General features: G+C 37.7%; 1 protein-coding gene and 1 pseudogene across 2 annotated transcripts; one reads left to right on the plus strand and one right to left on the minus strand.

Moving 5' to 3' along the window:
• Nucleotides 1-1,055: 1,055 nt before the first annotated feature.
• On the plus strand, nucleotides 1,056-92,980 carry HSD17B4 (hydroxysteroid 17-beta dehydrogenase 4). The gene is made up of 24 exons (XM_082652573.1): nucleotides 1,056-1,254; nucleotides 5,529-5,582; nucleotides 16,185-16,292; nucleotides 18,201-18,260; nucleotides 19,776-19,797; nucleotides 19,902-19,948; nucleotides 21,418-21,502; nucleotides 22,587-22,774; nucleotides 29,627-29,718; nucleotides 32,299-32,323; nucleotides 33,898-34,026; nucleotides 37,229-37,332; nucleotides 38,755-38,991; nucleotides 41,435-41,486; nucleotides 46,426-46,497; nucleotides 49,373-49,476; nucleotides 53,833-53,898; nucleotides 65,863-65,932; nucleotides 66,633-66,739; nucleotides 68,241-68,327; nucleotides 73,547-73,633; nucleotides 74,642-74,780; nucleotides 83,723-83,850; nucleotides 92,493-92,980. Exons 1-24 carry the CDS (start codon nucleotides 1,197-1,199, stop codon nucleotides 92,580-92,582), a joined length of 2,211 nt encoding a protein of 736 aa, XP_082508699.1. The 5' UTR covers nucleotides 1,056-1,196; the 3' UTR covers nucleotides 92,583-92,980.
• LOC309820991 (large ribosomal subunit protein eL21-like) lies at nucleotides 68,568-69,036 on the minus strand (annotated as a pseudogene). The gene has a single exon. The product of its transcript is annotated as a large ribosomal subunit protein eL21-like (transcript).
• Nucleotides 92,981-135,130: the final 42,150 nt, after the last annotated feature.

The following is a 135,130-nucleotide window of genomic DNA, read 5'->3' on the forward strand; positions in this document are numbered from 1 at the left end:
AGATTTGACTTCCAGTAGACCTTGATCCTCATTATATGCTTATCGTAATACCGTTAGCATGCTAAAGGGCCCATCCACCAGCACCATGACAGGTGACGATCGTCTTGACAACATCTGGAAAAGCCCATACAAGGACTGAAAAAGAGTGTTGCATCAGTTCTGTGTCCAAACCACAACGCTGTTCTCAGATAAGACGTGAGTATGCCTCCCACTCTTTCCAAATCCCTCCCTTTTACCTCGGCCCTCCTAAACATATGGTGTCTCTGTCCCAATTAGGTTGTGAAGTTGATTTGCGAACTAAATTTGTGCTTCTCCATTCTTTGGCCATTAATTAACGCTTCTGCTGTTCCAGTCTCAGCATAGGTTTCATGATTGGCTGTGCGAATCTGAGCGGAAAAAGAACCTCCCTGGGTGTCGGCGCCTGGCTAGGAATTTAGTGAGGGTCCATTGGTAACAGTTCCATTTGGGAGGTCAGCCTGGGGGCCCAGGACTGTGCGTCTTTCCAGATGGTTTCCAAGAGGTCCAAGGATTACATTCTAAGAAATTCTTTTTACCCCTTGCTATATATATATATATTTTTCCCGCGGTATGCGGGCCTCTCACTGTTGCGGCCTCTCGCGTTGTGGAGCACAGGCTCCGGACGCGCAGGCTCAGCGGCCATGGTTCACGGGCCCAGCCTTTCCGCAGCATGTGGGATCTTTCCGGACCGGGGCACGAACCCGTGTCCCCTGAATCGGCAGGCGGACGCTCAACCACCGCGCCACCAGGGAAGCTCATCCCTTGCTATTTCTGAAAGCTACTTAAGAATAGGGGCTGCATCCTCGCCTAAATCCAGAAAAACTCTTGTTGAGTGAACGACAAAACGATGGATGAAAGTATGAATGAAGTTAGGGGAGTCAATCATTTTACTACACAGGTCCCAGCAGCTCCCATTACTTCCGGCCGCAGAACTGGCCCTTTCAAGCCAAGCCTCTTGGGCAGGCTCTCGCCGCGACTGGAGGCATGCTGGACTACATTTCCCAGAGTGCCAAGGGATCGCTGCGCAGGCGCACTTGGAAAACTACGGCGTTTCTCTCCTCCGCAGAAACTGGCAGGTCATTGCCGTCCTGACCCAGCCTTTCCTCCTGTCCTCCTTGTCCCGCAGTCTGAACTCCAGTAGTTCTGCTAGTGTATGTGTGTCGCTGCAGGCTGGACTTATGGCCGTGCCGTTGAGGTTCGACGGGCGGGTGGTACTGGTCACCGGCGCGGGGGGAGGTGAGTACGCGAAGGCTAGAGGGCCGGCGTCCTCCAGCTCGCTCTCGTGCTGGGAGTCCCCCTTTTTTGGTCTGGAATCCGCACGCAGCCGTAGTTGCGATCTTAGCATCTGGGCTGCGGGCAGCGGTGGCGGGGCGGCTTGGGGAGCGAGCGACTGGACTCGGTGGGGTTGAGGGTGGGAGGACGGACAACGATTGTTCTCCGGGCGCCTAATCGGCTGAGGATGGAGAAGAGGGGCTGGCCAGCCTTGAGTGGGGAGCCAGAAACTCCTGGTGCAGCCCACTTCTCCACCCCCCCCCCAACCCTGTGGGAGCTTCTCAAGGCTTCAGGTCTTGAGTGGAGAGAGGCCGGGCTCGGTTGCGGGTTGCAAAACTAGGTAAAATTCATCCCGACGCCCGTCTGTGCGTATCGATTGCGACTCTTCCTGTTAATAGACTCCCTAGGCCTCTGTCAGGTGTTTTAAACGTGGCTGAAAAGCCGTCTGGGGGCTGGAATCACCCCCGCAGGAGTAGAAATGTCAGCCCCTTGCCTTTGAAAAGTCAGTCATCTTTCCCTCTGTCGGATGATTTTAAGTTCTTGAGAGGGCCTTCTTTAAAAAAAGGCATCTGATAAGAGTCCTCCGTTTTGGACTTTGTGTGTTTATCAAGCGGATTGCAAACTCCAATGCCTGCAGGACTCAGGCAGGCGATGGAGGAATAAAATAAGAGTGGGGTGGGGGCAGTAGGAACTGGAGAGCAGAGGCCTTTCTGAAGTGGACCAGATCTTCCTGTATTTCAGAAGCCAAGTGGAGATTGGTTATGTGAAATAACCCTATTTTTATTTCTATTTATTTATTTGTTTATGGCTGCATCAGGTCTTTGTTGCGGTGCGCGGACCTCTCTTTGCGGTGGCTTCTCTTGTCGCAGAGCCGGGCTCTAGGCGCTTAGGCTTAGTTGCTCCACGGCATGTGGGATCTTCCCGGACCAGGGCTTGAACCCGTGTCCCCTGCATTGGCAGGTGGATTCTTAACCACTGCACCACCAGGGAAGTCCCAAAGTAACCCTATTTTTAAAAGACAAAATTTAAGACAAACCACTCATACCCACACGGATGCTTTGCAGTGAGGTTTTACACTATTTCCCACCTGTCCATGATCTCTGTAATCTCCAAGTGCAAGGACCTTGACTTTATGGGCCTTTGATTACCCACTGGTAGTGCCTTATACCTAGAATGGACTTAATGCAGAATTAATTTGAATTATATATTAAAAGTCACAAACAGTGGAATTCTGACAGTTAATTCATACGTATTTTCATGTCTCCATTTATAAAATGGATTCGCATGCTTCCTTTCAGAAAATATCTTTAGTATTAATTGGTGACCAAATGTTTTATATCCATAGCTATATTTATTCTAGAATGATTATGTTTTGGGGAAAACATTTTGTTTACACTTTGCTTTTGATGGAAATAATTAAGTAATGCACTCATGTTTTAAACCTCTTTTGACAGTGAGTGATTCACAGTATGAAATACATTTTATACCAAGACCTGGTATACACACACACACTATATTTGAAACAAGCTCATGACATGGTACATAGTAAATGCAGTGCACTTTGAACTTTTCTATTCTTTTTCATTAAGTAAATGCAGATTACAACCCACTAAGTTGATTTTGTGAAGTATTAATGGGTTGTGACTAGACAGTTCTGAATTTAGCACCTCCTGTTCATGAACTGATTCATATTTTAAAGAGCCTGGATTATGATACGATTACTAGCCATTAGATTTGAATACTGATCTGGGGCAGATATAATTTTGTGGTAAAGTTGAGACTGTCATTAGGTCTACAGTGGGCATCATTATGGAAGAGAGATTGAGATCTAATTCCAGTCCTATCGTGAAGACTGTTGTCCTTGAGGTCTTGGGGTTCTCATTTAAGGATACATATCTGTAGAATTGAGGCACTGCTAAACATCCCAGGAGGGTGTCCGTGAATGCCTGCCAGGCCTGTGTCTGGGAATTAGTCTGACTCCAACCCATGCATGTTCTAGAGATGAATAGAAATATCTTTGCACTATTCAGGTGCTGTTGTTTAGCTTGGAATATTGAATAGTTTAATGGGAGACCTGGAAGGAGAGGTTTAGAATTGTCTAGGATTAAGGTAAACAATTTTGCCATGATGGGTGGGATAATGGGAATTCGTATTTATTAGCTGATTGTAGTAGTTGCTGGGGATGTAGTTGTGAGAGTGGTGGAGGTGGGCCGTGGAAGAAGGGAGTCTGGCCACTGTGAATTTGACATGGTTATAAAATAGCAAGCTGTAGATCTGGAGATAGTGAAGTGAGAAGTGTGTGAGTAGTTGGAGATTCTGGAGTCAGGAGAGGTTTCGAAGTCATTTGACTTCCTTTGATTGGTAAAGCTAGAAGGTGAAATAGTCCAGGAAGCTAATCTCAGAGGCTCTGTCAACTTGAAGCAGAGAAAAGTCTAACCCACTGAAGAGAGCACTGAACAAGCACTGTGAGAAAAGAATCAACTGATATTTGACAATGCTAAAGAAGTTAAGGTCTGAAGAGAAATGGGGAAGAGAGGACAGTTGACAATGAACTTAGGTGTGGGAGAAAGTTAAGACAGGGTTTAAAAGAGGATTAAGAGAAAATAGAGGCTCTTGGCTTTAACTTTCTGTGTATTTTGACTGTAAAGATGTGCTGGGCATTGTGGGAAATGTAAAAGAACGACATAATCTCAACCTACAAGGACCTTCTAGTTTAGTTGGGGAGACAGACTAAGACACATAAAGTATTTAAATAATGTTTATGTAAGCACAGATATAAAAACATGGGAGGACACTTAGCGAACCTGTTAATGGACGAGTGGTGTTACAGGGAAACGGGGAGGAGAATGTCACTTTTAACTTTATATACAGATTTGTGTACAGTTTGCATGGGCCTTTATGGTAAAAGTAGATTACTTACATATCTTTTCAGAGTATTGTATAGCTTGGTTTTGAGATAATTCTCTGATTAACTTAGATCAATCTGTACTAGAGACATACCCCATTTCTTTCATCTGATGATTTTCCACTTTGTTACCTTTTTTTTTTTTTTTTTTTTGCGTTCTGGTTATGAGTATTTGATTTCTCTGAAAACCTCATGTTTAGAGCAAGTGCTTCAGCCTAGATCTGATAAAATATGAGGAGACTGGAGTTATTATATTGAGTGGGTTCTCTCTCATCCATTCAGAGTGGATTAAATTTTAAAATAAATTATTTGGTCATCTTTTAGTTTTGGAAAACTTTATAGTTTGGGTTCTTTTTAGAAGAGCCTGATAATTTAGCCATCTCAATATTTGTTTACTTGTTTATCAATTCAAATTAAATTTATCAATTACATTTTAAAAAACGTGTGCATGTTAAAATGATTTAAACAATACAGAAGTAAGCTTTCCACCCCTTGTTGCTAGTTACACAATTCTGTTCCCCAGAGGTAACCACTAATTGCCAGTCTCTTATATAGTCTTCCTGAGATATTCTCTGCCTATAAAATTTATATAGGCACGTATCCATTTTTGGATGTATAAATTTACACCTCATACCTTTGAGTCTGAATTAAATATTTCCTGTGTTTGGTGATTATGTAGTCAAGGTTCAGAGCAGGATATAGAAACCACTAGATATTTGAAACAGGAAAGGACTTAATTTAGGCAGTTGGGTTTTAGGCAGTTCCTCTTGGAATTCCTTGTGGAACAGTATAAAACTGGTCCATTAGTGGAGCCATTACCTCTGAGGCTACCATTGGAACTGCCACAGCCCAAATAGCCACTGGCCCCAGGGATCTAGAGAATGGAAGCTGCCATCCAGAAATTAGCGAGCTAGATCTAGAAGCTGCCACTATATCTGCTTAATACCTAGGAAGCCTCAAGAAATCAGCTTCTTAACCAACAGTAACATCCAAAAGTCACAGTAAGGTGGCTTCTGCCTCATTTCCTCCTTCCACATTTCATGCAAATGCGTTTAATGGTGGAACCCAATTCACATCTAGCATCCATCCTAGAAGCTAGGTAGAATGATAGGAAATGGTAGGTAGAATCGGTGGAAAATACAGTGTTAAGCTTTCCAACCCCTGAAAGTAGAAGTAGGTGAAGTAGAGGCTGAGAGTACCAATGAAGGCTCTACCCTTGTAATGTAATTAATTGTTCACCGGTTACTTTGCAATAGGGATTGAGTTGAGTGGACCAGAAAAATTATGCTAACATTTGCTCAACCTTCTGATTTTTTTCTTTTTTTTTCAATAGGATTGGGCCGAGCCTATGCCCTGGCTTTTGCAGAAAGAGGTGCATCAGTTGTTGGTAAGTTGATATATTTTTCTTTTCATTCAGTAGCTAGGAACTAAAATACACAGGTCACAGGTTCGAGCCCATGTCTTCACAAGCCAGAGGCCTTTGTATTCACATCAAATAATTTGTCAAGGTCAAATTTCATCACTAATATTTTCTTCTGCCAACAAAATTTTTTTCCCTGTTGCGGCTAACTTTGTAACTTACTTTTTAAAGTAAACTAGTTTCATAGAATTTGCAACTTAATAGAACTGAGAGAGATGAGCCAACATTCATTATATAAAAGGAAATTCTTGAATTTGGTATATTGTGGGCTGTAATTTTTCGATGTAGAAGACTGGTGCAAGATGAATCCTTGTAAGTGTAAATATATTGATAAGGTAAGAAATAAGTGCATTTTCATAACTAAATGTTTGGAATCGGGGAATCCAAAGTATTTTTTTTTAAATCTCTTTCCTAAAAATTTTTTAAATGGAAGCTTTTATAACAGTTAAAAATTTTTTTAATTAAAGGGGCACTTGCATGAGTTTTATTGTGGGGGGATCAGTTGGAAGATGGTGTATTGAGGAATACACCAAAAGTGGGAGGTTTTAGTAATCTCAGTGGTTTGCCTGATGTACTTGGCAGTTGGTATGGACATAGGAGTGGATTTGTGTACAGCCAAGTCTTTGTGGGGAATATGTAAATGAGTGCCGGGTAGGTACGTAGGGCAGATGTATGGCCCAATATTTATTAATATCTTTCCTGGGCTAAAATTGTTGGCCCACATTGACCTCCTAATCCCAGTTTTCCTACATCTTATCAGGGAATACAGAGAGACAAATTTCTCCCAATTTGTTTACAGAGATGTGTAATAAAATACTGAACAAGCAGCCAGGTTTTCTAAACAAAGAAGACCTAAGCAGGATATTGGATATACTTTTCTTCCTCAGCATATATCTTTTTTTTTTTCATTCATGAGATATTTATTAAAATAACACATTTAGGGAAAAAAATCAATACAATTGTGTACATCATTACTGAAAACTGTATACCATCATACAAAAAAGGATTTTATTTTGGGAAATCAATTCCTAATTTATGGCAGATTTTACTTTCAGAAATAAAACCACAAAACAACACAATCTAATTCAGTCTTAAAGGCTGGCATGCTGAGCAAGGAATGTTCTTATTCTTTGTAGGAGCTCTTTCTTTACACCGTCAGGTACCAGGGCCCTGCCTTTTGGTGTGATTTCAGCCACCAAGTCATCAACAGCAACGTGTTCTAGTCCTTTTTCTTTAATTACCGTTACAGTGTGCCTTCAACTGATCCTTCCAGCCACGTTCAATTAATTTAGTGTGAATTACAGTGCCCCTGAGCTCCTTTCTTCAACTCGCTTTCTTTTGAGCTGGCCGCAACACCGCAGGATGGCTTCAGGCCCTAATCTTGTTCCAGCACGGCACGCTGAGCCTTTGGTTAATTCCTCTTCCTGGTGGGAAATGAGAGTTAAATTTGCCCGTCCAGACACCTCTAGCTAGTCTCTCATTGGTTCTCGCTATTCCTGTTCATCTTCCGCAGAAATTGCAAACTGGGCTAAACAGGAGGTTAAAGGGACTGACTCTCCAAGTCGGGAGAGTGTTAGTAAAGCGTCTGGAATGTTGCACCCGAGTACCAGGGTACGAAAACTGAGACATATTTGAACACGTCTCCCGATCACATGGTTGATCATACTTACAACTTTTTATTTATTTACATCTTTTCCACTCAATTCCGTAAGTGCAAGTATCTCATTTTATCTTTTGTATCTCCTAAGGGACCTAGAATATTGTCTTTTGTAAAGAAGGGACTTTGTTCATTCGTTCCTTTATTGTTTGATGTAGCCCTTTTTGGGGGGTGGGGTGGGCTGGGGAGTGGTTGGTGTGTCTTTGAGATTGGTTGAATAAATTCCTGCTGTTTTTGTTGTGACTAACTTATAATCTTAGTTTATAAACTTGTTTTGTAAAACCTTTTGCAGCAATATGTGTTTATGTGGATCAGTTTTCCTGTATTTATTTATTACCTTTGAATTTGTTGAACTCAGATTGGAGTTTTTCGGTTCTAAGAAAAAGGTAAACAGGGACAGTGTATCTGTTTATTTTGTCATTGCCTCAGGGATGGTATTGCAGCAAGTGCTTGTGAAAGTCCCAAAAGGTAGAAAATTAGTGTTTTGGGAAAAATATTTGCCAAACTTGGCTGGAGAGCCAGATTTAGTTTAGTTTAGTTTATGTGAAAATGTAGAACTTTTCACTGATATTTTCTACCACTTTTTAGCTTGTGACCTAGCTGTGAACTTTCTAGGCTACCAATGGGTTTTGTTCTTCCCTAACCACCACTACCCTCTGCTTTAACTTTTTTAAAACACAGATGCCCCGAGTCCAGGTTTTATCATGTGCACTAACATTTCTCCTGCGTTAATTTTGTTCTGCTCAGCATATTTTTACCTGAGTAAGCAAAAAATAGTAAAGAGGAGTAAGCAAACCTAGGATTTATAACATCGGAGTATCTTGTTTGTGGAAAAATTACTAATCACTTAATCCTATGACTAGCTCAGAGGCCAGTAAGAAGCAAGACCTTAAGAAATGGAGTACCTTGTTTCTCATATAAGTCAACTTTTGCTAGGTTATGCTGAGTTAACAGACAAATCTCAATGGTTTATAATAATAAAGGATAATTTCAGGACTTCCCTGGTGGTGCAGAGGTTAAGAATCCACCTGCCAATGCAGGGGGTCACAGGTTCGAGCCCTGGTCCGGGAAGATCCCACATGCCGCGGAGCAACTGAGCCTGTGTGCCACAACTACTGAGCCTACGCTCTAGAGCCCATGAGCCACAACTACTGAGCCCGTGTGCCGCAACTACTGAAGCCCACATGCCTAGAGCCCGTGCTCCGCAACAAGAGAAGCCACTGCAATGAGAAGCCCACGCACCACAACGAAGAGTAGCCCCCACTCACCACAACTAGAGAAAGCCCACGCACAGGAGGGAAGACCCAACACAGCCAAAAATAAAAATAAATAAATAAAATAAATTTATTAAAAATAAAAAGGGTAATTTCATACCTACCTGACCTTTCAGCTTCTGGTCAGCTGTGTCTCTGCTTTATGTGTCTTACTAATTTCAGGATCCCAGCTGAAGGAGCAACTTTCATCATGGCTGTTCTTCCGGCAGAGGGAAAATAAAAATGGATCCCCTTGGTGTCTCATAAAGCTTCTGTTTAGTAGTGGCATGTCACTTCTACTCACCTTTCATTGGCCAAAGGAAATCACCTGGCCAAGCGCAAAGTTAAGGGTATCACTTAAGATACTCTCTTCATGTAAATATGTTTGCTGTGTTTTATATTCCATAATATAAAGCATTATGGGAGATTTAAATCTGGATATAAGAACTGCTAAGCCTTTGGCTGATAATTACAACAAGGGACATTTGGTTTCGTACACATTACATCTTTCAAGAAATGTTCGCACATATCTGAAGGAAATGTTGGGAATGGAATAGGTTTGAGGTTTCCTCAGTAGGTAAGCTGTATCGAGTTCTCTGAATATTAAGTTTTGTCTTGAGGGCGTGAACACAAAGAATATCGAAGTGTTCCAGCAAGGAGAACCTCTTTTTTGGACAGTAAGAAAGGCAGAATGCTTTCTATTCTTGAACTGGAGGAGTAGCACTTTTGGGTAATTGAAACTGCAATCTTTTGAAGTAAGATTGACATGATTTCTTTTCTGTACTGCAGTTGCATAATAACTGGTAAAGATGAGTTACAAGTTCCTGTGGTCTGATGCCAGAGCCTGTGTTTTTAACGGCTGTGTGATCCTGACAGCCAGAAGGTGAACTGTGGTGGGGAAAGTGAATTGTCTTTGAAGTTAGGTCAGACTATAAATCCTGTCTCTGCTGTCTAATTACATGACCTCTCTGAATATTAGTAGCCACCTTACCTAATAACTTCCAGGATTATGATGGGGATTAAATGACATCAAGAATTAAAACCTTTTGTAAAGGGGGTAAAAAGCCAATAATAGTGACTGTGTGCTGGGCACTGTGCTCAAGATTATGTCAAAGTGAGCTTAGGGGGCATCCCAGGCTGGAGTGAAGTTATCTAGGGGAACAGAGTGAGAGATGAGAGATCACAGGAGGTCAGGTCATGTAGGACCATTTAGTTCAGAGTAAGGACTGGCTTTTACCCTGATTGAGATGGGAAGCCATTGGAGAGTGTGGAGGAGCAACGTGACCTCATTTAAGGTTTAAATGGCTCATTCTGAGTGCTGTGTGAGGAATAGGTTCTAGGGGAGCAAGAGTGGAAGTGGAGAAGTATGTTGGGCATATTGGAGTTTGTTATCCTATTAACTCTTCTTGTCCACACTTGTGATTTTTCATTAAAAAAAGAAGTGGAAGCAGAGAAATCTGTCAAGTTATCGCAATAATCTGCATCAGAGATGGGGGTGATTCAGACAGGTGGTAGGGATGGAGGTGGTGCAAAGAAGTTAAATTCTGGAAATATTTTGAGGGTCGGTATGGCAGGATTTGCTTATTTGCTGATGTGGGTTGAAAGGGAGAGAGAAGGATAAAGTGGTGGTTTACCGAGATAGGAAAGACTGGAGGAGGGCCGGATTCGCAGAGAGGGGACATTCCCAGTAGACTTTCAGATGGGGATAGTAGGTAGGCAGTGGGACATAGGACTCTGTAGTTGGGGGGACAGGTTGAAGCTATATAGATCTATTTTCAGTTTCTAGGTGGTATTCAAAGCCAGGAGACTGGATTAGATTACCCGGGTGGTGAGTGCAGATAAACAGGAGATGGGATCCCAGGACTGAACTCTGGAGGGGACTCAGTCTTTCATTTTCAGCTTCTTCTCCCTTTAAGGAGACCTTTGATGCCTTCTTGTTGTTGAGACAGATTAAGTCCCTTAAATTAAAGGGACCTAATTTAAGACGTTGCTTTCTAAACTATCATAACATTTTGGAGGCCTTCAAATATTTAGATACATTTATGGCCATCCTGGAAAAGACTCTGATGAACTAGGGTGATTGTGTCTTTCTACCAAACAGTGAAAATAGTATGGCAGCTCTGTGTTTTCCACCTTTTCTTTGGCTGTCAAGAAGCTTAAGGGTAAACCTGGCACTGTCCCCAAATAGAGTAACTACCATTAGCATATGCTTTGAGTAGGCTTCTCTTTCTCTGATGTAACGTTTTCTTAATTTTTCCATTTTTTAATAGTCCTTGCACATTTTTAAGGCACCTTAAATACTTTTTGGTAGCAGTCAGGACATGAACAGAATACAGGAAGAAATCCCCATTGGGCCCACAGCTCTAAAATCAATGAAATGATTCTTAGTGCTATTGTTTGCTGTCGGAAACTTTATCAGAATAGGAGGAAAGGCATCAAGCATAGAAAACAGAAATGTCTGGAAGAACATCCAAGAGATGGTTAATAGCAGTTACCTCTGGGATAAGACAAGGATTAAAAAGACTTTTTGAATCTGCGGGGTTTGAATTTCTTGAAAGCATTAAAAAAAAAAAAGTAAATAACCTCTCCAAAAAATAAGTACACTTGTAGTACAATATTGCCCGTGTCATATATATATATATATATTTTTTGCGGTATGCAGGCCTCTCACTGTTGTGGCCTCTCCCGTTGCGGAGCACAGGCTCCGGATGCACAGGCTCAGTGGCCATGGCTCATGGGCCCAGCCGCTCCGCGGCATGTGGGATCTTCCCGGACTGGGGCACGAACCTGTGTCCCCTGCATGGGCAGGTGGACTCTCAACCACTGCGCCACCAGGGAAGTCCCCATGTCATCTTTTTATATGCTTCTCAGATTACTCATTGTAAAGGATGTCACAGAATCAATACATATGAAAGTTATTTTGATTTTGTAGCTTTGGAAGCACCATTTTACTTTGGAAATAAAAGTCTTTTATAGATATGTCATTGGTAGTGGATATGACTCAGCTGGTGTCAAACCCTTGGATTGAATAAATATATGAACGTGAATATGTGTAAGCACAGTTATAAAGCACTCTTCAAATACAAAGCATTATAACATTATTACTCTTGATAATTAAGTGGCAAGTTAGAAACTGCTATATAAGCAATTTCCCTCACTAAGCTACAGCAAAAAGGACGAACTACTTATAGTAAAGTGAAGCAGTAAAGTGAGGGCAGACTTTAAGGGATCTTGAAAGTTAGGCAGTGAATAATAGGGTTCCACTGCAGATTTTGAGCAAGGGGATGACTTAGTATAAAGGCTGCCTTTGGACTATCACCCAGCAACAGTCTGCTGATTGCCTGGGAAGATTAAGATTGGAGGCAGAAGACCACTGGGAAGGCAACTGTAGTAATCTGGGCATGAAATTATAGAATAGGAAAGAAATGGCAGTAAACGATTCTTCGAAAGAACTGGAAACTCCTCAGTGCACAAACTACCTTGAGAGCTCAAAGCACCTAGCACAGTGCTGGATACAGAGTGGGAACAGAGTGAACATTTGAAGAATCATAATGAAATTGATGTCAAGCCTTGATGGCTAGTGACATGTGCTGTTCAGAAACGGGAGAAAGGAAAGAGTACCTGGGAAATATCTCACCCAGCAAAGTGATGTTGAGAAGGTGGGACAGTTTGAGGAAGATGATAATCAGTTTGATTTGCATTTTTTTTTTCTGTCAAACTAAAAGTGACATATATTCCCTCAGCTGGTTTAGCAGCCCTGATATCAGGAGACCCAAAGCATGTTTCTTGCTCTAGTCTTTGGAGCCAATAGTCAGGGCTGAAGGATAGCAAGAATGAACAAGAAAACCAACTTCTGAGAGCAAAGTCCTGTACACAAATAGGATTACTACAGACAAATCCAGATTTCTCAATCTGGTTTATGTAACAAAACACTGAAAAACAATGTACGTAATGCTCATCAAATAATATTAATGCTCCAGTGTTACCTCTGTTTCTCTTTCAACATTTCAATAAAGGAACTTATGATTTGCAACACATATGATATAGAATTAAAATCTTTTATAAGTAAGGGACACGTACACATCTGTAAGAAAGAAAAGCACCCCAAATGAAATGTGATTTAAGCAGGCAAAACAATAAGTATAAATGACCAATAAGCCCATGAAAATAATGTTACCTTACTAGTTCTCAAAGAAATGTAAATTAAAATAATGAGCTACAACTTGTAATCATTTAATTGTTATACTGAAAAGAATGATGTCCAGTGTTGGGAGGATATGGGGAAACAGGCATTGTCACAAACATGGTTCTGTTTTCAGGCTTCGATAGCTGATAACTTGGTACTTTGTATTTAGGTATCCATTTACCTATTAGTAGAGTACTTTTACAGGCTCCAAGTGTGTTTTAGAATTCTCTGGATTCTTATATCCCTGCTCTAGTGGTTAGCATATTGCAAGTATTTAGTAAAATCTTGGGGTGGATTTTTAGTAAAAAACCTTATGTAGTCTTTAATAGACTATCCAAGTCATTGATTTATTTAAAATGACAGAAATAGGAAAAAGATTTTACATCTTAAAAAAACCCAAAACTCTTCAGAGCTATAAACTGGATTTTATATGGAGGATTTACAAATATATCACTTTTGGGGATATTTTGATGGTTTTAGCTGAGAAGACTCTGTCCTTAACTATCATAATCTTAACCATTTTTACTCCCTATTTTAAAGCTATTTGTTTGACTGGGGTGCCTGATTTACTGTTCCTTCTGTATTCTCCCCAAGAACATGTGATTTATTTTATTTTATTTTTTTAGTGGAAATAATTGGGATAAAAGAAACTTGTTTACAGCATTAGAGGAGCAGAATGGTATTGTGGTAGGTCAAGGTTCTAGTCTGAATTTTGCCATTTCATACAGCCTTGGAGCCTGGACAAGCTTTGGAGCCTGGAACAAGTTACATAACCTTTCCTCAACTTTCCTCTTCTGTGAAAATAGGAACAACTGTTTCTGCCAAACTCCTAAAAAGATGTATGGAGATCAAATGAAGCAATGTATATAGATGGGTCTTTGAAAATGCAAAGTATATACGTACCAGTATAAGGCGGTAATGGTATTTTAAAATATTATTGTGATTAGAATTTTAGTGATATATTTAAGCGGAACAGTGTCACATAGTGTGGATACATTTCTCTTTGTATACAATCTGTTAACACTGTTGCTGTCCAAGCCCTTCAGTGTGTAACCAGTGCTTTTCTACTTAAGCCTGTAATCCCTGTGATTTAGCTCTGGTGATAGCAGGATAACTGAGTGGGGTCAGTGTGAAGTTTGTACTCTCTAAGGTAGAGACTTGTCTTGAATAAATCTATTCTGAAACTGTTTCACTACACATCATTGATCTCAATAATTATTTATCCAGTCTTCAGTTCTTAACCTTTGACTGCACTTGGTTGCACTTTGAACAGTTTCCACTTGGGGGTAGTGTTTCATTTCACAATTGAACAATTCTTTCTTAAGTATGGCCTTTGCCAGTTTGCTCTTGAACTTTTTTCCCTTGCTTAGTTAAAAAGGGTCTTAAAAGACTGTTAGCAGCATGTTTTAAGATCTTGATTTTTTAAAATTGTTTCCTGTCATTTGAGTAATTGTACAGAAATGAATAATTAAGAGGAATTTAGTCTTGAGAATCTTAACACTTTTTTTTTTAATGTCTGAGGGATAACATAAGCCTTTTCCCCATTATTTTGTGTCTTTGTGGCATTTTTTATTTACAGTAAGGCTGTTAAGACTATATTGTTAGAAAAAATATATCCCAGTCCACATTTGGAAAAACTCATTTCCTTTAAGCGTAAAAGCACATTAGGCGAGCTTTGCTCGGTATCATCCCTGTATCTCCCTTTACCACCCAACCCCACTTGCAGCCCTCACCCCAGCCCCCCCAAAAGAGAACCATTCTTGAAAAGAAAAATAAAATCTTGTGGGCTTTCTTTTTTCCCCAGTTATGGTAATTATCAATTTGGTAATATTAAGAGACTATAAATTTTAGTATATACCTCTATGCCATTTATTAATTAGTAATTTTTAAATTCCGCACAGTATGTGCAATAACCCTACAAAAATGATCACTTTGCAATGCAAATTAATTCTTTGTCCCAGGTATTTGTTTTAAATTCTGTTTTTTCCAAGTTATTTGGCTTTGATCTATATATCTTTTCATTTGTTTTTGCATGTTATTTTGTAAATAATTAAATTATTGTATAAATTACCTTTGTTATATTATTTAGTTATGTTGGCTTTTATAAACTTTATGATGCAATTAGTGCATTAGTGTAGTTACCACATACTTAACTTTCAGTAGATTATAAACTCTGAGGATAGGCACCATTCTTATACATCTGTAGATTTCTGTAGATTTCCTTGCAAATAGTAAATGTGCAATTAATGTTTGTATCTATATAATTGGATATAGGGAGATGTTATGTGATAAGTGTGGTCAGTTGTTAAACATATAAATTACATATATGGTATAAATTAGTGACTGAACACATATTAGTTGTATATGTAATTTTTGACCTCTTTTTTTGGTAGACCATGACACACTATGTTTTATAAAAATTCACGTGTGCTTCTCCAAGAGTTTAATACTGTGCTTGTTCTTTATCACCATTCCTGTAAACAAACTCTTTCACATTGTGTATTTGACCTTTCTTTGTTTCTTTTTTTTTTTTTAATTATGGTAAGAACATTTAATATGAACATTTAACAAATTTTTAAGTGTACAATACAGTATTATGAACTACAGGCACTATGTTGTATGACAGATAAGATCTGTAGAACTTATTCATCTTGCATTATTGAAACTTTATGCCCACCGATTAGCAACTCCCCATTTTCTCCTCCCCCTCACCTCTGCAACCACCATTCTACTCTCTGATTCTATGAGTTTGACTATTTTACGTACTTTGATGTAAGTGGAATCATGCAGCATTTGGCCTTCTGTGACTGGGTTACCATATTATCTGCAAGGCTCATCCATGTCGTTACATATTGCAAAATTTCCTTCTTTTTTTAAAGGCTGAATAATAGTGCATTGTATTTATGTACCACATTTTCATTATCCATTTTTATCTGTCAGTTGATATTTAGATTATTTCTACATCTTGGCTGTTGTGAATAGTGCTGCATTGAACATTTGGAGTGCTGTTATCTCTTTGGTTCCTGATTTCAATTCTTTTGAATAAATACCTGGAAGTGGGATTGCTGGATCGTGTGGCAGTTCTATTTTTAATTTTTTGAAGAATGTCCATACTGTTTTCCTGTGTATTTAATCTTAAAAGTGATCTTTAGGTTTTTTTCTTTTCTTTCTTTTTGCTAAAAGTGGGTTGAATCATGGTCTTTTTCTTTCCAAAAAAGGAGAAGCATTGCACAGTTAAAAATTTCATGACATGAACCTGTGTTTAAATATTTTTGCTGCTTCATATCTGTATTTAAAAACAAAGAGGCATGTTTTGAAAGTACGTATCTCACGGTGTGTTCAGTAAGATGGGAATATGGTAATAGGGAATTAGGAAGATGACTGAAGAAATATACTAATAATATAATTTCAGTTCCAACTCATATTTTTAAGGTCTAGAACTGAATTCTTATTTGTTTATTTTTGCATTGCAGTGAATGATCTAGGAGGGGACTTCAAGGGAGTTGGTAAAGGCTCCTTAGCTGCTGATAAGGTTGTTGAAGAAATAAGAAGGAAAGGTGGAAAAGCAGTGGCCAACTATGGTACAGTATTTGAGAGAACTATACTGCTTCTTTTATATTTCCTCAACTAATGCTGTTTCTCATGTTAATAATTATTGAGCAAATATCTTGGCATTCTAGTATAATTATGAGATTAGATTTTATCTAAGTCTGCCAAAGATGTTTAGTGACGTATTTTTTAAACTTTTGATGTAGATTATTTTATGAGTCTAACTTTTATTCAGTTGTTTATTTAATATTTTTAATAATGAGCACATGATATAATCAGTACATTACTGTAGATGTGAATATGAATATGCTCTCTTCTTAAAAGACCTGTCTTAGCTAAAAGGTCTTATGTATTTCTTCAGAGTTCTTCTTTTTAAAATTGCTTTTAAAAAAAATTTCTTTAAGTAATATAGTGTAAGAAGTGAAGTGGCCCCCTTCTGTACCCAGCCTTCATATTCCATTCTGCACAGGTAATCTTTGCTGTATGTAACTTTCTTATCTTTATGAAAATGTAAGAGTCAAAGTTAGGCATTAAAAATAAAGAAAAAATAACAACAGCAAATACAACCTTTATGTTTGATGTATTGATTTTAATAGTATTTGTAAGGAATCTTCTTGAGTAGATTTATTTTAAAAAGATAGTGCTTACGGACTTTTCTGAAAATTAGATTGTTTTTATGGGCCAGGGAGAAAATTAGATTGCCAATGACTTTATTCTGAAATTTTAGAGGAAAGGAAATAGGATATGATTTGTTTTGAGAGTTCAAGGGAATAATGAGACAGACATTTAAGTTTTCAACTTAAAAAAAATTTCTGGGGTTTTAAAACCTATTTTGTAAAGATAAAGATTTCGGATTCTCTTCCCTGCCCCTCACTTTTGATATTCAACCTGTATCAATCAGGATTCAGTCAAGAAAACAGAAGCCCCTCTCGGTTTTCCAAGTGTGAAGGGTTTTATACAACGAATTAGAGACTTACCATTGGAAGGTCTGGGCAGGTGCATGTCAGGGAAACTGTCGATGACCGTCTCAGCCTGTGGCAGGTGGCTTTCAAGAGCTCACCTAGATGTGCTGTCAGTCTCACATCTGCAGCCTGCTCACAAGATTGCCTGAATTTACAGTCTCCTCCTACTTTTTCTCCCTTTAAGCGAGTATCTCTTTTTGGCAGATCTAACTCAGGACCTTATGGGTTCCAGGGAAGGGACTTGGCTCCCCCTGTGATTGCAGAGGAAGTAGAAAGAGGCAGTGGTGATGTTGAGTTGACAGCTGACCATTTGACACACAGCTCTGGGGATACGAGCCCTTCTCCTGGGCTGATTAGCAGAAAATAACAAATCCATAATATTTCATTGAGCTTTACTTTTTGTAGTTAGTATTACAAAAACAGTAGGTTTGTTTTCCAAATGTAGTGATGCAGAATTGAACATGCTTTTTCAAATTAAACACGCTCCTCCTTCCCTCTCTCTCAAAGTCCCATTTGCATCCTTAAGGGGAAGTGCTTATGTGGCTATTTAAAATTCAATAGAAATGAAATAAAATAGAATATTCCATTTGTCATACTAGCCACATTCCAGGCCACATTTCAGTAGCCACATGTGGTTCGTGGTTACCGTTATTAGTGCAGAAATAGGGCATTTCCATCTTCACAGAAAGTTCTGTTGGACCGTGGTATCTTGTATATTATTTGTCAAATACTTCTCATTTACCCCCTCTCCTTTTTTTTTTCTTTGTAGGTTAAAGGATTGTCTTAGGGACTAAATTTCTTTTGTAACATGTATCATTTATATTTTAGTTTGTCACGTGCCTGCAATATGTATGTATTTTCCTTGGAAACAGGTTCTGTTGAATGAATAGTATCTGTCATGTGCTGTGAGCCACAGAATTTAGAAGTCATTTGTAAGGGATATTACTGAAGTTTTGTCCTAATTTCCCTTTCCCTCAGATTCAGTGGAAGCAGGAGAGAAGGTTGTGAAGACAGCACTGGATGCTTTTGGAAGAATAGGTAATGTTTCTTTGCATTTATGGTACTAACAGATCAGCTTCTACCTTTCTAATGAAATATTTTTTATTTCCCTTTTGTTTATTAAAAACTCGTTTTTGGTAATCAAATTTTTAGATTTGTTTTAAATTTTAATTTTTTTTTTTTTTTTTTTTTTTTTGCGGTACGTGGGCCTCTCACTGTTGTGGCCTCTCCCATTGTGGAGCACAGGCTCCGGACGCGCAGGCTCAGCGGCCATGGCTCACGGGCCCAGCCGCTCTGCGGCATGTGGGATCTTCCCGGACCAGGGCATGAACCTGTGTCCCCTGCATCGGCAGGCGGACTCTCAACCACTGTGCCACCAGGGAAGCCCCCAATTTTTTTTTTTTACATACCCTAATCTTATTCCACAAAGGGCTTGAGGTGACAGTTTTTATGCATGTATGTGTTGAGTTTGTTTTATATTTTTTTTGTACTTTAAGAACCTTTAAAAAAACTTGTAAAAAAAAAAAACTTGTAAGTATTTTCTAAGTTTCCTTTTTATAATAATTTAATCATACCGCAAATATATTTAGAAAATAAAAAATAAATCAGTATTTTGGCAATAGAGGACCCAGTGGAATATTTTAGATAATTATAATGATTCAGATTAAAATGATTCAGTATCTTGCAAATTAATTAAGATGAATTATATAAAATAAAAATCTTAATTTTTAAGAAGCATTTCAAATATATTGTTTAATTTTCCTGACTTAGTCCCATACATTGTTAGTAAAAGGTTATTGAATTACTAGAGGGAAACTATTGCAGATAAGCCCAACATGTTTATAATCTGAAAAATGTTAATTTTTGTAATTTGAATGTGTCCCCCCCCCCTTTTTTTTGGTCTAGCGTATATATGTTTCTAGCTATATTTGGTTGAGCTTATGAGAGACGTGTTCACATAGTGTCTGACACAGGGATAGCGACCACAAAGTTTTGAAGTCATAAGGTGAAAATAGCCGCAAGATGGTGGTTGAACCTTAAGAAGTAATCCCTTTTTTTTTATAGTGAGAATGCAATTATGTATTAAGATAGGCCATCAGTTTCTAACTCTAATGGTTTCCTTTCTGGGCTTTTGACTTTTGAGTGGCAAGGAAAAATCTTTTAAACTTTTAATTTTCCCAGTGAATTTTGAAGTTAATTGAGGGATGCCTTACGATTACCACTGAGTTCTAAGAACCTAAGAGTTGTATGACTGCTAATTCTGTAAATAAGCTCACAGAATTTTGGCAGAAGGTAGAGGTGGAAACATTTAGGTATGTAGACTTGAGAGGAAAGCACTGATATAATGGGGTATTTATTGTGCTTTTGTGAACCAGATTTTGTTTTGCTATAGGTATAAAATTTTGTTCTGCTAGCACTTGTTACCTATTATATCTACTTTTCCATGAGCGGGGGGGAGGCAGGGAACACTTTTGAAAGAAATGTGAGTTGTAAGCAAAGGCAAATTAATATGCTTGCTTTTATGTTTGTGACTTGAATATTTTTATATTGTAGATGTTGTGATCAACAATGCTGGGTGAGTATTTCTTTTTAAATTTCCAATAAAGTTATGTACATGCAAACTTTTTTTTTTTAAGTGTTGACTTTCTCTTCTCAACATATGTAATATCAATTTTTTAGAATTTTGAGGGACCGTTCCTTTGGTAGAATAAGTGATGAAGACTGGGGTAAGTTATTTTAAATATATGTTCTCTGGAACATACTTATCCATTTAGCCTTCTAATATTTGATACATTTATACACTTAAGGAAAAACTTGCTTCTACCTATTTTTGCTTCTGCTAATATAAGTGATGAATAAGCTTTAAAACTGAAAATGAACAGTTGGCAGAAAAGGCTTTTGTGACTTTCGTCCGTTTCCCTTTTTCTCTTTGAGAGATTGTCAGCATTTTCTTGCAGTATTAGCTGTTTCTAACAGCCTTTTGCATGCTTGTCCGGCTGTATGATTCTTATTTCAAGAGCAAGAGCAGGCTATGAAAGAGAGTCTGAGGCACTAAAAATGATGGAGATCGGAGAAGTGGGTGGGAAAAACCTAGACATAATTTTGAAACTTCTAATAAGTAGGAAAAATTTCCATTAGGAATGTCATATTGGAAAAATTGAGTTTAGATGATGAACAATCACAGTTATAAAATTTTTTTTATCCTGTTTGCTCTTTTTTGCCCTTACTTTCACTGGCTATCAGAACTAAAACAAGCATTGGTGGCTGAGATGGTGGCAGGCATGGTAACTGAGATGAATGACATCATTGTTTATAGAGTGTGTTTCTGGGAAATATTGCCAGAAGTTCTTTTGGAGGAAGCAAGATATCTTTCTGACTTAGAAGTAAGCAAAGACAGGCTTTTAGTTTCCAATTCCCTTATAAGAACTGAAGAAAAAAAGGAGCTGAGAAAGATAGAATTTGTTGGCAGAGGAGACTTAAGCTGGTGCTTTGCTTTGAGCTCTCATGGGGCTGGAGTGTGTCCTCTTCTGGTTTCATCAGAGTAAGATTAAATCTAGAGTTGTTTGTTTATCTGAATCATCCTCCAAGTTGTCTGTTCATTAGATTGACATTTCAGAAAGCAGGCTTCTCTGTCTCTCTTTTTCCCTCTTCCCCTCCCTCTCTTTCCTACACCTCCATGCCCCGACCCCCAGCTCTCTCTAACTCATTTGCAAATCCTGTTAAAAATAGGGATTTAGGGATATACTGAACATTTTATAAACATTTCTTGATGAAGAACTGAGTGGTTTTGATTATGCTTTAACTAATGTTTGTGTTGAGTCCCAATTATATATGTAAAATTCTTGGTTATTTGTATTAATGAATTTTTATATAAAATAGGCAAAAATTAAAGATGGCATTGTACTTAGATGTCCATAGGCATCGTATTTAGGTGGCATTGTATTTATGATAAAGTTAGCTATATTAGATAATAATCTAATCATAAATTATAGGCAAAATGGGTATGAATTATTGATTGGTTATGTAACTGGAACTAAAGCTAAAATGATTACTCTGAGTGCAATGTGACAATAGTTGATTTTGAATGCTAGGTATAAAATGAACATCTTTGTATAAGTAAGTCATTGCTTATGTTGATTCTGAGATAGCTCTGTCTAGATTTGACAATATTCATGATAAAAATTTCTTGTTTTAGATATCATCCAGAGAGTTCATTTGCGGGGCTCATTCCTGGTGACCCGGGCAGCGTGGGATCACATGAAGAAACAGAAATTTGGAAGGTAGAGTTGTATGTGGCTGTCAAGGGGGGATTGGAGATGGCGTGTGTGGGTTCTTATGTACAGAGGAAAAGAATTGCTTTGATGTTGAAAAATACACCTTCAGATATGCACAGGCTTTTTAAATGTAGTTTTGGCAGATGCCTCCCCGTTACACTGGTGTCAGTCATAGATTAACGAGCTGGACAACTTAGTATTTCTTTTCACCTCCTACTTTTCATTATTAATGATTCTCCTGCTATTCTCTGATATTTTAGCAGTACAAACATTGAGGATTCAGCAGTACTTTATTCTCTAACCAAAATATCATTTTTTGTGTCCAGTGACCAACTGGGGAGAGATGAGTGGATGTTTTCTACTAGCTGGCACTGGTCAGACATGAGTTAGTCTTTGTAAACTAGGAACGGTAAGACTCTTATAGTTGCATCTGTGTGACTCAGACGTGGCAGACCTAGTAAGTGGACCCATGCGCTCTAATGTAAAAGTTATTCCTGTTAACTTAGTGTTCACACACATCTACTAGAAGTAAATTGCATGTGATATCTGTTCTTATTGGAGAGTTCTAGTATATCGTGATACTAGCAGTTTCTGAAAGTAAATGATAGGATTTACTTGTTCTACTAAGTAGGGTAAGTGAGATTAGGTCAGATTATGAGATGGTATTGTTTTAATATGAGGCATTTAATATTATCCAGAAAGGGAAAGGAGCAAAGTGATGAGGACTAAAGAATTAGAACTTCATGATCTAATATTTCTTACTAAAATTTTAACTTGTAAATTGGCAGTTTATTTTATGTTTATAAATACTTATTGTTTTCAGTAGATAATGAATATACATTCTTACACTTGAATTCATTTGATACTGACCAGGGATTCTTTCTAAAACAATAAAATCTCGCAGTTGAATTTTGAGAGATTACTTTTATATAATTTAAATATATGAATCATGACTTTAAGGACCTAATGGCAGTATACAGAGTTGCTTTTGACAGATATAATAGTAATGAAAAAGAAAAAAAAATGCTTAGAGTTGCAACATTATCAAAATATAGAAAAGATGATGTTGAGAGATTGATTTTCCTTTTAGGATCATCATGACTTCATCGGCTTCAGGAATATATGGCAACTTTGGCCAGGCAAATTATTGTGCTGCAAAGCTGGGTCTTCTGGGCCTTTCAAATTGTCTTGCAGTTGAAGGCGAGAAAAGCAACATTCATTGTAACACTATCGCCCCTACTGCTGGATCACGGTTGACCCAGAACATTTTGCCTGATGGTAAGTAGTTTAGATTTTTTTAATGCTGTTCCTCACATACCTGTGTGGTGTGAGCTTTGTAAAAGTATTTAATTTTTTGAGTAGCTAAAAAAATTTCCTTACAATTTAAAAAAGCATTATATGTAGTTTATGTTCATTATAGAAAATTTAGGACAGCACAAACAAACAAAATCTGACCCATAATTCTACCACACTGAGATAAACTTTCTCTTTGTGTAGGTAGACATACATACATTTTTTCTTTACAGAATGAGGTAATAGCATTCTTACTGTTTTATAATAATAATTATTTTAAACAATTAATAGATTATGTTTTTTAGGGCAGTTTTAGGTTTATAGAAGAATTGAGCAGGTAGTAAAGAGAGTGCCCATATACTCCTCCTCCCACACAGTTTTACATCAGTGTGCTACATTTATTACAATTGATGAACCAGTATTGACCAATTTTTATTTATTTATTTATTTATTTGGCTGCATCGGGTCGTTGAGGCATGTGGCATCTTTCGTTGTGGTGTGCGGGCTTTTCTCAAGTTGTGGCATGTGGATTTTCTCTCTCTAGTTGTGGCACATGGGCTCTAGGGTGTGTGGGCTCTATATTTTGTGGCACACTGTCTCTCTTGTTGAGGCATGTGAGCTCGGTAGTTGTGGCACCCGGGCTTAGTTGACCCTCAGCATGTGGGATTGTAGTTCCCTGACCAGGGATCGAACCCGCATCCCTGCATTGGAAGGCAGATTCTTTACCACTGGACCACCAGAGAAGTCCCTGATTGATTATTATTAACTATAGTTAATAGTTTACTTTAGGGCTCGCTCTTTAGGTTGTATGATTATATGTGTTTTCACAAATGCATGATGTTATGTACGCACGATTATAGATCATACAGAATGGTTTCATTCTAAAAATCCTCTGTGTTCCATCTCTTCATCCTCTCTTCTTTTTCACAAATGTCTGGGAGGATTGAAACTCATTTCTTTTTATCACTACATAATATTACATGGTATGTAGGTGCCACAATTTTTTTTCATTCACCTATTGTGGAACATTTTGATTGTTTCCAGTTTTTGACAATTGTGAGTGAAGCTGCTATAAAAATTCATGTGCAGGTTTTTGTGTGGACGTAAATTTTCAACTCATATTGGTAAATATTAAAGAGGATAATTGCTGGATTGTGTGGTAAGGCTATCTTTAGCTTTGTAAAAATTTCCAAACTGTCTTCCAAAATGGCTGTATCGTTTTTCATTCCCACTAGCAGTAAGTGAGAGTTCTTGTTGCTCCACATCTTTGCCAGCATTTATTATTGTTAGTCTTTCGCATTTTAGTTCTTTTAATAGGTGTATAGGGTATTTCATTGTTTTAATTTGCAGTTCCCTAATGACTTATGATGTTGTGCATTTTTTTCCTGTGCTTATTTGCCATTTATTTGTCTTCCTTGATGTTTCTGTTCTTATTTTTTGCTCATTTTTAAATTGGGTTCTTTGTTTTCTTCTTCTTTTTTGGGGGAGGGGTTCTTTGTTTTCTTGTTGTTGAGTTTTAAGAGTTCCATGAATATTTTGGAAACAAGTTCTTTATCAGATATGTGTTTTGCAAATATTTTTTCCCAGTCTTTAGCTTGTTTTTTTATTCTCTTTAGTCTCTTTCACTTTTTTTCACCCCCCCACCCAGGTTTATTGAGATATAATTTAGTCTCTTTCACTTTTGAAGGATAATTTCACTGGGTACAGAATTCTGGGTTGGTAATTTTTTTCTTTCAGCACCTGAAATCTTTCACTCCACTCTTCTTTTGCTTACATGGTTTCTGAAGGAGAGTCTGACATAATTCTTCCCTTGTTTCTTTATGCATAAGGTATTTTTCCCTCTGTGTTCCTCCAAGATTTTCTCCTTGTTTTTTCTGCAGTTTGAATATAGTATGCATAACAATAGGTGTAGATTTTTGGCAATATTCTACTTGATGTCTTCTGAGCTTCCTGGATCTGTGATTAACTTTGGAAAATTCTCAGCCATCACTACTTAAAATATTTCTTCTGTTGTTTTCTTTTTTTCTTCTACTTCTGGTGTTACCATTATGTGCCTGTTCTTTTTATTTTAATTAATTAATCGATTAATTTATTTGGTTGGGCCGGGTCTTAGTTGCAGCAGGTGGGCTCCTTTAGTTGTAGCTCGTGGGCTCCTTAGTGGTGGCTTGCAGGCTCCTTAGTTGCAGCACGTGGACTCCTTAGTTGTGGCATGCAAACTCTTAGTTGTGGCATGCAGACTCTTAGTTGCGAGATCTAGTTCCCTGGCCAGGGATTGAACCTGGGCCCCCTGCGTTGGGAGCGTGGAGTCTTCACCGCTGTGCCACCAGGGAAGTCCCAATATATCTTTTGTAATTATACCACAGTTCTTAGATATTCTATTCCCTTTTATTTTTTTGTCCTTTTTTCTCTTTGCATTTCATTTCAGTTTGGGAAGTTTCTATTGACATATATTCAAATCAAGCTTACTGATTTTTCTTTTTTCATTTCAAAGTTATATATATATATATATATATATATATATTTTTTTTTTTTTTTTTTTTTTCCTGTGGTACGCGGGCCTCTCCCGCTGCGGAGCACAGGCTCTGGACACGCAGGCCCAGCGGCCATGGCTCATGGGCCCAGCCACTCCACGGCACGTGGGATCTTCCTGGACCGGGGCATGAACCTGTGTCCCCTGCATCGGCAGGCGGACTCCCCACCACTGCTCCACCAGGGAAGCCCTGTTTTTGTTTTTGAGCATTTCCTTTTGATTTTTTTAGTATTTACTTCTGTCTGCTTACAGTAGTCATCTGTTCTTGTAAGTTGTCCACTTTTCTCCATTAGAGCCCTTAGCATGTTAATCACAGTTACTTTAAATTCCTAGTTTGATAATTCCAAAATCTCTGCTATATTTCAAGCTGGTTCTGAGGCTTGCTTTGTCTCTTCAGTCTGTACTTTTCTTGCCTTTTAGCATGCCTTGAAATTTTTGTTGAAAACAGAACATGATGTATTGGGGTAGTAGAAAGTGTGGTATTCAGAGCTTTATTGTGAGGTTTCATGTTTATCTAGCTAGGAGTTAGGTTGCATTTATTGGTTGCTGTAGCTGTTGGTGTCAGAGGCTACATTTTCCTCTTTGTCATTGTTTTTGTGTCCCCTGTTGTCTTTGGGTTTCCCTAGGTACTCTGTGTTTGCAGCTCTCTCAGTTGTAATCCACTGTTGTTATACTGGAGCCCTGTTGAAGTGGCTGTAAATTATGGCGAGGGGAAGTGTTCTATAATCTTATGATTAAATCCCCATGTTTTTTAGCAGGTCAAAGTCTCTGGACTCTCACCTTCAGTAGAGTTTTTTAGCCTTTTTTCTTTTTCTCCCCTTATTTGAGACAGGAAGGCTAGAGGGGTTCCACTAGTCTAATTGTTCTTCCCTTAAGTCAGATAAGGCTCTGGTAGCTTCCCTTGAGGATAGGCCTTTGTTAAGGAGAACAGAATGCTCTGGGCATATTTCAAAATGGTTTTGTTTTATTGATTTATTTATTTTGTTACCCTCTCCCTTTTTCTCTGTAACATTTCAAAGCAAATCTTAGATGTTGCATCTCACCTAATAAATACTTGGAAATGTGTCTCTAACAGATATGGACATTGTAACCACAATGCCAATATTACACCAAATAAAATAATTCATTAACATTGTCTAATACCAGATTTATATGAAAACTTCCTCATTATCTAAAAAATATCTTTTTAGAGTTAGTTTATTCCACAGTGATCTAAACAAGGTTCACAGTCGTTTTGTTACTGTATCTCTTAAGTTTTATTTAACATATAATAGCTCATTCTCCTTTTTAAAAAAGTGCCAATTATTTGTGGAAGAAACTGCGAGTTCATTTGTCCTGAAGACTATTCCTCATTCTTGATTTGGATTGCCTTTGCACTTTTGTGGAAAATCAGTTGACCATGTATGTATGTGTGGGTCTATTTCTGGATTGTCTGTTCTGTTGTATTGATCTATGGGCCTGTCCTTTTACCAATACCATGATGTTTTAATTACTATAGTTTTACAGTAAGTCTTGAAATCAGGTAATGTGAGTCTTCCAACTTTGTTCTTTGAAAACATGAAATACAAAGTTTTAACTTCAAATATTTAAATGCATGATTGAGAGCCAGTGCTTATTTATTTAGTTATATAATAAATAGAATACTTGACTGGTGAAAAACTGTGTATGGTTTTTGATACTCCTGGTTTTAACATATTTCTAAAAAGAAAATATCTATAATACTTTAAAAGTAGTTTCTGTGAAACAGTACAAAACAGTTGATGAGTGAAATTACTTTAGAATTAGCTGCTTCATGGCATACAAATGCTTTTTCACAGTACCATTTTACTTTCCACGTTTGAGCTAACGTTCATTTTAGAACTTGGAATTTGTAATACCAAACAAGTATGTACTTGCTAGCTTTTCCTAAGAGCTGTGCCTAACCAGTTTGCTTTAGTGTAGAAGAGCTATTTGTACCTGAGATCTAATTTTTTTTCCTTTTCTTTTGTCAACAGGGCCATTTAAAAAAGTCCCTTATTTTAAAAACTCTTTATACTCTCATATCTTATTGAAGGAATTCTTGTTAAAGAACTGGATTAAGTATAATACTACATATATATGCACAACAGTGTAGGTTACTGGCAAGAAGTAAAGCATCAAAATGTAATGCATAGGGGCTTCCCTGGCGGCGCAGTGGTTGAGAGTCCGCCTGCCGATGCAGGGGACGCGGGTTCGTGCCCCGGTCCGGGAGGATCCCACATGTCGCGGAGCGGCTGGGCCCGTGAGCCATGGCTGCTGAGCCTGTGCGTCCAGAGCCTGTGCTCCGCAACGGGAGAGGCCACAGTAGTGAGAGGCCCGTGTACTGCAAAAAAAAAAAAAAAAAAAAAAAATGTAATGCATAGTCATGAACTCACTGCGCAACCCAAGAATTGGAACATTACTTGCATCTAACTTTATACCTTCTATTCTATTCCTCTGCTTCATGCCAAGAGACAACCACTATTTAGAATTTTATGCTTATCATTTCTGTGCTAGACTCCTACCTAAGTCACTTTTTGCCATGGGCTGTAGACTTTCTTGGGGAAGCAGCAAGTTTTCAAGAAAATGTTGAAAACTTTAGCTTTTAGGGCTTCCCTGGTGGCGCAGTGGTTGAGAGTCCGCCTGCTGATGCAGGGGACGCGGGTTCGTGCCCCGGTCCGGGAGGATCCCATATGCCGCGGAGCGGCTGGGCCCGTGAGCCATGGCCGCTGAGCCTGTGCGTCCGGAGCCTGTGCTCCGCAACGGGAGAGGCCACAACAGTGAGAGGCCCGCGTATTGCAAAACAAACAAACAAACAAAAAAAACTTTAGCTTTTAAATTTGCTTTCCTTTGAGAATGTAGCTTCCATTAATTTTGACCTCTAGAGATGTTAAGTCACTGTTTAATGTAGTATCTTTTATGCCCACCAAACCTTAGTGAAAGATGTTTGGAGAATAAGATGTACTTTAGACAAATAATTTAATCGTTCTGGACCTGCTTTCTTTTCTGTAAAAGAAGAGAGTTGTTACAGATCATTTTTAAAAGCCCTTCAGATTCTGAATTTCTGTTATTTTAAATTTTGGTATTTATTACTTTTTTATAGTTTAGAAAAAGCTGAAAATTTATTTTGCCTCAGCGTTTTTCCTCTTTTCCTCTGAAATATTAACTTACAGGCTGTCAAAGGAATTATTTGTTAAAGAACCAGGTGTTAAGAGTAATGTGTGGAGACATTTGCAATTTCTTTTCCCCCTTTGAAATATATTTGAAAAATGGAAAGTCATATATGTGACTTACATGTTTCTTACATGAAATGAAACATGATCTTAGGATGAATACTCATGAACTAACTTCCCAAGCTGTATTAGTTATTTACTGCTGTGTAATAAATTACTTCAAATTTTGTGGATTAAAACAACAAGTATATATTATCTCACAGTTTCTGGGGTCAGGAATACTGTAAAGTGAAGGGTTTTTAGAGCTGCTCTTTAATTTACAGGGACTGTAAATGTCATCTTTGTCACTTTAAAATATAAAACTATATTTTGTCCCTTCACAGTTAAAATTTACATTTATTTGATTCTTTAAAGATTATAAGATGTATTTACAAATCGTGTCTCATTTGAGCCTTGCAGCAACTTAGTAGAATAGGCAGGTAACGCATGTTAATTACCATCTTACAGATACAGACACACGTCCAAGAGAGTTGAGTGCTGTGCTCAGTGCCCTAAATTGCCTACATGGCAGGGCCAGCAGTAAAATCTAGGTGTTCATGCTCCTTGTGTAGTACCTTTCTGCTCTGTTAAGTTGCTCACAGAAGGTATATAACAGGAAAATATTTCTTACACTTTGTGACTCATCAGTAATGGTTGCAAGGTCCATTTTACATCATCTTACTGTCGTTACAGTTGTCAAGGCTGTTTTATAGTGTTCTAGCTTCTGGGAGAGCAAAATAGTTTTGGGAATGAATGGTACCTAAGTTCATTATGCTATGTATGCCTTTGCTCACCAGTCTTTGCCAAGGCAGCTTTAACTTGTCTTCTAAACAGTACGTTACCCATCTTGGAAAGGTATATCTGATGCCTTCTATGTTAGAAGCCTGAATGTCTCCATTGGGATGAAAAGATTCTTCTAAAAGCCTTGGATGTTAATACTAATTAATTATGTATATCTAATTTTTTTCTTGTTTATTTAAAAAGTCTCTGAACCTATAATTTTATAAGTGAGGAATTTTCAGAAAGTAAAATGATTGATTGAATATGTATATATTCTTGTTGATAGTTTTTTTTTTTTTTTTTGGCTATTTATTTCAGATCTTCTGGAAGCTCTGAAGCCAGATTACGTGGCACCCCTGGTCCTTTGGCTTTGCCATGAGAGTTGTGAGGAAAATGGTGGCTTGTTTGAGGTATTCTGCACCTTTGCACTTTCTCCCAAAGCAATATTTGTGTAATTAAATATAAAAAAATGATTCAAAAATTAGTATTTTCCAATTGTTCACATTTGTAAAAATCTGCAGCAGTTGGTATCACTTGTATATTTTTTAATATTATGTATATGTTATAATTAAGGAACAAGTATGACTAATGTCCTTTTTTGAGAAAGTAACAGCAACTTTGTAAATTGTTCTTCCCTAGTTCTTCATTTCTGATATTCTTGTTAAATGAAAATGTGACTGACTGGTTTGATGTGTTTAGTCAGATACAGAAAGTCTCATTTGGTTAGAGATGCTGAGTAGTAAGTTAAGTGAAAGGACAGAGGTGATGGTTTAAAGTCAGCCAGGCCAGGTTTTGATTTCTTGCTCTGGTAATTGCTGGCTCGCTGGAATATTGTACAAATTAACCTCCCTGAGTTTTCGTTTTCTTGGGGTTTTGTTGTGAGAACTGGAGATCATATTTTTAAACTCTTAGCGTACAGAGCAGTCACCCCTCAATTTTAACTATTATATCAGTATAGCAGGAATTCAGTCTGGGTATGATAGATCAGTAAACACAACTTATTATTTGTATTAACTTTAAAAATAAACTTTGCTATGTTTCCCTGTTGCAAAGCTTTACATGTTTGCTATAAAAATAAAAACCACACATAATCCTACCATCCAATGAGGTTCAGTTTTCACTCTATAATCAAAGTCCCTTTAGATCTCCTTATGCTGATTTATATATTTTTTAGTTCTCATTTGAGTTTGATCTCTTTTTTCTTTTCTAGCATGAACTGTTGTATTTTAGACCACCCCCCTTTATTTGATTCTCTGTGGTAGTATAATAATAAACCTGTTGCATGTGGAATACATGACATCCAAAGATATTTCTTGGTAGCAAAATTACCTGGCTCAGTTTGAAGTGAATGATATATATTAGCCTGATTTATTTGAATAAAAAGCTGTTTAGTAAATGAAAAACAGTCTACACATGTCTATGCAGAGATAGGTGCCTCTGCTTTCTTAATCACAGTCGTTGATTGTGAATTGTGGAAAATTGGAGGTGGAAAGAACTTTACAACTCTAGATTTACAGAAGAGAAATTTAATAATATCAAGCCATGTGGAGCTCAAAATTTGGTCTGCCTGTCTTTTTATCTCATTAAGGAATTTTTTAAAAATTCTTTGTCTTTTACATTTATGTTTATTAATTCTGTGAACAAAAATAATATATGCTTTTGTAGAAAACTTCAAATATATAGGGCAGTATATAGAGGAAAATAAAAATCACCCACATTACCACTATCGAGAGATAACTCCTATTAATATTTTTGTGGATATTCTTTTCCAGTCTTTTATTAGATGTGCATTTTACACGAATAGGCTTTTTTTTTTAGGTATACAGTTTACACACACACCCAAACATACACAGATAACTAGGATAATGCTGCAGATGAAGTTTTGTATGTTGTTCTTTTATTTTACTATATTGTGAACATTTTTAGTAAGGGACATTTGCTGTGTCAGATTGAGTACAAAATACAATAAGAGAGGTGTGTAATATCCTGACTTAAACCTTGAATGTAAATTGACACTTTGTTTGCCAAGTTTTGATAGATATCTAGAGTGGCAGATAGAGATTTTTTGGATCGACTGGAGCTGTTGTTTCTAGCACCTGTGAGCTTGTTGCTTCACTCCCCAAGTATGGTAAAAGATGATATTTTTCTTGCCTGTTATCAGTACCACTGCCACTTTAACTACTCTGACAGCATCAAGGCCGATTGTCCTGTTAATATACGTAAAGGAATGAGTGATTAGAGCCACTGAGAAGTGTGCTGTCTGCTGGTACAGTTTCTTCCGTTATATGCATGTGGAACACTGTAGTTGTGGTGTTTGAAGATATGACAAACAGATTTTCTTACATCAGATATTTTCTTCTGAGAATTTCCTTGAATGGCTTCTAGAAAAAATACCATCTTTCTGTACGGTGATTAATGTATTTGGTCATTTGCCTTATTTCTGTATAAAGGTATTTCATTAAAATGAGTATATGTAGTTCATTAAGTCAAATCCTGGCTTTATTTTTCTTTGCTTTTTATTTTTTTTATTCATTAAGTCTTTCCAGAAGGACATGTATTTCAAGTGATGTGCTGGGCAAATTTGGTATTTATATTGTTTAACCTTCATGGTTGCTTCATGAAGAGTGTATTATTATCCTGATTTTACATAAGGGGAATCTTGAGTTTAGGGAAGTCAAATTATTTAACCAGGATCAGACAGCTAGTCTGTAGAAGAACTGGTATCACACCTTGGTTTCTGTGCAAAGTCATGCTTTTCTGCTACATGCATTTCTGCTATATTGTGTTGCTTTATTTTTCTACTCTGATAACATGAATAGTGCAAAGTCATGCGGGCCAACAGACTTTTGTAGAGCTGCATTATTTTCATCCATTGTCATCTAGCATTCTGATACTTGTAAAAAGATAGCTGCCTGTTTTGTTAATTTCATAAAAATTTTATTAGTAATTTCACATTAGATGGTATAACTTCTTCCTCCTCTTTTTGGTAGGTCGGAGCAGGATGGATTGGAAAATGTAAGTCTCTTTTGGTTTTTGGTTTGCCATACATTATTTCCATATCTTTAAAACTGCATATCCAGGTAGAGCTGGGTAAAGACCTTGTGAAATGCCGAACCATTGGATTTAGTGCACGCATAATCAAACTCAAACATTGTTATAGCAACAGGTCTTCTAAAACATGGAAATTGCCCTGCAGGCCTGTGGTATTTTCAAGGATCTTTTCAATTTTTTTCCTATTAGCGGTGCTTATTCAATATTTGTTCTGTCCTTTTCAGAACTGGCTGTTTCTTCAGACAGCACAGTCTCTCTTTATATTGATGTTTGTATTCCCATGTCTCCGACACCCCACATGCCTGTTTAGCAGAGTAGTGAGTGGGAGGGAGGGCGTTTTTTCAAGATGGGAAGAGCTCTGTCCTAGGCAAGTTCTCCAGTTCTCTCAGTGATTCTTTTCTTCCTTGGAGCATGAGACATCAGAAGGAGACAGTGGGGAATCACACTGGACAGCTTTCTAGAAGAGAAATTGCAGCTGATCTATAGAAATTATTCTCCTTCAGCCCAATAGTAAATTCATCTGGCTTAAATCCTCTCTTCCCCCAGTTCTTAAACCTTGTGAGCTCCAAATTGGATAATTACTGTATGGTGTTTAAAAAAAATTGTGAACATTCCAATATCCCAATTCAACTTTTCAGTTGGATGCTGGTATCAAAATTAATTGAATTATTTAAAAGGCTGACATTACTGGATGACATTGTTACAACATATTGTAGTATATTATTAATGACTGTTCTCTAAGTTATGAAGTAACTTATTCAAACATTTTTAAGTGTCTTATGACATCTTTTAAGAAAGGAAGATCAATTGTTGCAATAAAAGCTGTATATGGGACTTTATCAATAGGAAATCTCTAGAAGCTTCTGTCATTTCCCAGGACAAACCTTCAATTTAGTAATCATCAAAGTCTGACCATTCTGTTTAAATAAGGTTCTATTTATTCCTCAGGCTTTTAAAATGTTAAAAATTATCTTTATGGAACTTATGCAGCAATGATGATTTTTGTGAATCTGGGTGGGCAATCTAGTTGACTTCCCATGGAAAAGGAGGAAGAGCAAAGGGAGGAAAAGGGAGAATTATGTGGGGTTGTGTGATATATTAATTTGATTATCTGGAGTCTTTGACCTGTTATCACCACTAGTTTTCAGTTTGCTATTCAACAGAGCTCTATTCTGTTCTGTTACCTTGAAGTGTATTATCTAAGTGATCTTTGGTGATGAAGACAGTCTTTTGGTGTGATTATATATAATTTAACTTTCTGATTCAGCATTTCATCCTACCTTTAGTAGTATCTGGCATAGTCAGAGGAGGGAGAGGTTTTCCCTTCAGCTTCAAATATTAGAAAAAGAAATTTGACATCCTAATGGGTTTGTTATTTTTTTTAAATTTGTAGTAAAAATCTTTAGAAGTTAGAATCTTTTTTTCCAAATTCCATTTTTCTTGATGTTAAAAAAAAAATTCAGGGGACTCATGAATTCTACTTTCTGTCTCCCTCTTAAACTATGTGTTCAGTATCTTGGTTTTATTTCTATAACCAGTACGATGGGAGCGGACCCTTGGAGCCATTGTAAGACAGAGGACTCAGCCAATGACTCCTGAGGCGGTGAAAGCTAACTGGACGAAGATCTGTGACTTTGATAATGCCACCAAGCCTCAGAGAATTCAAGGTAAAGAGTCCCAAGTCAGTTTAGTCCTGGTTGGGTAATCAGAGGCAACAAAGCATTCTCTTCTCTTATGGAATTGTCTTCTTAATTGTGATAACTTAGATGCTCAGATCATCAAGAGCACATTTTCTGCTCCAGTAGGTATTAGAACTCTCCAATTTAAACTATGTATGTTACTCCCACTGTCAGTTTTTCAGTTTTCTTATGATCCTGATTTTTTGGTATATGTGTGATTGAGGGGACGTAAGGAGGTGTTTACCCATTTGTGCTCAATGCATCTATTCCCCATCTGGTGGTTGGTTTCAAAGTCTTGCCTTATCTAATCACATGTTCCTTAATCTGACCTGATTTTTCTTTATTTCCCCAAAAGTTTATTTAAGTCTTATATTATTTAGGCTTAGGTCTTTTCTCTCTAGTGAATAGATTTTGCTTTGTTTTAGCACTTTGTCTTTGCTACTGTTTCTCTGCCCTTCTAAGATGCCTCTCATTCCTTTTATCACCTCTGCTAATCTCGGTGCTTCTTTAGAAAAACTCAAGCCCCAGATGTTCAACAAAACCTCCCCAGATATTCTGGACTTCAGCTCTTTCTTAGCTGAACTCTTACCACTTGAGCGTCTAATCATGACTGCTTTCCACTGCTTTTGTTTCATAAGTGTGTGGTTTCTTAACTGCATAATAAGTTCCTTTGGAGGCAGAGAATGTATCTTTTATGTCCTTTTGTATTTGGTGCTAGCATAGTGCTGAACTCATAGAAAGGATTTAGTAAATGCTTGTTACCTTGAATTATTGAATCATCTATGATATGCCACAGGAAGAGACGGCCAATAAAAGTCACATTATTTTTTCTAGTATAACTCACATATGTATATAGTATATGAAATTTAAAGGACCTTTCTGGGAAGGATCATGAATCAGGATTATTTTACAGAAAAATCTTTTTTTTTCCCTTCCTAGTATTATATTTAATGTTTGATAGAAGAATATATCTGAAAAATGACTGTTCTTTTTTTTGTTTTTTAATCCCAATGTTACTTTCTTGTCTGCTGGTACACTCACTGAAATTTTCATTATACTTTTCTCAATCAGAGGATAACATGATTGTTATGTCATTAGCGGTAGCATTTTCTGTATTCTTTTTTTTTGATATATGAGGTAAATTTAGTCTACGAACAGCAGTCACCTATCAATGAAAATTAGGAAAAGGAAAAAGGATCTTAAAAACTCTTCTCTGAGGTCAGAATTCCATTTTATTGCCTTAAAAGTATTAGACTAATATAAAGAAAAAGCTAATGATGAATTATATAGTTACAAATGAAAAGATAACCCTAGTATTTGAAGTACAGTTAGAAAAAAAATCTTACACTTTCTGTAGAATCACGACTTTCCGAGCACCCATTTCATCAGTTTCATTTTACAGATGATGGAACTAAATCCCAGAAAAGCTGAGTAAGTGGCCCAAGCTTTCTCAGTGTTTGAGCCAAGAGTTAACTCAGGTGGTCTGTCTTTGAGTGCAGTACCGCCAGCCTGTACCGAGGTTACTTCAGTTAAATAGCCTCCCATCTAGGCAGCAGCCTAAATGGGGTGGTAAGAGGAGGGTTGGTAGGCAAGAAACCTACCTAGTGTCACCAGGAATGGAAGAGAGCCCTGGTCATCTCACATTCTGTAGTTTAGTTATAGTTTTTGTCTGAGTTTAGAAGGAGGCCCATATATCTAAGGTTTGTTAGAAAGGTCCCAGAGCTTTTGGAACCTTATGGCATATGTGGATACTCTGTGAATCTCCTTTATTAACCTTTTGGACCCCAGAATAGCAGCTTCTGAATTCTGTCCGTAGTCACTGGTCATAACGGTGGTTTTCTCTGGAAGAATTTTTAGTAATGTTTTCTGAGCAGTTACCTGTACAGAGACCTGGGGGGTAATCTTGACATTGTTGCATCCTGGAGGAGGGGTGATGGTGGGGAGAGAAGGAAAATTAATTGTCCCTCCACCAGATGGAAATTGCACATCTGTGGACAAGGATCCGACTTTACAGAGTTGTAAAATCACTCAAAGACTTTGCAAGCTTAGAGCCTCTTTGGAATCATAACGTGGGGAGAGTATGTTGGAAACACCCAGTTATCTTTGGTCTATTCAGAGTCTTTCACGATTTTTTCCTGCAATAGCCTGACATCACGCAGTCAGTTCATGAATGCCAGTGAAGGTTCTGCAGCAGGCTTGCTGGATGATATAGGAATGATTGTCTAAAGCATTGTAACTTTTCTTAGTCATGTCTGTAACAAAAGCTTTTTTTTTTTTTTTTTTTTTTGAAAATAGCTTACATTTATTTGGATTTCACCAGGGGAATATTAGCTCTTTAGGATATTTGAAAGATGATGCTTTTATGATCTTTATGTAATAGGTTTACCAAAGCACTCTGTCTTATTTAAATTCCAGTGATCCTAAAGAGAAAATTCAATTCGTTCATCCTTATTATCCTGAAGTTGATTGACTTGAATCATTAATGATTTAAATTTTTTTTCAGTACAAATGAAATATAGTTCAACTATATAGGAAAAATCTGGAAGTTTGTCCTGTAGGTCACTATTTAAATAGCACTGTAAAATAACTGGCTAGATATTTCACATATGCAAATTGCTCTTCCCACTCCATAGTGGGACTGATTTTTTTTAAATTAATTTTTATTGGAGTATAGTTGATTTACAATGTTGTGTTAGTTCCTGCTGTATAGCAAAGTGAATCAGTTATACGTATACATATATCCACTGATTTTTAGATTCTTTTCCCATATAGGTCATTATAGAGTATTGAGTAGAGTTCCCTGTGCTATATAGTAGGTTCTTATTAGTTATCTATTTTATATATAGTAGTATGTATATGTCAATCCCAGTCTCCCAATTTATCCCTCCCTGTCTCCCTCCCCACTTGGTAACCATAAGTTTGTTTTCTACATCTATAACTCTCTTTCTGTTATGTAAATAAGTTCATTTATACCATTTTTTTAGATTCCACATATAAGTGATATCATAGATATTTGTCTTTCTCCTTCTGACTTAACTTCACTCAGTATGACAATCTCTAGGTCCACCCATGTCACTGCAAATGGCATTATTTCATTCTTTTTTTATGGCTGAGTAATATTCACCACATCTTTATCCATTCATCTGTTGATGGAAAAAGCATTATTATTGTTATTTATTCCTTTTTTTAGAATCAATTGGCAGTGTAATTGAAGCTCTAAATAAAATAGATTCAGATGGAGGAGTTTCGGCAAATCATACCAGTAGTGTGACATCAACAGCTACATCAGGATTTGTAAGTGGAAGAGAAAGGCTAACGCTTTGCCTTCTCTGGAGACTTTTTTCTTTTCTTTCCTTTTCTTTTATGCAAAAAATACTTTTCCAAGCTATTAATTTATTGTTAAATAGGAAAGGTGAGTGACCATAAAACTTTATAGAACATGTACTGAATGTTTATAAAATTTGAATGAACATAAGGCTAAAATATTAAATGTAACTTTTACTTTCTCTTCTTCAGTGTAATAAACAAGTGTCTTTTTTGTTTTTTGGAGCATTTTTGAAAATCGTCCTTCAGTCACTTTCTAACTCTTTAGAAAAGGATGTTTAACTTAGTGCCTCTTTTGAGTCATTTCTTTTAAGGAAAAGCATTGATAGATTGTATTTTGGAAATATTTCAACATGGCTGCAAAGTAAAAAGTCTCCCATTGTGTCAGAAATTCTAGTAGAGCTGTGGTTATAGCTCTTGTGAAGTTTGCTGATTACCTATCTCCAGTACTTCTTTTTTAAAAAAAAATTATAGTGCATAAATAATAAGAAATAAGTCATTTGACACATTCAGTTATGGTGTTTTGTGACTCAGGGGAGACATAGTGATGAAATAAACAATCTAATTGTAACTCTGAGAATATGATCAGTTTATAAATGTGATTTTACTTTAGAGTAGGGGTTGGCAAACTTTTTTGGTAAAGGGCCAGATGGTAAATATTTTAGGCTTTATGGACCACGTACTGTTTCTGACACATAATCTTCTTTTTCTTTTTTTAGACCACTCTTAAAAAAATGTAAAAACCATTTCTAATTCTCAGCTGTTGTTTGCTGACTCTTGCTTTAGAATGAAAGTGATCAAAAATTGGACATGATTCTTTTATAACCTAACATATGCTTCACAAATTAGCTAGGCATGTCATCACTAAATAGAAAAATACAATATCCAGTTAGATAAAGGACAGTCCTAGGTAGGAGCTTACAGTAAAATCTAATTATAACCAAAACCATTATGAGGGAGTCTGATTTACAAGCATTAAGCAATGTTTTGCTCATCTGTTTATACTTTTATAAAATAGATCTTATAGAGCCATTCATTATCCCTGTTTATAATAATTTTTTTATTTTTTGTAATTTTGAGTAGCTAACAGTCACTGTATTAATAGGCTTTTCCATCATCAGAGACAGGAAAGTTGAAAATGAGATATACTATCTGTTAACAAGAAGTGGGCGAGAAAAAAGTACTTATTTGTAAATGAAGTCTTTTTCCATACAATTGATTTTATTAAAAAAATATAGTGAAACAGTTATGATGATACCCTATCAGATTCACTAAAATGACATTCTATTCACAAAGCTAAGTATGTAGCATTTAATAGTTTTGAAAAGTCAGAAATTTAAAGATTTGACAAGAATATCTGTGAAAAAATAATTTTCTACAATTGTTCCATAGGCTGGAGCTATTGGCCATAAATTTCCTCCATTTTCTTCTTCTTATACGGAACTGGACACTATTATGTACGCCCTTGGAGTGGGAGCATCAATCAAGGAGCCGAAAGATTTGAAGTTTATTTATGAAGGGAGTTCTGATTTCTCCTGTTTGCCTACCTTTGGAGTTATTCTAGCTCAGAAATCTATAATGGATGGAGGATTAGCAGAGATTCCTGGGCTTTCAGTCAACTTGGCAAAGGTATGCATAATAAGAAACCTTTATTTTGCTCTTCTTCTCTTCCTTTAAATATGATTGGTAAATGTCACATACTCTGTGTGTGTGTGTGTGTGTGGTGTCTTAATACAATAGTTTATAGTGGTTGATTCAAGAATAAAGATTTAGCATGTCTTTTAATTTTTCTTAAAAAGAAAAAAAGCGTAGAGAGTTCGTTGAAAAGGCAAGCAAAAAGAAGGCAACAGTAATTATGTACAGTCCGTAACCCTGGCATAATGTTATTAATTCTCTCTCTGCCATTACATGCTATTTGACCAAGGGTTAATAACTTCTCTAAGCTTCAGTTTCCTTATCTATAAAATGGGTATGATAATCCTTACCTGACGATAGTGATGAAGGAGCAAGAGCGAAGAATATTTGAAGCAGAGAGAACAGGTGTAAAGGGCCCCGAGGCAGGTGCATACTTACCTTGCTTTTGGTTGATACAGCTATAGAATGAGCAAGGGGGCAGCGGTAGGAGAAGAGGGCCTTGTAGTCATCATAAGAATTTCAACTCATACTCTGATTAACATGGGAGGCCATTTGTAGTGCTTTGAACTGAAGAGTGGTATGATCTGGCTGTGTTCACTCACAGGCTCAGTTTTGCTCCTCTGTGGAGAATAGATTTATGGGAGCCAAGCATGGAAACAGGGAAACCAGTTTGGAGTTTATTATGGTAATTCCAGCACTAGTCTGGATATGCATGGAAAGAAAGAGGAGTCAAGGATGAAGGTTTTTGGTCAGGTTAACTGGGATGATATATATGCATATATACCCGTATATTCATAATTAATTATGTACAATGTATTTAATATGTATAGTAGTTACATATGACATATTACTATGTATAATAAAATAGATATATACAATCACTTTAAGGTGGGGATGATCAGGAGTTGGTTTTGGACAGATCTGAGATGCCTATTATACATTCAAGTGGAGATATAAAGTGGGCAGTTAAATGTGTGAGTTTAGAGTTTGTGGGGGAGGCCCTACTGGGATTTGTAGCATTTAAGTGAGATTGAAAGACATGAGACTGGGTGAAATCACCAATGTGTGAATGTAAGTAGAGAAAAAAAGCCTGAGTTTGGTGAGAGTTTGAAGAGATGAGAAGGAGTTAGCAAGAGAGACTGGGAAGGAGTGGCCGGTGAGGTATGAGGCGTATCAGGAGAATGTGGTATTTGAGAAGCAAAGTGAATAAATTGTTCCAAGAAGAAGGAGCAAACAATTGTGAGAAGCCTTTGGGGTTATTTTATTTCTTGAAGTAAGGGTCAGGCCATGAGTCCAGTTGATAACTGTTGAATCGTAGACTTTTGAACTGATTTCTGTGATTTTGACTGATTGGAGAACCCATTTACTGGAGGATCGATTAGCTCATTGCTGCTCTGAATCTATGAGAATCTACGGTTATTTTATTAAAGTATTCGATGAAGTAGGGAAGGACGCAAGAAATAGATGCCAGGCAGTTTGTTGTTTTAGTCACTCTCCCATGGTATTTGTTGCATACAGTTCTTCTGTTTGGGTAATGTCAGTACAAACAATTAAAGTAAATGTTTCAGAATTCTTCCTCAGAGTGGAAGGAGTTGGAAATTATGAATAGTGTTCAAAATCTGTCCCTGGGAATGATAGCCGTCTTGGGATTTGAATCCCAGTCTTCCTAACCTTGAGCTTCCAGGTCGTATGATAGTGAGGCAGTCCTTCATTTGTCCTCCCATCACTACCCTCACCCCTTTTCTTTTTCCCTTCTGGGTTCTGAGGAAGACTGGGAATTAAACTGTCCCATAGCAGTTGAGTGTGGTCATTCGGATATATGGGTCAGGTTTTGTTTTTACTGTCCTATAGTATTCCTACATATATTTTTATATTCTTGCTTTGATACATTGAGGTTAAGTGGCTATGAAGTTGCACAGAGTCTTTAGTATTTACTCTTACACTAAGAAAATGTTGACATTGCTTTTACTTGAATGTGGTTGTAAGATTTATATTAATGTTTTGGTTGTGTCATTTGTATGTGGCAGGTGTGACCTGAAATTACTTTTCTAGTACTGACCTATTTGTTCATTTTTATTCAGTAGATATTTACTGGATACCTGCTATGTTCCAGGCACAGTGATGAACACTGGAAATACGCCTAGTTTAGTGTCTCCATTGGCAAATAATCCACAGTTATCAGTCAACAAAAATTTATGAATGTCAAGAAAGAACACAAATGTATCTCTTCTAGAGAGCTGACAGTCTTTAGATTGGGGTACTGATTATTTCTGAATCATATAATTAAGAAGTGGGAGCCAAATTGAGACAGATAATTTGGGGGAAGTAGTCACGTGAACGTGTGGACAGTGAAATGCCACTTGTGATTAGCGGTATCCACAGAAGAAGCTGTGGAAGAAGAAAGTCTACTAATAAAATTTTGCTTACCCTAACGCAGGTTCTTCATGGGGAGCAGTACCTGGAGTTATATAAACCACTTCCCAGAGCAGGTGAGTTCTTGATCGTTTTATTTTCTGACTAACCTTCCAAACTGTGTCAATGTGTTAAACTGGCATAGAGCAACCTAAATAAACTAAGTTATTTATGTGCATGTCAGGCGTTAGAGTAGATTGATGTTAACTAGTACCTATTTTGGTTCCCTTAAACTTTGTCCTATTTGAACAGTCTTATTTAAGAAATTACTTCAAAATACTAAACATCTGGTCAGCAATTGAAAGGAGCATTTTCTGTGTGTGTCCTAAACTTAGTGATTGTGTATAATCAGTTATGATTCCCATGAATACGATTCTTCATTCTTTTCTCAGGTATGTGTGTTGGTACTGATTTTCATAAAGCAAACAATGTTAAAAGATACAATGTCTTGTAATTAACTTTTTTCTATTTTCTTTTAGAGTAAGTAAAACCAAGGCTGTCTTAATAATCAGTTTATTTTTCTCAATAATATCTTACTTGTTCAGTAAATCTTCTCATTATTTTTTCACTTTACTTCGATATATTTATGTTGCTACTCTGATGTCAGAATATTAATTAAATACTGACCATGTAAGGTGGTAAAATAAAAAAAAGTCTTTTTCATTTCACATTACATAATGGTAGAGGTCAGCAAATAGCTAGAATTGTACTTTAATTTTTTTTGAGATTTTAATTAAAAAAAATTCGTATTGCTTAATGCTGAATAGTTCTGTTTCAGTGTTAGTGTTACTTGTTTCTGGTTGTTTTTGTAGTTCTTCCCTGTTTTTTTCTTCTTCTTTTAGTTTTTTCCTTTGTGTTTTCATGCTTTTCTTTTGCTTATGTTCCTTTCTCTTTTGTTTTTGGGTATCTGTTGTAGATTTTTGATTTGTGGTTACCATGGGGCTCATAGATGTTGATCTATGACTCTATTTATTTGTTTTAAACCAGGTAGTCCCTTAAGTTCAAACACATTTTAAAAGCTCTATATTTTTTTACTCGCTTCCCCCATCTGTGTTTTTGATGTCATATTCACATCTTCGTGTTTATCCCTTTACTGATTATTGTAGTTATACTTGATTTTACAATTTTTTGTTTTTTAATCTTTGTACTAGCTTATTTAAGTGGTTGAGCCTCAGCCTTCCCTATATATTTGCCTTTACTAATGGGATTTTTCCTTTTCTATAGATACTTAATTCTTGTTATAGCTTTTTCTTTTCCAGTTAGAGAAGACCCTTTAACATTTGTTTTAGGGTTGGTTTAGTATTGATGCTTATCCAAGAAGTTCTTTATCTCCCCTTCAGTTCTGAAGGATAATCTTGCTGGATAGAGTATCCTAAGTTGCAGGGTTTTCCCTTTCAGCCCTTTAAATATACCATGCCACTCTCTTCTGGCCTGCAAAGTTTCTGCAGAACAATCAGCTGATAGCCTTATGGGCATTCCCTTGTATATGCTCTTTGTTTTTCTTTTGCTGCCTCTAGAATTCTCTCTTTCAGTTTTGCCATTTTTATTATGCTATGTCTTGGTGCGGGTCTGTTTCGATTCATCTTGTTTGGGACCCTCTGTGTTTCCTGTACCTGGATATCTGTTTTCTTCTTCAGACTTGGGAAATTTTCAGCCATAATTTCATTAAATATATTTTTACCCCCTTTTCCCTTTCTTCTCCTTCTGGGACCCCTATAATGGAATGTTGGTATGCATGATGTTACCCCAAAGATCCCTTAAAATGTTCTCATCTTTTTTCTTTTTGCTGTTCTGATTGGGTGATTTCCATTTTCTATATTCCAGATCACTTATGTGTTCTTCTGTATCACCTAGTGTGCTGTTAATTCCTTTTAGTGTGTTTTTCTTTTCAATTGTTGTATTCTTCAGTTCTGATTGGTTCTTTTTAGAATTTTCTAGTTCCTTGTTAAAACTCTCACTGTATTCAGCTATTATTTTCCCTAATTCAGTTAGCATTCTTATTACTAATGCTTTGAATTCTTTATCTGGTAAATTGTTTATTTCTATTTCATTAGTTGTTTTTTTCAGGAGTTTTCTCTTGCTCTTTCAGTGGAAACAGATTCCTCTGTCTTTTCATTTTGCTTATCTATTGAAATTTGGTGAAATAGTTACCTATGGTGGTCTTGAAGGGGCGTTCTTTTGTGGGCGTGTCCCTATACAGTCTGCGTGTTGCCAGTGGCATTGATGGGAGAGCTGGATTTGATGTGAGCACAATTTATGTCTTTTCTCAAGGTGTGCTGGCAGCTGTCATCCTGATAGGGGGTGGGGCTGGAGATGGAGGAGTAGGGCCAAGCTAGATGTTAGGTAGAGCTTCCCCTCTGCTTAGTGGCTGTTACCCCACTATTTGGTGCGGGGGCAGGTCCCAAGTTGCTGGAGCAGAAGCCCTGAGGGTCGGGTCTGAGCTGGCTAAGTTTCCTTTAAGTGTGTGCTTTCCCCCCCTCCCAGCACTGGCACCCTTACCCTAGAGGGGAGCAGTGGTGGAGCGAGAGGGGCTGGGGTGGGTAGTCAGTGAGGGTCGGAGCATGGATTTTGTTTGGCATGGCCACCATCAGAGATCTGGAGCCCCAGTGCAGTCACCAGTAATGGCTGCCCCCTCGCCACTCAGTTGCCACTTAGGGTTTGAAGCTCCTCAGTGTCTCATGGCTGAGCCTTTTCCTCAATCACGGCAGCCCAGAGAGTGAAGCTGCAACACGAGGCAAATGGTGCTGGCGTGTTCTCTCAGCTCAGGCTGGGGACCAGGGCAGTTGTAGGCAACCAGTCAGCTACCCAAGTGGTTTCAGTCTGCCCTCTCTGCCCTGCCTCGGGAGCACGTAAGTGTTCACATGCTCCCGGAGTCCAGGCTTCCCACAGCCCTCCTGTTAATCCCACTGGCCCTCCAGCCAGCCAAGGGGACTCGTGTTCCCTCTGTTGGACACCAGGGCTGGGGTGCCCAATATGTGGCTTGAAGTGCTCACTCCCCAGGGAAGGTCTCTTCCTGTGTAATCTATTTCCTCTGAGTCCCCTCTCAGGGGCACAGGTCCTGACCCGCTCGCTTTTCTTCCCTTTCTACCCAGTTACCTGTGGGTCTTTCTTACAGTCTTGGTTGTACAGGTCTTTCTGGTAGTCTCCACTTAATTTTCAGGGAGAATTGTTCCACGTGTAGATGTATTTTTGATGTGTTTGTCGGGGGGGAGGTGAGTTCCGTGTTCTGCTCCACCATCTCAGTTTGAGTCTTCCGTTCAGTGTTACAGCCTAAGTTTTCACGCAGCCCTTTTTTCTCTGAGGCAGTGTGCAGTGTGTGGTCAGGTGAAGAAGTTTGGCTTTTATTTTAAAGACAATAGATAACAACTGAAGGACTGAAAGGAGAGAATTATATGATCAAACGTGGATTTTAGAAAGCATCAACTCTGGCTCATGTTTGTAATGCTTGGATTCTAAGGGAATGAGATAGAGAGAAGGAGATTTTGTAAGAGACTGTTGTAATAATCTAGGTTAGAGACCGTGGTTGATTGAATAGGATTGTGGGCATGAGGATGGATATAAGTGGAGAAATTATAGCGATATGTAGGGAGTGGGCTTGGTGTTTCATTGGATGTGGAGTTGATCACCTGAAGAGATCATCAGCAATTTGACAATTATTTATTGATTACTTCCTAACTTCTAGGCTTTCTGCTAGGGTTGTGAATAAATGGAGAATGGAAGCAAATCTGGACTCTGCCCTCATGGAGCATATAACCTAGTTGGTGGGGAGGGCAGTCAATAATCAAAAAGCCACACAAATAAATGTACACTTGCAACTATATGTGCTAAACATTACAGATGAAACATACATGATACCATTAGAACTTAAAATAGAAGGATTTGGCATAATCAGGTTGGTAATCAGGTTGACTTTGGGAAAAAATAACTTCAGACATAATAGGAGAGCAGGTTTTAAAGTTGGTCAGAGTGGACATGCAGGTACCTCGTTAGAAGTCTGTTGTGGTAGTTCAAATGAAATGATGGTAGCTTAGGCTAAGGTGGTGGTGGAGAGATGGAGAGAAGTGGGAGAAGCAGAGAGAGATTTAGGAGGTGAAAGTGACAGCAACCTAGTTATCCTTAGCATTTCTTTTACCATCTTTCACACCCAGGCAGGTACCAAATTCTTTGATTCTCTCCCTTCAATACATTTAGAATCCTATTTCTGTCCACCTCACTTCGACCACCGTCATCTCTCACTTTCTAAGTGTTCTCTCTGCCTCCATTCTTGCTCCCTTCAGGTCTGCTCTTCTCACTGTAGCCAGAATATTATTTCCAAAATGCAAGTGTATTTGTCACTTCTCTATTAAAAACCCCAGATGGCTGTTCATAGACTTCAGGATGAAATCAGAAACTTTTCATATAATCTAGCTTCTCCCAGTCTCTGCATACTCAAGTCTTGCCACATACTTAGACACTATTTTATGAGGCAGGGGTCATGCTGAAGTTTCTGGCTTGGCAGTTGGGTGGATAGTACCATTCATTCGTATAGGGAACAAAAGAGAAAAACAGCTTGGAGAAAAAGATTATGAGTTCACTCCCAAACAATTGTTAATCCATCAAGATTTAACATTACCAGTTAAATAATGGAACAGTCCCTTAAAGAACAGAGTAGTTAGAAAGAAACACTGTCTAATTGAAGCCCGTAGAGTAGAGATTTGAGAAGGAATGGGGTAGATGGTGTTGGCTGTATGCTTAACAAGTGTTCATTGAATGACTGAAAATTGTTACTTTTTACAACCTAATTTATCAGAATTATTGATGTTTCAGATTTGGTGATTCAGGTATTCTGATTGCTTTTAATGTTTATGATTCAACATTATATTGAAAATTATTCTAAATCATGATTTTTTAGTTTTGCTGAACTTACAGTGGAAGTTATGTTAATTTCTCTCATGTCCTCATATAACTTACGGTCTTTAAAACAGTCTCCTTATTTATTTATTTACTATTTATTTATTATTTTACTTCCCATTTTAGGAAAAGTAAAATGTGAAGCAGTTGTTGCTGATGTCCTGGATAAAGGATCCGGTTTAATAATTCTTATGGATGGTAACTCATTTCTAGTTCTTATAATAATATTGTTAGATTCATAGACTTTGTATGTAATACAATACTTTATCACAGAAGTTGATGAATAAGTTTCTATTTATCTTCCAATTGTGAGAAAGCAAGATTAGTGTTCTAAAAATTCACAGGCGTTTTTAGAAAATAAGGGAGGAGGGGGTGGTCCAGAGAGTGGGACATTTCAGGGGATTTGTAACAACATAACCAAAGCACAGAGGTGAGAAATGTGGCTGGTATAGCAAGCATAGAGGAGAATTATGCTTCCTAGATTATGTTTTTGGCAGGAATGAATACATAGACTGCCCTCAGTTGATAATTAAGCTATGTTGTAGATACTCTTTTCTATGTTAGCTCTTTGGAACTTGGAACATATTTGACCCCTGAATCATTCTTATAAATTGTAGTTAGGTTCTTAACCTTGCACATTCAAACCTGTTGAACTTATAATGTGGTTTAAACACCATAGCCACATTTTATTTGCAGTGGAAAAAAAGATTATAGTAGTTTAGTGAATGTTGAAATACTAGTATTTAAACATAAGCTAAAGATACATTGCTTAGAATTTATTTGTTTTAAAGTTTAAGAACAATAGAAATAGATAAGCATTATAAAAAATTTTGGAAATAGCAGTGGAAAGTTTAATATTGTCTGGTATTTGGAATATAGGCTTTATCATTTTTGTTCTAAATATACAGGAGGTTATACTGAATATGTTGTTTTGGAACTTGCCTTGTTTTTACTTAATAATATATTGAGAACATTTTTAATGCTCTTAAATATTTTTCTACTACATTGTTTTTGTTAACTCATAGTTTACAAAGTAAACTATGTATTTCATCATAGACACGTAGAACATGTGTCTGTTCTCTCTCTTTCCCTCTTCCTCCTTATCCCTCTTCTTTCTTTTTTAAGATTTTTGTATTTTCTAACCATTTCAAATATTGGCTAACATTTGGCTGCAACTCACCCAGTTTTCTTTTAGTCTTCTCACCATTCTACCAAATGTCTACCACAAAAAAGTTCTGCAGTAACCTTAGCTTTAATTTTTACTCTTCTTTCTTGATCTACTCCATTTATTTAGCTATAGCTTAGTAATGGATAATAATGTATTAGAATTTGTAGATAAAATATAGATGGAATTAGATATCCAATTTTCTGTGTAATAAGGGTAAAAGTCTTATTTTAAATACAAATCACCATGACTTCCATTATTTTTTGTTATAATTATAGTTTTCCTTATTATACAATTCAAAATCATATTCCTAGTTTTATAGTGCTGGTGATTTAGGTGATGCTCAAACTGTCACCAGGAAAGTAGTCAGTAGAAAGAGGGACAGCTGTCTTTCATTCATTACTTGCTTACTTATTCACTAACTTGCTCAATCACATCGTTTGTTCATTGATTTACTAATTAATTTAATACCTATTTATTAGGTGCCTTTTCTGTCCCAGTTACTGTTCTAATTGCTGGGAATATGATGGTGAGCAAAAAAGCCATGATCCTGCCCTCCTGAAGCTTATACCTTCATTCTCACTTATTTATTCTTTTACATTCCAGGCTCTATTGAGGACTTCAGCAGAATGTTTGAAAATTTGGGAGTGTGGTTATCTGTATTTTATTTTAATTTTTAAATTTTATTGAATTTTAGTGGATTTACAATGTTGTGTTAAATTCTGCTGTACAGCAAAGTGATTTAGTTATACATATATACATTCTTTTTCATATTCTTTTCCATTATGGCTTATCACAGGATATTGAATATAGTTCCATGTGCAATACAGTAGGACCTTGTTGTTTATCCATCCTATATATAATAGTTTCCATCTGCTAATCCGAAACTCCCAATCCATCCCTCCACCACCTTCCTTTCCCCTAGGCAACCACAAGTCTGTTCTCTATATCTCTGAGTCTATTCCTGTTTTGTAGATATGTTCATTTGTGTCATATTTTAGATTCCACATATAAGTGATATATGGTATTTTTCTCTTTCTGACTTCTCTTGGTATGATAATCTCTAGGTGCATCCGTGTTGCTGCAAATGGCATTATTTCAGTCTTTTTTATGGCTGAGTAATATTCCAGTGTGTGTGTGTGTGTGTGTGTGTGTGTGTGTGTGTGTGTGTGTGTGTGTATATCACATCTTCTTTATCCATCTGTTGATGGACTTTTAGGTTGTTTCCATGTCTTGGCTATTGTAAATAGTGTTGCTATGAACATAGGGGTGCATGCATCTTTTTGAATTATAGTTTTGTCTGGATATATGCCTAGGAGCGGGATTGCTGGATCCTATGGCAATTCTATTTTTAGTTTTTTGAGGAACCTCCATAGTGGCTGTACCGATTTACATTCCTACCAACAGTGTAGGAGAGTTCCCTTTTCTCCACACCCTCTCCAGCATTTGTTATTTGTAGACTTTTTAATGTTGGTCATTCTGACCAGTATGAGGTGGTACCTCATTGTAGTTTTGATTTGCATTCCTCTAATAATTAGCGATGATGAGCATCTTTTCATGTGCGTTAGTCTGCATTTTATAGTGGAATTGTTTGAAAGGTTTGAGAAGGAGAGAATTGAAATACGAAAGGCAGTTGGGGAACTTTAAGAAGAGGTGAGATGAACTGCTGTTTCATAGTCAAGAAAGGATTTGTCAAGATCCTCTTCTCTCTGCCTTCCAGAGACTGGTAGTGAGTGATTAAAATGAGTGCTCTGTATCCCAAACCTGGGTGTCTTTAAATTGCAAAGCCTTTTAGTAATTGGATTTTGTTTCTGAAACTTTTCAAAGGATTGTTGATCATATATTGGGTAACTAGTTATGTCTTTTGGTAATAACCTCTTTTCTTTTTTTCTTTCATTTACTTTTCAGTCTACTCTTATTCTGGGGAGGAACTTATATGTTATAATCAGTTCTCCATCTTTGTTGTTGGCTCTGGAGGCTTTGGTGGAAAACGGATGTCAGACAAAGCTAAGGTAGGCTATGACTTCATAAGCAAGATACATGTGTCGTTAAGGATCCTTATCTGTATTTTGAACTTACCATATTGTAATTTCATAGAGTAGGGCTTCAGTAGTCCACACTTCTTTGAATCAGAATGTGTTCCTTGGATTTGAAATGCTGTTTATATTTGTATATTTTAATATATAACATATGTTATATATAGAAAAGTCTGGCTGACGTAAGTGTAATGTAGCTGAGGTAACTATGGGAATATCTTTGCTTTCTTATGCAAACTTTGCCTGCATCCAAAACTCTTTAGAAAAACCTAACACATACAAGTGATCCTTGTATAAATGCAAATCATCATTCATTAAATGACTTGAGCATTTCTCTTGTATAAAACAATTCTAGTTACTCTTTAGTTCTCAAATTCTATCCAAAAACATATTTTTTTTCCTAAAAATATTTTGTAAATTGGATTTTACATCAATTTAACCTAGCTTTTACCTCTGCCCTCAGTTCCCAGAATAGGGCCGCACTGTCTTCCTAGGAGGACCAGCCCACTCATTTTTCCTATTACCTCCACACCAGCTCCCCAGCCCCAGCTTGTGTTGCAGAAGCTCAATTCCAGGTAAAAGTGGCTGAGAGTTACGGGGCTGTCTTCCTTCACCCCGCCCCTACTTGTAGGGTGGAGACTGTGTTCCACCGTGGCAGGCTGAGAACACGAGGGCCCTGATAACTCTTGCCCAGCCTGCTCATAGGGTTGTGGTCCCCTGCTACTAGAGGCAAGCTGAGAAGACCAGAAGCTCCTCCCTTGCCTAGGACTCTTCTTGTAAAGTGAGGATGTCACTTGGAGAGAAGTGGGCCACGATGCTTGCCCTCATGTCCGTTGCAGTGGTGCAGAGGTTTGGCCTGGGGGGCAAGGCAGGCTGTAATAATATAGAGAGCTCTGAAGCTCTTCCCACGGAAACTGACTCATTTTGGTACCAAGTATTTGGAAGCTCAAAAGTAAGGATGGTTTCAAAAACAGTGTTACTTTAGTGATAATCAAGAGGAGGCTGGTAGCTCCATGAAAGCAGTAAACTAAACTAGTCCAACTAGAAATTTGCTAGAGAGAACCATGGGAAGACAGCTAAGAAGAGTCATCATGGGATCATAACAAACCTCAAAGACTGGCCTCAAAGACTACACCTCCAAAAAGGCCTGACTTTAATTGGATCAGATTGTGGAACAATTTATGCCCCAGGGCACTGTTGAAAATAATAGAACAGTCATCTGTCAATTTGTGAAGCTGAACAGCTGGACAGACAGTTTAACAGAGAGATCAGGGAGAGATCTGCTAAAACCACTGTCATCCATCCCAGGCTGACTGTGCTTGCCCAAGGCTGTACCCTCTGAGGAGCAACATCAGAGTCTGCACACTGTGGGGGAAATGTACTTAAATAGTCTAGCCAAGTCACTAAACAAATAAACAAGTTAACAATAACAACAAGCCCTGGAAGGGGAAAGGGGTCTCAGTATCCAGAGTTGCTGCAATATGTTATCTAAAGTATCCAGTTACCAACAAAAATTACAAGATCTGAAAGAAATAAAAGAGTATGACCCATATATACGAAAAAACAAAACAAAACAGGCAACAGAGATTGCTTTTGAGAAGACTTAATAGGAAAAGATTTCAAAGCATTTATTGTAAATATAGTCAAAGAACTAAAGGAAACCATGCTTAAAGAAGTAAAGTGTGTAAAGAAGTAAAGTATGATGACAGTGTCTCATCAAATAGAGAAAAATTGGGGAATTCCCCAGTGGTCCAGTGGTTAGCACTCCGCACTTCCACTGCAGGGGGCACGGGTTCAGTCCCTGGTTGGGGAACTAAGATCCTGCAAGATGCGTGTTGTGGCTCAGAAAAAAAAAAAGAGAGAAAGAAATCAATAAATAGAAATTATATAAAAAAAGAACCAAATAGAAGTAGTTCTCGAACTGAAAGTACAATAACTGAAATGAAGAATTTACTAGAGGGTCTCAACAGTAGATTTGAAGTGGCAGAATTAAAATCAAAAAGCTTGAAGATCGATCAATCTATTTCTGTCTGAAGAACAGAAAGAAAAAAGGTGAAGAAAAAGAATGAAGAGGCTCAGAGAAATGTGAAATACCATTAAGTACACCAGCTTTTATGTAATGGGCATACCAGAAAGAGAGGAGAGAGAAAGAAGCAGAAAATATAATTGAAGGAACAATGGCATTGATGAAAAACGTTGATCTACACATCCAAGAAGCTCAACTGCTCCAATTAGGATATAAATGCAAAAAGGAAAATCTAAATAGACATTTCTCCAAAGAAGACATATAGATGGCCAAAAAGCACATGAAAACATGCTCAACATCACTAATTATTAGAGAAATGCAAATCAAAACTATGAGTATCACCTCACACTGGTTAGAATGGCCATCATCAAAAAATCTACAAACAATGAATGCTGGAGAGGGTGTGGAGAAAAGGGAACCCTTTTGCACTGTTGGTGGGAATGTAAATTGATACAGCCACTACGAAGAACAGTATGGAGGTTCCTTAAGAAACTAAAAATAGAGTTAGCATATGATCCAGCAATCCCACTACTGGGCATACATCTGGAGAAAACCATGCACCCCAATGTTCATAGCAGCACTGTTTACAATAGCCAGGACATGGAGGCAACCTAAATGTCCATCAGCAGAGGAATGGGGGCTTCCCTGGTGGTGCAGTGGTTAAGAATCCGCCTGCCAATTCAGGGGACACAGGTTCAAGTCCTGGTCTGGGAAGATCCCACGTGCCGTGAAGCAACTAAGCCCATGCAGCACAACTACTGAGTCTGTGCTCTAGCACCCACGAGCCACAACTACTGAGCCTGCGGGCCACAACTACTGAAGCCTGCATGCCTAGAGCCTGTGCTCCGCAACAAGAAAAGACACCGCAATGAGAAGCCTGCACACTGCAATGAAGAGTAGCCCCCGCTCACTGCAACTAGAGAAAGCCTGCACACAGCAACAAAGATCCAACACAGCCAAAAAATAAATAAATAAATAAATAAATTTATTAAAAAAAAAGATTTATGCACTTAAAAAAGAAAAGAGGAATGGATAAAGAAGATGTGGTACATATATACAATGGAATATTACTCAGCCATAAAGAAGAATGAAATAATGCCATTTGCAGGAACATGGATGGACCTAGAGCCTGCCATACTGAGTGAAGTAAGTCAGATAAAGACAAATATCATATGATATCACTTACATGCAGAATCTGAAAAAAAACCCGATACAAATGAACTTCTTTACAAAACAGAAATAGAGCCACAGATGTAGAAAACAAACTTATAGTTACCAGGGGGGAAATGGTGGGGGAGTGATAATTTGGGAGATTGGAATTGACATATACATACTACTATATATAAAACAGATAACTAATAAGGACTTAACTATATAGCACAGGGAACTCTACTCAATACTCTGTAAGGACCTATATGGGAAAAGAATCTAAAAAAGGGTGGAGATATATGTGTGTATATGTGTATATGTATATGTGTATATGTGTGTATATATATATATATATATATATGTATATATATAAAAAACTGATTCACTTTGCTGTACACCTGAAATTAACACAACATTGTAAATCAACTATACTGCAATAAAAATTAAAAAGAAAATAAATGCAAAGAGATCCACAATCTTGGTAAAGTGCATTTAAAGATTAAATCAATATAGATGTGAATTGTTTGTCTAATTCTTACAGTTACTGTCATCTTTTGCATTGGGAAAAGAGTCTTTACCTTTTTCTCCTTTGTGGCCTAGAGAATGGATCTGCTTATATAATTCCTTTCATTAAACAAGGTCATTTCAGGGATCTTAATGTAGATGAAGCTAGCAGTTATGAAATTTTAAATGTCATTATGTGCTGAAAATAAAATATTAAAATAAACTTTTTATCCAGTTTGCAGATTTTGTTACAGTCAGCCCTCCAAATCCGTGGGTTCTGTATCCACAGGTTTGGCATCTGCAGATTGAATCAACTGTGGATCAAAAATATTCAGAAAAAAAAATTCCAGAAAGTTCCCAAACTATTTACACAGCATTTACATTGTATTAGGTATTATAAGTAATCTATGCACATCCTCCCAAGTATATGGGAGGATGTGCATAGATTATATGCAAATACTACACCGCTTTTATATAAGGGATTTGAGCATCTGCACATCTTGGTATCCATGAAGGGGTCCTGGAACCAATCACCCTTGGAAACTGAGGGATGACTGTATATTGAAACATGGTTGTTTATCAAATATCTGTTTGGGTAAAGAGAATAACAATTATTTTGTTATTATTTAACGTGTAATGTTTTTTGATCTCAGGTAGCTGTAGCCATACCTAATAGACCTCCTGATGCTGTACTTACAGATACCACCTCACTTAATCAGGTAAGAATTTTTTTTTTAACATCTTTATTGGAGTATAATTGCTTTACAATGGTGTGTTAGTTTCTGCTTTACAACAAAATGAATCAGTTATATATATACGTATGTTCCCATATCTCTTCCCTCTTGCGTCTCCCTCCCTCCCACCCTCCCTATCCCACCCCTCCAGGCGGTCACAAAGCACCGAGCCGATCTCCCTGTGCTATGCGGCTGCTTCCCACTAGCTATCTACCTTACGTTTGGTAGTGTATATATGTCCATGCCTCTCTCTCACTTTGTCACAGCTTACCCTTCCCCCTCCCCATATCCTCAAGTCCATTCTCTAGTAGGTCTGTGTCTTTATTACTGTCTTACCCCTACGTTCTTCATGACATTTTTTTCCCTTAAATTCCATATATATGTGTTAGCATACGGTATTTGTCTCTCTCTTTCTCACTTACTTCACTCTATATGACAGACTCTAGGTCCATCCACCTCATTACAAATAGCTCAATTTCGTTTCTTTTTATGGCTAATATTCCATTGTATATATGTGCCACATCTTCTTTATCCATTCATCCGATGATGGGCACTTAGGTTGTTTCCATCTCCGGGCTATTGTAAATAGAGCTGCAATGAACATTTTGGTACATGACTCTTTTTGAATTATGGTTTTCTCAGGGTATATGCCTAGTAGTGGGATTGCTGGGTCATATGGTAGTTCTATTTGTAGTTTTTTAAGGAACCTCCATACTGTTCTCCACAGTGGCTGTATCAATTTACATTCCCACCAACAGTGCAAGAGGGTTCCCTTTTCTCCACACCCTGTCCAGCATTTATTGTTTCTAGATTTTTTGATGATGGCCATTCTGACTGGTGTGAGATGATATCTCATTGTAGTTTTGATTTGCATTTCTCTTTGGATTTGCATTTCTCCTTGGATTTATCCTGTATGGGACTCTCTGTGCTTCCTGGACTTGATTTACTATTTCCTTTCCCATATTAGGGAAGTTTTCAACTATAATCTCTTCAAATATTTTCTCAGTCCCTTTCTTTTTCTCTTCTTCTTCTGGAACCCCTATAATTCGAATGTTGGTGTGTTTAATGTTGTCCCAGAGGTCTCTGAGACTGTCCTCAGTTCTTTTCATTTTTTTTTCTTTATTCTGCTCTGCAGTAGTTATTTCCACTATTTTATCTTCCAGGTCACTTATCCATTCTTCTGCCTCAGTTATTCTGCTATTGATCCCATCTAGAGTATTTTTCATTTAATTTATTGTGTTGTACGTCGTTGTTTGTTTCATCTTTAGTTCTTCTAGGTCCTTGTTAAATGTTTCTTGCATTTTGTCTATTCTATTTCCAAGATTTTGGATCATCTTTACTATCATTATTCTGAATTCTTTTTCAGGTAGACTGCCTATTTCTTCTTCATTTGTTAGGTCTGGTGGGTTTTTATCTTGCTCCTTCATCTGCTGTGTGATTTTCTGTCTTCTCATTTTGCTTATCTTACTGTGTTTGGGGTCTCCTTTTTGCAGGCTGCATGTTCGTAGTTCCCGTTGTTTTTGGTGTCTGTCCCCAGTGGCTAAGGTTGGTTCAGTGGGTTGTGTAGGCTTCCTGGTGGAGGGGACTAGTGCCTGTGTTCTGGTGGATGAGGCTGGATCTTGTCTTTCTGGTGGGCAGGTCCACGTCTGGTGGTGTGTTTTGGGGTGTCTGTGGACTTATTATGATTTTAGGCAGCCTCTCTGCTAATGGGTGGGGTTGTGTTCCTGTCTTGCTAGTTGTTTGGCATAGGATGCCCAGCACTGTAGCTTGCTGGTCGTTGAGTGAAGCTGGGTGCTGGCATTGAGGTGGAGATCTCTGGGAGATTTTCGCCATTTGATATTACGTGGAGCTGGGAGGTCTCTTGTGGACCAGTGTCCTGAAGCTGGCTGTCCCACCTCATTGGCACAACTCTGACGCCTGGCTGGAGCACCAAGAGACTGTCCTCCACACAGCTCAGAATAAAAGGGAGAAAAAGTAGAAAGAAAGAATTAGTAGAGGTAGAAAGAAAGAAAGAAAGAAGGGAGGGAGGGAGGGAGGAAGGAAGGAAGGAGGGAAGGAAGGAAAAAAGAAAGAAAGAAGATAAAGTAAATAAAATAAAGTAAGATAAAATATAATAAAGTTATTAAAATAAAAATATAATTATTAAGAGAAAAAACAAAAAAAAATGGACGGATAGAACCCTAGGACAAATGGTGGAAGCAAAGCTATACAGACAAAATCTCACACAGAAGCATACACAGACACGCTCACAAAAAGAGGAAAAGGGGAAAAAAATCATAAATCTTGCTCTCAAAGTCCACCTTCTCAATTTGGATGATTCGTTGTCTAAAGGAGATAAGGAAGGAAAGTAAGAACGAAGATAAAGTAAAATAAAAGAAAGTTATTAAAATAAAAACTAATTATTAAGAAAAACAAACAAAAAACGGACAGATAGAACCCTTGGACAAATGGTGGAAGCAAAGCTATAAAGACAAAATCTCACACAGAAGCATACACATACACACTCACAAAAAGAGGAAAAGGGGAAAAAAATCATAAATCTTGCTCTCAAAGTCCACCTCCTCAATTTGGGATGATTGGTTGTCTATTCATGTATTCCACAGATGCAGGGTACATCAAGTTGATTGTGGAGCTTTAATCTGCTGCTTCTGAGGCTGCTGGGAGAGATTTCTCTTTCTCTTCTTTGTTCTCACAGCTCACTGGGGCTCAGCTTTGGATTTGGCCCCGCCTCTGCATGTAGGTCGCCGGAGGGCGTCTGTTCTTCGCTCAGACAGGACAGGGTTAAAGGAGCCGCTGATTCGGGGGCTCTGGCTCACTCAGGCTGGGGGGAGGGAGGGGCACGGATGCGTGGCGAGCCTGCGGCGGCACAGGCCGGCATGACGTTGTACCAGCCTGAGGCGCGCCGTGCGTTCTCCCGCGGAAGTTGTCTCTGGATCACGGGACCCTGGCACTGGCGGGCTGCACAGGCTCCCCGGAAGTGGGGTGTGGATGGCACACAGGCTTCTTGGTGGCGGTAGCAGCAGCTTTAGCGTCTCATGCCCGTCTCTGGGGTCCGCGCTTTTAGCCGCGGCTCGCGCCCATCTCTGGAGCTCCTTTAAGCAGCGTTCTTAATCCCCTCTCCTCGAGCACCAGGAAACAAAGAGGGAAGAAAAAGTCTCTTGCCTCTTCGGCAGGTCCAGACTTTTCCCGGACTCCCTCCCGGCCAGCCGTGGTGCACTAATCCCCTGCAGTCTGTGTTCACGCCGCCAACCCCAGTCCTTTCCCGGCGCTCCGACCGAAGCCCGAGCCTCAGCTCCCAGCCCCGCTCGCCCCAGCGAGTGAGCAGACAAGCCTCTCGGGCTGGTGAGTGCCAGTCGGCCCTGATCCTCTGTGTGGGAATCTCTTCGCTTTGCCCCCCGCACCCCTGTTGCTGTGCTCTCCTCCGCGGCTCCGAAGCTTCCCTCTCCGCCATCCACAGTCTGCCCGCGAAGGAGCTTCCTAGTGTGTGGAAACATTTCCTCCTTCACAGCTCCCTCCCACTGGTGAGGTCCCGTCCCTATTCTTTTGCCTCTGCTTATTCTTTTTTCTTTTGCCCTACCCAGGTACGTGGGGGGGTTTCTTGCCTTTTGGGAGGTCTGAGGTCTTCTGTCAGCGTTCAGTAGGTGTTCTGTAGGAGTTGTTCCACGTGTAGATGTATTTCTGGTGTATCTGTGGGGAGGAGGGTGATTTCCGCGTCTTACTCTTCCGCCATCTTCCTGGAAGCCTCCAGAATGTATTTTTGAAAAGTGATAAAGCCACCTGACTCCTGACACTTTTTGATTTATAACTCTGATACCCTGTAATTTTGTGATTCCAAAAGTAGTGGCTGTGTTCTGAGTATCCACTAGGTATCAAAAAAAATGTAAAATGGCTTTTCATTAGTCAATTGAAAAAGCGTTATGCTTTGTTGGCAGTGGATTGCTTGCCTTAAGGAGACTGCCTAGCTTAGTAGTGAAGAATTTCATTAAAGCCTTAGAGAGCAGGATAAAATAAAAGGCAAATTTCAGTTATCCTTTCTTCTATTGGAAAAGAAAACTGAGCTACATTGCTTCGAGAGAGATTATTTTATGCTAACTTTAGTGGACAGGTACAGTAAAGCATCGGAGAAGGAGTAGATGATTTAATCTCTTTTGTTTGGCGTAAATAATATGTTTTCTGATGGAGGAGTTAAAATGCCCTGTCAGTTAACAAATTCTGTAAGCATGCAAAGATTTATCTAAGAAACAAAAGGTGACCATAAAGATGAGAAAAGCAACTTTGTTTTTGAGAGACCTGAAGATTCTTCCCTATGATGGCCAGAATACTAACCATGCAGACATAGAACAGAATTTGTAAAGCTCTGAAGTTATGCTGTGAATAAGCAGGTAATGACAGCACATTATTTGTAAAATTCACTTATTTTTTGATACTAATTTTGATATACTTGATATGAGAACTGCAGGATTTATGTGTGCTGGCAAATAGGAATATAATTTCATGAGCCAGAAAGAATTAAGTTTGGAATACATTAATTGTATTTTTTTATACACTATATAATTGGGTGATAGAACAATACTTTCTACCTCAGATTAGTTTTTGCCTTTAAATGTTCTTCCTATCCCTATTTCTTATCAGTTTCTTAAGAGAGCACTCATATTTATGTTTAATTAAAGCTTCATAGTGAAATTAATTTTATTAGCACACTAAAGAACAGAAGACTTCATGGTTTCATGGTTCAGAAAACCCAGAAATGCTCCATTATTATTCTTGTGTTACTGAAATAATAAAATGTATCTGCTGTAGATAAGAAAAGCTGAATAGTTTCCATGGCTTGAATTGCTTTATACAGTAAGCAGAAAGATTTTTTTTTCTTTTTTCAGATGAATAGAACTTTTTGTTAGCTTTTAGCAGACTTGAGTATTTTGCTGTGTGACAAAGGACAGTTTATAAGTTAACAAATATTTTTTGTATAAATAATGGACACCCATCATTTGACAGAGGTTCCTGACCATTTGTATCATATGGTCACTTGAGAATATGATAAAAACTACCGACTGTTTCTTCAGAAACATTTTGCATAAAACTTAGCTTAAATTTCAGGGGATTTGTGGGCTGTTTTAAATTGGATCTGTGCTATAGGAGATACAAATCAAGTAGAAGAAGTGTGATCTATTGACAAGGAACTGAAAGGATACTTAGATATAAGGTGTAGATGTCTTAATTTCTGGGGCACCTATTCTAAGCAACGAATGATTAAATACAAGGCTTTGAATTGTAGAGTAAGTGCTGTAGACATTCTGAGATGGGCTACTTATTAGAGAATGACATACAGAAGAGTTTGGTAGGAAAGATGGGACTTCTGAACTAAAATGGTGTATAGATATTCTCTCTTACCAGGGATATAAGGCTTGCAGTATGGCCTGGAAGGGGATAAGAACTTAGTAATGATAGCAGAAAAGAGCATGATGTATGTACAAGGAGTAAGAATTAGAGCATTCACACCGGAGAGTGGTGGGAGATGATTGTGGATGAACAGACCTTTAAGGAGAAGTGGAAATGGAACAGATTAAGTTGTTATAGCATAAACTTTGTGCCAGCTATTTAAATTAAATAAGTAACTTCTCAATCAGTAGGGAAACTAGCAACCATCGCTCTACCAATATCACTTCTGGAATATTTTGTTTTTCATGTCTTTAGGAGAATTTCTTCATCTTCAAACTGGTATGATATTACATGTATACTTCATGGTTTTTCATAATTAATAAAGAGAAAATTCATCCCCAATAATCTAGAAAGACCAAAGAATAAATAGGTAACAGGTGTTAGGCTTTGTATTTGAGGAGAATGAAAACAAGTATCTTTATTTTCCCCAGATACATATCTCATACTACTTATTCTAACAATTAGGATTTTAGCTACCATCATTGTTAAATAAAGTTAATCTTTGGAATATTGGTTATACTCCATTAAAATATAATTCTTTATTATATTACCATGTGTATTATAAGTACTTTTAAAATTTTGTTTTGAAACAATGATTTATTATTTTGCATGACTCTGGGTTGCCTGGGCGGTCCTTGTGCTACAAATGGTGTTGGCTGTCACTCATGTAGCTGTTCTGAGATGGCGTCTGGGTGGGGCAGGAAAGTCCAGGATGGCTCTTTCACAAGTGCAGGGTCTTAGTGCTCCCTGTTGGCTGGCGTGCCTCTAATCTCCACCTGGCTTCTTCTTCACGTGGTGTCTCATCTTCCAGGGCCTTTCTCTGTGGCCCTCAAGGGGACTTCTATTTAAATTTCTGGAACTGTTTCCTGTGTAGCTTCCTCCTTTTCAGTACATCTACATTCTAACTGCCCATTCTCCCAGAACTCTGATCTTTATCTCTTTAACTCTTTGAGACTGTTTTGCTATGTTTCTGTTTCCCTTTTTGCACTGCAGTCTAGAAAGTGCTGTCAGGCAGAGCACTGTGGCCATTGTAGAGTCCATCTTTTTTGTTTCTTTTCTATCAAGAATCATAATCCTGTTCTGCCTCCTGTCCAGTATCTAAGAACAGTATCCCCCTCGCCCACTTAAAAAAATTTTTTTTCCTAATTGTTTACTGTGGAAGAGTAAGTTCATTCCACTTATTCCATCTAGGCCGGAAGTGGAGATTCTATACCTTTTTATATGCCCATAGTGCCCAATTTTCTCATTTATTACTATTTGTTTTTTCAGTTTTTATTGCTGTGCTTTGTTTCCTACTTGTTTCTAACAATTAAAGAGCCTATTTTATTTTCTTGTTTCTCTTTCCCTTATAGTTCACATTTTGGGGAATGCATTAATTTTACTTTTTCAGAACAGTTTAACATTTATATATTATTCTTGCCTCTTCCCCACCTTTGTTTTAGTCTTAGATTTGCAATTGAATATATATCAATCCTTTTGCCAAAGTTTCTCCCATATCTCCTGGTTGGATAAAGCTCCTCCTGTGGTAGGTTCCCCAAGAAGGCCTCGTGTATAGTATTCCTTTGGTTCCTATGTATTTATTTATCTTATTATTATTTTTAAAATAAATTTATTTATTTATTTTTGGCTGCATTGGGTCTTCTTCATCGCTATGTGCGGGCTTTCTCTAGTTGCAGCGAGCGGGGGCTCCTCTTCGTTGTGGTGCGCGGGCTTCTCATTGTGGTGGTTTCTCTTTGTTTCGGAGCACGGGCTCTAGGCGTGTGGGCTTCAGTAGTTGTGGCACATGGGCTAAGTAGTTGTAGCTCACGGGCTCTAGAGCACAAGCTCAGTAGTTATGGCGCCTGGGCTTAGTTGCTCCGTGGCATGTGGGATCTTCCTGGACCAGGGCTTGAACCCATGTCCCCTGCATTGGCAGGCGGATTCTTAACCACTGCGCCACCAGGGAAGTCTGGTTCCTATGTATTTAAAACTATTTTTCTATACCCTGGATACTTGAAGGACAGCTTGGCTGGATATGAAATCTTGAGTTTCTTAAAATGGTGTTCCATTGTTGCCTGGCTTTCTATATTGCTGTTTAGAAGTCTGATGCCAGTCATTATCTTCCTCTAAGTTACTTGATCTTTATCCTTGAGGGCTTTAGGATTTTTTTTTCCTTTATCTTTAAAAATCTAATAGTTTTACTAGGATAAATCTCAGTGTTGCTCATTCCAGGTCAGTTTTCCCATGTACCTGGTGGGCCTTTTTAATATGTGTGTTCAGATCTTTTATTTTCAAAAAGTTTTCTAGGGTGATAATTTTAAATATTAGTTCTTATTCATTGTTTTATTTTTATTTCTTCAGGTACTCTTTATGTACATTGGATCTTTTTCTATCTTTCTTCCAACCATTTTCTCTCTGTCCTTTTTTAGTTCTTTATTTCATTTCCATCCTCTTGGTTTTTTTCTTTTTTTTCTTCTATGCGCCTTATTAAAATTTTGTTTGAATATGTTCTCCTTTGAGAACATTATAATTTAGTCTTCAATTTCTAATATGATTTTGATTTTTCTTTTATTTCTTTCCCAAGTTTAATCATCTCTTACTTCATTTCTTCATGTTTTTTGTCCATTTATATTCTTGGTTTTTGAATTTCAGATTCAAGATGTTTATTTCCTATCCCCAAATGCTTGAGTATTGTGTTATCGTTTTCTTCTGTTTGCTAGTTGTTCTTTCTGGGAAAATTTTATTTATAATAATGTTTTGGTTCTTATTTTCTTTTTTAGTCTTATTGTAGCTTTGCACAGATGGAGATTACTTACCTGTATGCATTTTGTAGGTAAAGTTAGTAGTTTGGGATGGTTTACAAGATTCTTTCTTAAAGAAATTCAAGATTGTCATCTTCTGTCAGTATAGCAAAGTGCCTTTTCTTTAATGGATGGCTTTTTGGAGTAGGGCATAGTGGGGAAGTGTTTTATTAAATTTTTTTTAGTTCTCTTTATCCTGCAGGATCATAAATTTCCCCTCTTGATTCTTTTTCTTCACCGTTCAGTCTTCAAAGGAGACATCTTTGTTTTATCCTCTTCTCCCTCAGAAGTATTGCCTTTCTAGGACTGCCATTTGGAGGTGCATGCACTTTTAATTCTTTGCTCAGTAGTCAGTATTCTAATCTTCCAGGATTCTTCTCAGTATTTTTGTCCTCGAGGTAGACTGTCTGTGTCTCGAAGTGATTTTTCTTTGTTTCCTTTTTTTCTCTTCCATGAGCTTCTGCTATACTCCCCCGCCCCACCCCTACCGCTCTCTCTAGTAGTTTTGAGAGTGTGCTCAGAAGACAATGCTGCTGGATATAGGTGTTTATTTTTCTACTTAGAGGAATTTGAAGTTTGTGGTTTTTCTCTTCTAGTTACACTGTAGGCCTGAGATCTGTGTAGTTTTACTTGTTCTTGTTGATCTGTTTGCTTTTTTAGGGGATGTGAGGATTTGGGAAGAACTAATTCCTGACCCTTTTAATTTAGCATTTAGTTTAACTTAATGGTACACTTAAAAAAATTACTTATTTATTTGGCTGCATTGGGTCTTAGTTGTGGCACGCAGGGTCTTCGTTGCGGCATGCGGAATCTTTCACTGTGGCATGTGGGCTCTCTAGTTGTGGCGCGTGGGCTCAGTAGTTGTGGCACGCAGGCTCTCTAGTGGTGCGCAGGCTCCAGAGTGTGTGGGTTCAGTAGTTGTGGCGTGTGGGCTTTCTAGTTGTGGTGCGCGGGCTCTAGAGGGCGTGCGCTCAGTAGTTGTGGCACAAGGGCCTAGTTGCCCCTTGGCATGTGGAGTGTTAGTTCCCTGACCAGGGATCAAACCCATGTCCCCTGCACTGGAAGGTGGATTCTTAACCACTGGACCACTAGGGAAGTCCCTACTGGTACACTTTAAATAAATAAAACTAAGAACTAATTTACTCATATATGGAAGATCCTCCCACTTACATTTAATACTCAAGTAAGACAATATAGAGCTATTTTTCTTAGTTTGTATGTGTGAATTTTAGTGATTTTTACATCTAGGCAGAAATGAAACAGAACAAAACACGAAGCTTTTTGCTTTTCTTCTGAAATATGAAAGTCCTTCAAGATATTCAGAAAATAAACCTTGATAGTGTTCTTTATTGTTTGGAGAACGGTTATTTTGCATTATGATTGAATTTAGTTAAACATCCAATCAGTTGACTTTAGTCATTTCTCATGATAGATCTTTTATATCTTTGCTAATTCTGCCTTCTGTTGGAAGCAATGCTGTCATTGAAATAATATGAAAATTTTCATATTCCTTTAATATGATTTCTTTAGAAGAGTTGTTTCTTTTCATTTATAGGAGTAATATCTGTGGGGTAAGAACACTGGCACTAATCTTAAAAACTTGATTGTCTTATACTGTTGCTGAAATCTTTTAAAATAATCATAATAGTTCACATTTATTGAGGTATTAATATTTATCAAGGATAATGCTCTGTAAGAGTTTGATTAGCCTCTCAGTTTTTTAAATGAGAAGATTGAGGCTTAGGGTGATAAAGAAAATTGCCCACTAATGGCAGAGCTGGATTTGAACCTAGGTCTGTCTGGTGCCAAAGCCCATGATCTATTATGTGTTTGACACCTTCCCCTTTGGACCCTGAAATTCGTCATTTTTTTTTTCCATTTGTATGCAACGTGATGATGTATATTTGCCTAGTGTTTTATTTTTTTTAAAGTGCTTTCTAAAATTTATCATTTAATCCTCTACCATCTTATACAGAATCTTAAGTCACATCTATTTGATAATTGTTGATTTGATTTAATTATTTTTAGAAGTCATATAAAGGGAAAAAATACTGAGTCATTAAAAAAGTGAATAATTTAGAAAACTATCATATAGAGTGATGGGAAAGAGAAAGAGCTTATTAAAATTGTACAAAACATTAAAAAGTAAACAACACTTTCCTATGAATTAGAGGAGATGTTATTTTCTGTAAATAAAATTTGTTAAAAAAGAATAATCAATAATTAAAAACAACAAAAACTCATTAAGAAAGTCAGGTATGCTGACATGGCTAGTCTCTACACAACATTTTAATAGTCTTGGAAAGCTTGACCTAGCAGTTGATAAGAAAGAGAAGTCTGGAGGCAGCCCCATAGTTAATACACAGGTACATTAAATACTTACTGTTAGCTCTTTTATGAATTTCTTCCCTTCAGTACTGAAAAGTACTCTCTCATTTGACCAATGCACAATTTAAATGCTGGGAAGTGTGGTGACTTTTTTCCTATTGTTATCTATATCTTTCTGCTAATTCTGCTTTGTCTAAGTACAGAAGTGATGTGAGGATCTGGAGTAAGCAGGAATATAATCTTAATGGCAAGTTATTAGTCTGTTGTTTTGCAGGATGAGCTGATCTCAGGATTTAGTGTACCCAGTAGAATGAAAGTTTGTGAGGAGTGTGTGATGTTTATATGTCTAGTATTGGGTTACAGCCTTCAATTTAAAACACCCCATTAAGAAAGTTGGCATAAATTTTGCTTGGTTAGAAGAGGCCATAAACATTTACACCTTATCTTCACTGTGTTTTTTTTTAATGTTTCTTTCTTTTCTTTTTTAGCCTTTTCTTTTTTTTTTTTTTTTTGTGGTATGTGGGCCTCTCACTGCCGTGGCCTCTCCCGTGGCGGAGCACAGGCTCCGGACACACAGGCTCAGCGGCCATGGCTCATGGGCCTAGCCGCTGCGCGGCATGTGGGATCCTCCCGGATCGGGGCACGAACCCGCGTCCCCTGCATCGTCAGGCGGACTCTCAACCACTGCGCCACCAAGGAAGCCCTCTTTTCTTTTTTAAAAAATTAATTAATTAATTTTTGGCTGCATTGGGTCTTCGTTGCTGTGCGCGGGCTTTCTCTAGTTGCGGCGAGTGGGGGCTACTCTTCGTTGTGGTGCACGGGCTTCTCATTATGGTGGCTTCTCTTTGTTGCGGAGCGCGGGCTCTAGGGCATGTGGGCTTCAGTAGTTGGGGTGCTTGGGCTTCAGTAGTTGTGGCTCGCAGGCTCTAGAGCGCAGGCTCAGTAGTTGTGGCACACGGGCTTAGTTGCTCTGTGGCATGTGGGATCTTCCCAGATAAGGGATCAAATCTGTGTCCCCTGCATTGGCAGGTGGATTCTTAACCAGTGCACCACTAGGGAAGCCCTTCATTGTGTTTTAATGAGAGTAGATTGATGGATTCCTTTTTGTGAATTTCTCCTTAGGCAGTGGTAACCAGTGTTGTTCCCAGATGTAGTTCTTGGTTCCCCTTCCTATTATTTGACAGTCCTCACCCCTTCTGATTTCAGTGGCAGGTGTTACAAAAAGCATTTGATTTACACTTAATCTTTTTTTGTTAGAAATAGTTATTTTTTAATCAGAGCTACTATTAGGTACATTATAATGCATTTCTTATGCAATAACCAGCCATATTTCCTGTTTTTAGTTTAATGTATTCTAAGAAGGCACTGGGTGCTAGTTTATTTTATAATTCTTTCTCCACAGGCTGCTTTGTACCGCCTCAGTGGAGACTGGAATCCCTTACACATTGATCCTGACTTTGCTAACTTAGCAGGTGAGTTGCTAGTAATGTAAGCCAATGAAAATATTAGCTCAGTTATCTAAATAATACTTAAAGATGTCGCTACTTATGACTGGAAGTTTGAGTAACATTTAAAAAATAGCCCTCTCCTAATATGTTTATGCAAAGGACATGGAAAGGTGGGAAGTAGTGTTCAGAAATTGGTGTACGTGAAATTCAGATTATGGTGGAAGGTAGCTCCTGCTAGTGCAAGGTCTAGGATAGGACCATGGGGATGGGTGTCTGAGTTATCGTGAAGGTCGAGGCCGTTGGAGGGGAGAGCAAAGAACTGAAAGGTTGAAGAAGGATCATCTACATACATGGATATTGAAATCACTGTGGATGATTTCATGGTTACAACCAAAGCTAAACAAAATAATTATTTGTGTCCCCAGATTTCTGACATTCCTTTCTTTTTTTTTCTTTTTTTGTTTATTTCATAATTTTTTGCCCAGGAAGTATTATTTATAAAATATTTTCCATGTTTCTTAACACATTATTGACCGGAGACGTATTAACGCCATAGGCGTTAGTTTCTGCAAAAATCCCCCCAGTCAATAATGTGTTAAAATAGATGGTATGATTCAGGCTAATGCAGTTTAAAAATGTATTTTTCAAGTCCTGAATGAACTGTTCTTGGTTTTTAAACATGAAATGTGCCTTTATCTAACTAAATTCTCTCTCTCATTTTTAGGTTTTGACAAGCCCATATTACATGGATTATGTACATTTGGATTTTCTGCCAGGCATGTTTTACAGCAGTTTGCAGATAATGACGTGTCAAGATTCAAAGCAATTAAGGTGTGTGTAAATTAGTAATAATTTAACTACTTGTTCCTTTTTAGTTTTAGAGGAGTCTTAGTGACTTCACTTAAAAATAGGTACTATACTGAAGTTATTATTTTTATTATTTCATTGACTTGGCAATCAGCAAGTTTTCTTTTTGTAGCTATAAATGCCTCTATTACACATGCATCATGAAGGATATTATATACAGTTATACTTTTAACAGATTAATTTGATTGTTTTATAAATAGTTAGGGACATACATATAGCAGCTTATATGCCTTAACAAAAACTCGAGATTTACCTTTAAAAATTTATTTATTCATTTTTTACTGTTTTATAATTTGCTTTAATTTAATTGAAAATGTTAAGTGGCTGCATTTGAACTGTAATAAACATGCACCTATATCAGTATGTTGGCTGCATATTGATTTTAGTTTTGCACTTTTTTTTTTGTGGTCACTTTAAGTTTATTTATTTTTGACTGCATTGGGTCTTCCTTGCTGTGTGCGGGCTTTCTCTAGTTGCGGTGAGCAGGGGCTACTCTTCGTTGCAGTGCATGGGCTTCTCATTGCGGTGGCTTCTCTTGCTGCGGAGCACAGGCTCTAGGTGTGCGGGCTTCAGTAGTTATAGCACGTGGGCTCAATAGTTGTGGCTCACGGGCTCTAGAGCACAGGCTCAGTAGTTGTGGCGCACGGGCTTAGTTGCTCTGCGGCATGTGGGATCTTCCTGGACCAGGGCTTGAACCTGTGTCCCCTGCATTGGCAGGCGGATTCTTAACCACTGTACCACCAGGGAAGCCCTAGTTTTGCACTTTTAAGTTGGATTCAAGTTTTCATCCATTATAAATTACAAAGAAAACTGACTCTGCACAATTTTGCATAAATCGAAAGACATATACTTAAAAAAAAAAGAAACAAAATTTCAAGGCAGTGTCAAATAGCTCCAAAAGCTTTTATCAGTTTGTGATCCATGCAGCATTGGAAATTTATTTTCTGATGTCTTGCCTTTGATAACACTGATTATTCTCATTATTATAACTATTTTATAGTTATTATTATAATTATTTAAAAAATCAGCCAATAATATGTATACAGAGCAAATAAAATAGTATAGAAAATTAGGAAATAAAAAGTGTAATTATTCTGTCCTATACAACAACCCCAGGTCTTATTCCTCAGACTTAATTAGTGCCACTTTTAACTGCTTCTGTTAAGTTGTTCTGGTGGTTACCTATATAACTCTACTTAATATGATTATTCTTCTGTGTTTTGATTTGTCAAGATTAAACTATTTATTGATTCTATACTTTGAAAGACAAAGAATTAACTTTTACTAACTATATCCTTTCTCTACTAATTGTATCATATTACTATTTTTATGAATTTAAGTATAGTCCAGTCTCTGTTTCTTCCTTTTATGCTCTCCAACCTTCCCCTCAAATTCCACCCCCCCTGCAAAGTGGAAAAGTTTCATATTAAAACATTTTTAACCCTAAAACACATTTTTTTTAAAGGTTCGTTTTGCAAAACCAGTATATCCAGGACAAACTCTACAAACTGAGATGTGGAAGGAAGGAAGTAGAATCCATTTCCAAACCAAGGTATGAATAATGTAGTTAGAGGTACATTGTTTTGTTACCCTCTTCACTGTATCCTATAATTATGTTCCATCCTAGCATACTTTTGGTTATTACTATGGATATGATATAAAACTTAGAAAGTTTTTAAAAAAAAATCAGTGGTAACTTTTAATTGAAAATAAGATGCTTCTGTACCTTGTTTTTTATTTTCTGTTTTTTTTTTTTTTTTACAGTCCAGGTTTTTTATTTTCTTTACCCCCATCATGCCATGAATTCATAGGGAATGGGCTCCAGCAGTTCAGGCTCTTTTCCATTGGTTCTCATGAAGTGTGCTTCCCTGGGTGGAGCAGGCTGGCACTTCAGCTGAACCCAAGTACCTTTCTCTTTGGCTTCCTTCTTTTTCTGATCATTTTCCTTCACTAGTTTCAGGAAGCTATCTTGGCTCTTAGAGTGCTTAACATGCTCGATATGCACATTAATTCTCTTGGCAAGAATCTTGCCCTTAACTTGTTTGTTTACAATGATGCCAACAGCATGCTGGGTAACATTGTAGACTCTCCCAGTTTTGCCATGGTAACATTTGTGGGGCATTCCGTTTTGAACAGTGCCCGTTCCCTTGATATCTGCAATATCACCTTTCTTGTAGATTCGCATGTATGCAGCCAAAGGAGCAGCTCCATGTTTTCTAAATGTAGCGGGTGCCCCTCCTCTTTCCCTTTGTGTTGGTCATTTTGGTGAATTACTGGAAGATGGCTGTTCTGGCCGAAAAGAAGCTATTTTCTGTTTTTTTTTTTTTTTTTTTTTTTGCGGTACGCGGGCCTCCCACTGTTGCGGCCTCTCCCGCTGCGGAGCACAGGCTCCGGACGCGCAGGCCCAGCGGCCATGGCTCACGGGCCCAGCCACTCCACGGCACGTGGGATCTTCCCGGACTGGGGCACGAACCCGTGTCCCCTGCATCGGCAGGCGGACTCTCAACCACTGCGCCACCAGGGAAGCCCTATTTTCTGTTTTTTATTCTCAGCTAAATTGGTGCCTGTCTACATAGCATTTCTGAAAACCCAACCAACCATATCTTTTTGGCTCAACCCATCATTCAAGTTGTTGTCAGAATATAATCTTCAGAAAATTAAAGGCATGACTCTCAGACAGATATAAAATGAAAATGTGATGAAAATTTATTTAATTCCTTAACGAGGGAGCTAGCAAGATGATAAAACTGGTTCAAAGGAGAACTAGAACAACAGGGTTTATGTGGTCCAACAGGGAAAGCATTCTAAAATAATTTTGCTGAGTTAGAGACAAAACTAGTCAATTGTCCTATAAAACAGTAAAACCATATCTGTTACGGTTATATTTCCTACTGGACAGAAATAGTGTGCATTTTGATCACACAAAAACCCACAAATTAACGTCTTAGGTCACAGAGTCTGGGCTTAATTAATAGTAAGTAACAAGACAGTATATCTCCCTATAGAGTTAAGTAATTTTGGGGTGAGGCTGTTAGCAGTGCTCCAGTAAAATACTAAAAGGACGTGCAATCAGCCTTTTATAAGTTTTTTACAGATTATTTTTGTTAATACAATTGACCAGGGTGATACTTTTTGGCCTGATCATTTGTACTACATTGATGGTTTGTGTCGAGCAGTTTAAATACCACCACCAACAGTAATAACAGTTTATATTTCATTGTATATATGTGGCACATCTTCTTTATCCATTTATCTGTCGGTGGACACTTAGGTTGCTTCCATGTCCTGGCTATTCTAAATAGTGCTGCAGTGAACATTGTGGTACATGACTCTTTTCGAATTATGGTTTTCTCAGGGTATATGCTCAGTAGTGGGATCGCTGGGTTGTATGGTAGTTCTGTTTTTAGTTTGTTAAGGAACCTCCATACTGTTCTCCATAGTGGCTGTACCAATTCACATTCCCACCAGCAGTGCAAGAGGGTTCCCTTTTCTCCACACCCTCTCCAGCATTTATTGTTTTTAAATTTTTTGATGATAACCATTCTGACCAGTGTGAGGGGATACCTCATTGTAGTTTTGATTTGCATCTCTCTAATAATTAGTGATGTTGAGCATCCTTTCATGTGTTTGTTGGAAATTTGTATATCTTCTTTGGAGAAATGTCTATTTAGGTCTTCTGCCCATTCTTGGATTGGGTTGTTTGTTTTTTTGGTATTGAGCTGCATGAGCTGCCTGTGTATTTTGGAGATTAATCCTTTGTCAGTTGCTTCATTTGCAAATATTTTCTCCCATTCTGAGGGTTGTCTTTTCATCTTGTTTATGGTTTCCTTTGCTGTGCAAAAGCTTTTAAGTTTCATTAGGTCCCATTTATTTTTGTTTTTATTTCCATAACTCTAGGAGGTGGGTCAAAAAGGACCTTGCTGTGATTTATGTCGTAGAGTGTTCTGCCTATGTTTTCCTCTTAAGAGTTTTATAGTGTCTGGCCTTACCTTTAGGTCTTTAATCCATTTTGAGTTTATTTTTGTGTATGGTGTTAGGGAGTGTTCTAATTTCATTCTTTTACATGTAACTGTCCAGTTTTCCCAGCACCACTTACTGAAGAGGCTATCTTTTCTCCATTGTATACTCTTGCCTCCTTTATCAAAGATAAGGTGACCATATGTGTGTGGGCTTGTCTCTGGGCTTTCTATCCTGTTCCATTGATCTATATTTCTGTTTTTGTGTCAGTACCATACTGTCTTGATTACTGTAGCTTTGTAGTATAGTCTGAAGTCAGGGAGCCTGATTCCTCCAGCTCCGTTTTTCTTTCTCAAGATTGCTTTGGCTATTCGGGGTCTTTTGTGTTTCCATATAAATTGTGAAATTTTTTGTTCTAGTTATGTGAAAAATGCCATTGGCAGTTTGATAGTGATTGCATTGAATCTGTAGATTGTTTTGGGTAGTATAGTCATTTTCACTATATTGATTCTTCCAATCCAAAAACATGTTATATCTCTCCATCTGTTTATATTATCTTTAATTTCTTTCATCAGTCTCCTGTAGTTTTCTGCATACAGGTCTTTTGTCTCCTTAGGTAGGTTTATTCCTAGGTATTCTATTCTTTTTGATGCAGTGGTAAATGGGAGTGTTTCCTTAATTTCTCTTTCAGATTTTTCATCATTCGTGTATAGGAATGCAAGAGTTTTCTGTGCATTAATTTTGTATCCTGCTATTTTACGAAATCCATTGATTAGCTCTAGTAGTTTTCTGGTAGCATATTTTCTGTGTATAGTATCATGTCATCTGCAAACAGTGACAGTTTTACTTCTTTTTTTCCGATTTGTATTCTTTTTATTTCTTTTTCTTCTCTGATTGCTGTGGCTAAAACTTCCAAAACTATGTTGAATAAGAGTGGTGAGAGTGGGCAGCCTTGTCTTATTCCTGATCTTAGTGGAAATGGTTTCAGTTTTTCACCATTGAGGATGATGTTGGCTGTGGGTTTGTCATATATGGCCTTTATTATGTTGAGGTAAGTTCCCTCTATGCCTTGTTTCTGGAGAGCTTTTTTCATAAATCGGTGTTGAATTTTGTCGAAAGCTTTTTCTGCATCTATTTAGATGATCATATGGTTTTTCTCCTTCAATTTGTTAATATGGTTTATCACATTGATTGATTTGTGTATATTGAAAAATCCTTGCGTTACTGGGATAAACCCCACTTGATCATGGTGTATTATCCTTTTAATGTGCTGTTGGGTTCTGTTTGCTAGTATTTTGTTGAGGATTTTTGCATCTGTGTTCATCAGTGATATTGGCCTGTAGTTTTCTTTCTTTGTGACATCTTTGTCTGGTTTTGGTATCAGGGTGATGGTGGCCTCATAGAATGAGTTTGGGAATGTCCCTACCTCTGCTATAGTTTGGAAGAGTTTGTGAAGGATAGGTATTAGCTCTTCTCTAAATGTTTGATAGAATTCGCCTGTGAATCCATCTGGTCCTGGACTTTTGTTTGTTGGAAGATTTTTAGTCACAGTTTCAATTTCAGTGCTTGTGAATGGTCTGTTTATATTTTCTATTCCTTCCTGGTTCAGTCTCAGGAGGTTGTGCTTTTCTAAGAATTTGTCCATTTCTTCCAGGTTGTCCATTTCATTGGCATATAGTTGCTTGTAGTAATCTCTCATGATCCTTTGTATTTCTGCAGTGTCAGTTGTTACTTCTCCTTTTTTATTTCTAATTCTATTGATTTGAGTCTTCTCCCTTTTTTTCTTGATGAGTCTTGGCTCGTGGTTTATCAATTTTGTTTCTCTTGTCAAAGAACTGGCTTTTAGTTTTATTGATCTTTGCTATTGTTTCCTTCATTTCTTTTTCATTTATTTATGATCTGATCTTTATGATTTCTTTCCTTCTGCTAACTTGGGGTTTTTTTTGTTCTTCTTCTTCTAAGTGCTTCAGGTGTAATGTTAGCCTATTTATATGAGATCTTTCTTGTTTCTTGAGGTACGATTGTTTGGAAGATCTTTTTTTCTGAAGTATAATGGGGAGTAGTCAAGGGAGAATGATCTTCCTGATTGTTAGAAGTCAGTTTTAATAAATGCTGCCTTAAGTTTTAGACATTGTCCTATACATTTGTAGCAATACCATACTTTTATGAAAGAATACCACTGGAATAATTTTAGCTGATATATTAGGAATTATAATTCCTTTAATATTTTATAAAAAGGCTATTTAAGTATTACTTTATACTGTGTACACTTCCTTTTTGAAATAAGAGCTAGAATTATTTCTTTACAAAGACTGTGGTCTGTTCCTACCCAATTTCATTCTATGTTAACCGAACAAATACACTTTACGTACCCCTACCTCATGTGGATTTTGTGCCATGCCTTTTACTATTTGTAAGAATTAAGCAGTTCTCACCCTGGCTCCCCATTAGACATACTTATATTGGGAAAAAAAAAAATCCCCCAAATACCAATGCTCAGGGTCCACCCCAGACCATTTAAATTGGAATATTTGGAGATGGGACCTGGTCATAAATATTTTTTGAAAGGGCTCCAGTTGATTCTACAGTTAGGGTTAATTAACACTTGTATTAAATCAGTAAGCTTTCATGTTATTTCTCTTGATATTTAAGTTATGAACTGTTTATTTAATTTGGATTATTTTCTTTTTCATATGAAGAAAAATGTAAATTTCTTTTAAAAGATTTTATACTGTTTCACAATGAAATTGTATTTTCTTTGGAATCATCGGAGTGAACTGGTTGTTTTTCTTTTTCCTCTTGTACCTTTATAAGGTCCAAGGAACTGGAGACATCGTCATTTCAAATGCGTATGTGGATCTTGTGCCAACAGCTGATGTTTTAGCTAAGACACCATCTGAGGTGGGTTATAGCCACTGACATCCAAGTCATACCCTGACTTATGAATTTCAATTAAGATCACTTTAAGAATATTCAGTCTACTTTAGTAAATTAAGAGCTATGAAAGATTCTTAACTCGAACTGGAGAACATTAATTTAAAACTGCTTGGAGAAAAAGGAATATTTTGACAACTTATGAATTTTTAAAAAAACTTTTTTGTGTGGATACTAGGGTATCTTTCAAGAGAATATAAGTAATTTTCTAGTTTTAGAGTAAGTAAATCAGTTGTTTAATGAGAAATCTTAAATAGTATTTGGGAGAAAAATATATTAAAAATTTAAATATCCTGTACCTTTTTCTTGATTTAAAGATTTGTATAATGCTTTGAGTGCAGATATAAAAACAGTAGCATGTATTATTTATTAAAACATTTGTGTTATTCTGTATTAACATGCTGAGACTTTTAATAAAAATATTTATATTTTCTGTCTCCAAAATATTAACTTTGTAATGTCGATCATGGTTTTCAAACCCATGATCTTTGTCTTTCATTTGCCATATTATCATATAACTGAATGAAAATTAAAATCTCTTTAAAGAGAATCTAAGATCAAAAACTTAAGACATTTTAGAGCTAGACAGAAATTCAGGCTTCGTGTAATCTAGTCCTATTTTACAAACAGAGAAATGAGACCACATTAGTTGACTGATTTGCACAGTATCTTCCTGCTGAAGTTAGTTAGGATATAAGTTATCCAGTTAGTTCCTAGTCTACTTGTAAAATATTATTTCTGAATTTTGATAAAAGTAAAATTCTTTTATTAAGAGGAGTGAGGTTCTGGATGACATAAATTAATATAAGGAAAGGTGTGAAAGAAACCTAGTGAGAAAAAACTAGTTTCCCTTATTTATGTGCAGGTTTTTCAAAAAAAATCACATTGTTGCACTTTTATTTTGTAATAGTTTTATCCCCTTGCGTCATTTTTACAGAACTTCTAAAATTAAATTAACTTTTCTCTTTTTGCTAGGGTAGGGAGCTTCAGAGTACCCTTGTGTTTGAGGAAATAGGTCGCCGCCTTCAGCATATGGGGGGAGAGGTGGTGAAGAAAGTAAATGCTGTGTTTGAGTGGCATATCACTAAAGGTGAAAATACTGCAGCTAAGTGGAGTAAGTCATGTCCCTGGCTCTATATTTTAAGATAACTCTTAGTCAATAGAGATAAAGTATCCTTGTTATAACTAAAGCCCGTCTCTTTGAAGGTAGGTAAATCTTAACCTTCTTCGGTAAGTTGTTTTTTTATGGGAAATAACGGGTTTCGTGGCACCCAAAGCCATGCATGTTTTTTAGAGATGAAGGGAATCAATTAAAATGAAAATATCTGTTTTAAAGATTTCATTGTAACACGTGAAATTAGTACTTTAAACAGTCACCTTAGCTGTATGCTTCTTTAACTAATCTTCAAATTCCTCTTAAATGTGAAGAAAGTACATCGGGTTAAATGAAATATTTTAAAGTTTTGAGTAATTCTCATTATATTTTAACAGCTTTAAAAATATTTTCTTCATTCCCCCCAAATTAACATTTTGGATTATCACCTTAACTATCAGTATATAATCATAATTATTTTCTTCGTCTATGCAGATGGCAATCAAAGGTACTAATTTTATCTAATCTAGGGAAGTTATCTACTAGAGTGCCATGTTAGCAACCTGGCAAGGCATCCAATATAAGCCAAGTTGCTGCAGAGAGAAAGCAGTCACATTTCCATTCACTTCTGTGGAGCTCCAAAAGGACTCTGGTACCATTTTAAGAAGAAAGAGAAGATAAAAAGGGAAAGGGGTAAAAAAAATTCTACCATGTCTTTTGTATCTGTTGTGTAACTACATTCTTAATCATGGCACAAACTTTTCTGTGCTGTGGTCTCTTAAAAGATTGCAGTGTCCAGTTTTAGTTTAATTCTTAAAGTGAAATTGGGGAAGGTAAGATGAAATTACTGAAGATGAGTAAAAAAAATTTTCTAGATCAGAGAATTTTCTTCTTTTTCTGTCTGCATAATAAAAGCACTAGCACTTTTGTGGGCTCACTTTGCTAATCAGCCAGATCTGTTAGCAAGTTTTTAAGTATCCAGTGCCTATATGTCATGACAGAAAAATATGTGGCTTTATCCGATTTCACTGTGCTGTTTCTATATAGGTTAAGGGAAGCGAGTATATATCCATTCTCTTTCTTCAGCATCAGTCAGTTATAGATTGCGAGGCCACTGCTTCTAACAATGAGAGTGTCTTTGTTCAGTTTGCTATAACAAATATACTATAGACTGGGTAGGTTCAACAACAGAAATTTATTTTCTCATAGTGTGGAGGCTGGAAGGTGCAGTGTGAGGGTGTCAACATGTTTGGGCTCTAGTGAGAACCCTCTTTCTGGTTTGCAGATGGCCGCCTCCTTACTGTTTCCCCACAAGGCAGAGAGAAAGATCATCTCTCTCATGTCTGTTCTTCTAAGGACACTAACCCCATTATGGAGGCTCTACTCTCATGATCTCACCTAAACCTAATTACTTCCCAAAGGCTCCATTTCCAAATACCATCATTATTTGGAGATTAGGGCTTCAACATATGGATTTTGGAGAAACACAAACATTTATTCCATAGCTGACCGCTATTCATATTTTGAATCATGAAGCATGCTATTAATGAACGCTGACCATCATTTCTTTACCTTTATATTATAAAGTGTTCTAGCCTTACTTTGATTGGTAGAATATTCTTTCTTTATAGAGTATTCTAGCCTTAGGTTTATGTTATAGAGTATTCCGATCTCTAGAGTTGTTGGAGAAAAATGGTGTATCAGTGAATGTTCACTGAAACTTCTTGATTTCTCGTGTTTTTTGTCTTGAGGTCCCAAGGGACAGGATCCTTTCATTTGTAGTCAAGCAGCTGTGGTCCCTTGAATCTGTCTACTGATGTGGTACAAGGAGCATCCAGAATACTTTTTAGCTCAAGGATTTTCCCCATCCTTCATAACTGTGAAGTACAATGGGATCCTGTGTAGTTAAGGTTGGCCAAGAGCCCCTGGAATGCTGAGGGACTCCTGGAAGTGACCTGTGATTGGCTTACACTCCAGGACCATGTTAACTTTCAGGCCCATCTCAAACCTGGTTGGAATCCTTCTCTGGGGACTGTAGGCTAGTGTATGAGATGTAGTATACTATGGTGGTACCTGAAAGCAAGGATTATAGGCTGTGCTTCTGCAAGTCCCACAACTGATGGTATGAACCATCTTCCTTCATTATTTGTATACCACATATCATGCAGATAATCTGTCTATACAGACTTTTTTTTAAAGGAAAGAATCTTTAGGTTTGGGATTTTACTTGCACAGTAGAAACTACTGTTTTGTAGATTTTCATTATTTTTATTCTGAGATGACTATTTTAGAGTGCCTAAATACCTTGTAAATCAGACTGTTTTATTTCTCATTACAATTAAAGATCACTGTAAATGCTCACTGAGACCAAAAAAATTAAAATGTATTTCTAAATCAACTAAAACTTTTTGAGACTATCTTCTATTACATATTCCTAGGAAACATTTTAAAGTTTTGTTCAATTGATTTTGGTTTAATGTAAGTTTCTTTTTAACATAACAATTGCTATTCCTTTTAGGGAGTATATTTTCATTATATAAAATTTGGTATATAAAAGTATAGAGCAGAAAATAATGATGCATAATCCCACTACCTACAGTTAACATTTTGATGTTTGTCCTTCTGGAGGACATTTTTGCTTATAGGAGGTTAATTCAGAAGGGGGTAAAGGAAGCCAAAACATGAAATATGTATTTAGTTACCCAAAGTTCAAAGTGTCTATTTTTTTTTCTAAAAAACTTCATAGATAACAGTGATATGTAGGTATCATCACTTTCTTTCTATTTTCTGTCCTTCCTTCTTTCTATTTATTCATGATGGAATAAAACCTTTTCCCCTATAGATGAAACTATATTAGAAGTTGAGTTATAAATATAAAACACAGGATTTTTGAGGACACCGGTGAAGGAAAGGAATGCGATCTATAAGAGAGAAAACGTGCTGGAATTATGTATCTCACAGTTGGCAGAAAAGAACTCTGTAGAGATTTGTAAAGTATACAAGTGATTCACTCTGGCAAATAGCGTAATTTCTTTCAATATAGTGTCAATAACCAACTAAGATTTTCTCCTTATCTTAGTATCACTTTCCTTGTAGAAAGTATTAGAAAATGTGCTTACATTTAATAATTACCTTCAATTAACCTAGGCAAAAGGTTGTTTCTTGTATTTTCACCAGAAAAATGGGAATATTAGAAACCTGTTAATAACTACTTGTAATTGATGCTTGTGGCTTTTGTTTGTTTTATCATCTCTTCTTCAGGTCCAAATTTATCAAAGCTAACAATCAAATTAGATCTTGAAGCTTTCTCTGAAAGGGTTCATCATTATCTTTGGTTATCTGCCTGTCTTTTATTTGATCTGATTCTCAGCTGTGTAACTTTTTTCAGTTCTGGTTGTTTTCTCACCATCTTTGTGTCACTGAGCTAAATCAGAGTAGCTGGCAGCAGTAGAAATTATCTAGGTGTTTTGGCTTATGATATTTTAGAAGATGATTCCATGTTGGTATCTCTCTTTTGCATCTTGGTGCTTAATGACATAAAATAGATGATTGAATGCTCTGACTTAGGGAATACCTAATTTTTTTTTTTTTTACAAGCAGTTTTAAAAATGTTTTGCTAAACAGTTAATCACCAAATTCTTGGTATTTTAAATTGCTGTTAGTTGTCCCAGTCATGTTTGCATTATGGCAGATCCAAACCTGTTTACAGAGAACAGGCTCAGCTCCTTAGTTCACCTATGGAACTGGAGTTACACAAGTGACAGGCCTTGAGCAAGTCTAGGAACCAAGGGGTTTGGGCTCAGTGGCCTGGAAGATGCATGTCAAACCCAAAGATCCTGGACCGTGCCCATCTTCCCTGCTCCTTCCCCTATCTTGCCATCCAAACAACACCAACAATGAATCTCTGGGCAGAATGTGTGTCTGTGTCGGGATTTTTAAAAACCAAATTAGTGTGAGTCTAGAGAGAATGGAGAGAGTTCTGGTGTCAGTGTTGGTTTTGGCTGTGGAGGAGGAGTCTTAGCTGTGTCTTTTGAGGTTAGGCCTCTCTGAGGCCTGTCGTGCTTGATCATCTAGGAGCAGGAGGGCTGCCTGGGCGAGGACCCTTCCTCTTTTCTGGGGAACAAGAGTGTGTAATGGAGAGATGTAGCCCCTTGACATGCATAAGAAACCAGAGGGTGGGCCTCAGTGAGGTGCTTTTGGGAAGGAGGCCCAGATCTTGGAATGCTCACTTGCACCTTCTTATCCATACTGATGTGCAAAATATTAATGAAATAAAAAAGAATCAGAAAGAGAGACATTGTAGACTTCTTCAGCTGTTTTGGGAGCTGAAATCAGAACATTGTAGCAAGGTCGTCCTGTTGAGTAAAATCTGTAACACTATCTATTATTTATTATAAAATAAAATTTTTTTATTGAGGTATAGTTGATATACAATATTGTATAAATTTCAGGTATACCACATAGTGATTCACAATTTTTAAAGGTTATATTTCATTTATACTTATTATAAAATATATTTCCTGTGTTGTACAATGTATACAATAGATATAAAGCTTATCTATCTATCTATTTATTTATTTAATACATGACATCGCTGGGTTAGTTTGTTTACTGGATCTATACTTTTTTTTTTAATTGACATACAGTTAATTTACAATGTTGTGTTAGTTCCTGGTGTACAGCAAAGTGATTCAGTTATATATATATATACACATATACATATGTATATACATATATATATATTCTTTTCATATTCTTTTTCATTATAGCTTATTACAAGATACAGAATACAGTTCCCTGTGAGAAAGAGTAGGACTTGTTGTTTACGTATTTTTTATATATTAGTTTGTATCTGGTAATCCCAAGCTCCTAATTTATCCCCTCCCCTCTTCCTCCTTTGGTAACTGTAAGTTTGTTTTCTGTCTGTGAGTCTGTTTTTGTTTTGTAAATAAGTTCATATTTTGGATTCCACATATAAATGATATCATATGATATTTGTCTTTCTCTGTTTGACTTACTTCAATTAGTATGATATTCTCTAGGTCCATCTATGTTGCTGCAAATGGCATTATTTCATTCTTATGGCTGAGTAGTAGTCTATTGTGTGTGTGTATACACACACCACATCTTCTTTATCCATTCATCTGTTGATGGACATTTAGGTTGCTTCCATGTCTTGGCTATTGTAAATAGTGCTGCTATGAATATTGGGGTGCATGTATCTTTTCCAGTTAGAATTTTCTCCGGAATTATGCCCAGGAGTGGGATTGCTGGATCATATGGCAACTCTATTTTTGGTTTTTAAGGAGCCTCCATACTGTTCTCTGTAGTGGCTGCACCATTTTACATTCCCACCAACAATATAGAAGGCTTCCTTTTTCTCCACACCCTTTCCAGCATTTATTATTTGTAGACTTTTTGATGATTGCCATTCTGACTGGTGTGAGGTGATACCTCACTGTAGTTTTGATTTGCATTTCTCTAATAATTAGCAGTGTTGAGCAACTTTTCATGTGCTTATTGGCCATCTGTATGTCTTCTTTGGAGAAATTTCTATTTGGGTTTTATGCCCATTTTTTGGATTTTTTTTTTGATATTGAATTGTATGAGCTGTTTGTATATTTTGGAAATTAAGCCCTGTCTATCACATTGTTTGCAAATATTTTCTCCCAGTGTGGAGGTTATCTTTTCATTTTGTTTATGGTTTTCTTTGCTGTACAAAAGCTTATAAGTTTGATTAGGTTCCATTTATTTATTTTTCCTTTTATTTCTTTTGATTTGGAAAACTGACCTAAGAAAACATTGGTACAATTTATGTCAGATAAATGTTTTGCCTATGCTCTTTTCTAAGAGTTTTCTGGTGTCATGTCATATACTTAAGTCTTTAAGCCATTTTGAGTTGATTTTTGTGTATGGTGTGAGGGTGTGTTCTAACTTCATTAATTTACATGCAGCTGTCCAGCTTTCCCAACACTACTTGCTGAAGAGACTGTCTTTTCTCCATTGTATATTTTTGCCTCCTTTGTCAAAGATTAATTGACCATAGATGTGTGGGTTTATTTCTGGTCTCTCTTCTGTTCCACTGATCCATATATCTGTTTTCGTACCAGTACCATGCCATTTTGATTACTGTAGCTTTTTAGTATTGTCTGAAGTCTGGGAGGGTTATGCCTCCTGCTTTGTTCTTTTTCCTCAGGATTGCTTTGGCAATTCTGGGTCTTCTGTGGTTCCATATAAATTTTAGAATTATTTGTTCTAGTTCTGTGAAAAATGTCATGGGTAATTTGATAGAGATTGTATTAAATCTGTAAATTGCTTTGGGTAGTATGGCCATTTTAACAATATTAATTCTTCCAAGAGCATGGGATATCTTTCCATTTCTTTAAATCATCTTCCATTTCCTTTCAGTGTTTTACAGTTCTCAGCATATGAGCCTTTCACCTCCTTGGTCAGGTTTATTCCTAAGTTTTGTATTTTTTTGATATGATTTTAAAAAGGATTGTTTTTTTTTTTTTTACTTTCCCTTTCTGATATTTCATTGTTAGTGTAAAGAAATGCAACTGTATGTTAATCTTGTATCCTGCTACCTTGCTGAATTTGTTTATCAGTTCTAGTAGTTTTTGTGTGGAATTTTTAGGGTTTTCTGTATTTAGTATCATGTCATCTGCATATAATGACAATTTTACCTCTTTCCTTCTAATGTGGATACCTTTTATTTCTTTTTCTTGTCTGAATGCTGAATAGACTTCCAGTACTATGTTGAATAGGAGTGGTCATCCTTGTCTTGTTCCAGATTTTAGCAGGAAGGTTTTCAGCTTTTCACCATTGAATATTATGTTGGCTGTGGGTTTGTCATAAATAGCTTTTATTAAGTTGAGGTATGTTCCTTGTACACCCACTTCGGTAAGAGTGTTGTAATTTGTAAGGTATATATTCTAAAACCTTCAAAGGTCTCTAAGTCCAAATATATGTTCTCATCTAACACCTTTCCCTCCCCCATTAAATTCTGTAAAGTATAACTGAAATTTTTTGGACTTTTTCAGTGCATTAATGATTATATAAATACTGAGCTAAAATAATTCATAAAGCTTTTAAAATACATTATGACACAAAAAGAAAATACATATAGCTTGTTCTTCATTTCAGTTAGATTACCCATGACCTGACAGGTATCTGTAAACCTAAGGTGTTGGTGGTAGATGACGATCCTCCCGCAGGAGCCATTTGTAACCATGACTTGAGCCACTGTGGAATGGGGAGTTTCACTCCTTTACCCCAAGTTTCTGTATTCTTGCTAAGAACTTCCCCCTTTTTAGCCCTCTTTTCTTTTACCAGCACTAGTTATTAGCTTTCCACAGAAAAAAATATTTTATTGCTTCATAAGAGTCATGGCTGTGAAGCAGCACATAAAACCAAGTGAGTGAGAGGGCACGTAGACAGCCCTTCATTAGAAGGGCCTTCATTAGCTAACAGACTTATTCCACACTGAAGTATTAAGATGCGTGAGTCCAGTTTTATTCCTGAGCAAGACTAGTACATACAGTGGTCCTTACACTTACTTGTGAAGAATTAAAATCATGTCTGTTGAATGCCAGAGGTTTGCTTTTCTTTAGTCTTTCCTTTCTGCCCTCTGACCCCTGCCCGTTATTCTCTCCCTGCTCCCTCCCTGCCTGCCTTCCTCCCTCTCTTTTTCTACCTTTCTTTTTAACTATACAAATAATACATAAAAACACATTTGTAATATGTGTGTACCAATAAGAACAGAGCCTTTGTTCTTCATGCCTTACTTTTAGTACCTTGTACATTGTCTGACACCCATAGAAGAAACTTAACAATGAAGTGAGTGAATGAAGCATAAAAAGCAAAAAGGTCTCCTTCTCACTCTTACTCCTTCCCAGGTAACCGTCATAGTCATGTTATTATTTTTTAGTTTAGTTGGCAAGATTCTCTTCTGTTGACAATGGGAGTGACTTAATTTTCTCTTTGGAGTAGGGCTTGGCTAAGCAGAATGCATGGTTTTGCTTACGTGTGTGTAGCTTTTCCTTGATCCTAAATTGGGAGTTTCCTGACACTCTTAGGGAGAGTGATGCAATCATAGCTTTCGCAGTAGCAGAGAAAGCACATTCAAGAGGCTGAAGCTGGATGAGTGGAATTACCTTCCTGGATGACTGGTCTCAGTCATATATGAGACAATTAAAACTTTCTAAAATGTAACTTTAACATAAAGCTCTGTAAATGTTGTATAGAGAGCAATGAAGGCAAATCTAATAGTTTTTCCAGTTACCCAGCCTGTTTCTGGGAGACTTAATCCTTCTGTCAAAAACATTTAAGGGAAAAGATTTTAATTTTAACGTTTCTTCACAACAATTAGGGCAATAAACATTTTATAAATAAATTATAGCAAACTAATTAGAATACTTTTAAAAATTTAATTTGTCGTTTAATTCATATGACAGAACCTTTGATGAATTCAGGTTTTTGAAAGGTAATTAGAGTGTGCGTTCCCTTCCCCCACCCCAACCAATATGCCATTGTTTTAAAATTCAGTTTTCTTCCTTTGTTGACTACAGAGTCTTTATTTTAATCTAAAGGCCTTAATCATATAACTTCCAACCACTTAACTTCCTTATATTATTCTACATTGATTCACATTTCAAATATCTGTTGTGTAAACTTCCTCAATGAAGAAAAACTATTATTGATTTGACTATTTTGAAGATCATATTCTTTATAAAGAGGACATCTCAAAAAATCAAGGATTTAAAATTTTTTTCTAAGTGATAGGTAATATATAATGTCAAGTTCGTTCGGGTCTTCCATATCTTACAGAAAAACCCAAACGAGGTTTTGGCCAACCCAATAGAATAAGTACCACAGTAACTTGGAAACTATAAAAATGTCTGCATTTATTTGGTTTGTGAAGAAAAAAATGACAGACATTTGTTTCTTCCTATTTTTCCCAGCTATTGACCTAAAAAATGGTTCTGGAAAAGTGTATCAAGGCCCTGCAAAAGATTCTGCTGATGTAACCATCACGCTTTCAGATGAAGATTTCATGAAAGTAGTCTTGGGCAAGCTTGATCCTCAGAAGGTAAAGTTCTTAAAATGTTCATTTATTTGTCATTATTGCTTCCTATTTGACAATTGCAGTTTTTTGGCTGACTCCAAAATTCTGATTTATAAGACAGATATCTTGCAACTCTGAGGAAAGACAGAGTGATAGCGGTATTCAAATTGACAGCTCATATATTTTTCTAATGGAGTTTTCAACTGATACTTTTTAAAATTAAATTTTTGGATGGAATTCTTTAGCAGATAAACAATGTAAAACCCACATCTAGACCTTTTAATATATTGTTAGTTCAGAGTTGAAAAACCATATGATATTTCATAAAATTAGACATTCTTTCCTGATATATAAAATTAAGAACTTGTCTTAATCGTCATTGAAAACTGGAAATAAAAGGATGGAACATAATAGCCAGTGTCTTACTGAAGGTAAAACATTTAGAGACATTTCAGTGGAAAATCATGATTGAAACAAGAGTGCCTTTGCTGGCCATTATGAGGTAATATTGTTCTGAAACCTATGGCTAGTCCACAAACACACAAAATTAGATGTAGCAATTAGAATGGAGTAGAAAATATTAATGATTATGTAGCTAGAAATCCCACAAGAATCAACTGATTGATTCTTAGACCAGAAGAGTTCAAACAAGTGGTTGAATGCACAATAATTATTTAAAAATAGCTTTCACATAGCAACAAAACCAACTAGAGGATATAATTTAAAAAATTTGTTTGTAATCACTACCCAGACTACAAAGTACCAATGAGTACCCTAACAAGAGAAAGCACAGGGCTTATTTGCAGAAAACTATGCAATTTTACAAGGAGTGGAGCAATTTGAATAAGGGAGAAAATGTTCAATTTTCCTGGATAAAAAGACTAATTTTAAAAGAATTGTAAAGTAGTATAGTGGTTAAAAATACGTTCTTTGGCATCAGATAAATCTAAGTTTGAATCTTAGCTCTGCCACCTACTCTCTAAGCCTTAATTTTCTCATTGTAAAATGAATTGTGATAATATCATAGGATTGTTATGATAACTAAATCCAATAATATACATGAAGAGCTTAGAATAATGCATGGTACTGAGTGAGCCCGCAGTTAATTCCTTCCCAGGAATGAATTTAGTACCTCCTTTTATTCAGGTGCTAGATGTGGCTGAACAAGACAGTGCCCCTTCTGGGTAGAGCTTAGTTCTAGAGGGAAATGGAAAAGAAGTATAGTTTCAGGTATGAAGAAAAATAAGAGTAATGGGTTATAGCAGTGGTTGGCAGACTTTTTCTGTACAGGGTCCCCTAGTAAATGTATTCTAAACTTTGCAGGTCGGGTGGTCTCTGTTGCACCTACTGAGTTCTGCCATTGTAGAGTTAAAGTAGCCATGGATAATATGTAAACAAATGGATGTGGCTGAGTTCCAGTAAAACTTTGTTTACAAAAACAGGCAGCAGACTGGTTTTGGCCCGTAGGCTGTAGTTTGCCAACCCCTGGATTAGAGTGTGACAGGATAGAGGAACTATTTTAGATCGGATTGTCCAAAAAGGCTTGATAGAGACCTGAACAAAGTGAGGGAAGGAGCCATAAGGCTAAAGAAACAACTAGCACCAAGGCTGGAGGCACCGGTAGCTCAGCTTATTGGATACTATAACTGTGAGGAGGCCAGTGGGGAGAGAGGCAGGAGGCGAACAGGGAGAGGTAGGCATGGCGTAGGTCACACAGGACCTTGTAGATGTTGGCAAGACAGTTTAGATCTTGTGTGATAGGAAGCTATTGAGCTGTGGAGTGACATCTGATTTTTAAAGGTCATTGTGGCTGCTGAGTGGCTAATTAAGAGTTCTTTTTAAAGATATATTTGAGGTGCTTATACATAAAGATTAAATGTAGGATTTACAGAAACATTTATATAATTGCTAGGAATATCAGACCTTTAGGGGGGAATGAATTATTCAGTGAATGGTACTGGGCAGTTGCATAGGAAATGGTAGTGCTTTATGTCATTCCATATACCTTAGTCAGTACCATACAGGATGGAATTAAATGTAAAAAAATTAAAGCAGAAGCAAAACTTGATGAAAACCTAGGTGTTCATTATTCTTGGTGACAGTCCTTAGAGTCTAATTTAATATTAGGGGTTTTCTAAACTCACTTGGCTCAATTACGTCTGCCTCACCTCAGTGCTATCTGTCATCACTATTCTTCAGTTATCAAAGACCTTATATCCCAGTGTACAGTCTCTCTCTCTCTCTCTCTCTGTCTCTCTCTCTGTCTCTCTCTCTGCCTCAACTCTTTTCAACCTTGATGGCTTCCTTCAGGATTTGTAAAAGTGACTTCTCTAACAGATGACTCTTAGTTTATTGATATTATTTCTAATTTTACTCCATTCTACATCAGCTTTTGTCTTTATTGGGAACATAATATGTACAACTTCCAGTATCTGTTACAAAACATCACCATTTTCCAACACCATCACCTACAGTTTCATTAACTTGTTTTGTTATTCCTGCTACTGCTGTTGAGCTTCACAGAGACCTCCGGTTTGTTGACAATACCACTTTCTATCCATCAGCTCCCTTCTGTCTTCTCTTCTTGTTCAGCTTAGATCCCATGGTCCATCGGAGTATCTCCCTTGAAAATACCCTCATCTCCCTTGTACCTCTCTCATCTTATTTGCCTGGAAAACTCCACTCTGTTTTAACCCTACTCTCTGCCATCTTTGCATCTGTACCTGAATAGATGAAGACGCCAGGAGAAAAGCCATACAACTAGACAAATTGGCTTCCCTTTAAAATTTTGATTAGAAGTCTCAAATAGTCTCTACACACTGTCTAGCAATCTTACTGTGATTTTCCACTAAGCCTCCATTCCTGTTGTCTGAGATGAGTATTTCATACCTGTCTTCTCAAAACACCCCCATGCCTACCTCTCTTTCATTTTCAGTGGATGATCTTTCTCATGTTCTTTGGGAGAAAAAAAAGACTTTCAAATGAAAATATTCACTTTCCCATCACCAGATCTATTTCGTCAGCATCTGCACCTGTCTTCTTCTCTTCCTATACATTACACTGAAGGAAGTCTCCCTCTTCCTGTCAAAGACTTCTTCACTTCTCATCCAAGTATCTACTCAAAGTCATTGCTTCTTCTCCTTTCCACTTTTTTCTGCATCATTCTCTCCCATTCTACTACATAATTGTCCTACAGCATAGAGGCAAGCTAACATCTTGATTTTAAAGCAAACACTCTGTCTTGATATCAGATCCCCATCCAGCACACCATATCATTTCTCTGTTCCTTTTCACAAAAGAATTGTCTAAACCAGCACTGTTGAATAGACATAGAATGTGAGCCACATAAGTAATTAAAAATTTTCTAGTAGCCACATTAAAAAAAAGGTTAAGAATAAACTCAAAATGGCTTAAAGACTTGAACATAAGATGTGACACCATAAAACTCCTAGAAGAGATCATGGGCAAAACATTCTCGGACATAAATTGTTCCAATGTTTTCTTAGGTCAGTCTCCCAAGACAATAGAAATAAAAACAAATGGGACCTAATCAAACTTACAACTTTTGCACAGCAAAGGAAACCATAAACAAAATGAAAAGACAACCTACAGAATGGGAGAAAATATTTGCAAATGGTGCAAACGACAAGGACTTAATTTCCAAAATATGCAAACAGCTCATACAACTCAACAACAAAAAAACAAACAACCCAATGGAAAAATGAGCAGAGACCTAAATAGACAGTTCTTCAAAGAAGAAATACAGATGTCCAACAGGCACATGAAAAGGTGCTCCACGTTGCTAACTATTAGAGAAATGTAAATCAAAACTACAGTGAGGTATCACCTCACCCTGGTCAGAATGGTCATCATTAAAAAGTCTATAAATAACAAATGCTGGAGAGGGTGTGGAGAAAATGGAACCCTCCTACACTGTTGGTGGGAATGTAAGTTGGTGCAGCCACGTGGAAAACAGTATGGAAGTTCCTTATAAAACTAAAAATAGAATTACCATATGATCCAGCAATCGTGCTGCTGGGCATATATCCTAACAAAACTATAATTCAAAAAGATTCATGCACCCTTATGTTCATAGCAGCACTGTTTACAATAGCCAAGACATGGAAACAACCTAAATGTCCATTGACAAATGAATGGATAAAGAAGATGTGGTGTATACAATGCAATACTACTCAGCCATAAAAAAGAATGAAATAATGCATTTGCAGCAACATGGATGCAACTAGAGATTATCATACTAAGTGAAGTAAGTCAGAAAGAGAAAGAAAAATACCATATGATGTCACTTATATATGGAATCTAAAATATGACACAAATGAACCTACCTATGAAATAGAAACAGAATCATGGACATAGAGAACAGACTGATGGTTGCCAAGGGGGAGGGGGTTGGGGGAGGGATGGAGTGGGAGGTTGGGGTGAGCAGATGTAAGCCATTATATATAGAATGTATAAACAACAAGGTCCTACTATATAACACAGAGAACTCTATTCAATATCCTATGATAAACCATAATGGAAAAGAATATATAAAAAAAAGAATGTATATATATGTATAACTGAATCACTTTGCTGTACAGCAGAAATTAACACAACACAGTAAATCAACTTTAATAAAAAAATCAAAATAAATTAAAAAAGCTTAAAAAGAAACAGGTAAAATTAATTTTAATATATTTTATTTAACCCAATACATTCAAATATTTTAACGTGTAATCAATATTAAATATTAATGGGATATTTTATATCCTTCTTTAAAAAAAAATCTTTAAAATCCAGTGTGTATTTTATACTTACAATACATCTCAGCCAGGGCTAATCATATTTCAAGTACTCAATAGCCGCATGGGCTAGTGGCTACTTTAGTGGGCAGCAAAGTTTTAAAAATCCTGTCTTGACTGCTCTTCTGCCTTCTCTTATCTGACTTCTACATCTGTTACTCCACTGATAATGTTTTTGTGAAGTTCTTGTGATGACCTATATTGCTAAATCCAGTAAATATTTCTCTATCTACATCTTTCTCAGCCTTTCAGTAGCATTCAACTCAGTTAACCACCAACTTCTTGAAATAATCTTATCCCTTGGCTTTCATGATACCTTATTCTCCTGTTTTGCTTTCTGCACCTTTGGCTCTTCCTAATCTCCTTTGGTGTCTTCCTCTTTTACCCCCAGCTGTTGAGTTTTGGTGTTTCTCAGGGCTCATTTCAGGGCTCTTCTCTAACTAACACTCTTCTTAAATGAGTCCATCCATCCTGTGGTATTTAGAGCCATCTACATGTTGACAACTTGCAGATTTAAATGTCTCACTCAGCATCTTCTCTGAGTTCCATAGTGGTGTAACCAGCTCTTCACTTGTGTCTCTGATGGCACATCTTACTATGTCCAACTTAGAACTTGTGATTGAGTTTTTTCCCCCATTCTTTTTGTTTTCAGGAAATGGCACCATGATCTATCTACCCAAGTTAGTATGCTCAGTAATGTAAGAATTGTCTTGGCTTCCTTCTTCACCTCTGTATCCTTTCTATCCTTAATCCTGCTTGTTCTTTCTCCAGAACATATCTTGAGTTCATTTTCTTCTCCTCATCACTAGGGTTATCATCCTGATCCAAGCCTCCATCATCTCTCACTTGGCTTCCTGACTGGTCTTAGTGCTTTTATTCTTGCTTTTCCACCAATCTGTTCTCCATACAGGAGCTGGAGTAATCTTTTAAAACTGTGAATCAGATTATGGGTCATTCCACCTGATAAAAACCTCCAAGATTTACTTTTGCACTTGGATAAAATCCAGGTTACATATTATTATATTGTATGTGAAGTTTCCCTTGCTTATCTTCCCAGCTTCATCCTGCACTGCTTGCCTCATCACTTACAATGCTAATTCAATTTACGTTGCCTCTCCTCTTAGTTCCTTCCCATCAATTTTTACCCCTTCAATGTCTATTTATTTGCCTTTTCTGGAATTTCTATTCCCATCTTTTTGCATGGCTGGCTTTGTTTCATCCAAAGTAGTTCCCTCCTATTATATTATCTAAGTAGCCTCCTTCATAGCATTTATAACAGGCTTTAATTACTTGTTTGCATTTTACTTTTTGACTCCCCTACTGTAATGTTGGCTCCATGAGAACAGGGAGAGATGTCTCTTTCCTAGCATAGAATATTGCCTAGTGTAATGTAGATGCTCAATTAATACTTGAGTAGATTAAAGCAAGGATAGAAATAAGGAACATAAGCTCAATAGCAGTAGTTTAGGCTATGTAGAAATTAAAAACTTCTGCATGTCAGACTCCATAAGATATGCCATAAACCTGGGGGAAAATAAAATGATGATACATAGTATATTGGTGTTAATAACTTATAAAAATTCTGGACAACACAAAGACCTCAATATAAAAAATGGGCAAACAACATGAACCAGTAATTAATGAAAGAAATAGGTATGACTAACATACATGAGAAAAACTATTAATTTTTCCCAGTATCTAAAACATGCAAATTAAAGCATGTCATTTTTGCCTCAGATTTTCAAAGATTAAGAAAGCAGTATTATTAAGGTTGGGATAAGGGGATTCACACGTAGCTAGAAGGAATATTAATTTAACAGTCTTTCTGGAAAGCACTATGGCAGAGTTTCACTGACTTTCTTCCTTTATGGCCACTTACTGTCTCAGCACTTTTTGCGTGGCACTCCTAGGCCAAAAGAAATACCTAATGGTTCAGTTTATTAAGTAGTTAGATCCAAACAAGGGTAGTTTTCATGTTGTGTTTGACCAATGTCACTGTATTTCCTTCAAAAATTTAAAATATTTTGTAGTGTCTGTTGGAGTTTGGTGTGGTGCCCCAGTGCACTGAGGTGCACAGTTTGAAAACTGTGGTGATATGGAAGCATGGTCAAGAAACTTATTTAAGAAATGCCATGATTTAGTAATTCTTCTAGGAATCTATCCTAAGAAAGCAGTTAGATAGGAACAAAGATTTATGTACAAAATTCTTCCGCTCAAATAACAACCATCAAATATTGGTATATTTACTTCAAGGAAGTTGGTGTTTTGTTTTGTTTTGTTTTGCTGTACGCGGACCTCTCACTGTTGTGGCCTCTCCTGTTGCGGAGCATAGGCTCCGGACGCACAGGATCAGTGGCCATGGCTCACGGGCCCAGCCACTCCGCGGCATGTGGGATCCTCCCAGACCGGGGCACGAACCCGTGTCCCCTGCATCGGCAGACGGACTCTCAACCACTGCGCCACCAGGGAAGCCCGGAAGTTGGTGTTTTTATTTTAGGTTGTAAGTCCCTCTCAGACTGTAGCACCTGGCAAGCCCGTCTACGAACTGACTCTGCAGGAGTTGCAGACCATCATTTCTGTAACTGCACAGTGAAAACTGTCTTAGTTTTAAAATTCCAGTCTCTAGTTTGAATGCTTAGCACTTGAACCTGATTGAATGAAATTCTCCTGCAGTATTTTTGGGATAAAAAGTTTAAGCAGTTTTTGCTTTTCCTCCAGTTGGTAAGGATTTGCTTCAGAAATTAAATTGTTGCTAGTTAATAAGCAGGAGATATTATTAAGCAGAGAACACCCGTGTTTAGTCCTGGCCCACTTTTTGTTGGCTCTGTGGCCTTGAGTAGGTTTTTAAGCTTTTGAATTTCTCTTTTGCTGATATGCCCACTTCAGGTTGATGGCTGTGCTTCTCAAGTGATATTTTATTTGTGAGGCTGCTTTGTAATGTTACATGTACATGTAGATGTACATGTACATCTAGCTAAAAATCTAGAGACTTCTTTTTCACTTCATATTCCGTATGTTATTTTCTCAATAAGCTATATTGTGTTTTATCATTTTAATCTTACTGATAGGGAACTTGACACCGGGGGGAGAACTTGCGCAAGTTTCTATTGTCAGGTCAGAAAAAAAGTGATACAGGAGCTCTTAGTGTTTTGACATTATAGTCTTTTGCTTGGTAATAATGAGCTTAATAGCTCCTTCCACATGTCGAATGCTAAGCTAAGCACTTTTCACACTGTTTCATTTAACTCATACAACAAAGCTGCTATTTAGGTGCTGTTGTCATGCCCTTTATAGATAAGGAGGCCAGAGCTCAGAGAGGTTAAGTAATTTGTCCAAGCTCACCTTGCATTTAGTGGCAGAGCCTAGATTTTAACCCAGGCATTCTGATGCTACAGCCCAGGATCTATTCACTACTTTGTTACACTATCTTATTTTGCCATTATATGGCCTTCTGTTTCATGAAGATATAATAAATATTTTAAATCTACTTTTGAAAGTTCTGAACTCAGTGTTTTTATTGTTAGTAATACAGTAAAGCCTTTTATTCATATGGTCTTAAATTCACATTTAAGAATATAGGCTAAAGCCAGAAGCATAGGTTGAAGCAGAATTCCCAGATCTGTCAATTCAGATAAATTATTCTATGGTTTTCTAAAATACACAAGGAGTCTTTATTTTTTCTTAGATATCTAAAAATATGGGTGTTATCTATAATCATTGAACTGTCATTGCTAGATAAAAGTTGCCTTTGTTGTCCAGAGTTATTAACTCAATTGTATTCAGTCTAAGCAATGATCTTTTTAAAAAAGAAATACAATGTGACATGGTAAAGGTTGGTTCTGTCTTTCCCTCTCTCCTTTCCAGGCATTCTTTAGTGGCAGACTGAAGGCCAGAGGGAACATCATGTTGAGCCAGAAGCTTCAGATGATTCTTAAAGAATATGCCAAGCTCTGAAGGACATACTACGTTACTAATTACAATAGAAAATTTAAATACTGTCTTCAACTAAATATGCAAAAGTGATTCAGCAAAAATGGTCAAAATTAAGATACAGGGGAAATTGCTTAACCTTTTCAGATTACAGATAACTTTTCAGATGTTCATTTTCTACTAATTTTTCATGTTATTACTTTTACAAGGAACTGTAAGCTGGCACATGATTATCCTTCTGTTCTTAGACCTATGTCTTCATAATAAAAAACTTTCACTCAAGTCCAGTCTCTTCAGAATTGTGATGGCATTTATAAGTTGTAAGGAAAATGAAATGAGTAGAGGCCACTTTGATGCCTTTTACAGTTTGTTTTGTTGTTTTCTCTTCTCTTTATTGATATCCCAATTTTAATATGAATTTTCGTATATTTATTCATTTTCATACTTTGCTATGATAGATAGTGTTCTGCTTTAAGGCAAGATAAAGGTCTTTGTGTTTTCAAATAGTTTTCTTTCTTCTCCCTTCCCTTTTGCTGGAAATTCTTTACTTTCATATAATGCTTGGAAATCTACCAAATATATAACTTTCTGTTTTTCAAAATTTAACTGTAGTTGAGTTACAATATTATGTTAGTTTCAGGCATACAGCTTCAGATTCTTTTCCCTTACAGGTTATTATAAGATATTGAATATAGTTCCCTGTGCTATACAGTAAATCCTTGTTGTTTATCTGTTTCATATGTAGTGATATGTATATGTTAACCCTGTGCTCCTAATTTATCCCTCTCTCTCTCCTTTCCCCTTTGGTAACCATAAGTTTATTTTCTATGTGTGTGAGTCTGTTTCTGTTTTATAAATAAGTTGATTTGTATTATTTTTTTAGATTCTGCATATAAGTGATATTATATAATATTGTCTTTCTCTGTCTGACTTACTTCTCTCGGTACGATAATCGCTAGGTCCATCCATGTTGCTGCAAATGGCAATATTTTATTCCTTTTTATGGCTGAGTAGTATTCCATTGTATATATATATTCACATCTTCTTTGTCCATTGATCTGTCGACGGACATTTGGGTTGCTTCCATGTCTTGGTTATTGTGAATAGTGCTGCTATGAACATTGGGGTGCATGTATCTTTTCCAGTTTGAGTTTTTGTCTTTTCTAGATATATACCCAGGAATGGGATTGCTGGATCATATGGTAACTCTATTTTTAGCTTTATAAGGAACCTCCATACTGTTTTCCATAGTGGCTACACCAATTTACATTCCAACCAACAGTTTACAAGGGTTCCCTTTTCACCACATCCTCTCCAGCATTTATTATTTGTAGACTTTTTGATGATGGCCATTCTGACTGGTGTGAAGTGATACCTCATTGTAGTTTTGATTTGCATTTCTCTAATAACTAGTGATGTTGAGCATCTTTTCATCTTTTCATGTGCCCATCTGTATTTCTTCTTTGGAGAGCTGTCTCTTTAGGTCTTCTGCCCATTTTTCGATTGGTTTTTTGTTGTTGTTGTTGTTGAGTTGTATGAGCTGTTTGTATATTTTGGAAATTAAGCCCCTGTCGGTCACATCATTTGCAAATATTTTCTCACAGTCTGTAGGTTGTCTTTTCATTTTGTTTATGGTTTCCTTTGCTGTGCAAAAGCTTGTAAGTTTGATTAGGTCCCATTTGTTTTTTTTTTGCTTTTATCATAAATGGAGCTTTTATCATAAATGGATGTTGAATTTTGTCAAATGCTTTTCTGCATCTATTGAAATGATCATATGATTTTTATCCATACATTTTGTTAATGTATGGTGAGTCACGTTGACTGATCTGCAGATGTTGAACCATCCTTGAATCCCTGGGATAAATGCCACTCAGTCATGGTTATAATCCTTTTATGTATTGTTGAATTTGGTTTGCTAATGTTTTGTTGAGGATTTTTGCATCTGTGTTCATCAGTGATATTGGCCTGTAATTTTCCTGTGCCATTCTTGTCTAGTTTTGGTATCAGTGTAATACTGGCCTTGTAAAATGAGTTTGGAAAAGTTTTCTCCTCTTCTAATTTTGGAAGAGTTTGAGAAGGATTGGTATTAATTCTTCTTTGAATGTTTGGTAGAATTCACCTGTGAAGCTGTCTGGTCCTAGACTTTTGTTTGTTGGGATATTACTAATTCAGTCTCCTTACCAGTAATTGGTCTGTTCAGGTTTTCTATTTCTTCATTATTCAGTCTTGGGACATTGTGCATTTCTAGGAATTTATTCATTTCTTCTAGGTTATCCTATTTATTGGTGGTATTCATAGTAGTCTCTTGTGATCCTTTTAATTTCTGTGATATCAATTGTAACATTTCCTCTTTCATTTCAGATTTTGTTTGTGTTTTCTCTCTTTTTTTTCTTGGTCAATCTAGGTAAAGGTTTCTCAATTTAGTTTGTCTTTTTAAAGAACCAGCTCTTAGTTTCATTGATCTTTTCTGTAGATTTTTTTAGTCTCTGTTTCCTTTATCTCTGTGCTAACATTTGCTATTTTCTCTCTTCTACTAACTTTGGGCTTCATTTGTTCTTCTTTTTCTAGTTCCTCGAGGTGTGAAATTATGTTGTTTGAGACTTTTCTTGTTTCTTAAGATAGGCATTTATTTCTATGAATGTCCCTTTAAGAACTACTTTTACTGCATCACATAAATTTAATTTAGGGTGATTCATTGTTATGCCAGTTGTATTTAAAAAAACCAAATGGCAGTCTTTTAATGTTTGTCTTTTATAGTTGCGCTTGGAACACCTTAGTGTCCTTCCAAATAGAAATAGCATAGTAAAGTTAATCAAATGCCACTACATATTAATGAATGAAATTGTTGAATATATACCCTAGATGCTTAAAGCATATTAAGAAAGTGACGTTTTAATTACCTTACTAACCCATCTCTGTCAATCTTAATGGTCAGAGAGCTACTGGTATCCAGATTCAGTAGCTTCCTATTAGTCCTCATGCTCCTTAACCTTTTTGTAATATTTAATATTATACCATGTTGTGTACCATCATGTTGAGTGCACCATCTTTTTTTTTTCTTTGCGGTACGCAGGCCTCTCACTGCTGTGGCCTCTCCCGTTGCGGAGCACAGGCTCCGGACGCGCAGGCTCAGCAGCCATGGCTCACGGGCCCAGCCGCTTCGTGGCATGTGGGATCTTCCCGGACCAGGGCATGAACCCGTGTCCCCTGCATCGGCAGGCGGACTCTCAACCACTGCGCCACCAGGGAAGCCCGCACCATCCTTTTTAATTCTTTATTTCCCTTTTATTCTCTGGTGGGAAATATTTTACCTTCTTAAATGAACCTATGAGTTAATCTCCCTGACTTCTGCTTGTCTCTTTGGTAATTTCCTCTGTCTACCTGTCTTTACAGAATTTTTGATTGAGGTTTCAGCCCTCTCCACTTTTTGGTAGGTGTTTTCTTCCTGAGTGATTTCATTTACTGCCTTATCTTCAACCATCACCTGAGTATTCATAACTCTGAGTCTATTATCTTCAACTCTGATCTTGCCATAATTCCATAGTTCCACCCACAGTGCCAAATGACTACTAGACTGTTGTCATATATAGTTGACCCTTGAACAATGTGGGTTTGAACTGCATGGCTCTACCTATACTCGGGTTTTTTTTCAATAAATGCATACTACAGTACTATTCCATTTGTATAGTTGGTTGAATCCACAGATATGGAACCACAGATATGGTGGGCTGAGGGCCCACTGTAAAGTTATATACGAATTTTCGAATGCATGGAGGGTTGGTGCCCTTAACCCCCTTATTCCCATTGTTCAAGGGTCAAGTGTAGTTACTGCAGATACATGTTCAAAATAAACATGTGATCTTCCTCTCCACTCCTAAATGTGCATCTTTTCTTATTTTGTCTTAGTTAAGAACATCACCTTTTGCTGAGTTAAACTAAGAAACCAGAGTTATCCTTGACTTTTCTCTTCCTCACACCCCATATCCAGTCCTTCACCAACTCTTATCACTTCTATTTCCTGAATATTTAAGGATTTTACTCTATGCCACTCCTACCCAAGTACTTGTACCCTAGTACCTCGTACTTGATAGCTCATTTTAATGGCTTTCCAACTGCTTTCCAGTCTTTCATTACCACCGTCTTGCCACCCACTTCCCTGCAGCCTCCAGAGGTTAACACATCTGAGCATGTGACTTCCCAACTTAGAAACCTGCGATGATTCCTACTTGGTCATGTTACTGTCAGACTGTTTAGCATGGTTCAAGTTTGCATCATTTGGGATTCTTTCAGTGGCAAGTAATAAAACCAATTCAAATTGGCATAAAACTTTTTCACATAACGGAAAAAAATCTAGATGGGTAGATTTTTGAAGGGGGATCATTGAATGAGTCAGTGTTACCCAGGCCATCTCTCTGCCTGCTTTATCCACAGGCTCCATGTGGTAACAACCCTGGAAGCTCCAAGTTATTCTCATTGTGGTCACAAGATGGCAGCCAAGAGTTACAGCCTCGTGGTTGCATCTCAAATCAACCAGCAGAAGAGAGACCACTGGGTTCTACCAAAAGCCCCAGGGAAGACCTTACCTGCTCTCACTAGCTGTCATTGATCATAAGCCAATCCCTGAACTCATCACTGTAGCTAGAGATTGGTGGGTATGCTGATTGGCCTGCATCTATCAGGGTCCGTACATGCAGCAAAGGATAGTGTGTTGGGGAGCCCCAAGGCTTTCCCCAGATTTGGTGATTTGTCAGGAGGACCACAGAACTCACCATATAGTCATACTTATGACTTTGATTTATTATATCAGAATATACAAAGCAAAATCAGAAAAGGGAAAAGCGTGCATGAATAAGTCCAGAGGAAATCAGGTAAAAGCTTCCAAGAGTCTTTCCCTGTGGAGTCATCCAGGACATGCTTCATTTTCCTAGCATGACGGCATGTGAACTGTCTACCAAGACCCAGTGTCTGAGGTTTTCATCAGGAGGCTGGTCACATAGGCGTCTTCTGCCAGAGGGCACACCAGAATTCCAGCCTTCTAAAAGGAATGCGGGCATTTAGCATCAACCACATTGGGCAGTTTGTGCGCAGGGAACCGCTCTCCTCAGTGAGGGAACATCGGGAAACTTCTCAAAATTTTAAGTTCCCACATGTCAGTGAAGGGCCAACCTTGCAGGCGAACCTTTCTAAGGACAGCAGTCTCAGGCCTGACATGGTAACTCTTCTGCACTGATAGGATCAGCCCCAGCCAGACCACAAGGCCTGAGGGTGAATCAGGTATGATACCAGAGGAAATTTAGAGTATGGAGAGCCTAATCGCAACAGTCTACCCTAAGGTTTCTTTGCCTTTTCACCCCATCACCTGGCAAAGTCCTCCGTATCCTTATGCCTCCCCCGCGTGTTCCCTGTGCGAAGCTCTTTGTAACCCACACTGGTAGAACAGCCTCTGTTTGCTCCTCACAGGACTCTGTGTGTGTATTTTAAAGCAAACCATCTGAGAAAGCTGAATTCTATGTTGGAGAGAAATAGATTTGAGTAATAATCTATTTAATAAGAATACTACCCCAACATTAACTTTATCCTTTAAGTCAACAACTATTGCAGCAAAACTGAACGATAATCCAATGCCATGGAGAAATTCTGAAGTTGAGAAACCTCAAAAGGTGAAAGTTAAGGAAACTGATTTTCTGAAGAGCAGAAGGTTTTAGGTCGGTGTGAACTAAGCTGTTTAAGTGGGGAGAGGAAAGACAATAACCCACTTAAAAACCCATAGATAGGCAAAATAGAAAAACTGCAAGTGTCGACTGAAAATCTAGATTTATATTACATGTGTCTGCAGTATATTGGCTGAAGTTGCCTAGTAAGTGACACACAGCTATCAGGGTTATCGTAGCTTAAAAAATAAAAAGATATCTGAGGAGGTAAAATATTGAGGCACTAAAATTCAAAATTTGCTCATGGGAGAGCTGTTGATGGCCTCATCCAGAATCTGTCTTGTAGACAGTTTGGTTGCATAACTTTTGAGTCCACAGCTGATAAGAGTCAGAAAACAGAGAAGTAGAAAACGCCGCGAGTTGGGGCAGTGTTGGCCAGGGAAGTTTTTGAAGGCAGCGTGGAAGAAGACATAAAATGATGTCTAAAAAGTATCACTTCAAGTGAGTTTTATGTGAAGGGAGATTGAACAGCTCTGTCTTGCTTAGTCTCTTTTGAAGTTGGAAGCATGTCAGTAAAGAACAATGATGGGTTAAATCAGCCGTCAGCAAACATTTTCTGTAAAGGGCTAGAGAGTAGCATTCTAGGCTTTGTAGGCCACATATGGTCTCTGTAGCATCTTCTTTTTCTTAAAACAGCTTTGTAAAAAAAATGTAAAAACCTATCCAAAACAGGCCAGGGTTGCAGGGGGTGGTGGCGGTGGATATGGCCTTCAGGCATAGGTGCTGAGAGTGCCAGTTTAGAAAACAAAATATTGAACTGTCACCTTTATTTGCTTTGAACAGTTACAAAAATATGAATTCATATGAATTATGAAAGTGTGAAAGGCCCTCTCCCACTCCCACACCCAGGCAGGTAAAACCACACGGCACACACACTGGCTGTGCCCCTACCAGCCACGTGATGCATTCCCTGTGTCGGCGAGTGGCACCAACATCCACTCAGTTTTCCAAACCAGCAACTCCAGTATCCCCTTGATCTTCCCTTTTCATCGCCATCAACATTCACGAATCACTACCCTCTACTTAAACACTACTGTTTTAGACATTTCAATTCTTCTGAACTGTTTTCTTAGACAAAGCTTTTAGGGGTAGGATTATTGGGTCAAAGGGTGAGAGCAGCTTGTGACAGTCCTATACAGCCAAGAAGTTTCATTTGTGCTTATCCCACTTTGGGAGGTGAGGAGAGGAGAGCAAACATGTCAGCATGTTTATGAATGGCGAGTTCTGTCATAAAAAACAAAAGTCTTATACAAAAAGCCTTATACAAGTCAATGCCTACGGACTGCAACAGTCCCTTAGTTCCCAATGTGACTAAATCTTGTATCGCCAAGCAAGAGAAAGCAATTGAAGCAATATGACTTAGACCTCTGATTCAAATGAGGTGTCTGTGGAAGTAAAGTAGGCAGGAAGTGCGTACTGCTGTGTGCAGGTGCAGGACCAGGAGAAGCAGGCCCCCGCGTCTGATTGGGAACCCGTCATCATCCGAAGATACAGTCCTGTTCGCAGACTGTATCACAAGAAGGTGGGTAGTACTGTGTGTTTCAACGATCTGACTCTTTTGCCTTTCTGAATAGTCAACTGAAGTTGGGGTTCTGTGGCAACCAAACCTCAGTCTAGAGTGAGCCATCACTTTGGCCCATGTCCCGAGGGAGGACACCTGGGCAGTAAGAGTATTTCACCTTAGATTTCAGATTGGGAGATTAGAGAGAGGGGCTTTTGGTACCACTACCTTCTGGCCCACTGTCCCCTGTAAAAATAGATGTGTCCTCTTTTTCCTCTGCCTGGTAAAGAGTACTCAAGTTTATTGGCCTGTGGAGGTGAGTTAGGACAGATTGGAATAAACCATTTCCCCTCACTCTTCACCTTTCAGCCTAATGTGTGAGCTATTCCAGATACATGGTTTTTGCTACATGTAACCGTACTGATTCCCAAATAACAATTTTCAAGCCCACCAATGGATAGTCAGTTAATGACTGTTTATTGAACTCCTAATGTGCACCAGGCATTAAAGATTTAGATGGAATGAGGAAGAGAGAATATCTGATCTTAAGCAGCTCACTGCATGAGTGAATCCAATTTTATCATTACTTCTTAAGGATTATCATTAAAAGGAATTCTTACTCTTTAGCAGATGTTCAGTGGTTTCTCTGGTTTGATTTAAATTGCATTTTAAAATTAGAGAATGAACGTTTTCCCATCAGTTGTTTAAGGAGTGTGTATTTCTCCACGTGTGAATTGTCAGTTTCTATTATTTAGAGTTGACAATCGGAAAAAAAAAAAAAAAAAATTTGACAGATGGCAGTGAAACTCTGAGAAGTTGATGAGTTGTCCCAGGTCATACTGGGAGAGGTGTAAGAGTCAGACCAAGAAACATACTCACCATCTCCTAGTTTGTGTTTGTTCTACTATGCATTCCAAGCAGTATCTCTAAACATATCTTTCCATCCCTGTCTTTTAAGGTAATATGATTTGTCTTAAAATAGACTCCTTAATTAAGGAGATTGGGGCTCTGAGAAGTGCTGTGTCTATAAAGCTAGCAGTACTTTGCTCTGTAACTTTGGAATTACAGAAAATTCTCTAACTAAAGGTGAAATAAGGAAGTCTGGGTATTGTATAATTAATTGGACCAGAGAGGCCAATCTTTGGCATTTTTTATTTCTAATTCTTACAGAATTGAAAATACGCTTCTCACTTATACCTTATACCTCCTTTCTTTATGTATTAAAGTTTCATTCCCTAAGTGCCTTTTTACAAAACCTTAGGGACTCATCTCTTTGGGACCTCCACCCCTCCTCCAATATCCAAACCAATATTCTTTGTATTTTTCTGATAAAATCTTGTAGTTGACAAAATCAAGTTCTTTCTTGAATTAATTAGGCTTATAACTATAACTATTATAAAAGAATGATACTTAGAGGCCTAAGACATGGTCTGTTAACTCCAATTTCCATACAGTAGCTCATCTTTATCTTCTTTTTATATCCTAAAAGTAAAATTATTACTATTGTAAACATATTGAATTGCCGTAGAACTATGACTTTATCACACAGCCATTTAAAAACTAATCCCGTTACAAATCTCCAAAATTAGGTTAAAGTGTTTAGTTGATTTTCATTTCATAAATTCAGTGAAAATTAGCTTAATTGCTTATTCAATAATTAGACTGCAAGAGAAACTATTGAAATTTCATATTCTTTGTAAAGGCATTGAATTTTGTAAATTGTGTTCACTTTAGCTCACCTGAAAATCAGTTCGAGACATAGAAAAGCGAATGAAAACTTCAGAAGTTTTAAAAAATTTACTTTATTGAAGTATAGTTGATTTACAATGTTGTGTTAATTTCTGCCGTAGCGCAAAGTGATTCAGTTATTCATATATATACGTTCTTTTTCATATTCTTTCCCATTATGGTTTATCACAGGGTACTGAATATCGTTCCCCATGCTACACAATAGGACTTCGTTGTTTATCCATCCCATATATACTAGCTTGCATCTACTAATCCCAAACTCCCAATCTATCCCTCCCCGCCTCACCTTCCCCTTGGCTACCACAAGTCTGTTCTCTATGAAAAACTTCAGAAATTATGATAATCAAATGGGTCTGCTTTCATACTCAATTTCACTTTTATATGTCAAAGATTGAGTTTCATCATGATATTTTATTCTAAGGAGAACGTTAGAAAGTTATCTGATATAATAATGCATTGATTGGTGTAGTTGAAATAAAGAGATTATCTGTTGCTAAAATGGGTTAACTAACATCACAACTCAGGAATATATGCAGGCAACTAGTAATAGCTCCCTAGTTTTATGAGCCCCCTTACATACCTAGGCTTAATTTTATTCCCTTTCTGACTTGAAACAGCCAATGATAAGGAAGGGAATAGTTGCCCTTGGCTGAAAACTCAAGTCCATTTGCTGCTGGTAACTTGCATGAAAACCGGGCAAGCATTCTCTAGGCTGGTCTCCTAGTTGTTAAGAGCTTGAACTAGGTAGGTCATCACCAGAAGGTCTTCTGGTTTCAAGATTTTAGGAGTCTATAAACATTAAAGTTCTAATCTTCGTTTGAAACCAATTATTTCACTTTATCAAGTAGGAATAATACTGTATATAGATGTCTAATGAAAACCAGTGATGAAAAAAGAGAATTGGCATAGTCAAGATGTCAACAGTCTTGGTGGAAAGAAGGTGGGGGGGGGCCAGGTTTTTCAGTCTCTTTGGTCACCTTTCATTTAATATTTAATTCAAAGAGTCTCCGTCCTGCTTACAATACGAACTCCCATGTCCCTACCAACATGTCCACGTATTCTTGGGGAGGGGAGCAGTGGTTAATAGTTGTTCTATTCATCTTTTGATATAATTTTCTGACTCCATTGAATTAGCAGTCTCTCATCTCTCCTTATTCAGTTATTCCCTTCTTTTATCATTGCATTGAATCTAAATGCGGAACAGCATTCATTTTTGCTCATATTTTATCCCAAACCATTTACACAAGGTAGTTATGTGTACTAGACCAGGACTGAAGCATTAGGATTAACACAGAGGGTTTACCTCACAGCTTAGCCCAGTAGGCTACTTGTGGAATATACTAGATTCTCTGGTTCTTAGTAGTGCCTTTGCCACTCCCACTGTTGAAAAGCCCCAAATAGGCTGACTCCTCTCACATCTGCCTTCCTTACCTCCCACGTCTCCATGCTTAATAAAGCAAATATACCTAACAGTTTAGCTCTGTTTCTCAACCAGTCCACTGGAGCTCTTTTCACAGCTAGGGAGGATTTCAGTGTATATGCCTAAACAAAGATAATTCTTTCTCTAAAAGGAATTCTGCCTCTCCCTTACAAGTATTTTTTCCTTTGGGGCAAAGTAGGATGGCAAGTTAGGGAGAAGTGAGTAGGGAAACTTGGAGACAGCTTGGGAAGAGGATGCTGGGAAAGGGAACTAGCATCCGTGAGTTGCCCACCAGCTGCAGGACCCAGTGCCAAGGGTTTTACAAGTATTATCCCAGCTAATCATCACGACAAGCCTACGAAGTAGATAATACCATCATCCCTATTATAAAGACAAGGAGACAGGTTTGGGGAGGTTCAATAACTTGCTCAACAGTATATAGCTAAGTGGCAGATCTGGGATTTGGATACAGGCAATCTTTGTAAATCACTGTGAAATGCTGCTGCCTTATCCATTTTGCCAGCACCCCACGTACATGATTGCATTCTATTCCTGTGAGTTATGTGCAATTTTCATCATTTTTTCCAAAGAGTAAACTTTCCCAAAGTCACAGAGTTAGGATGTAGTGGCGCCAGGAATCAAACCCAGCTCACATCACTAATCTCCTAAGTCTGTGTGGCATGTTGCCTTGATGGGCTTTCCATTTAAAATATTGATATACCTATACTTTTCCTTGGGTTTAACAAGCAGAATTTGTAATGATTCCATTAAAAATTTGCCAGGTTTTTTAGTAAACATCACAGAGTTGATGCCTAAGGACATTTATTTTCAAAGTTTACAGTGTGAGCAATAGAAAGAATAGGAGAAAGTGCATCAAAGAAGATTAAAGAAAACACTTTCAGATAGTAAAAATACCATTGGGCAAGAAATACACACATTTAGGATTGTGAGGTATGGGTATTGTTCTAATTTGGGAATTCCAAACCCATGGATTCTGGTAAGAAACATTTTGCCGGGTACTTCAACTTGTCAAAAATAAACGGACTGGCAAGTATGAAAATATGCATTGTCATTTATGTTAAACATTGCAGTGAAAATACTGAATTTTCATTGTCTAAATAAAGTTACTGTGCCCACAGAAACATTTTACACATAAAAATTATGGAAGTGGTAATAGAGATGTTGAGTCTGTTTTTAAAAATGAGCTTAATAGAGAAATTAAGAGAATTTAAAATCAATAAAATGAAACATCTGTCAATATCCATCCCACTGGATGCTTGAATTCCTTTTTTGATGTACCTGGTGGGTATTTGTGCAGCCTTTTCTTGGTTACCTCTAGTGATAGAGAACTCTGTTTTTCCTAAGGCAGGGAGGGACTTCCTTAGGAAAACAGGCTGTGCTAAGTGTTACATAATTGAGTGTAATGATGTAATATGTTTTCTGGTATAATCTCTTGATTTTTGTTTTTGCTTAATGAAGCAGGAGAGATTAAATTTCTCCTGTAGAGTTGGTTCAAATTGTTTTCAACAAACTTATGGTTACTGAATGGGAAAGGGGGGTAGGGGAGAGAGATAAATTAGGAGGTTGGGATGAACATATACACACCACTATATATAAAATAGATAACCAACAAGGACCTACTGTATAGCACAGGGAATATACTCAATATTTTGTAATAACCAATAAGGGAAAAAGAATCTGAAAAAAATAGATATATATGTATGTATAACTGAATCACTGTGCTGTACACCTGAAACCAATACGACATTGTAAATTAACTATATTTCAGTTGAAAAAAAAGATACATTGTACAACGCAGAGAATACAGCCAGTATTTTGTAGTAACTGTAAATAGAAAGTAACCTTTAAAAAGTGTATAAAAATTAAAAAATTAAAAATTTCACAAGAACTAATAAAAATAAATACATACATAAATACACAAAATCAAGCCACTCCCCCACCCCAAAAAAAACCCCACAAACAAATCCTTTTCAAAAGGGAGGGAATATGAACTAAGGGGAACAATGTTAACCTTGGAGTCAGGAGGCCAATCCCAGCTTCACACAGTGGTGGGTCCGAGAGCCAGTCCTGTGATTCCTGAGCATCCCTCCTCTTGGCTGTTTTCGTGGTGCATCTCTTGGGGTTGTTTTAAGAGTTAGATGAAAATGAATATGAAATATGTGTTTTTAAAATAGATCTTTATTGGAGTATAATTGCTTCACAATAATGTGTTAGTTCCTGTTGTACAACAAAGTGAATCAGCCATATGGATACATATGTCCCCATATCCCCTCCCTCTGGAGCCTCCCTCCCACCCTCCCTATCCCACCCATCTAGGTCATCGCAAAGCACCGAGCTGATCTCCCTATGCTATGCTGCTGCTTCGCACTAGCTAACTGTGAAATGTTTTAATAAGACCACTTTATAGTTCTGTGCTTTATGAGTCATTAAATTGGGAGAGACAGTGCTCTAAATGTAGTCAGATGAGTGTAGAGTTCAGTGATGCAGGCGCTTTGCTTACTTATACAGGGGTTGTCAGGGCCTGGAGCACTTGCAGGCAAGAGTTTGTCTGTGTGGGGTGTGGGGTGGGTCCTGGTTGTCAAAGATCTGATGCCAGGAGAGGGAGCATGTGTTCCAGTCTACCTGCAGACGGGTCAGATCTTTCTTTCGGGTAGGAGATGCTCCCAGCTTCCCTTCCCTGAAGCTCTCTGTCCCAGATTCATTCCATCAGCCCCTGGGGACCTCCTACAACGTATTGGCTGGTTTCCTTGAGGGCTGAGGTCCTGATCTGATTTCAGCAGGTTGCTATGGGACCCCACCCAGCTCTGTTCACTTTTCCTAGGGTGAGACTTTACTCCTCATCTGATGGTGAAGGGCCTGCCCTTATGCGGCAGATTTCTGGGACTCACCCATTACCCATCTGCTTTCTATCATTGCTAGCTAGTTGTCTCAACCGTATCTTCTGTGTCTCGGATTGGATTCACCTAATGCCAAACCATTTCCCAAACATGCCTCTGTTTTCTAAACTTCTGAGACAGTATGTCTTAGACCTGTGGTTTTCAAAATATGGTCTCTGCAGGCTCTTCAATAAGTGGTGCTGGGAAAACTGGACAGCTACATGTAAAAGAATGAAATTAGAACACTCCCTAACACCATACACAAAAATAAACTCAAAATGGATTAAAGACCTAAATGTAAAACCGGATACTGTAAAACTCTTAGAGGAAAACAGGAAGAACACTCTTTGACATAAATCACAGCAAGATGTTTTTGACCCACCCCCTAGAGTAATGGAAATAAAAACAAAAATAAACAAATGCGACTCGATGAAACTTAAAAGCTTTTGCACAGCAAAGGAAACCATAAACAAGACAAAAAGACAGCCCTCAGAATGGGAGAAAATATTTGCTAACTAAGTGACCGACAAGGGATTAATCTCCAAAATATACAAACAGCTCATGCAGCTCAATATCAAAAAAACAAACAACCCAATCCAAAAATGGGCAGAAGACCTAAATAGACATTTCTCCAATGAAGACATACAGATGGCCAACAAATGCATGAAAAGATGCTCAACATCACTAATCATTAGAGAAATGCAAATCAAAACTACAATGAGGTATCACCTCACACCGGTTAGAATGAGCATCATCAGAAAATCTACAAACAATAAATGCTGCAGAGGGTGTGGAGAAAAGGGAACCCTCTTGCACTGTTGGTGGGAATGTAAATTGATACATCCACTATGGAGAACAGTATGGAGCTTCCTCAAAAAACTAAAAATAGAATTACCATGTGACCCAGCAACCCCACTACTGGGCATATACCCTGAGAAAACCATAATTCAAAAAGAGTCATGTACCACAATGTTCACAATGTTCATTGCAGCTCTATTTACAATAGCCAGGTCGTGGAAGCAACCTAAATGCCCATTGACAGACGAATGGATAAAGATGTGGTACATATATATATACAATCCATATATACAATGGAATATTACTCAGCCATAAAAAGGAACAAAATTGGGTCATTTGTAGAGATGTGGATGGACCTAGAGACTGTCATACAGAGTGAAGTAAGTCAGAAAGAGAAAAACAAATATCATATATTAACGCATATATGTGGAATCTAGAAAAATGGTACAGATGAACTGGTTTTCAAGGCAGAAATAAAGACACAGATGTAGAGAACAAATGTATGGACACCAAGGGGGGAAAGGTGGGTGGTGGGATGAATTGGGAGATTGGGATTGATATATATACACAAATATGTATAAAATAGGTAACTAATGAGAACCTGCTGTATAGCACAGGGAACTCCACTTCGCTGTACAGTGGAAACTAACGCAACATTGTAAAACAACTATACCCCAATTAAAAACAAACAAAAAAACTAAAAGTAAAAAAATAAAAACAAAATATGGTCTCTGGACCAGCAGTATTAGTGTTTCCTGGGAATTTGTTAGAGAAGCAAGTTTTGGGGCCCAACTTCAGACCTATTGTATCAGAAACTCTTAGGATAGGGTCTCGCAATCTCCCTCCAGGGGATTCTGATGCACATTACTGTTTGCACACCCCGTCCTGGACTGTCTGGTTGGCCTCCATGAAGGCAGATTAGGCCACTTCATCTCCCCCTCCTCCCTGTACTAGTCCGAGAGAGTAGAATTTCTGCCTGGGTGGGGTCAGGTTTCACTCTATCTCTACCATCCTGTTGCTCAAATCCATCAAAAGGATCATGATTATTTCTACATATAAATAGTCCAGGTTAAGATTACCATGGGGGCATAACGAGCCACATATTCTGGTGCTGTGATTTACAGACATCCATCCTGACCTGAACTAACTGAGTACTAATTCTGCAATGGCAGACAACATACAATTTTTTAAAAAACAAAAGAAATGCCACAGGAGGGAGTGGTGGGGATGGTGGAGGAGCTCAAGGGTTTGAAGTCGGCTAGAATATTACCCTATATCACACTCAGGACAACTTCCCTGTACTTCCTTTTTCTCACCTCTTTTTTTTTTTTTTAAACATTTCCTTTAATGAACTTGGAAGGGCTTGCTTTTTGCTTGTTACTTTAAATTTTATTTATTTATTTATTTATTTTTGGCTGTGTTGGGTCTTCGTTTCTCTGTGTGGGCTTTCTCTAGTTGCGGCAAGTGGGGGCCACTCTTCATCGCGGTGCACGGGCCTCTCACTATCGCGGCCTCTCTTGCTGCGGAGCACAGGCTCCAGACGCGCAGGCTCAGTAGTTGTGGCTCACGGTCCTAGTTGCTCCGCGGCATGTGGGATCTTCCCAGACCAGGGCTCGAACCCGTGTCCTCTGCGTTGGCAGGCAGATTCTCAACCACTGTGCCACCAGGGAAGCCCTCTCCTCTTATTTTTTCCTTCTGTTCTAGTTCTGATTTTCTTTCTTACAGGAACAGATGAGTAGTTTGACAATGGTACTAGCTAATGAAAAGAAGAGAGCATTACCTTATTTATAGACTTTGGGCATTACTACCTAGCGGCTTAAATGTGAAAGCTGAGGTATGTTTTCATGATTGCTACTTAATTTTCTCAGGAATAACTAAGTGGGAGCTACAACATCTTTGTTTAGCAGCTATGGTTTTCATTACATTTAATTAAGTCTCCCAGAAGCTTTAAATTTAGGGTAACTTCAAAATTCTGGTGGCTTCTGCTAAGTATAATTATATTCCCTTTACAGCTGCCATGGTTTGGGAAAGCTGGCCTGTCAGACTTAAAAATCTTTAACAAGTTCACCAGTACTTTGGTTTCAGAGAGTCCATTTCCAAGCTCAGCCCTCCCTTCCCTCTCTCCTTTCCTCCCTCCTTCACTCCCTCTTTCTTTCTTCCCCTTTTTGCAGAAGGCTGTGGCTAATGTGAACTTAACAAAAGCTGCCCAGTTATGCTTACAACCTCAGTAATGAGTTGAGGTCAACATTTCTGAGGTTACTTTTGCCAGAAGGATTCTAAGACAGTCTTGGTTGACCACTGGGGTAAGTTGGGGTCCCTGAGTTCACTAGATTCTGTGTCCAAAGAACCAAGTGCACACAAGGCCTGGAGAGGATGAGAACAAGGGTCTGAGGCTGCCTTAATGGCAAACACTCACTGCCAGAGTGGAAGGAGACTTAAGTGCCTGGAGCTTCCCCCTCACCTTCTGTTTAATCCTTTTTCCTTTGAAATAAGTACATCCTTTTTAAATCTAGATTTAGAAAGGACTGTGCAAATTTGCTGTGAAGGTAGTGCAGTAACATTGCAGAAAGCCTTTTGATGTAACCATCAGTGTTTTCCAAATGACAAACTGTGTCATGAGAAGGAATTTGCTCCAGGTCGGTTTTCTGAGCCCTCACCTGTGCAGTCCTGCAAACTGAGGTGGGCATAGGGAGGAGGAGAAGGAAGAGGAGTTATTAAACAGCTACAGTGTGCAAAACTGGTCCTCCAGGCTCCAAGATTTTCTTATGAAAAGAGTTCTTCCTCAGAGGTCCCAGCACAATTGCATTTTTATACTGGTGCTGTAGTTTCATATCAGCATTTTTCTCGCCTAGCTAAGAGTATAATGTATCATTGCAAAGGTAATGAGAGAAGGTTGTCAGGAGTTTGATGAAGTTCAAAATTTTTTTTGTACCCTTGGTATCAACTACACTTCCCTGGGTCTGAACGCAGATTATCCAGGTCAATTCTATTTCTTTCGAAGTAAACAATTTTCAAGGTGCAAGCAGATTTCTGTACTACTTGTGTGCATTCTGTTTGTTTCCAGCTGTAATCCTGGGCACATTTAATGACATGCATAATTGTTATGATGATCTGTTGTCACTGGGGATAAATATCAAGCAGTTGAATAAATTGCCTTAATTAGTATTGTTTTAATACAGCTAAACAAACCAAATGTTTTTAAGTTTCGTTTCCCTTTGATAGTTGTTCAGTATCTATAATCATATTACTATAATCATTTTTTCTATATTATTAGTTTTCCTGCTATCCATACAAAATAAAAATATTCCTCTCCAGTTCAGGATTGAATATGGACTGGATGTTAGATGATATCAAGGAATTTTATTAAGGGTAGCAGTGGTGTTGTGCTTATGTAAGAAAATGTTCTTACGTTATAGAAATGCACACTGAATCATGTAGGACTGAAGTGATATGCTAGTTGATTATACTATTTTTTTGTGCATATTTGAACATTTTCATGATAAAAAGCTCATGGATTGGAAGAATTAATATTGTTAAAATGACCATACCATCCAAGGTAATCTACAGATTTGATGAAATCCCTATTAAAACACCACTGGCATTTTTCATGTGACTGGAATAAATAATTCTAAATTTTGTATAGAAACACCAAAGACCCTGAATAGCCAAAACAGTCTTAAGAAAAAAAGAACAAAACAAGAGGTATCATGCTCCCTGAGTTCAAGCTAAATTACAAGCTTTAGTCATCAAAACAGTATTGCGCTGGCACAAACACAGGCACATAGATGAATGGAACAGAATGGAGAGCCCAGAAATGAACTCACACTTATATGGGCAATTAATCTGTGACAAAGGAGGCAAGAAGATAGAATGGGGAAAAAGACAGCCTCTTCAATAAATGGCGTTGGGAAAACTGGACTACTTTCTCACACCTTATACAAAAATAAACTCAAAATGGATTAAAAACTTAAATGTAAGACCTAAAACCATAAAACTCCTAGAAGAAAACATAGATAGTATGTTCTTTGACATTGGTCTTAGCAATATTTCTTTGGCTATGTCTCCTCAGGCCAGGGAAACAAAAGCAGAAATAAACAAATGGGACTACATCAAGCTAAAAAGCTTTTGTACAGTGAAGGAAACTATCAACAAAATGAAAAGACTGCCTATTGAGTGGGAGAAGATATTTGCAAACGATATATCCAATAAGGGGTTAATATCCAAAATATACAAAGAATTCATACAATTCAATATCAAAAAAACAAACCACCCAATTAAAAAAGGGGGGAGGACCTGAATAGAAATTTTTCCAAAGAAGACAAATAGATGGCCAACAGACACATGAAAAGATGCTCAACATCACTAATCACCAAGGAAATGTAAATCAAAGCCACAATGAGACACCACCACCTCACACCTGCCAGAATGGCTATCAAAAAAACAACAAATAAAAACTGTTGGTGAGGATGTGGAGAAAAGTGAATCCTTGTGCACTGTTGGTGGGGATGGAAATTGGTGCAGCCACTATGGAAAAGAGTATGGAGTTTCCTCAGAAAAATAAAAATAAAAATACTGTATGATCCAGCATTTCCACTTCTGGGTAGTTATTCAAAGAAAATGAAAAATTAGTTCAAAAAGATGTACGTACTTCACTGTTCATTGTAGCATTATATACAATAGCCAAGTTATGGAAGCAACCTAAATGCCCATGAATAGATGAATGGATAAAGAATATGTAGTATATATATATATATATATATATACAATGGACTATTACTCAGCCATAAAAAAGAATGAAATCTTGCTATTTGTGACAACATGGATGCACCTAGAGGGTATTATGCTAAGTGAAAAAAGTCAGACAGAGAAAGACAAATACTGTATGATTTCCCTTTATGTGAAAGCTAAAAAACAAAACAAATGAACAAACATAGCAAAACAGGAACAGAATCATAGATACAGAGAACAAATGGGTGGTTGCCAGAGGGGAGGGAAGAAGGGGGATGAGAGAAATAGGTGAAGGAGATTAAGAAGTATGAGCTTCCAGTTACAAAATAAATGAGTCCCAAGTATGAAATGTTCAATGTGGGGAATATAGTCAATAATAATGTAATATCTTTGTATGGTGACGGTTGGCAACTAGACTTATTGTGGTGATCATGTTGAATGTATAGAACTATTGAATCACTGTGTTGTGTAATGGGAACTAACATAGTGTTGTAGGTCAATAATACTGCAAACCCAAACAAACTCACAGAAAAAGAGATCAGATTTGTGGTTACCAGAGGTGGGGGTGTGGGGAGAGGGGGCATCTGAAGGTGGTAACAAGGTACAAACTTCCAGTTATAAAATAAATAAGTACTAGGGATGTAATGTTCAACGTGATACATATGATTAACACTGCTGTATGTTATATATGAAAGTTGTTAAAGTAAACCCTAAGAGTTCTCATCACAAGGAAAAAATTTTTTCTTTTATTTTGTATCTATATGAGGTGATGGTTGTCACTAAACTTATTGTGGTAATAATTTCATGATGTAGAAGAGGCAAATCTTTACGCTGTACACCTTAAACTTAGATAGTGCTGTATGTCAATTATATCTCAATAACATTGGAAGGAAAATAAAATTAGCCCCTTCATACGCGTGCACGCCATAATGCAAAGCTACCGCCTTTGATCCGCACACATAGAGTGAACCCCACCCCCTCTGCCCAGTTTGAAAAGATGAGCAAGGAAGTCTAGAAAATGCTAGGGTTACTCCGCAGTCCTTGTGACAACCAGATGCACCCCCACGTGTCCAAGTGAGCCTAGGAGGCTGGCATCTGAGTACTTGGTGCAGGGCTGGGTGGGGTCAAAGGGTGGGAAAGGAAAGGAAAGCCTCTGCATCCAGGCTGAGACTGCACGAGATATTCGTGCTGGGGAAAGAAGGGCTCCAGTCCCTGAGGCTGTGTTTCTGGGGCACTGCTGTCCTGTGGTTCTTGCCTCCTACCCATCACATTCCCCTCCATTTCCAGAAAGTGGTTCTTAGGTGCTCCCTACAAACTCCATCTACTTGCTGATGGCTAAAATCCCCGTAAGAGGAGAAAGCATTTCAATCTCTAATCCATGATAAGATATATAAAAGCAAACACCTGGTTGAGATGAAGCATTGGCATTCATTTACCCTGAGGTCTCATCAGTCAACAAGTGTTAAGTATTGAAATGAGAGCTTTTCCTAACGAGAGGGGAAGAAGGTGGTGAGGACAGTGCCTGGAAAGCGGAAGAGGCCGCTCCGGACTCATTCTGGTCTGTGTGTGGACTGACAAAGGCCTTTCTTGCTTCCGTGGCCTCTGGTGCCTGAGGTACGGAAGACCCTGAGGGAAACCCCGAGGTGTGCTTTTGAAGCAAGAAGCCTTCCTGTTATATTTGGCCAATGGAAATCAATTTCATTGCTCTACAGTATGAGGTTTTCTTTTTTCCAAATGTGACAGGGGAAGAGGTCTTAGAGGTTCAGAGATGGCAAGTGTAAATTAGGGAGCTAAAACCAGACAATGGCAAGCATGGCTGACACGTGTTCTCTGTCTACTTAGGTGCTAGGATGGCCGCATCATTTTGGATATTGTAACAACTGAGTTTTCCTCTCTGACACTGTTACATGGAGACTGGGCTGCACAAGTGAAACAGGTGATCTCTGATATCTAATACAGTGTGTTTTTACCTTCTATTAACAAGGTACTTTTAAATCCTTGCTTTTTACCATAAATTAATTGTAGTTGTTAATATGCTTTGGCATTGTCTTAAATCATTGTGTTAGCTGTGAGAAGATCATTCAGAAAGGGTTTTTTGTGTTTTTTTTTGTTTTGATAAAGATTACTCATGACTGCTCCCTGAACTATCTCACATACAGTATTAGACATAAGGTGATCAGTACATGATTTTGCTCCATGACCAAAAAAACAGTGCTTTGTGGAAACCTGCTTTGTGCCAGGGACTCTAATAGAGCCTAAGCTATGTTTTAAGTGTATTGTAAATGGCTTGGAATGCAGAGGAATAAATTAAGATGACTGTAAGGGGATGTGAGTCCAGCCACATTCCCACCTTTCCTGCCCTTATGCTGTCTCTATTGCAGTCGTTAGTCTACTGAGGACGTGTTTTTACCTCTCAGAATTGTTCACAAGCTATTAAAGTGTTTGCAATAAGAGAGGCTAATACCAGACTGCCCCCTCCCTCTGAGTATGGAGAGGTTTTAAAATGAAGAGGGACTTACTGACTTGCTAATAAATGTTGAACTCTTAAAAGTGCTTTAGAGAAATCGTGACCTGGTGAGCAGTTTGCATCTGCCTTCAGAAAAGAGCCAAGTTTTTCCTTCATTGGGCTTTTATCTGAATCAGAAGATCAGTAACAGTAATGTGATCCTGAGACAAGGGCAACAGTGGTCTAGTAATGAAGCAGAGGGAATGTGGAAAATTCTGAAAATCTTGGCAAGGGAAAAGGATCCAGAATCCAGAAGGCCACAGTATCAGTAGCAGTGACTTTAGCAAGTGATTATGGAATCCAGGATCTCTAGAGTAGGTGAGGGCTGCAAACGAATTCTTGAGGGTTTTAGCTGTTTTTCTAATCTTTTTAACCTTAAAGTTGGTGTGTGTTGAGAAAAGTCAGTATCTTTCCAGACTGGAGGTTAATGCACAGGGATTTATGCAGCGGTTTTCAGATCATGGTCATGGAATCAGCAGCATCAGCGTCATCCAGGAAATTGCTAGAAATGCAAATTCTTGGGCCCAGATCAGACCTACTGAATCAGCAGTTTGTTTTAACAAGTTACCAGGTGATTCTGATGCCTGCTTAAGTAGGAGAGCCACCTGTCTACATCCTTTCAGTGGATCCCACACGTAGGTATGTGGGATTTCCAGAACTCTTTGTGAATTGGTGAGATTAGAGCTTGGTTTGTAAGCTCTCCTGTAGTGAATGAGTAAACAGGAGGTTGAGTTTTGGCAGCTAAAGTTGGCCACAGATTTAAGAACAAGATTTCTTTTCCTAAAAATCTTGGAGATATTTTGCCTCTTCAGAATAAAATATTCCTGAAGCTAAGAAGGAAAGTACTGACTTAAAGAGGAAAAGGAATAAAGGGTGATTCTGGGAAACACCAAGACACACCTGACTGGTTATTAGTTGACAATATGAAAATCACTGTGCCCCAAAGAAAACTTATTTGATGATATTAAATGAAATTTTATCCAAATGAAAGCATATAAAAAGGAAATATGGATGGATAATTACCATGAAATTGTTGAATTTCAGTAACGGCAATTTTTCATTTGTAGAAATTACATTTTTAACTCTGTACCACCTCAGAGAAACCATCAGCAGGAAGAGTCATGGGAGTTTTAGTCATTTTTAGCCTTGGATCAGTTATATAGCATGTTTGTGATGAGAATCAAATGGTATAAAGATTAAATATGAAGGCCCTCTTGCAAATCATTATATGTGTAATGTGTTCTTCACGTTAAGGTCAGTGCATTTGGTAATATAAGGAATTCCAATTGGAATATGGAATTTTATGAATATTTTCTTTCGTCAATGTGACCAGAATTTAGGTGGCTACCATGTGGACAGAATAGTAATAGTGTTCTCACCCTTCCTCCAAATAATGTTAAGGAGAGTTAGCCACATTCAGGGGGTGGTGGGATGAATTGGGAGATTGGGATTGGTATATATACACTATGTATAAAATAGATAACTAATAAAAAAAGTTGTATAAAAAAAATAAAATTCATAAACTAAAAAAAAAGAGAAAGAAAAGAGAGTCAGCCACATTCATATGAAGGGTGAATAAGATTTTTTGACCACAGAGTTACACCGCTATGGAAAAGATACAAAATTAAAAGTAACCGAATTTTACCTCAAGTCAAACCAAGGTTTTTGAAAATGAGAACGCTTATATGCATAAAGGAGAAACCATATACAAAAGTAAAAATATCACCTTAGGAATGCCTTCCCTTTGAGATATGGGGCTCTTAATTTTCTAAAATTACCCCTTCCCTTGTGTGGATATTATATGCTGAGCTAACGATTCCTTATTGAGCATCCTTTTTGGCTGAATAGCTTCCCTATCAAACTATCCCAGAATGGTCAAGACTGAGATAGATTTTTAGAAGATTGGGTATATCAGACACTGACTAAAAAAGGATTCCCCAGTTCCTCATATGTCCACTCTATGACTTATTCTTCCCATTATATGTTTTAGAAATCAATTGTGAATCAGGTTTCTGTGAGTCATTTTTGTAAACAATAGTCTTTTGAATCTTTTTAATAAAATATGTGCTTTCTGCTACTAGATGTCTAGAAAAAAATGGAGTAATATATCTTCCTCGGAGCTCTAGTGAGGATTCTTTTATGTTAATATTCTTTTAAACAAATGAAGCTTCAGGATAAAAGTTCATTCAGCAATGTCTATGGGAAATAAATGATAAGCCACAGGCCATATTCAGAAATGCAATCAGAGGGCTTCCCTGGTGGCGCAGTGGTTGAGAGTCCGCCTGCCGATGCAGGGGGCACGGGTTCGTGCCCCTGTCCGGGAAGATCCCACATGCCGCGGAGCGGCTGCGCCCATGAGCCATGGCCGCTGAGCCTGCGCGTCCAGAGCCTGTGCTCCGCAACAGGAGAGGCCACAGCAGTGAGAGGCCTGCGTACCGCAAAAAAAAAAAAAAAGAAATGCAATCAGAAAAGAAGGCTAACTTTTAACTTAGGGCTGTTTTTTAACTTTGTGGGACATAAGTCATGCTAGAAGGCTGGCGATAGATAACTACATACATACATAATATTTGTATATGTAACCAGGCAAAAGTACTTCTTCCCGTGGCAGGCCAAACAAAGTCAGTATGGGAGGAAAACCTTCATTATATTTAAACAGTGAGAATATGTGAGATTAAGACTTTGGAAGGCAGAATGTGGGAATAAACATTAAAATGAGAGGAGGAGGATCTATTATTTCAACTATAAGCCGAGTGTTTGTATACATTATATCATATAGTCCTCAAAAGAAGCTTCAAGGATAATATCTCCAGTTTACAGATGAAGTACGGACGGATCAGGAATATCCTCAAGAACTTGGACTAAAAATAGGGGTTTATTGCAGAAATCTTATCGAAGACCCAAATCTTTGGTGCTGGGATGGTAAAGTCCAGGCAATGCCAGAGCCCTGATGGGATAAACAGTTGATAAAAACATACATAAACTGACTGGCACGATTCCTCATTTACTGCCTCCTCTCAATGCTGCTGTTCCCTGAGTTTACTCATAAAATCTTGGCCAAAGAAATTGTTCAAAGGAGGTGGATAAAAGTCCAGTATCCAGAATATATAAGTAACTCTTACAAATCAACAATAAAGAGACAAATAACCCAAATAAAAACGGGCAAAGAATTTGAATAGACCATTATCCAAAGAAGATATACAAATGCCAATAAGCATGTGAAAAGATGCTCAACGTCATTTGTCATTAGGAAAACTCAAATCAAAACCATAATGAGATACCTCTTCATAGCCACTAGGATGTGGAGAAATTGAAACCCTTATTCATTTTGCTGATGGGGATGTAAAATGGTGTTGCCGCTGTGGAAAATTTAGGCAGTTCCTCAAATAGTTAAACATAGATTTATCACATGACCCAACCACTTGACTCCTAGTTATAGACTCAGAAGAACTGAGAACATATGTACACACAAAAACTTGTACATGAATGTTTGTAGCAGTATAATTCATAATAGCCCAAAAGTAGAAACTCAAATGTCCATCAGCTCATGAATGGATGAACAAAATATGCTATATGCATGCAATGGAATAATATTCCACCATAAAAAGGTAGAGGCACTGATATCTGCTACAACGTGGGTGAACCTTTAAAACATTACGCTGAGTGAAAGAAGCCAGCCATAAAAGGCTACATATTGCATGATTCCATTTATGTGATTGACCCAGGATAGGAAATTTATGGAGACATAAAGCAGATCAGTGAGCGAAAGAAGGAAATGGAAAGTGATGACTAATGTATATGGGTGCTCTCTTGGGGTAACAAAAATGTTCTGAAATTAAATAGTGATAATAGTTGCACATTCTTGTAAATATACTAAAAGACCAGTGAATTGTACACTTGAAAAAGGATGAGTTTGATGGTATATGAATTATATACTAATAAAAAAAACCCTTTATAGCTCAATAAAGCAATAGAAAAATTAACAAAATCAAAGGCTGTTTCTTTGACTAGATAAATGAGATTGACAAACTCTAACAAAAGTGTCGAGGAAAAAGAAGGTCGATAAAATTAAATATGATACAGAAAGAGAATGGTCAAATAAATACAGATACAACAGGAATATTAAAAAGAATAATAAAAGATTACAGAAACATCTTACAATAGTATGAGCTTGATATATCAGGATTGATGATGTATCCTGCCGGTGTTCTCAAATGGCTGTGGGCTTAAGGTTTTATCTTTTCTGGGAGGGCCATATTGTGGGTGTGAGGGTAGGGTTGGGGGGCAACAGCAATCTTTGAAGGGGCCTCAAAGGGAGAAGGAGTCCCTTTAGGCCAAATCTGCAGCAATGGGCAACCAGGGAACTGGGAAATTCCTAGCATTTCTGCCAGTGACCTGGAAGTTTTGGCTAACCTGAGCCCTAGCATTGTTACCATCTATAATGAAGCCCTAGTGGACAATAACCACTAGATGGCATCATAATGCAGCTAGCCAGGATGAATTTGAACTGTGCAACGCTGCAACTCTCGGTCCATGGTTATAGAAGCGTGTGCTGGACATTTCATTTAGTCTCACAATTAAACACCTCTTCATTTACATGGCTAATTTCTAATGTTTGCATTCTACTTATCCAATTATGGCTTTTTCTCTACTGTGAATGACTGTATGTGAGTGAACTCAAAATGTAGATGAAGTGGATACATTCCTTGAAAAATATAAAATGTCACAACTAGCACAAATATAGAAAACTGAAATAGAATCATACATATGAAATAAATTGAAATGGCATTGAACCACTTCCCCTCCCTGGAACCCCAAGCTTAGATTGTTTTACGGGTAAATTCTAAGAAACTTTCAAGAAACAGTTGTTTTCTAACCTACACTGGATATCCCAGACAACGGAAGAGAATAAAAACTGCCTGCCTCATTTCATGGATCCAGAGTAAGAACTGAGCCTCACAGTGTGTCTATGAGCGCACCCTCTGCCAGGAGGGGCGACTCCCTCAGCACCGGGCAGACCTTGGAGCCTGGCCTTTGCCCACTGAGTCCAAAGATGTGCCACCACGGTGCCAGGTTCTTCCCGCTCCCTTCTTCCTCAACCTCCCCAGCAGACGAGAGCTCTGTGTACTCAGGATTGGAGACCTCGGCTGGTATGTGGAGACTCCATGTCACACCAGGACCTCCTGATTAGAGGAAACCGAGGCAGAGAGAAGGGACTGCACCGCTCCCTCCTAGGGCAGCTGGGTGAGAAAGCCCTTCCTTGGTCTGAGTTGAAATCTGCTTCCCTGGGGCACTCCCTGAGAACAGGACCTGCTTGAACCGCTCAACTGGGAAGGTAAACAACTGGCTGGGAAGAAACAGGGTCTTCTGATCTATCTGTGGTGCTAGGGTTAAAGACTGAGGTCTAAGGAGGTACTGGCTACCACACACTGGGGACCTGAAGCAGATGAAGGACAGACCAAGATAGTGAAGGGTCTTGACTGGAGGAGCCAAAGGCAGCTGGGTTAGCTGTTTAGCATACAGCTGCTGTGGCTGGATAGCACAGGATATGAACGGTGTTGGGAAAATCCCATATTAACCAGAGGCTTCTCTGTTATACTGATATCATTTGTCTGTCAGTCCATATGTAGGAATTTCTGCAAGACAGACTGTATCTAGGAGTTAATTTATCCAAGACTATGCACATGCTCTATGGGGAAAAAATTAAAATGTAAAGAAAAGGCATAGAAGATGATCTGAATAAATGGAGAAACATTTCATGCTCTTGGATGAAATGACTAATATAATGAAGATGACAATTTTCCCTAAATTATCTATAATTCCAATTCAATCCTGATAAAAATTCTATTTGGATTTTTTGATGAATTTGATAGCCTTTACTTGAACATTTGTACAGGATAATGAAAGTCCACAAATAGTAAACCAATATCTTTTTAAAAATTGTAAACACATGAGATCTGTGCTCCTAACAAATGTACGGTACAGTATTGCTAACTATAAGCAGAATGTTGTACAGCCGATCTCCCGAACTTCTTCATAGTAAGCCAATCTTGCAAAAGAAAAGTAAACGGAATAACATTCCCTGGCGGATGTTAAGACATGCTACAAAGCCATAGTAATGAAAACAGTGTGATACTGATACAAGGACAGACAGATCGATCAATGGAACAGAATAGAGAGCTCAATGTGATCTGTATATTGATTGGAAATTAATGTATCGTCAAGGTGGCACCACAAGTCAATGGGGAAAGGAAGGATTGTGTAGTATACTGCTGGATGAACAGGCACATTATACAGAGCAGAATAAGATTGACCTTGTTATACACCATATACAAAGGCAGATTCCAGAAGAATGAAAGACCTAAATGTGAAAGTTCAAACTATACAGTTGTTAGAAGAAAATGTACAATTTCTTTGTGATCTTAAGGTGGGGAAGGAGTTATTAACTAAATCCTCAAATGTGAAATCTTTAAAAAAAAAGTTGATCTCGATTACACCTGGGCAATGTTATTGTTGATACAAAGATTAGAATGTTAACGAACATGATAAATAAAGTGCTAATGCCAACAAGGGACTGATATCTGAAAACTATTGCAAATTAACAAGAAAGAGGTACAAACTGTAGGGGAAAATGGTGAAGTATGGGAAAAGAAAATTTACAGAATACACACAAAATTTTACAAGAACGTATGCAAATAAAAGAATATACATTGTTTACGAAGAGGCAGAGAAATGCTGGTGGGCCATGGGGACTTACAAATATACACGTGAAGAGACAAAGGAGTTAATGAATAAATAAGAGAGGAGTCTGTGTGGACCAATAACTGAGTCCCACCAACTGAGGCGTGTAATCATCTCAGTCTTTGAAGGAGACCCAAAAAGAAAAGGAAAGCAAAAAAATTGAAGATACCTGTCTTTTTTAAAGCTCCAAACCCACCCCTTCTTTCTAGTTTTATCCCTTGAGGCTCTGTAAATATCTTCTCATTAATTAGGTAACTTCAGAGGCTGTCTTTTTTTTTTTTTAACATCTTTATTGGAGTTTAATTGCTTTACAATGTTGTGTTAGTTTCTGCTGTATAACAGTGAATCAGTTATATGTATCAGAGGCTGTCTTGATGATTATCTGAAGTGATGTATGTAGGGTAGCTGGCACAGAGTACATACTCAAATGCTAGTTTCCTCTTCCTCACTTTAATGCTTTCTTTTTCATCGGCCTTCCCCCTACCAGTTCTTTATTTGAACCTTCAAAAATCTTTCACTGTTGGGTTCATTTCTCTCTGTTTTTCTCTATTGCTTTTGAAGCGTGGTCACCTATTCTCTCCTACGGGTGTGTCTCCTGATTAACCCTCTTCTGGAGATCTCATGTCTATGGATGCAGCCTGGGAGAGCACGAGGGGTTTCGGCAGCCACATCACCCTGATGACTCAGGTGGAGTTACTGCCCCCCAGCCCTCCCTCCCTACCCCAGAAATCTATCACGGAACTCCTGCTGCTAACGCCCTTTCTCTCCCATCCTCTCCTTGTGCTATACTTTCTTAGCCCCAAGGAAAAAAGGTTGTGGATACCTGTTGGATTTCATTTTGTTCAATTTGCCCTCAGCCTGTCAATTGTGCTATCAAAGCAGCTCTCCAGGTTTGTATCATTCCAGAATTTGATATACGTATTGGGTAGATTTCCATGGTGCTTCTGGGCAGAACAAGGACAAATTGAGGGATGGTACAAAACGCGGCTTTAACTTCAACGTAGGGGAAACTTTGAAAAATCAAAATGGTCTCAACAGGGAACGGGTTTCCATGGAAGGTAGTGAATTCCTTGTCAGTGGAGATGTTCCAATAAAGCTCCCTGTGCTTGTCCCTTTCCCTCATTTAGTCTTCTTTAATTGGTTCGACATGGGAGCAGACGTCAGAGTTAAAGCTTAAAACTCCCCAGGTGATTCCAATATGCCCCCAGAGCTGAGAGAGTCTACTGCAGAAAAAAATTAAAGTTATGGAAGTTGGGTCTGACAACCTAAAACTCTTCATCTTGGGAATGATATTATTTTAACTTCCTATTTGGTATCGAGTCGGTGCTTAGGTGCTTTTTGATGCTGAACTCCTTTGCCTCCTCATGTTTTCTTTCAACTAAGCTCTCCCCTGTGTCCACCCAGAACAGCTTTGTGGAAGGCAGGTGGCTGCCTCTCCTGTGGCCGCTCTTCCTCTTGGGTGCTGGTGTGTTTTGCTCCCTTTGAGATCAATTGCCTTAAAGTGCTCTGTTGCCCTCTCACACTGGAAATCACAGCACTTTCTCCAGAGGGACAGTTTTCTGTAGAAGTGGCTATTTTAAATAGTAGCACAAGATTGAAGAAAACACATTAAACTGTGAAAAAGCCATTGACAGTAGCCGTAAGTGTAAATTTTGTTTTTTGGGCCCATATGTTGAACTGGTTTAGAAAGCCCCAGATTCTTGTTAACTTAGTTGGAAAACACATTAAGGAATGATGACAGGGGCCTCCATTTAGGGGCGCTTGTTAATTACCTGCTTCCTGCAGAGAAAAGATGAGGTTGGGTGGAGGAAGGGCATAAGGGGAGAGAGAGAGAGACAGACAGACAGACAGACAGAGACAGAGAGAGAGAGAGAGAGAGACACAGACAGACAGAGACAGAGAGAGAGAGAGAGAGAGAGGAATCAACTGCAGGATCCCAGCCTGTAATAGAGGTAATGACCTGAAGTCCCCTCATCACAGAGTCTATATCCTGTTTTTCTGTCAAGGGAACTTATCTTGAAATCTGGGATGCCCCTTCCCCTCTGTCCTTTTCAGACTTGCTGTCTGCTCTTTCCTTCTTTTTAGCTGCCCTGAGAGCACTGTGACACAGTGCCATTCTATAGAGTTAATTCTTATGTCTCTTGCCTCCTTTCAAGAAAAAGATCAGGACTTGACATTATGACAGGTCTCCTCAAAGACCTGTGAGAGGGTAAAGTTCTTTAAAATATAATCATTTGCTCCTAGGAGAATAGCAGCAATTCTTGTTCCCAAACTTTAACCTTCCAACCATTAAATGTTAAATGTAAACAAGATAAACCTTTATATTGCCTTAAATACCTTCCTTTAAAAAATTCCCTCTCAGATAAATTTTCCCACCTAGTTTCATGGATTTCTTTCCTTAACCTGACAGTTGGCCATATTTACTCCTTCCTAAATTCTTTTGTTTTTAATTGAAGTATAGTTGATTTACAATGTTGTGTTAGTTTCAGGTGTACAGCACAGTGATTCAGCTCTCTATTTTTTCAGATTCTTTTCCCTTATAGGTTATTACAAAATATTGAGTATAGCTCCCTGTGCTGTATAGTAGGTCCTTGTTGGTTATCTATTTTTTAAAATTTTTGTTTATTTTTTAAAATAAATTTATTTATTTTTGGCTGCATTGGGTCTTTGTTGCTACGCCCAGGCTTTCTCTAGTTGCGGCGAGCAGGGGCTACTCTTCATTGCAGTGCATGGGCTTCTTATTGCAGTGGCTTCTCTTGTTGCAGAGCACGGGCCGTAGGCACGCGGGCTTCAGTAGTTGTGGCATGCGGGGTCAGTAGTTGTGGCTCGCAGGCTCTAGAGTGCAGGCTCAGTAGTTGTGGCATTCGGGTTCTGTTGCTCCGCAGCATGTGGGATCTTCCCATTACCAAGGCTCGAACCTGTGTCCCCTGCATTGGCAGGCGGATTCCTAACCACTCTGCCACCAGGGAAGCTGCTATCTATTTTATATATAGTAGTGTGTACATGTTAATCCCAGGCTCCTAATTTATCCCCCCCATCCCCTTTGGTAACCATAAGTTTGCTTTCTATGTCTGTGGGTCTATTTCTATTTTATAAGTAAGTTGATTTGTATCTCTTTTTTTTAGATGGCACATATAAGTGATATCATATGATATTTTTCTTTCCCTCTCTGGCTTGCTTCACTTAGTATGATAGTCTCTAGGTCCACTCATGTGGCTGCAAATGGCATTATTTCATTCTTCTTTATGGCTGAGTAATATTCCATTGTACATTGTATATCTGTACCACATTTCTTTATCCATTCATCTGTCTGTGGACATTTAGGTTGCTTCACTCTTTCCTACATTCTTAAAATGGAGTGCATGGGAGTATAGTTTTTAAGCCACAAAGAACATTTTGTTTGTCTGTTACCTCACTGATAAGCACTTCTGTTTTTGCTGGGTCGGCTCTATTGAGCTAAGGCTGAGACGCGATCCTCTCCACTCAGCCATCTCATTGCCCTCCTGGAACCGAAGTTACTGCGCCACCCTTGGCTGGAACTCTGGATTCAGAGGAGGAGAATCTGAAGGATGGTAACAGGGACTTTGTAGTTATGGAATTATACCCTTTCCTTGAGTGAATAGAGAAAAACACAAGCTCGTGTTTATGTTGGCCGTTTTTAACTCATATCCTTTTTTGGGGGACGTTAAAATGCTGCTCACGAAACACAGAAGTGCTAGGCTTCGACTGTGTGCCTTCAGCACAGTTGGCTGACATGCAGTGCCCAGCAGGCTTCCAGAGCAGAGGTCCCAACCATTTTGGCACCAGGGACCGGTTTCGTGGAAGACAATTTTTCTACGGACCGGTGGCGGGGGGGTGGGCAGGAATGGTTCAGGCAGTAACGCGAGCCACGGGGAGCAGCAGATGAAGCTTAGCTTGTTGGCCCAGCACTCACCTCCTGCTGTGAGGCTCGGTTCCTAACAGGCCACAGACCAGCTGGGGAGCCCTATTCCAGAGAACAAACCAGGATGATGGGGTTGAGGAGTTTCACTTTTGGCTTAGCTTTATTTGACATCCAGAGATTTCATTTTAGAAGTTCGATGCCCTAAAGGTCCAGAGATGGATAAATGTTTATGGCTCCAGGAAGCTCTCACCGGTTCTGAGCTCCCTTATGAATCATTTGTGTGACTGTAAGAAGTAGGCTTAAAGAACTTCCTAGGCACAAGTCAGTACCCCTTGGCCTGGTGGAGGCTGACAATGTTGGCACGACCATGTGACAGATGCACCACCTCCTTAAAGCTTTTGGGAGCCTTTCCTCAGTAGAAGGTGCTCTCACCCTGGAGAAATAGGGGCTATTAAATTAGGAGGAATTGTGGTGTCTTGGCCCAGCATCCAGTAAGAGGTCCTCAGAGCAGCGCAGCTAACCCCCCTCTGGGTCCTGGCTGCCTGGAGCTTTCGGTTCACTTAAAAAAAATGACCAAACAAAATCACACACACAAATTAGCTCATGCTGAATGGGTGGCAGCTGACAGGAATCATGTTAGCAGATATGATGGAAATGAGTTTTATTAATTACATAATTTTGAACTATCTGAATTCAGCTAGTTACACCAGACCCATTTGATGAATCAAGAGATCATGTGTATGAATAATGCCTTGGTATACATTTGCTGTGTTTCTGAGTAAAGTCCATGTTTATAGGATAATCATTGATCTTCTCTAGCTACCATTATCAACAGTTCAAACAGTCTTCCCAATTATGTTTTTATTTTCTTGTGACCTACTTCTGAAAAAATGTAGATGCCTTTGGTCTAGGCTATGATGGTCTTGGACCTGCTCTGCCTGAGTTCCTTTTCTTTTGTCCTTCTGCTGCTGTGTTCTCTGTCATGGAGGGGCTGACGCATGAAGGCTGTGGTTTACCAAAGTCTTGTGTTTGCTAGCTTCTCACTGACTTTAGCCAGCGGAGGCACTGGTGAGAGCCCCAAGGGAGGCTGGGAGAAGCCAGGGCATCTTCCCTCCTCCCTCTGCCTTGGGCTGATGCTCTGGCAGCAGGTGAATTTATCACGCGGCTCCAGCTCCCACTGTACAGGCTCTCCGTGCTTCAGGCTTTGTTGGCTGATGGACTGTCCTGAGTTCCAGCAGTACCACCTCTTCTCTTTGTTCTCCACCCTAAAGGTGGTATTGGCTTCCTGTTGTTGCTAATATCTGGGTTATGACACATCATCACCTGTTCAACTCTCAGCTTCTCCATCACGTGTGTTACCCATTCTGTGCCTTTAATCCCCTCTGTTTTAAATACTTGCAGTGGTACCTAATCAACCTCCTCATTTTGTAAAGAGGAATTTGAAGTCCAGAGAGATAAAAGTGTGCTTCCTAAGGCTATCTGGAAGTCAAACTTCTAGCATTTCAAGCACTGGCAATGCGGTTAAGAATCCAGCAGTAAGAAAACAGTAATTTCTTTGATGTGAGTAGCTATCTGAAAATCCTTACACTAAGGTCCAAACATTAGCCCCCCAAGCAGACACTCATTAAGCCTATTATTTCTGTTTTTTGGCAAACAGTTATTCAAGTTGTTGTCACTAAAATTCTCCTGGGAAACTGGTGCTTATATTTGCCTGGTGACAGCTTTGCGCCCGGGCTGCTGTTTCATTGACTTAGAGCTCTCATAGCCTGGAATGGTGGTGAATGTGTCTCCCCAGGCACCTAATTTACTGTTAACTAGAGACTCGCCCAGTGGAATCTGAGTTGATAATTTATAGAAACACAGAGAACTGAAACCCCCAAACACAGGACTAAATAAATTAGTGGTTTCATTTTCCTGACACAATGAGAAGCCAGAAATGGGGAGTTGCCGGCAGTAATCCCAGCTGAACGATATCAGGGCTGAGACCTTCACTGTGGTGCTGGCCATGCAGGTCTACCGCTTAGATCTTCCTTCAAGGAAGAATTTGCCATCTTGAGAGACTCCAAACGCAACGCTTTCAGGATCTGCCTCAGCTTTTGATGCAGGGCCACACTTTTCCCAGGCAGCCCCCAAGTAATGACTGAGCATAGCAGAAGACACTTGGGCATGGCCATTCTCTCTGATATAGGATTCATCAAATGGACAGTCTCTGCTCTGGAGGTTCCTGTTGGCTTTGCTGAAATTTTGCGAGATTTGCATCTTAATTCAAGGCTCCTCTTGTTCAATACTGCCTTCTTCCCCCTTTCCTCTCATAAGCGTGGTCAGATTTTCAAGTCAGAAAATCTGAAGGCCTTTGTGGCCCAATCCCCTACCCCCCTCCAATACCACTTTTGATCTTTACCCTCCCAATAATGCCAGAGTTGCACTCCTAACTCTGATTCAGTGTCTGCTTCCTGGAGGTCCTGACAGCGCTTCTCTTGGCCCTTCCCTACTATTTTTTTTAAAATTAAATATAGCTGATGTATAATATTATATAAGTTACAGCTGTACAATATAGTGATTCACAATTTTTAAGGGTTATACTCCATTTATAGTTATTATGATATATTGGCTATATTCCCTATTTTGTATCCTTGTAACTTATTTTATTTTTCCATTAAAAAATTTTTTTTAAATAAATTTATTTAATTTTTGGCTGCATTGGGTCTTTGTTTAGTTGCTTTCTCTAGTTGTGGTGAGCGGGGGCTACTCCTTGCTGCGGTACACGGACTTCTCATTGCGGTGACTTCTCTTGTTGCAGAGTATGGGCTCTAGGCACGCAGGCTTCAGTAGTTGTGGCACGCAGGCTCAGTAGTTGTGGCTCGCAGGCTCTAGAGTGCAGGCTCAGTAGTTGTGGCGCACGGGTTTTGTTGCTCCGCAGCATGTGGGATCTTCCCGTACCAGGGCTCGAACCCATGTCCCCTGCATTGGCAGGCGGATTCTTAACCACTGCACCACCAGGGAAGTCCCAAAATTTTAAAAACTTTTATATTGGAGTATAGTTGATTTACAATTTTGTGTTAGTTTCAGGTGTACAGCAAAGTGATTCAGTTATACGGCTACATGTATCTATTCTTTTTCAGATTCTTTTCCCATTTAGGTTATTGCAGAATATTGAGTAGAGTTCCAGATACAATAGGTCTTTGTTGATTATTTTATATACAGTAGTGTGTATATGTTAACCTCAACCTCCTAATTTATCCCTCCCCTCCCTTTCCCCTTTGGTAGCCATAAGTTTGTTTTCAAAGTCTATGAGTCTGTTTCTGTTTTGTAAATAAGTTCATTTGTTCATAAGTTCATAAGTGATATCATATGATATTTGTCTTCCTCTGTCTGACTTACTTCACCTAGTATGATTATCTCTGGGTCCTTGTAGCTTATTTTATACATAACAGTTTGTACCTCTTTGTCCCCTACCCCTATATTGCCCCTCCCCCTTCCCTTTCCCCAGTGGTAACCACTAGTTTGTTCTCTGTATTTGTGAATCTGTTGCTTTTTTGTTATATTCACTAGTTCGTTGTATTTTTTAGGGTCCACATGTAAGTGATATCGTATTGTCTTTCTCTGTCTGACTTATTTCACTTAGCATAACGTGGATCCAAATCCATCCATGTTGTTGCAAATGGCCCTTCCCTTCTATTTACTTGAGGTTGTAGAATGGTGCTCCCACCTCCAGCATCTCAGCACTGTGCCCATGCTTCAGCAGAATGCAGCACTACCAACTGATTCTGTTCTCCTTTTAGGAAATTTTACTGCTTTCATTTCTTAGGCCAGAACTGTGTCGTATAACTATAGCAACCACAAGGGAGGTGGGGAAACGTTTTTTGTTTTAGCTGAACATATCACAGTCCCAACAAAATTGAATTCTGCTACTGAGAAAGAAGAAAAGAATAGGTATTTTGTAGGCAAAAAGTAGTTTTTGCCCCACTTTCTTTTCATTTCTGGAAAACATTTTTTTAAATTGAAACATAGTTGATGTATGCTATTATGTTAGTTTTAGGTTACTACATAATAATTTGACATTTGCATACATTATAAAATGATCACCATAACTCTAGTAACCATCTGTCCATGTACAAACTTTTTACAATATTACTAACCATATTCCTTATGCTGTATATTATATTCCTGTGGCTTATATATTATATAACTGGAGATTTGTTACCTCTTATCTTCTACAGCTGCTTCACCTCCCCACCCCTCCTTCTGGCAACCACCTGTTTGTTCTCTGTGTGCATGATTCTGTTTTCATTTTGTTTTGTTTGTTTTTGTTTTTTAGATTCCACATATAAGTGAGACCAGGTGGTATTTGTCTTTCTCTTTCTAACTTATTTCACTTAATATAATACCTTCTAGGTCCATCCATGCTGTTGCAAATGACAAGATTTAATTTTTTTATGGCTGAGGAATATTCCATTATAATTTTGTAATATTCCACATCTTCTTTATACATTTGTCTATGTCTGTCTTAGGTTGCTTCCATACCTTGGCTATTTTAAATAATGCTGCAATAAACATTGGAGTGCATATATCTTTTCAAATCAGTGTTTTTGTTTTCTTTGGATAAATACCCAGAAGTGGAATTGCTGGATTGTATGGTAGTTCTATTTTTAATTTCTTTAGGAACCTCCATACTGTTTTCCATAGTGGCTGCACCAATTTACAGTCTCACCAATGAGGCGTGAGGATTCCCTTTCCATATCCTTGCCGTTACATGTTATTTGTTATCTTTTTGGTGATAGCCATTCTGACAGGTATGAGGTGGTATTGCATTGTGGTTTTGATTTGCATTTCCCTGATGATAAGTGGTGTTGAGCATCTTTTCATGTGTCTGTCGGCCATCTGTTTCTCTCCTTTGGGAAAATGTCTATTCAGGTGCTCTGCCCATTTTTTTAATTGGGTTATTTGTTTTTTTGATGTTGAGTCGCATGAGTTCTCTGTATATTTTGGATATTAACCCCTTGTCAGATATATTGTTTGAAAATATATTTTCCTATTCAGTAGGCTGCCTTTTTGTTTTGTTGATAGTTTTCTTTGCTGTGCAAAAGCTTTTTAGTTTGATGTAGTCCCATTTGTTTTTTATTTATTTTTGTCTTTGTTTCCCTTGCCTTTGGAGACATAACCAAAAAATTATTGATAAGATCAGTGTCAAAGAGCGTATTGTCTATGTTTTCTTCTGGAAGTTTTATGGTTTCAGGTCTTACATTTAAGGCGTTAATCCATTTTGAGGTTATTTTTGTATATGGTGTGAGAAAGTAGTCCAGTTTAATTCTTGTTGCATGCAGTTGTCCAGCTTTCCCAACACTATTTATTTAAGAGGCTATCTTTTCCCATCATATTTTCTTGACTCCTTTATTGTAGAATAATTGTTCATGTACATGTAGGTTCATTTCTGGACTCTCCATTCAGTTCCACTGATGTATGTGTCTGTTTTTGTGGCAGTACTATACTGTTTTCATTATTATAGTTTTGTAGTATGGCTTGGAATAAGGGAGCATGATACCTCCGGTTTTGTTCTTCTTTCTCAAGATTGTTTTGGCTATTTAGGGTCTTTTGTGCTTTCATACAAATTTTAGAATTATTTGTACTAGTTCTGTGAAAAACGCCACTGGTAATTTGATAGATATTGCATTGAATCTGTAGATTGCCTTGGGGAGTATTGTCAATTTAACAATATTCATTCTTCCAATCTATAAGCATGGTATATTTTTCCATTTGTTCGTGTTGTCTTCAGTTTCTTTCATCAATGTCTTACAGTTTTCCAAGTACAAGTCTTTTACCTCTTTGGTTAGATTTATTCCTAGGTATTTATTCTTTTGATGCAATTGTAAATGGGATTGTTTTCTTAATTTCTCTTTTTATAGTTCATTGTTAGTGTATAGAAGCACAACAGATTTCTGTATATTAATTTTGTATCCTGCAACTTTACTGAATTTATTTATTAGTTCTGATTTTTTTTGGTGGCATCTTTACGATCTTCTATATATAGTATTATGTCATCTGCAAACAGTGATAGTTTTACTTCTTTCTTTCCAAGTTGGATTCCTTTTATTTCTTTTTCTTGTCTGATTTCTGTAGTTAGTGCTTCCAATACTACGTTGAATAAAAGTGGTGAGAGTGGACATCCTTGTCTTGTTCCTGATCTTAGAGGAAATGGTTTTAGCTTTTCACTGTTGAGTATGATGTTGGCCGTAGGTTTGTGATATTTGGCCTTTATTATATTGAGACTATTCCCTCTCTACCTACTTTCTGGAGAGTTTTTACCCTAAGTGGATGTTGAATTTTATCAAAAGCCGTTTCTACATCTATTGAGATAATTATATAGTTTTTGTTCTTCAGTTTGTTAATGTGGTGTTCACCTTATTGATTTGTGGATATGGATCCATCCTTGAATCCCTGGAAGAAATCCCACTTGATCATGGTGGATGATCCTTTTAATGTATTGTTGTATTTGGTTTGCTAATATTTTGTTGAGGATTTTTGCTTCTATATTCATCAGTGATATTGGCTTGCAATTTTGTTTTTTTGTGGTGTCTTTGGTACCTGGTTTTGGTATCAGGGTAATACTGGCCTCACAATGAGTACCTTCCTCTGCAGTTTTGGGGAATAGTTTGAGAAGGATAAGCGTTAACTCTTCTCTAAATGTTTGGTAGAATTCTCCTGTGAAGCCATCTGTTCCCGGACTGTTCTTTGTTTGGAGTTTTGTTTGTTTGTTTGTTTATTACTGATTCAATTTTATTCCTGGTAATTGGTCTGTTCATATTTTTTATTTCTTCCTGATTCAGTCTTGGAGGATTGTGTGTTTCTAGGAATTTATCCATTTCTTCTAGGTTGTCCATATTTTTAGCATATAATTGTTTGTAGTAATCTCTTATGATACTTTTTATTTTGGTGATGTTTATTGTAACTTTTCTTTCCTTTCTGATTTTAGTCACTTGGGCCCTATCTTTTTCTCTTGGTTAATCTAGCTAAAGGTTTATCAATTTTGTTCATCTTGTCAAAGACCAGCTCTTAGTTTCATTGATCTTTTGGTTTTTCAGTCTCTATATTTCATTTATTTCTGCTCTGAGCTTTATGATTTTTTTCCTTCTATTAATTTTGGGTTTTGTTTTTTCTTTTTTTAGTTCCTTTAGGTAAAATTAGATTGTTTATTTGAGATTTTTCTTGTTTACTGAGGTAGGCTTGTATTGCTATAAACTTCCCTCTTTGAACTGCTTTTGCTGTGTCCCATAGATTTTGGATCATTGTTTCCGTTTTCATTTGCCTCCAGGTATTTTTTGATTGCCTCTTTGGTTTATTCAGTGACCCATTGGTTGTTTAGCAGCCTGTTGCTTAGCCTCCACATGTTTGTGTTTTTTTGTAGTTTTTTTCTTGTAGTTGATTTCTAGTCTCATAGCATTGTGGTCAGAAAAAATGCTTCATATGATTTCAATATTCTTAAACTTGTTGAGACTTGTTTTATGCCTAGCATGTGATCTATCCTGGAGAATGTTCCACGTGAACTTGAAAAGATTGTGTATTCTCCTGCTTTTGCATGAAGTGTTCTATAGATATCTATTAAGTCCATGAGGTCTAATGTGTCATTTAAGGTGAGTGTTTCTTTATTGATTTTTCTGTCTGGATGATCTGTCCATTGATGTATGTGGGGTGTTAAAGTCCCCTACTATTATTGTGTTATTGTTGATTTCTCCCTTTATGTCTGTTAATATTTGCCTTATATATTGAGGCGCTTCTATTTTGGGTGCATATATATTTACAATTGTTATATCTTCTTCTTGGATTGATCGATGATCATTTTGTAGTGTCCTCCTTTGTCTCTTGTAACAGTCTTTATTTTATTTTATTTTTTTATCTTTTTATTTTATATTGGAGTATAGTTGATTAATAATGTTGTGTTAGTTTCAGGTGTACAGCAAAGTGATTCAGTTATACATATACATGTATCTATTCTTTTTCAAATTCTTTTCCCAATTAGATTGTTATAGAATATTAAGCAGAGTTCCCTGTGCTATACAGTAGGTCCTTGTTGGTTATCCATTTTAAATATAGCAGTATGTACATGTCAATCCCAAACTCCCTAACTATCCCTCCTGCCACCCTTCCCCCCTGGTAACTATAAGTTCATTCTCTAAGTACGTGAATCTGTTTCTGTTTTGTAAATAAGTTCATTTGTATCATTTTTTAAGATTTTGCATATAAGCAATATCATATGATATTTCTCTTTCTCTGTCTGACTTAGCTCACTCAGTATGACAATCTCTAGGTCTGTCCATGTTGCTGCAAGTGGCATTATTTTATTCTCTTTAATGGCTGAGTAATATTCCATTGTATATATGTACCACATCTTTTTTATCCATTCTTCTGTTGATGGACATTTAGGTTGCTTCCATGTCTTGACTATTGTAAACAGCACTGCAATGAACATTGTATCCTTTTGAACCATGTTTTTCTCCAGGTATATGCCCAGGAGTGGGATTGCAGGATCACATGGTAGCTCTCTTTTTAGTTTCTTAAGGAACCTCCAAACTGTTCTCCATAGTGGCTGCACCAATTTACATTCCCACCAACAGATTCCCTTCTCTCCACACCCTGTTCAGCATTTATTGTTTGTGGATTTTTAACAGTCTTTATTTTAAAGTCTATTTTGTCAGATTTAAGTATTGTATTTTGGCTTTCTTTTAATTTCCATTTACGTGTAATACCTTTTTCCATCCCCACACATTTATTCTGTGTGTCATTAGATCTGAAGTGAGTCCCTTGTAGGCAGCATATATATGGGTCTTGTTTTGTTTAATCCATTCAGGTACCTTATGTCTTTTGACTAGAGCATCTAGTCCATTTATATTTTAAGTAAGTATTGATAGGTATGTACTTTTTGCCATTTTCTTAATTGTTTTGGAGTTGTTTTTGTAGTTCTTTTTTTTCCTTTCTTCTTTTGCTGCCTTCCCTTGTGATTTCATGGCTACCTTTATATTGTGTTTGGACTCCTTTTTCTCTATTTTTGTATCTGTTACAGGTTTTTGTTTGTGGTGACCATATATATATATATATATGTTTATTTTAAGTTGATGATCTCTTAAGGTTGAATGTATTCTTACAACCCTGCATTTTTACTCACCTGCTGTTGCCCTGTGCATGCTTAATGTTTTTTACATCATATTTTACATCTTTTTATGTATCCCTTAATTATTTATTGTGGATAAAGATGATTTTTACTTCTTTTGTCTTCAACCTTTCTACTAGCTTTATAAGTAATTGATCTCCTACCTTTACTGTATGTTTGCCTTTACCAATGGAATTTTTCCTTTTATAATTTTTATATTTCTAATTTTGGTCTTTTCTGCTTAGAGAAGTCCCATTGACATTTCTTGTAAGGTGGGTTTAGTGGTGCTGAGCTCTTTTAGCTTCTGTTTGTCTGTAAAACTCTTTATCTTTCCTTTATATCCGAATGACAGCTTTGACAGGTAGAGTATTCTTGGTTGTGTTTTTTCCTTCATTACTTTTTTTGTTTTGGCTGCGACGTGTGGCTTGTGGGATCTTAGTTCCCCGACCAGGGTTTGAACCCAGGTTCTCAGCAGTGAGAGCATGGAGTCCTAGCCACTGGACTGCCAAGGAACTCCCTCCTCTCATCACTTTGAATATATCATGCCACTCCCTTCTGGCCTGCAAAATTTCTGCTGAAAAGTCAGCTGATAGTCTTATGGGAGTTCCCTTGTGTGTAACTAGCTGCTTTCCTCTTGCTGCTTTTAAGACTCTCTCTTTATCTTTAATTTTTGCCATTTAAATTACAGTGTATCTTGGTGTGGACCTCTTTGGGTTAATACTGTTTGGGACTCTCTGTGCTTCTTGGAACTGGATGTCTGTTTCCTTCCCTCAGGTTAGGAAAGTTTTCAGCTATTATTTCTTCAGATAAAGTCTCTGTTCCTTTCTCTCTCCTACTTCTAGGACCCTTATAATGTGAATGTTTATACTCCTGATGTTGTCCCAGAGATGTCTTAAACTATCCTCATTAAAAAAAAATTCTTTTTTCTGTTCACCTTCAGTGATTTCCACTACTCTGTCCTCCAATTCACTGAGCTGTTCCTCTGTATCATCTGATCTACTGTTGATTCCTTCTAGTGTATTTTTATTTCAGTTATTGTATTCTTTAGCTCTGTTTGGTTCTTCTTCGTATTTTCTAGCTTTTTGTTAAATTTATCACTATGTTTCTCTATTCTTCACCTGAGCTCGTTAAGCATCTTTATGATCATTACCTTGAACTTTTTATTGGGTAGACTGCTTATCTCCACCTCATTTAGTTCTTTTTCTGATGTTTGTCTTGTTTATTCATTTGGAATATATTTCTCTGTCTCCTCATTTTGCCTAATTCTCTGTTTATTTCTATGTATTCAGTAGATTGGTTATGCTTCCCAATCTTGGAGAAGTGGCCATATTAGAGACATACTATGGGGCCTAGCAGCACGTTCCCCTGTGGTCTTCAGAGATATATGCTTTAAGGGTACCCTTATGTGGGCTGTGTGGGCCCTTCTTTATGGTGGGGCTGACTGTTGTGGGTGTGCTAGTAGACAGGGTTTGACCTCCACACCCCCCAGCCAGGTTGGC

The sequence above is a fragment of the Grampus griseus genome, assembly GCF_964374135.1.
Source record: "Grampus griseus genome assembly, chromosome: 3".
Lineage (NCBI taxonomy): Eukaryota > Metazoa > Chordata > Mammalia > Artiodactyla > Delphinidae > Grampus > Grampus griseus.

Bases quoted from the DNA above. Each gene is read 5' to 3' on its own strand.
- HSD17B4 (XM_082652573.1), top strand. From the start codon at position 1,197: ATGGCCGTGCCGTTGAGGTTCGACGGGCGGGTGGTACTGGTCACCGGC. The intron at 32,324-33,897 runs GTAAGTCTCTTT...TTCTATAACCAG, and splicing joins AGCAGGATGGATTGGAAAAT to TACGATGGGAGCGGACCCTT. The intron at 37,333-38,754 runs GTAAGTGGAAGA...ATTGTTCCATAG, and splicing joins CAACAGCTACATCAGGATTT to GCTGGAGCTATTGGCCATAA.